Genomic DNA, 144179 nt, shown 5'->3' with positions numbered 1-144179 from the left:
ATGCCTTCCCAGCCCCTTTAAGTGGGATTTTAAACCAAAACTCCCTTCTAATTCCTTTTTGATAGAGCTTCTTCATGTTTAAATATCTTGGGTATATGCTGACTGTTTCACCTGCTGCCCGCCTTCTCCTTTGTGGAACCAGAGACAGATATTTATATTACTTTTCCTACATTGAAGTAGATATAGTCCACTTTGATAAGAATCTTTTCCTACATGAAGTTCCATCTTTGACATTCTAACGGGATCTAGCAAACAGTTCTGTTCAATCATCAAGGTTTGCCCAATTCTCCTTGCTAAGTTTCCTCTGGAGATGTAATTCTAAGCACAAATTGGCTTTATTTCAGTTCATATACTGGATTTTAAAAAGAAGCATCTGGGGCTAGAGAAATGACTCAGTGGTTAAGAACATTTGCAGAGGACCCAGGTTCAGTCCTAGCACCCACACAGCAGCTCACAACTGCCTGAAATTCCAGAGGGTTTTTTTTTTAAAAGAAAGCCAGAAATATATGTCTCCAGTAAAGGTTCTTGTCACCAAGTATGATGACCTGAGTTCCACTTCTGGTTCCCACATGATGGGAGGCAGAAACTGACTCATGCATGCTGTGCTCTGACTTCCACACGCTGTCCGTGCCCCCTCCCCCTTATTTACAGATCAAATAAATATATAAATAAAATCTTAAAACTTCCAATCAAAAGGGTAGTAATGTGTCAATGGTTAAGAATGAGTGCTACTCTTCCAGACCTAAATTCAATTCCCAGCAGCTCAACCAGCTGCATCTCCAGTTCAGAGGATCTGATGCCCTCTTCTGGCCTCTGCAGGCACTGCAGCCACCTGTACAAACACACAACACATACAAACACACATGCATATACACAGACACACAGATACACACACAAACACAATTTAAAACGACAGCAAACACTTTCCAACCAAAGAGATTTTCTTCTAAGATCAGCACAAATTACAGGAGTCACGTGTGAGCATGCTGAAAACCCCGCTTTCCATGAGCCCAGAGATGGTCTATTTTTTTTTTTATGAAATATCAGCTATGACATAATTTCTTTGTGGGTACTGAATTACCACTCTGGCCACTGAGAAGTAGTAATGGAGACTTGAATGCAAAGCTTTATCAGGTCTGAGGGGTGAGAATGAGCTTGTTTCCTAACTCCTCCCCACATTGGGTCACCAGATAAAAGTGCCTACTATTATTGCAAGGGGAATATGTCACTTAGTAATCAGCAAATCAGTCATAGCTGACACCACCTTCCAGAAGTGAAGTTTCCAAAAGCATATTTGAAGCCTAAAGAAACTAGTTTGAAGGAAAATGTTCAAAGAAACCCAGCAATTTACTCTTCTGTAGAAAAATGTCTATCACCGAGTTACTCTTGGGACAGGTCTTATAAGTATTTGTTATCAACAAACAAGCTGGTATTGGTATCAGTATTCTAGTGTGAGGGAAAGTTCTAGAGAGATGGATACTATTGATAACTGATTGCTAAGCCAAATTTTTTAGTAGTAACTCCTGGGCTCTTTTACACCACCAGGGTTTTCTTTCTTTTTAACCTGGGGATTGAGTATGAGACCTTACATGTGCAAGGTGAGTTCTCTCCATTGAACGACAGCCGCAGCAGCTCTGCCACCAGGTTCAGCAAACTTAACAGTGACTGCATAGACTTCAGGACATTTATCTTTTTAGCAAGGAACCAGACTTCTCAACAATTTCATTTCGGCCATTTGCCAGTCTATCCTCAGAATGGAGTTAATGTGTCTACAGACCGCCCCTGCTTGGAAAAACCTAGCAGTATTTAGCCTCCACCCACGAAAGAGGCACTACCAACCATACCTTATAGTTTAGGAATCAAGAGTGGGAATTATAAAGAGTGTGGACCCTGCCCGCCTCTCTCAACCGAAAAGACACTAATGATTTGTCATGCTTGTAAACATTCCTCCATAGTTCAGGCTCCACCTCAGGTTCCATGTAAGTGTGAGAAACCAGGCAGGCCAATCAACTAAAATTGACAAGTGTGCAAGATGTGATGGGGTCCACCTGAAACCCAGCACTTCGGGAAGATGATTTGAGGCAGAATGGTCTCAAGTTCCTGGCCAGCCTAGATACATAGCAAGATCCCGCTTTATATAAACACACAGCAAACAAGTGTGAGATGAAATTCATTTATCATCACTGGTATAGGAAAACATCCTTTGAACTTACTCAATGTGGAAGCCTTTCTTAATTGGCAAAATGTCTGATATGCTAAAATTTTTCCTAAAATAATAGCTTCCAAGTATACCCAGCTGGAATTCAAATAGTCTTATGTAAGTCAGAATTTAAGTCATAATCAAGAAGAATCTGTAATTAAACCAGAGTGTTGGCTAAATAGGTGCTTGTGTTTGCTTTGAATGTAACCATGGAAGCATCTAGGGCTACTTCCCAGAAATGAAATTATCCGAGAACTCAAATTGTTGTCTGCTTTTACTGAGCCTTGGGCCTTTCGTATACCAAAGGCAACCCTGAATCATCCCATTAACCAGAAGAGCTATTAAAATCATCTGATTACAAGCCTCCTGTTCAAAGAACATTTAATTTTTTTAAAGTCAGGCTCTCCAAATACAGAGACTCGCAGCTGGACAAAGGCACAGAGTGAGATACCATGGAACACTCGATTCTAAAGGGGATGTGTCCTTCAGATCCTTCTCCTAGGGAAACAATGCAGAAGAGGAGACAGAAGGATAAGAGCCAGTGAGAATGGAGGACCCAACAGGACTGACACACATATGAACTCACAGAGACCAAGGCAGTATATACAGGGTCTTCATGGTCTAAGCCAGACGGGGTTCCAGGGCTGAAAGGGAAATGGACGCAAGCCCCCATCTCTAACCTAGAAGCTATCTTCCATTGATCACATATAGTTCTTACTTCTTAAACTGTCCCCTCCCCCAACTTTAAACACAAATTTCTGTTCCATCCAAATTTACATATTTTTATATTACAGTAAGTGGAGGAGATGTTCTCAAGTAAGCATGCATGGGTCTGTGTATCCCCAGCCTTTGCTGTTATAATAAAATAATTGACTTCACCTAGAACAAGGAAAGACTGACTTTGGCTCACAGACACAGAGGTTTCGCATGGCCCATTGCTGTGGGTCTTGTAGGCTCTGAACCTTCCAATGCTTCTAATTACACAACTCCATCATTTGCATTCATACACTGTTGGGTGAGAGCGCTCGCTCATTCCGTTTTCCAATTTTGGGTCTATTTGGGGTTTCTGTCTCTGCATCTGTGTGTGTTTCTTGTGTTTTTTCTTTGGCTCCTTTTTTTTCTGTTTGTTTTGACCCATTCATATTTGTTCATTTTATTTTTATCATCTTTTTCTTTTTTAAATAGCTTTTTTTTTAATGAAAGAGAGAAAGAAAGGGTGTGGATTTGAATGGGAGGGGAAGTGGGAAGGACCTGAGAGGAGTTGGGAAGGGGAAACTGTAATCACAAGATACTGTATAAAAATATCTACTTTAGCCGGGCGCTGGTGGCGCACGCCTTTAATCCCAGCACTTGGGAGGCAGAGGCAGGCGGATCTCTGTGAGTTCGAGACCAGCCTGGTCTACAGAGCTAGTTCCAGGACAGGCTCCAAAGCCACAAAGAAACCCTGTCTCGAAAAACAAAAATAAATAAATAAATAAATAAAAATATCTACTTTTAATTAAACAAAAAGATAGGTTCTCACGCAGCCCCATCTGGTCTTGAACCTGCTATATAGCTGAAGATGGATGGCCTTGGACAACTGATACTCTTGCACCCAATTCTCGAGTGCTAAAATTCCATGTGTGAGCCACAGGGTGTTTAAACTGCCCCTCAGAGAACAAGCACGTGGTTTTCCTGTCTTCCTTCCCTACGTCCTGGGCGGAGGGGTGGGGGGGGGGGCGGTGTTGGAAAGCCTTCCAGGAGCATTAAACCTGGGCTTCTTCTAATTTGGTTTCGTTTGGTCTGATTTGGGTTATTGCGTTGGCAGAGAGGCTTATCAGGGTGCATAAACTTTGCATCTGGAGATCCCACTGAGGGGCTGTTCTTTTCTTCCACTGATCTGGAGCCACGTGTTGGGACAACACCCTTCCCCTGCACCTGCGCTCTGCCAGGCCAAGATGGACTTTGACTGGGTAAGTCGTCCTTTCCAAGCCCTTAGAGGCCCAGGGCCTCCTGTGATTTTCTGGTTGTCCTGCCAGAGATGCAGCCACGCCAGGCTTCCGACCTGTTACCAGGACAAGCACCTGCCTTGTTCCATGCGACCCCTTTTTCAGAAGATGTTTTGTTCAAGGGAATTTCCACACACCCCTTGTTTTTGTTTTTGTCTTGTTTTTTTAACCCAAAGCCTACCACAGTGGGCGTGTTGCACGAGGCTTCCAGTCCCAGCAAAGACTTGCAAAATGGGCAAGTCTGCAATTCAAAGCCTGATCCCCAAATACCCTTGGGCTGCCTTTCTACAAAATCTTTTTAAATTGGGGCTGACACCGTACGTCCTTAATGCCTAAATATTTTTGTCGGCATAGGAACAAGTAAACCAAACCCCCATATGCCCATGATTTCTCGATACTGTGCTCTTCCCCCTCCCCGCCCCCTTCTCTTCTCTGGCTGTTTGCTGTTTGTCTGCATTCCTGGCATGTGATCTATTTTTGCTGGGATTCTCCCTGAGACGGATCCCTTCTCCCTACCCTGCTACTCTGAGGTAGCTACTCATAGGTGTTCCGTCCTTACGCTTCTGTTCTCCCTTACAGAATCTGATGAACTGGCCCTCAACGGAACCGCCTGTGTGCTCGCCTGGTTCCTGCAGCCTACTCGAGGATTTTTAAGTTGGTCAGCTTGAAAGACCCCCAGTGCTGGGGAGACACTCACTCAAGTCTTGGGATAACACGACCCCCCCCCCCAGTAACTCACGAAAGACCGTCCTTGCTGCAATCACACGAGGCTTTAATTGATGAGATGAGATGAGATGGGAGCCAGTGCACTGGGGCCGAGACTCATAACCCACGCAGGGCGAGAGTTCGACCCCAAGTGACCAGGAGAAGTGATTTTTAAGGGAAGAAACCACAGCCCAGTGATCTGGAATTGGCAGGGAGTGTCACAAAAATTCCGAAAATACCAGTGAAGATCACAAGGGGGCAACCCCTGCCTCTCAGGACCACTCCCAAAGTCATAATCAGCTAGTTCCTAAAACACAGTACAATGACAATCACAAGGGAGGAAACTCCCTGTTTCTCAAGATTATTCTCAAGATTACAACCTAACTTTACCTTCAGCTAGTTCCTGAAACACGGTCACTAAACTGGCTAATCCTAGATTTTTGATTCTTCTCTTCCTGCTTGGATTTTTGGCTATTCCGGCTGGGGAGGTCTGGATCTATCCAGGTCTTTCAAGCTGACACAACTTCCTGGGCTTTATTCATCTGTCTGTTAATGTATACATGTGAATAATGTGGCCACCATATGCTTGTTTTATATCTGTATGTGTATGTGTGTTTGTTTTAAAATCTGTAAAACTTGTAACTCCAGATTACAACAGCTCTGGAAAAAATACAAACACATGGATAGCTGCCATCTTTGGTAAGAGTATCCATGTGAGCTGGCCCTACCAAGGAGATGTTCCGCCTCTGATATACTTTGGCTTACTAAAATATTCCTTCTAATCTTCTTGCCTCTACTGACATTGGTAAGCTATAACTGATTGGGTAAACTATATGTCCAAATTTAACTTATATATTTAATTTAAATATACTTGACAGGTAATGGTACCCTGATTCTCAAGTGCTTTCACAGATCCGAGAGTATGACATTTAACAAAAGAGCTTCTTATGACAGAGACATGCCAGCTCCTGCAGCATCCTATAGCTCCTCCAAGAAGATGCATGGTTGCAGAAGCCCTTCCTCCTGGAGGCTTGCCTTTGGAAGCCACACACAGAGTGAAAAAGCTGACTTTCACCCCATCAGCTGTCTGGAAAATAGACAGCATTACACCATGAGATCAATCACCTCATCCTGCCAGAACAGTTGACCAAACCCTACCCCCCTCCCCCAGCAGGAAAATCTGTCAGGCCTTCTGGGCTTAGGAGCTAAAGTATACTGTTTCTAAGGTTGGTGTTCACCAAAGACCACGGAGAGATTGGGATAGCCTGGGTAGCTAAAAGAGCTGCCTCATTTCTGCTCATTTACTTACCCCTCTCGGATCTGTCTGATGGTATTTGATGACTTGAGATACTGATAGCTCACTACTACATTAGTTAAATTTCCTGCTAAAAGTACAGTCAGGTGTTCCTCCTTCACAGGCTTTTTTCAAATGTAACTTCAAAGGTTCAAAAATTTAAATTTTCTCTAATTGTCTTCCAAAATATTCATGCCTTTTAACCTAAAGCCATAGCCTTTTGCTATGACACCAAGATATAAATCTGTTCCATCTGTCTTACAGATGGATACCTACAGGTTCCTGGAAAAAGTTCTGCTGTTGTATCAAGAAATCTGCTTGGTGAAAACTAACAGTTTCCAGAGCTTATTATGACCCCACCCATTTTCAAGCATATTTTACAGGTCACTCCTGCTGTCTGGGCCAAGACCAACTTACGGAGGGCTCTCCAGATAATACCTGCACCGACTCCTGGGACTTCACCATTGGTACCACCTCTTCTGGTTCAAATCTGGCTTTAAAGGGCTCATCTGCTCTCGTGTCTCATTCGGCCTTCCTCTCCTGTACCACCAGGGCACTTCTCCAACCCTTTCATCCTGGCAGCTCTCACCCTTCCCATGGCTAGCCATGTTCATAGGGCTGATAAGAATTTTCTTTTCTCCTAGCAACCAGCCTTCTCATCTCCTTCAAGGAACAGATGCCTGAGGTTTCCAGGACAGCAGTTAACCAGATGCCTCTCCACTCATGGTACCCTACCACTGAGTGTGAGCCAACCAACTCCCAACTCCCCCACATACACATCGGCCCATGCCCATAAGAAGTAGGCAGACTTGAGTCAAGGCCCCTATAACCGAAGAGTCTGGAATGTTTGGGTGAAGGCTTCACTCCAGCCCCTGGCATCCATATATCCAAGGAGTCTAGAAGCTTAGGTGGAGGCTCCATCCTAAGCCACCTCCCCCTGGAGTTGCCTCATTCCAGACTCCACCCCCAAGAAAGCCTGCCAAACAATGACTCCTCCCCAAGGATGCTCAAGACCACTCCCACGGGGCATTTAAATTGCCCCCTACAGAACAAACACGTGGTTTTCCTGTCTTCCTTTCCCATCTCCTCTCTGGGTGGCTGGAAAGCCATCCAGGAATGTTTGTATCCATTAAACCTGGGCTTTTTCTAATTTGGTTTGATTTGGTCTGATTAGGATTATTGTGTAGGCAGAGAGGCTTTTGGGGTGCAGAAACTTTTCAGACATATCACCCTTCACAATAGCCATAAATAACATAAAGTATCTCAAAGTAACTCTAAGCAAATAAGTGAAAGACCTGTATGGCAAGAACTTTAAGTCTTTGAAAAAAAATTGAAGAAGACACCAGAAAATGGAAAGATCTCCCATGCTCTTGGGTAGGTAGAACAAACATAGGAAAAATGACAATCTTACCAAAAGTAATCTACAGATTCAATGCAATGCCCAGCAAAATCCCAGCAAAATTCTTCATAGACTTTGAAGAAAAACTATTCAACTTCATATGGAAAAAAAAAAACCCAGGATAGCCAAACCAATTCTGTACAGTAAAGGAACTTCTGAGGGCATCACAATTCCTGACTTAAAACTCTACTATAGAGTTATAGTAATGTAAACAGCATAGTATTGGCATAAAAACAGACAGGAGAACCAATGGAACCAAATTGAAGACCCGGATATTAATCCACACACCTACAAACACCTGAACTTTAACAAAAAATTAAAAATATAAAATGGAAAAAAACAAGCATATTCAACAAATGGTGCTGGCATAATAGGATATCAACATGTAGAAGAATACAAATAGACCCATATCTATCACCATGCAGAAAACTTAAATTCAAATGGTTCAAAGATCTCAACTTAAAACCAACCACACTGAACCTCATAAAAGAGAGAGTGGGAAGTACACTTGAATGCATTAGCACAGGAGACCACTTCCTAAATATAGCCCCAGTAGCATAGACTCTGAGAGCAATGATTAATAAATGGGACCTCTTGAAACTGAGACGCTTCTGTAAAGCAAAGGACATGGTCAACAAGACAAAATGGCAGCCTACAGAATGGGGAAAAATCGCCCACCTCACATCAGACAGAGGAGTAATCTCCAAAATATACAAAGAACTCAAGAAACTTGACATCAAAAGAACAGATAATCCATTTTTAAAAATGGGGTACAGACCTAAACAGAGAACTCTCAACAGAAGAATTTAAAATGGCTGAAATACACTTAAGGAAATGTTCAACATCCTTAGTCATCAGAGAAATGCAAATCAAAACAACTCTGAGATTCCATCTTATTCCTGTCAGAATGACCAAGATCAAAAAAAACACTGGTGACAGCTTATGCTGGAGAGGATGTTGAGTAAGGGGAACACTCCTACATTGCTGGTGGGAATGCAAACTTGTACCGCCACTTTGGAAACCAGTATGATGATTTCTCAGATAATTAGAAAACAGTCTACCTCAAGACCCAGAAATACCACTTTTGGGTATATACCCAAAAAATGCTCAATCGTATCACAGATCAACTACATTCGTAACAGCATTATTTGTAATAGCCAGAACCTGGAAACAGCCTAGATGTCCCTCAACTGAAGAATGGATAAATAGAATGTGATACATTAACACAATGGAGTACTACACAACAATAAAAAATGATATCTTGAAATTTGCAGGCAAATGCATGGATCTAGGAAAAAAACATATTGAGTGAGGTAACCTAGGCCCAGAAAGACAAATATAATCTGTATTCACTCATAAGTGGCTTTTAGACATAAAGTAAAGAAAAACCAGCCTATAATCTGGACAACAAAGAGGACCCTAAGAGAGACATACATGGATCTAAGTGGGAAGGAGAAGAAGACAAGATCTCCTGAGTAAACTGGAAGCCTATCAGGATATAGTTGTGAGGGAAAAAAATCTATTTTAAAATAAAAGGGGGAAATGTATCAAGAAAGTGTGACATGTACGTGCAGTGGAACACTACTCAGTCAAAAAGGGACCAAAGTACTAATGAAGGGTTCAAGAATAAGAATATAGGAATGTAGATTGCAGAAATAAAGGAATAGAAAGTTGTAAGCCTAGGAGAATGAGAGCAGGCTATCAGCAGCTTTCTCAGCACCTTAAGGATTAACTATTAACAGTGGGTTACTCTGCTTTACAACCCATAGCTCTGTCTGCAAGGCTGAAGCGGCCCTCTGCAAACTGAGGGAGGGTCAGCTTTTAGATAACCCCCCTGGGCACCATGACCAGCCACTGACGTGAACGGAGTTAACTTTTAAATGATGGGATGTACCTGACTTTTTGGTTATGCATTGTCCTGTGACCTTCCCTGCTAAGGGAAACTGGCAGTATCAGGGAAATCCAGAGCTTCAGTATACAGTATCAGGGAGCACCAGGGGAAACAATGAACTAAAGGCAGACAGTACGGTCTCAGCTAGCTGATAAGCTTTTTGTGCCCCACCGAGAGTTATTTATTTTTTATTTTTTTATTTTTTTTTCCTGGAATGATGTTTGCTTCTGGTTTACTAGACTTCGGTAGTCTGTCCCCATCTTTGCGTGAACCCCTTGGACCCAAAAAGTTGCACAATTTTGTGAATTTAATTAATGTCACTGAGTTGTTCACCCTAAACTGGCTAATTTATGTTACAAGAATTTCTCTTCAATAAGTTACACAATAAAAAATACAAAGTAGAAACACCTCAAGTAAATCTTCCTATGAATTTACTATTTTAAAAAATACTTTATTAAACATTTATTTGAATGCAAAAATGAATCCAAAATTAAATAATTTCTTCTGGGAAAAGGCCCAGAAAAGAATATAGAACTGTTTATAACTTATTAACTTGCAAACACCCTGAATCTCTGCCAGGCTTCAGCATAATTTAATTCCATTGAGTGTTTGGTTCATTTGGAGCTATTTTTCCAGGCTAGGAAATGTTATTCACAGAGTGGCTCTTCAAGTATTTATAGTTAAATGTCAATCTTTGTTTTTTAGCTTCTGTAGATTGAAGGCCTCAATTTGTGGCTTGTGAAACTGAAGTGTCCTTAGGATATTTGTCACTGACGACTGGGAATTTCATTCACCTCCTCAACCCATTTTCCAGGCCTTTCTTCACTAAATACCAGGGATAAGGTGACATCAAGAACAGAAGTTTAAAATCCCCTGTGGTCCAAAAGCCCCAAGGTCAAGCAAGGTGTGGGCAGCTCTGCTTCTCCTGAGGCTTCTGTCCTTGGCTTGCAGGTGGCCTGTCCAGTACAGTCATCTCTGGGAGCTCTATGTGCAAATCTCCTCTAACAAGGACACCAGTAATGTGGACTGGGTCCACCCCAACACTTCCCTTCCATCTTAATTGCTTCTACAAATATTCTCGTCAATCAAACATGGTAACATTCTTAGGTACTTCAGCGTATGAGCTTGGGGAAACACAGTCCAGCCTGTTACAGGCAATTCCTAAGGAGACTGTGAGACAGGGACAGGAGAGGAGTGTGGAATATGGGAAATGAAAGCAGAAGTAGAACTTCTGCTTCAAGGGAGGAGAGACAGCAGCAACCAGTGGCGAGGAAGGAGGTAAGTGGGGGTCAACTAAGAGCAAAGTATGACAAACAAATGCATTCTTTGTATGTTAGCCTTAAATTATTTTTTTAATGTATTAAATAAATGAAAAATGAGCAATTTCTAAAACTAGTTCAACATTCTATAAAAATTCAAATAACAGTATAGCATTGAAGGTCACTCATTCCATCCTTTGAAAAATGACGTGCAGGGCCATATTCTATCATTCATTTTGCTTCTATGGCCAAGAGGTGAAAAAAAAGAATATTAAATAGGCCATGTGTGGTGGGGGTGTATGTCTTTAATCTCAGCACTTAGTGAGCGGAGGCAGGGGGGTCTCTGTGAGTTCGTGGCCAACCTGATTTACAGAGAGTGAGTTCTGAAATACCCAGGGCTACATAGTGAGAAGTTATCTTTAAAATCTCTGGGGATGTAGAACAATGTGTGTCACATGCGAGGCCCTGGATTCAGTCCCCAGCACCATTCACACATACACAAAAGTCTGCTTTTCTCTTCCAAAGTCCAAGTTCCCTTTTTCCCAGCTAAGTTCCTTCTCCTGTCGCCGTGATGAAATGCCCTGACCAAAGGGGTGTTTTGATTCACAGTTCTGAGGTCCAACATGGAGAGGATAGCATGGTGGTAGGAGCTTGAGGCAGCTGGTGACAATAAATTCATGTGGCAGAGACTAAGAAATGTTTGTGCTCACTCAGCTCCCTCCTTTCCATATAGACCAGGATCCAAGTCCCTAGAATGCGGTGGCTTTGTTTAGGGTGGGGTTTCACACCTTGGTTAGCCTAATCAAGACAGTCTCTCACAGGCGTGCCCAGAGGTTAACCTAATCTAAAAAAAAAAAAAATTCTCCAAGGTAAAGCCTGAGGTTTGTCCCCCAGGCGATTCTGAGTCCTGTCAACACTAAGCACCATCCTAGGCAAGTCCTAGTTCTTATCACCCAGGTCTACAAGCGGGGTGTCGGGGACCATGCTTCGGCAAGCATACCACTTATCAGGGTAGGGGCATGAAGATTAGAAAATGTTACATAGGAAGAACAGAGATAAGGAAGAATCACTAAGACTTAGGATAGTAACAGGAGAGCAACTCAGTGAATACTGAATAAAAAATAACTTGTGTTTATTTCCCATACACATTTATACCCAGTACAAAAAGGGGAAGAAGACAAAGGCCGCTTTAACACGATATAAAGGACAACTAGAACAGTTGCTTGCTTCAATACTTTGAGCTATCAAGCCATTAATCCACGAGAAAAGTATTCTGTTGTTTAGGCAGTGAACCCACCCTGTACCAAGCTTCCTGAAGGCAGCTACTCCCAAGGTCAAACCTTCTATTTCAAAAGAAGGGTCAGAAGTATGCTTGAATTTCCTGACCACTGGTCAGGGTGGAGTGGATCTACCTGTACGGGCCATCTTAATGTCAAAAATACCAAGTAACCACACCCTAGTATTATATTGGGGGGGGCTTCATCCCAGCCCCCGGCACCCATCTTTGGAATGGAGCAGGAGCTCCATTTCAAGCCCCCTCCCCTAGGAGTTGCCTTGGTCTGGACTCCACCTCCGGGAAAGCCTGCCAAGCAGTGACCCCTCCCCAGGGAGGATCAGGACCACTCCCACAGGCTATTTAGATTGCCCCCCCCAGAGAATGAACACATGGTCTCCAGGTTTTGCGTGGCCTCCCCTTATCTTTCTTTCCCTCTCCATGCTTCCCAGTGCCACCTGGGGAACACTGCACTAAACATGGGCATCTTTTATTCGGTCTAATTTGGTCTGATTTGGATTATTTGCATCAGCGGAGAGGCTCATCTTAAGAAATTCCTAACATGGAGATTCCACAGGGGTGGGGGGGTCTGTTTTTCCCATAGGCCCAGGGCCATGTATTGGAAAATGCTCTTCTGGCGCATGCTCTCCGTCAAGCTAAAATTGGCTTCATCTCAGTGAGTTCCCCTTTTGGAGTACATGCAGGTAAGGTCCCTGGGGGGCCCATTTGCACTCCCTTATTTTTGTTGATTTGGGAGCTTTTCCATTGAAGTTGTAATTGTGCCGTGAATGACCAATCCAAGTGGCAATCCAGGCCTCGCTGAGATGGGACTTGGGTGGACCAGAGACATCTGCCACTCATTTCTCATGAACCCCCATTCTTGACTCAAGAACTCTGTCTGGTAGACGCATTCCGACAGGCTACAGTCCTGATTGGCATGGGTTCTTGCAGTTCAAAGCTGATTTCTCAACCGCCCTTGGGCTGCCTTTTACAAAAATCCTTTAAAATTGGGACTAACACCTAATATAAAAGCAAACAAGGCTCCAAAAGCCCATGGTTTTTAGATGTGTGCTCCCTCCCTCCCCTTACCCCTCTCGCCTTCCCTGATTCTCTAGCTGCTTGCTGTTTGTCTCACTCTGGGAGTCTCTAAAACAGATCTCTTTTCCCTGACCTTCCACTCTAAAACCATTTAGCTCTTCAGTCCTTTTGTTCTTGTTCTCCCTGCAGCATCTGCTAATCCAGTCCTCAACAGAACCACCTCCGTGCTTCCCTGGCCTCTGCCTCCTGCCTTCACCAGGATTTTTAAGTTGGTCAGCTGACACAGGTTTCTAAGAGTGTTTTATTTGTCTGTCTGTTAGAATAATGTGGCCACAGTATGTCTGTGTGAGCATGCTGATATATTTTCATCGTATGCTTGCTCTATGTCTTTATGTCTTTATGTGTGCATGTTTTAAGATTTGTAAAACTAGTGGACAGTGATGGTCCACGCCTTTAATCCCAGCACTCGGGAGGCAGAGGCAGGCGGATCTCTGTGAGTTCAAAGCCAGCCTGGTCTACAAGAGCTAGTTCCAGGACAGGCCCCAAAGCTACAGAGAAACCTTGTCTTGAAAAACCAAACCAAACAAAACAAAAAGATCTGTAAAACTTATAACTCTAGATTATAACAACTCTGAAAAAACACAAACACGTCGGTAACCCCCATTTTTGCATTCTCATTGTATTCTGTCTTTATGTGTATACGTGTATACGTGTATACGTGTGCATGTTTTAAGATCTGTAAAACTTACAACTCCAGATTATAACAACTCTGAAAAAATACAAACATGTCAGTAACACCAATTTTGACCTCACCACCATCTTGGGTAAGAGTACCCACATGTGCTAGTATTCTTGACTTATTAAAATATCCCTTTTAGTCTTCTTACATTTACTAGCATTGGTAAGCTATAATTAATTAGATAAAATACACATCTAAATTTTAGCTTATATGATCAGTTTAAATATAACAGATAATGGTACCCAATTCTCAAGTGCTTTTACAGATCTGAGAGTATGGCATTTAACAAAAGAACTTCTAACACAGAGATACACCAGCTCCCACAGCATCCTATAGCTCCTCCAAGAAGATATGTGATTACAGAAGACCTTCTGCCTTGAGGCCTGCCTTTGGGTTTGGCAAAGTCACCCACACAACAAAAAGCAGCCTTCCACCTCTTCAGCTTCCTGGATTCCACCCAGCTAACAGCAAGCTCTGCTTCTAGGCTGGTGTTCTTCCAGGACTAAGGAGAGACTTGGGATTGCCTGTATATCAAAAAAAAAAAAAAAGCTGTTTCATTTCTGCTAATTTATCTCCCTTAGATCTGTCTAATGGCATTTGATGACTTAAGGTACTGGTAGCTCATTACTTCATTTGTTAAGTTTCCTGATAAAATACAGAGAGGTGTGCCTTTTTTTAAACAAGCTTCATAGTCCAGGACTAACAGATTTTAGATGTATCTTCAGAGGTTCAGAGTTTCCAATTTTATTATTGTCTTCTAAAATATTCATGCCTTTTAACCTAAAACAATAGCCTTTTGCTATGACACCAAGATGTAAATCTGTTTCAGTTGCCTTACAGATACCTACAGGTTCCTGGGAAAAAGTTCTACTGTGTTGTCAAGAAATCTGGTCTGATAAAAACTAACAGTCTCCAGAGTGTATTTTAACCCCACCCATTTTCAAGGATATTTTACAGGTCACTCCTGCTGTCTGCGCCAAGACCAACTTACAAAGCGCTCTCCAGACAATGCCAACACCCACACCAGCTCCTGGGACTTCTTCCATTGGTATCAACTCTCCTGGCTCAAGGACACCTACCAACTAAAATCTGGTTTTATCTGCTATTGTGTCCCACTTATAACCCAAACCTCACCTGTACAACCAGGGCACTTCCCTGCCCCATTCTTTCTGACAGTTAATGACTCTTCTCATAACTAGCCCCATTCATAGGGCCAACAATAACAATATGTTTTCCTCCTAGCCACCTGCCTTCTCATCTCCCCAGAGAAACAGTTGCCTGAGGTCTCCAGGATGACAGTGAACTGGATGCTGCTCCAACCACACCTCTCACTGAGAATGAGCCCACCAACTCCCAGCTCTCTCCTCTCCCATGTCACCCCATGCCTGCAGGAAGCAGCCAGACTGGAGCCGGTGCCCCTTTACCCAAGTAGTCTAAAATGTTTGGTTGAGGGGTTTCACCTCAGCTTTCTGGCACCTCCTTATCCAAAAAGTCTAGAATGTTTGGTAAAAAAGCATCACCCCAGCTCCCTAACACCCCTTTATACAAAGAGTCTGTAATATTATATTCGGGGTCCTCATCCCAGCCCCTGGCACTCATGTTTGGAACACAGACAGGAAGCTCCATTTCAAACCCCCTCCCCTAGGAGTTGCCTTGGTCCGGACTCCACCTCTGGGAAAGCCTGCCAAATGGTGACCCCTCCCCAGGGAGGGTCAAGAAAGCCTGCCAAGTGGTGACCCTTCCCCAGGGAGGGTTAGGACCACTCCCACAGGCTATTTAGGCTGCCCCTCCCAGAGAATGAACACATGGTCTCTGGGTTTCGTGTGGTCTCCCCTTCTCAGTCTTCCCCTCACCAGGCTTTCCCGGTGCCATCTGGGAGCACTGCATTAAACATGGGCATCTTTTATTCGGTCTAATTTGGTCTGATTGGAATTATTTGCATCAGTGGAGAGGCTTGTCTTAAGAAATATTCCTAACACCTAGGTCAGGGTGTGTAACCACACTTGTCAACAACTTTGAACAAGTTAAAACTCTGACCTTCAGGCAAGATAGAAATAGGCTCACATTTTTGGGCCTCCACAGCAGGGTATAGACTTTTAAGCACAGGTATATTAAATAACTAATAATCAGTCTGGGAAAGCATGGCTACTCTCAGGCGAGGCCCATTTATAACAGGAGGCTGAAACTTGTGTTGTCTGTCTTCCTGGAAAGATAGGGAAACAATGTAAGATAATGGTAGTTCTAATCTAATGCTCTGTGAAACCCTGAATAATGCCATCCAGTGCAACAAAGTAGCATAATTGTTAAACCTGAAGATCACAAGGAGAAAAGACCAAATCCAGGACTATCTAATTAAAGAAAACTATATTTGGGTTGCACCCAGGACTGGCCAGTGGTTTGCCTCACCCTAAGTCAGGTTTTGAGAGAGCAGCCTCTGCCAACCTCTTGAGGTCCCTTTTATAGGAGGGATAAGGGTTCTCTGCTCCCAAGGGTGACAGAGTTAGCTATTATGAAGTTAGAAGATACAAAGTCAGAGGAGGATCAAGGTAAGGATGTATGTTATATGAATGGGGTTGCAAGCAGTTTAACATCAGACCTAAGAAACAGGAACTTATTCGTAATTACAAATAGAAACCTTAACTTGCAAGGGCTTAACACAGGACAAACAGGAACTTACTGTTTGATACAAAACAGAACCCTTAACCTGTAAGGTATATCGTTCCGGTTTTGCTCTCACACAACCCCTTGAGAAGGCAACACAAAACAGAAAAGCTTTTTAATGTATATGTTGCCAGCTCAGTTTACTTGAATGAGTTAAGAATGAGCATCCAAATATACATATGCACCACTCAGCAGCTATTCCTCTCATTGGCTGAGAGAGGTTCTGGAGGAGTGAGCTAGAGAGGAAAGAATCTCACATTCTGATTTGGTTTCCCCTTTTATGTACACATTTTTTTTTTGCATGAATGTGTTTGCTCTCAATCAACATTCCTTTTGTGAAATGTGTGAAGGGAAGGGAATTTGGGTACTAGCGTGTGTCTGTGGCAACACAGCCTTCAGAGGAGTGTGAGAGATCATGCGTCTGTGCTGCGGATGCCTCCTAGAGAGAAGAAGCAATCAGCTTCAGTTTGTCTTCAGTACAGAAAGGCTTTCTCTGCTTCAGTGGAGGATTGGAGTTCTTTGCAGTTTTGCTTTCCCTATCTACAGCAGCAGAGCAGAATCTCCCGGTTCATAATTACTTTCTTTTCTCTCTCGTTAGCTACACATTGTGAGCACTACGGGAGGACAGGATGGTTAAAGACTGACTATTTTCATTCGGCTTTGGAATCATCAGCCTCTGTGTGTCTCTACCTCTACACTTCACTTCGAGGTTATGGATAAAATAAAAGTCAAAAATTTCCATAAACAGCTCGTTTTAATTTTGTATATCCTCTTCTAGAGAATTTTTAAAAGGGAAAAGCTCTGTGCTGGTTAATTTTTCATGAACTTGACACAAAGTAGGTTTGTTTAGGAAGAGGATGTGTAAGTAAATGAACCCTTTCCTCCCCAAGTTGCTTTTGGTCATGGTGTTTATCACAGCAGTAAAACAAACTAGAACAGGCTCAAAACCACTTTTTAAAACATTCACATAGCATTGGTTTAAAAACAAGATTTTAAAAATACAAGAAAGGAAAATTCCAAGTCACTTATCATCATGCAAACCAAAAGAAGAAAAGATCATAAGTAGAGAATGGTAGTATACTTTTGATATTATAGAGAATATCAGACCAATATGTTTATGTAAAAATATAACTTGCTATAATGTTAGAAAATGTATTCATGTGCTTATGAAATTTATAAATAAAAAAATAAATGATTAACCCAATTGATTGAAAAAATCAGCTTGATAAAATTAACAAAATTTTTCATCAGTGTCTATGGAAAATGAGCTTTTTTAAATTCAAAGGGATAAACACAGAACACCTCCCTGAAAAACGTGAATAATGCTTGTCTTCCCAGTGTTTCCAATCTATCATTACAGCTGTGATCCTTCCTAGAAAGTTAGCTAAAGAAAAGGAGAACACCAGGAAGGTGGAATTGTAGAATATAGATAAAATGAAGGCAGAGTTGAGGAATAAAGACGAATTCATTCAGGGAGTGGGATAGAAGAGGAGCAAAGAGAAGACAGGAGAAGGGTTAGCCAAAGCCAAGTGTGTATAGTAAAGCTGTGTGGAAACTTACAGCCTTGTAAGCCAGATAACAAATAAAATAAGAGAGGACACTAGGCTACCTGTTGTTACGAAAGAGCAGGGTAGGGAATATGAGAAGCTAAAGGTTTAAGTGGTGATGGAGATATAAGACTGGGAAAATGAGGGGATGGTAGAGCTAACCCAAACTAGGGATATATAAAAAAGCCTGATGAAATCCCACTAATTTTTAAAAAGAGGAGTATGAATAGAGGTTCTATGCATGAGGAGACAATACTTTCCCAGAAGACAAAAAGTTTTCAATGAAAATTTCAGTGCCGGGCATGGGTTGCATCCCTCTGAGTTATTGGTCCTGGAGGCTCCAGAAGTGCTGCCAAACAACACAGCTATTGCTGCTGATCTTGGTTTCCTGACATAACCAAGATGATAATCCACTATTGCTGAAGATACCACATACTCTGGTTACAGGAGATAGAGAAATCAATCTTGAACTGACCAGAAAATGCTCTTCTTACTGGCTAGATTTTTATAATACTAGAAGGTGTTAATGCAGAATGCTGAGGGAGAAATGCTCTTACCCAGTGGTGGACCACCAATGCTACAATATCAACATGCCAGGCAAGATGTGTCTACTGGTGCAATAGTGGCATAAATATTATGGGTGTAACCAACCCTTTCTGATTTCCCCACAGGAAAGAATTCATGCCTTATACTGTAAATTTGTCAGGAGGACATGGAGTAGTAGTTTGAATGAATACTTGGTCTCCAGTTAGTGGTTCTGTTTAAACAAGCATAGAAGGTGCCTTGCTGGAGGAAGTATGTCACCAGGGTTAGTTTTTAGAGCTTAAAGACTTGCACCATTCCAAGTTTTCTCTTTTTGTTTCCTGCTTGGGGTTTGAGATGTGATGTCTCACCTGTTCATGCTACCATGCCTGGTGCTTGGTGCAATACTTCCCCACTATGACAGCAATGGATTCTATCTTAGGGTTACTGTTGCTGTAATGAAGCACCATGACCAAATACACCTTGGAGTGGAAAAAGTTATGTTTGGTCTACACTATAACAACTCTGTCCATCATTGAAGGAAGTCAGGACAGGAGTTCAAACAAGGAAAAAACCTAGAGACAGGAGCTGATGCAAAGGCTATGGAGGGGTGCTGATTACTGGCTTGCTCCTCATCTCTTGTTCAGTCTGACGTCTTATAGAACTAGGATCACAAGCCCAGAGATGGCACCGTCCACAATGAGCTTGGCCCTCCCACCATCAATCACTATTAAGAAAATGCCTTACAACCAGATTTTATGAAGGTGTTTTCTCAATGGCAGTTCCCTCCTTTCAGATAACACTACATTGTGTCTTGGCACAAAAACTATCTAGCATAGAATATGGTTCTCTTTGGAACCATAAATTCATAATAAACCTTTTCTTCAATAAGTTGCTTTGGTTATTGTGTTTTATCACAGCAATATAAAGGTAATGAATATGCTATGATGGTTTGAACAAGAATGGCCCTCATAGGTTCATACATTTGAATACATGGTCCCCAGTTAGTAGAACTGTTTAGGAAGGATTATAAGGTGTGGCCTTGTTGGAGGATGTATGTCAAAGGCAGACTTTGAATTTTCAAAAGGCTCAGGACATTTCCTGTGTGCCTCTCTCTGCTCTCCTATTTGTGGAACAAAATGTAAGCTTTCAACTGTTGCTACCACCATGTCTTTGCTCTCTCGTCATAGACTCTAACCCTTTGAAACTGTAAATTTCGATTAAACACTTTATTTTATAAAAGTGGCCATGATGTTTTTTCACAATAGAAAAATAACTAAAGACATGTGGTTAGGGGCTGGAGAGATGGCTCAGTGGTTAAGAGCATTGCCTACTCTTCCAAAGATCCTGAGTTCAATTCCCAGCAACCACATGGTGGTTCACAACCATCTGTAATGAGGTCTGGTGCCCTCTTCTGGCCTGAAGGCATACACGAAGACAGAATATTGCATACATAATAAATAAATAAATATTAAAAAAAAGACATGTGGTTAGGGAAGGCATAGGCCCTAAGATGAACCCTATTGTTATTTTGCTGTATGGCTGTACTATCAAACTGCCTTCTAAATATTCATATTTATACCCATAGATTTGTGCTGTTTCCAACCTTAGATGAGGAAGCTTCTTTTGTAATAGTTGGTGGTCAATATAGGAATCTGTAACTGCTCCAAGTGCTGAGAGTAAGTGACCTTAAGTGCTCATCCATTCGTGGGACATCTGCATCACCTTCCTCTTCTACAATGATCAGGAAACAGTTCAAAGAGGGAGCAAAGGGCAGAAGAGCTGGGAGATGGGGAGGGCTGCTGTGGGGTGCTGTCTGCTGTGGGGTGCTGTTTGCTGTGGGGTGCTGTCTCCCAAACATGACAACACTCAGAGTAGCTTGGCCAACTGCACAAGATCGAGCCAGAATCTCCTGAGGAATCGTTGAAATTAACAGGAGTATAATATATAACTTAGATGTCTAATAAGCAGATACCGGTGTCAATCACCTAATTTTTTAAGGAAGATCGTATAGAAGCAGAAGCCACTGTGAAAAATACCATCTGTAAAACCCAAAACCACGAGACACTTAAAAGTAAATGCAGAAAATGTATGCATCTTTTTTGAATAAAAAACCTTTAAAACATTTGTAAAAAAGATTCAAATGAAGCTATATCCCCTATTCATGGGCAGGAAGATTGTTATGTAATGAAGATTTCAGTTCATCAACATGATTTCAAAGGCTTTGACAGCTGACTTTAAAATACAGAAAGAAGATAAAAAGACCTTCCAAGATATAAAGACTCACCTGGAAATCAAGATTTACTGAAAACTTAAATCACCAATTAACACAATGAGGCACTGGTATAAATTAATCAAAAATATAGTACACTTTTGGGGGAAAATATGTCTCCACTCATATTAAATCTTAATGTATGATAAAGTGGCTTTGAAGACCAATAGAATCCAGATTCACACCACATACCGAAAATAAAAAAAAACAAACTGGATCAAAGATTCTAATATGAAAAAGCTATCTTGAAAACTTCTTTTTAAAAATATTTTATTTATTTATTATGTATACAATATTCTGTCTGTGTGTATGCCTGCAGGCCAGAAGAGGGCACCAGACCCCATTATAGATGGTTGTGAGCCACCATGTGGTTGCTGGGAATTGAACTCAGGACCTTTGGAAGAGCAAGCAATGCTCTTAACCCCTGAGCCATCTCTCCAACCCCTCTTGAAAACTTCTTATAAAATGAGATAATAAACAAATAGTAAAATTCATATTTATATATTTTCTGTAATAAAATTATAAACCTGTGCTAACAAATCCAGGTATGGTAGTGGATGCCTGCAATCCAAGAACATGGCAGATGAAGCAGTTCAAGTTGCTTAATGGCAACACAGACCTGCTGTGACCCAACCCTGGATCTGGGGCTGGGAGAATGGCTCTCAGAGACAGTGAACTTGCCTCCGCCATGTTGGACTGGGTAGAGTCAACAGGCAGTGCCCTGTACTTGGTCCTAGCCATACCCACTTAGCATTAAAAAACAGGCACTTCTTGTCAGAAAGTAATTACAGATACACAATAAAGAGAGATATAGATTTTAAAAAAAAAACTCTAAAGGGGTAACATTGTTGGATAGATGTACATAAGCTTGAGAGAGAGAGAGAGAGAGAGAGAGAGAGAGAGAGAGAGAGAGAGAGAGGAAAAAGAGTATAGGCACAATTATAATATAAAAGAGTACAGACAGTCATAGGTTAAAGGAGTAAAGATAATACAATAAATATTAAACTTGTAGAAAAATTAATAGAGTTAGTAAAATAAGCCACACAAAGATGGAAAATACACAAGAGACAAGCCACACACACACTCCCTCCGTCCCTGAGGCAGGCAGATCTTCCTTCCTGCTTGCAGCCTGAGTCTTTTCTTTTTCTGTCTCCCTCTTGAAGAGGCAGCTTCTTCCTTCTCTGTCCCCCTCTCTTTATCTCTCTCTCTCCCTCCTCTTCTCCTTCTCCTCATTCCCTTCCATACTTCCATAACCCACTAAATAAATATCCAACCTCACTCTGCACGGCATGCCTGTCCATACCTCTGTCTCTCGCCCACTGCTGCATGTCTCTCTGCCCAGGACCAGCAGCCTTCAGAGACCTGGCAGCTCTGGGGCCCGTGGCCCATCCCCCCCCTTCTCCGGGACCTGCGGTGTGGTCTCCTGGCCCTCTGCCCGCTTCAGGCACTCGGGATCCCCAGCATTTTTTATTGATCCATTTCACCTATTACCCTCCCAGAAAGCTGGAGACTGACAAGTCTGGTGACCTTTGCACTATCTTCACAGCTAGAGACTTTTCAGGCATCTGACTCTCTCCCAGACCCTCAGTGAAAGCTTGTTTTTCTCAGTCCATCTGTAGAAGCTGTTCACATGGACTTTTCAAATGATTTCAGTGTAGTCACATCTGATCTGTGAGAAGGCAGGTAAATACCATGACAGATTCCTTGTTATGCCCAGTTTTGTGGGGTCCCCCATAAAACCATCAGAAAGTTCGCACTCCTATGTAAAAGCAAAGAGCCTTTATTCAATCTTAAGCTTGGCCTCTCTGTCCAGCACAGTGTGTGAGAGCAGGGAGTGACCAGCCCAGTTGGAATAGGGGTTTTATCATAGCAGAGGTTGGGGTAAGGACCCTGATTGGCTGGCGTTTGTCTAGGGGTCTTGGCAAAAGGGAATAGGTGAGTCCAGGGCTCAGGGACATCTGGTGATCTTATCTAATCTTATCTAATGGTTGGAAAGTCAGGTGCTTCACTTTAGATGCTGGCCCTCCCAGCGTGAGGTCAGTTTAAGGATTTTCCTGGAACCCTACCTGGGCCCCATATGTAGACAGACTACCCTGGACCCCACATGGCCTGGGCCCCATTATGTGTGGCTGCCCGGGGCCTCACAATCCTGATAACTTAATTACAAAATTGGCCAAGTTTGTGCCTCTTGAAACTAAACAAGACAGTTTCTGAAGAAAACACAAACAAAGGGCAATCACTAACGCACCTGACAATGAGGAAGAGGGGCCAATTGCATGTACTAGGCCTGGGCCAAACACTTCCCCGCACCCCATTACCTTAAGGCAATAACCAAATAAGGACAAAGTCAGGACTGAAAGAGCAGATCAAACTCCATTTTGAGAAAGAATTCCATTTTAGACAGGGCCTGACCAGAGGATGAACTTAGTTGTAAACAATTCCAAGGAAGACTAAAAACTGCCAAGGCCGCATCAGGGCAACCCCAGGGCCAGGGCAGCCAATGAGAAACTTTGGTAAACAACATCCACAGGCCCTAGATGTCTTTGTGGCTATTGATAGCAGTTGTTTGGAAATTCCCTAGACCTCGGCCAATGAATTCAAAAGTTGTATACCGCTATTCAATCCTGAAATGCCAAGGCTTGTACCACCCTGCTTCCCTTTAAAAATCTCTAACCCCAGAGGTTCAGGGCCATTCTTCTCCACCGGCTGTACCAGCGTGCTGGATGATGGTCCAAACTAGAGCTTGTGATCAATAAACTCCTTTGTGTTTGCATTGGATACTAGCTCTGTGGTGCTCTTGATTGGGGGTCTTGCCATATGGGCACAACAGGACTTGTTCAGATTTGGCCAAGAATGAAAAAGCTATAGCCTTAGCCAACCCCTGTTAGTCCTAACCAATTAGAAACGCACTAATACAATTGCCACTGGCGTAGGCCAATCCTAGATAGAGATGATCTCACTGCCTGTGTATAAAAGAGCCTGCAAGCTTTTCTTGGGGGGGGCTGCCATTTTGGATGTGCAGCCCCACCATGCTAGTACTTCTGGTCTCGAGATAATAAATGCGCTTGCTAATTGCATCCATGGATGGTGGTTTTTATGGGGTTTCTCCAGGACCCTAACAATCTGGCTCTAACTTATTTTGTTCTTCAAGGAGATATATGTATACTCTGTTGTGCAAGTAGAATTGAGCTAATTACCAGGAAAATAGTTTTTACCAAATTGTGTTGTGCTTAAAATATGCCTAAAATAAAATAAACTACTTGGAGTCAAACTCCACAAGTTTGAACCAATACCAGCCACTGAGTTGCGTTGAACAAAACTGCCTAGCATAGCTAATCACCCTGCACCTCTTAAAACTGCAAGAGACAGGCCCCATAAAGTAACATATGAGTGTCAAACTGACAAGAGGTAGACTTGCGGTACTCATGCTCTATGTGCACGGTACACATACATGTAGATCAAACACTCATCTACATAAAACAAAATAAATCTACAAACAAATTTGAAACAGTGAATAGCAGCAAATTTTAAAGTAAAAGTTGTCTATCAAAAAAGAAAATCGTTAATCCAGGCTTGGTGAATTTATACCTGTAATCCCAGCATTTGGGAGGCTGAGGCAGGAGGACTGCTGTGAGTTCAGCGCCTGCTTGGGCTACATGGAGAGTGCCAGGCAAACCCAAAAGGTCTTGTGAAAACTTGGAGACAGCTTCAGGGTCTTTTGCTTTACAAGTTATACCATAGACAGAGACAGTAGATGCAAAGATGGTGTTCACACCATAGACAGAGACAGTATTTACAACAGCAGTTTGGAAACATTCTTGCTGTCAATGGAAAAACTACTCAGGATTTGAACAAGGTGTCTCAAAGATCAGAAGTAGAATTTTCTACTTCCATTTACAACCCGTTGCGGGTACAATAATTCTCACACTGACACGAAAAGTTCAAAAGTCATTACAATGAATTCAGCAACTCTTTCTTCACAGTGTAGACTGGGGATTCCTTTGCTGAGCATCTGCTGTGGGCCAGGAGTAAATGCCAGGCCATAGAAGATGAAAGTCCTCCCACATTCTGCTTTTGTACAGTTGAATTAAATGAGATCAAGCAGGTCTCTGTGGAGACAGATCAAAGGTTGCCTGGGGCTGGGGCTGGTGGGTGGATTATGCATTATTTACTATTTTTAACCACGTGTGTTAGATCAGGATTGACTGGGCTGTGTGAAAAGAAAACAAGAGGAGTCTGACCTCTGGAGAAGCGACCTGATCTTTAATGAGAGTCGTGAAGGGCGGCACTCTCTCCATGAAGCGGAGACAGTGTGCCCAGACTGAAGGGCAGCACATGCCCCATGAAGTAGAAACAGTGTGCCCAGAGTGAAGGGCATCATGCGTCCCATGAAGTGGAGACAGTGTGCCCAGACTGAAGGGCATCATGCGCCCCATGAAGTGGAGACAGTGTGCCCAGACTGAAGGGCAGCACATGCCCCATGAAGTAGAAACAGTGTGCCCAGAGTGAAGGGCAGTATGTGCCCCATGAAATTGAGACTGTGCCCAGGCACAGGAGGCTTGGGGTTTCTATAGTTCAGAAAAGGAAATTTTTGGTGTGGAAATTTTACCTGCAGATCTGTTCTCCTATAGTCTCAGACAAATAAACGTGTATATCTCTGTGTGGTATATTGATGTGAGTGCAGATCCTTGGAGGCTACAGGCGTTGGTCCTCCTGGAACTGGAATTACAGGGGGTCGTAAGCTACCAGACGTGGATGCTAGGAACTGAACTCGGGTCCTTTGGAACAGCAGTAGGTTCTTTTAACTGTTGAACCATCTCTTTAGCCTTCCTCTTTGATGGCAAATGACATAGTGTCAGGTCTCACTAGGTATAGACCCAGGTAGTCTGAAACTCACTCTGTCAATCAGGCTGACCTTGAACACATAAAGATTCGCCTGTCTCTGCTTCCTGAGTGCTGGGATAAAAGGTGTGTACTGCCAAGTTCCAGTGCCATTAACAGACATTCTATAGTAGTCATTGATATATAATGACTCTTTATTTTCCAGCATATGGCTGCTCCAACTCATATGTATTTTAAAGGTCTCTCTCTTTCTCTCTCTCCTCTCTCTCCTCTCTCTTTCTCTCCCTTCCTCCTTTTGTCTCTTTCTCCTTTCCTCCTCACATTCCTCCATTCCAGTTAAGATCAAAACTAGAACTTTCTTCAAGTCAGGCAGTGCTGTGCAGATGAATAGCATCCCTAGACCAGAGGGAACATTTTAGAATGCTAAAGAGGCTTTAAACATGGACAGTGAGGAAGATTACTCCTCAAAAAGATTCTCCTCAAATTCTGTGAACTTAACACATGAGGCCCAAAGCAATATTATTTTTACTTTCTTAAGATATATTTTCACTTTTAATCATTTATATACATGTATGTCTGTGTGATGCTATAGCTGTCAGTAGAAGCCAGAAAAGGCACCTGGTCCTTTGGAACTATGACTACAGGTGGTTGTGAGCCTCTTGATATGAGGTTGGGAATGGAACTTGAATCCCCTGAATAGTTATAAATGTTCTAGCTGGGTGGTGGTGGCGCACGCCTTTAATCCCAGCACTCGGGAGGCAGAGGAAGCAGATCTCTGTGAGTTTGAGGCCAGCCTGGTCTACAAGAGCTAGTTCCAGGACAGGCTCTAAAACTACAGCAACCCCCCCCCCCCGCAAAAAAAATTGTTCTCGAAAAACCAAAAAAAAAAAGTTCTTAACCACTGAGCCATCTCTCCAGCCCCCAATAAGATATCTAAGTTTTGCACTAATATTACAAATGCTTATATGCATCCACTTTCATGGAAAAATGACATTTGGGCATGAGAAAGGTTTCTTGGCTTATTTATTTATTTATTTAGCTATCTACTGTAGGACAATGGTCTGTACCCTGTCAATTGTATTTTAATAAAACACTGATTGGCCAGTACGCAGGCAGGAAGTATAGGCAGAGTGACCAGGCACGCCATTTGTTGACAGAGGTTTCTGTCGTGCCCAGTTCCACAGCCATTTATCCCAAAGAAATACAGAGGCTTACATTAATTATAAACTCATTGGCCTATTAGCTCAGGCTTCTTATTAACTCTTATAACATATTAGCCTATAATTCTTGTCTGTGTTAGCCACGTGGCTTGCTATCTTTTTCGGTGAGGCAGTCACATCTTGCGTCCTCTGTGTCTGGGTGACAGCTGCAGACTGAACCTTTCCTCTTCCCAGAAATCTCCTGTTCTCGTCCCGCCTGTACTTCCTGCCTGGCTACTGGCCAATCAGCATTTTATCAAAATACAATTAACAGGGTACATGCCATTGTCCCACAGCAATCTATCTATTTATTTGGCAGTACTGTTAAACAGCCCCAAGTTGGCCTCAACCAAGCGACAATCCTCCTGCCTCAGTTTCCAAAGTGAGATTCCAGGTGTGGGTCGCCACAGCTGGGTGAGAAATGCGTCTAAATGACACTAGCTTGCATTACATGGAAGCCACCAGGGAAGGTTTGGGAGAAATGTGACCATTCAGGCAGCAATGAAGACCCACAGGCTAAGGCACCTGTATCTCTCCTGTCAGTTGTCAGGCTTGAACAATGGGCCCACGAAACTGGAATTCTCTGGAATCTCTTGCTGGGAGGAAGAAAAGGCCAAAGTCTGTAGCGAGCCAGAGAGGGAGCTTGTTTCCTGGCAAGAGATTTCACATAGTTCTGCTCATGCATAGCTCTTGCTCCTGTTTAAACCTAACCTTATTTCTGTACCCCAAAGACGAACCTTAGGGAGGGGAAGGGGTTGTCCCTAGACCTTGGTGGCCATGCCTGCATTGTTAGAATTGTTAGGTCCAGATTCTGCTCTACCAAGTCTGGGAAAAGAAGGATACTGGAGAGAGGGAGGGAGAATGGGAGGTAACAAGGACGGGGAATATGATCAAGTATGATATGCCTGTCTGAAAATGTCACAGTGAAACCCATTATTTTGCACATTGGGAAAACATGACAAGCAATTATGGGTGACATACGGTGCAATAGGAGACAAGTTGGCTTAGCATGTAATACATATATACATGCATGCTTATGTATATGTATATATGTGTATGCATGTAATGTATGTGTGTATATATGTATGTATATGTATGTGTGTATTATATATTAGCATGCAATATATATGATATATATTACACACACAAATTTTGATCTATTTTCCACAACAATTTTACCTTACAGTCATAATAAATCATAGAACTTTTACAACTCAAGTAAAATTACTATGTAAGATAAATATTGAATCATGCCTTGTAGACAATTTTTAAAGTGTCATATTTAATTAATGATTATACACAGAGATATGCAAACATCTACCTTGGCTCTTGCAGTTTACGCTAATTCCATGTAATTATTCTCCGCGGAGAATAAATAGTCCATTTAAAATGAAATTTTTAAGCATGCTTTGAATTACTGTTTTCTGTCTGCACAGTAAGAGTAACAGTCCTGATTCACAGGAGTGTGGACTGAATTTCCCAGGCAAAGTTGCACTGTGTTAAATGCTCTATGGGCTGGTTTGCTGACTGTGGAGAACGGGAAACATACACTTGGGAGCCAAGGTCATTTGGGGTTATCTTCAGCCCCTCAGTCGCCCACCTCCCTGTGTGACCTACCTTCCTTTCGCCTACTAAGTAAAGCATTTAAGAAGGCACAGACACCTAAGCTTGCACCAACTCACAGTCTGAACCTATTATCTGACGACCTCTGAGGCCTGCGGCAGAGGTCCCCTGCCCTGTGCCCTCTTGATGCTTCCACAAGTGCATCTGAACATGCCTGACTCCGAGTGTCTTCATTCTGTTGCTATACAAACCTAAAATGACTATACCATATTGGAATGTGCTAATAATCTTTCATCCTTTAATAAGGGCGTTTTATACCTTTGGAATGTGGTATTTGAGGTAACCCGAATTTGTGTTCCTGGGTCAAGGTCACTCATATTTGACTACAGAATAAATTGTCTTATTCCCTTTGAGGTTAAAAAAAAGTGTTTGTTTTTGTGCCAGCGGTACTTACCAATAACCATCCCATTGCTTGATAAAATTTCACTTGTACCATTTTGCCTTTATACTCATTTAGTCTTTTGGGCAGGTTCGAACATCCAAGGTCAGAGATATCATTCAATCCTACACACACACTTTTTAAAAAACAAAAACAAAACAAACTTGGGGACTGGAGAGCAGGCTCAGTGGTTATTAGCACTGATGTTCCTCCAGAGGACCAGGGTTCAATTCCCAGCACCTACATGACAGTTCACAACTGTCTGTAACTCCAGTTCCAGGGGACCCAACATCCATGGCAAAACACTAATGCACATAAAAATAAAAATAAATAAAAAAGATAGAAAGCTAAACTGCTATAACACATGCATTAGAAAAATTAAGGCTGGGGAGATGGGCCAGCTGACAAGATTGCCTTCCTTGCAAACATAAAGGCCGGAGCTTAACCCCCGGCACCCATATCTGAAAGGCTGGACACAGCGATGTACACTTGTAACCTAGCAATGGGAAATGCAGACAGGAAGATCCTGTGTCCACTGGCCAAACCAATCTTCTTCGTGAGTTTCAGGCCAAGGAGGGTAAAAAAAAAGGTGGGCGGTGCTTATTCTTGGTTGTCAACTTGACTACATCTGGAATTAACTAAAACCCAGGCTCTGGGTATACCTGTGAGGGATTTTCCCCTTTTTTAAAATATTTATTTATTTATTTATTTATTTATTTATTTATTTATTTATTTATTATGTATACAATATTCTGTCTGTGTGTATGCCTGCAGGCCAGAAGAGGGCACCAGACCCCATTACAGATGGTTGTGAGCCACCATGTGGTTGCTGGGAATTGAACTCAGGACCTTTGAAAGAGCAGGCAATGCTCTTAATTGCTGAGCCATCTCTCCAGCCCAGGGATTTTTCTTAATCGACTCATCTGAAGTGAGAAGATCCACGTTTTATCTGGGCTACACCTTCTGCTCTGGCGGTCTGTATAAGGGACATGGAAGTAGGGAGCGCTTTGCCTGCTTGCTCTCACTCCCACTGGCACATTTGTTTCCTCACTGACATCAGAGCCTACATCTTCCGGATTCTGCCACATGCTGAGACCCCCAGACCCGTGAACTGCCCAACTGCTGATCTCGTGGACCTTCTTCTTGGTAGACTGCCACTGCTGGACTAGCTGGGCACCACTCTGTAAGCCACCCTAATAAATCCCATATATGTCGAATATATGTGGGAATATATCAATTCTGTCCTTCTAGAGAACCCTGGATAATAGAACGCCTAAGGAATGATATCCAAGGTTGTTCAACACATGCATACACCCACTACACTCACACACACATACATACATACATACATACATACATACATACACACACATACAGGTGCATATATAGCCACATGTAAACACAAAGAGAAAGAAAAATTTAAAAATCCATAAAATAGCCATGCTTTATCAGAAAGAAAGAGCCTTCCTCAGTGGTTTTTACCAATGCCCGGCTTTCTCTACCTTCCTCCTTTGTGTGTGGTATTTTAAATCTTAAGGAGGGCATAGTAATATTTTTTTCCTTTCTTAAAAGAAGCGTGCCACCGGAGAAAGGAGATGTGGGGTCCAAAGCTGTTCATCAGGGAGGGGTCCATCCTCGACATCCTCCACACCTGCTATCTGACTACCCAGCCCACCTAACGAGTGCACGTGCTCTGACGTGCTGCCTACCACTTCCCGTTTCCTCCACCGTCTTTCGACACACCTTTCTTCTACTTGGAAAGTCCTTGTTCCCAAGGCTCATTTGCATATCCTCTGACCTCCCAAGGTCACAGGGAGGAGTTCCTCTTGTCTTTGGCTGTTCTATGAGCCAGCCAGACTTGGTGAGCCCCTCTTACAACATTTCCACGCTTCTCGTTAACACGGAGAGAACTCCATAAGGGTAAAGACAAGCTTTCTGCCCACAGCAGGAGACAATGCTGTCACCCGCGGTAGTCAGAGGAGTTCCTTTAATCTTTTAGGGACCAAGACTCAAGGACAACCAGATCTTTGGCTTCAGTGCAGAAAGAATTTAAGCACAAGGCAATATGAGGCAGGGTTGGTGTTCATTAAGAGATTTTTCAACAGATTTCCAGATGGGTTAATAGAAAGGACTTGCTCAGGAAGATGGGAAGATCTACCTGAGTTGAGTATGGGCTCTCTGAAAGGGACCCACACTAACTACACTGGCTTTATAATATTTATATAGGGTTTTGGTGGGTTTTGAATTTATTGTCTTCAAAGGGTTGCCAAGGAACCTAAATGAGATCACTGAGCGGTTCTCGAGAGGCACCTGCTTGGTGGCGTTAGATCACAAGAATGTGCTGTGGAAAGGTACCACGGCTCTACTACAAACCAAGGTAAGTCTTGTTGAGAGGCTCAGGAAATGGCCACGGAAGGGATGAGGCCAGAGCTGCAGGTCTTACAAGCTTGGGTCTTAGGTATGGTTCTACAAGAGGAGTATTATTTTGATATTGGCAACCTTCACAGCAAGTATTGTTAATTATGCTGGAATTCTTGATTCTTGCCTAGTGAGAGGCATCCACCAGACTCTAGTGAGCATTGCCTTTCCCTTCCCAGGTATCTACAGTTTGTTTTGTCTTTCCGCATTAGGTTTTAGGTTTGGGTGGAGGGGGATTATCAAGAGGACACTGAGATGGATTACCAAGGGATAAGAAGTTTATAATAAGAGTTATTAATGCCATAGAGAGAGAAAGAGGCAACGGCATGGCAGGGGACCTGAGGAGCGTTTAGGCCCCAGCACCACAGACAGCATGGCAAAGTCTCTTAAGAGAGAGATCAGCCCAAGTGGCAGAAGTGTGTGTGTGGTGGGGGTCTGATCTTACAGCTTTCTGAGGATAGGGGAGGTTCACAGCAAGAGGCTACAGCTAGGCTCTCTGGCTCGCAGGCAGGAGGCAGGGAAGGAATGGGGAGCGGAGTGTGGCACCAAGTCCTTCTGCTATTAATTCATTTCCCAGGTGAGAAATCCTGATCTTGGGATGTCTGATAGGTAGGGACTCACAGACAATGTCTCAGATGGGTGCCTGCAGGAGTCTGTGGGTGAAGTGCGGCAGATAACGCTGCTCGAGCCGAGGCTGGAGTCTAACATCGCGTTCTTACGCTCTCCGGCCTCTCTTTCTTCATCTTTGCATAACCCAGAGCTACGCTCATCTGGCCTGTATTTACTGAATACTCATGTGTGCCAAGCCCCGTTCTCTAGATATGGCTGTCTTTGACTTGCAGGGATCACAAAACAATGAAAGAAACTGTTAATAAGCCTAGAAAGTACAGCCCTGTTTACTGGACAGTCATCACACACAGAACGGAGACGATAACTTGAAGCAAGGGGAGGGAGGAGCTAACAGCAAGACTGGAGCCATCTGCAACCCAGGCAGAAGGTGAAGCCAGTTGGATTTGATGGATTTCTTGGCAGTGGGAAAGGAAAAGAAAAAATTACGGGTGTATTGTTTTTCATTTTAGGTGTGGGTGTTTTGCCTGCATGGCTGTCTGTGTACCACATGTACCCAGTTCCCTCATAGACCAGAAGTTCACCAGACCTCCTAGTACTGGAGTTACAGATGTTTTTGAGCTGCCATGAAGGTGCTGGGAATCAGAGCCAGGTCCTCTGAAGAGCAGGTGCTCCGAAATGCTGAGCCACCTCCTCGGCCCCACGCATGTGCTTTAGTATGGCAAGTGCCTAATAGATTCTGTGTGACTAAGCTCTGTGACAGTAGGAAATTTATTTTTTAGACTATCAACCTATAATCCAGGTGAGCAGCAGAAGTCTACAACTGTAGCACGTGGAAGACAAAAAGAGGAGGGTCAGGACTTCAAGGTCATCGCTAGCTACGTAGTGAGTTTGAACCCTAAACTACATGAGACCCTGTCCAAAAACAAAATAAAAAGACCAACCTAGGACCTTTATCCTAACACCCAGGAATGGCGGGGGGGGGGGGGGTTTGGGGGGGAGGAAGCAAAGGTGAGGACTAAAACTTGTGGGATAGCTATTTATTGTTTATTTCCAAACTGGGATGAAGGTCACAGCCATCCTCCTGCCTCACATTCCTACTTACTGGGATTGCATGCATGTACCACTATACCTGGTGAACCTATAGATTTGAGAGAGCATCTAATCCATACTGAAGTTTCTGTGGGATGAGACTTCAAAGGCAGACGGCTCAGCTCTCCTTTTGCTCATCTAACCTAAACAAAGCTATCCAACCGCACTAAGCCGCATATTCATTCTCTGTCAGGTGGGCACATTACTAGGATCTACAGCTGGGTTTTAATTTTTCCTCAACAATTATAGAATATCATTTTATTGAAGGGTCCAAGAATAAGAATATAAAAATGTAGATTCCAAAAATAAAAATGTAAATATATACATATATATATATATATATATATATATATATATATATATATATATATATATATATAAAGTTAAAGCCTAGGGGAATGAGAGCAGACTGTCAACAGCTTTCTCAGCAGCTTAAGGATTAACTATTAACAGTGGGTCACTCTGCTTTACAACCCATAACTCTATTTACAAGGCCGAAGCATCCCTCTGCAAACTGATAGTAGCTCTAAGAGAACACCCCGGCCATCCGTGATTAACGATGGATATGAGCTGAGTTAACCTTTAGGAGGTGGATATACGTGACCTCTGGATTGTGCGTTATCCCTGCTCTGTGAAACTCGCAGCATCACAGGGGAGAGCGCAGAGCTTCAGTAAACACCTGGGAACATCAGGGAAGAAAAACAGATTAAGTACAACACTAGCTTAACTGAAAATCTCTGTTAAGGAAGATTGTGAAATAAGGCAATCTGCATCCGAGTTTTACCTCGAGATTGTAAGAATTTCTTTGTTCAGACCCAATGCTTGGTGCCCCTTACTGTAAGAAGGTGAGCTCAGAAACCGGCCTTTACCACAGCCTTACAAACCCATCTCTGGCTGTGGTCTCAGCTAGCTGATAAGCTTTTTGTGCCCTGAAATGTTTTTTATTTTAATTCTTTATTTTCTTCCTGGAATAAAGTTTGCTTTCTGGTTTCTTAGACTTGTTGATCTGTCCCCATCTTTGTGTGACCCCCTGGACGGAACATTTTTTACGGAATTTTTAAAATTAAAAAATTATATTTGGTATTTTCTTTTCTAATTCTGCTATAACACCAAGTTATCGTTTAAAAGCCTGGATGAAAATGCAGGACTGCAAAGGGTGAATCTCTGAAGAATAAAATGAGCGAACGCCTTTCAAGTACTTAGCACTCTGCCTAACACACAGTCCACTTTCCACAACTGTGAGTTGATTTCAATAGTTCTTACAAAACAGCTTTTTAGAAGTTTTTATTATTGCATTTTTATTTTATGTATGTGTGTATACACACGTGCCTGGTGCACAAGGGCATATTTGCTAAGACCACAGTGCATGTATGGAGATCAGACATCTTATGGAAATCCATTCTCTCCTTCTACTGTGTGTGTTCCAGGGTTAGAACTCAGGATGTCAGGCTTGGCCACAAGTGCTGTCTGGACCCTCTGTGCTGTCTCAACTTCCCATCAAGCTGTTTTGTTTTATTCTTTGTTCAAGAATATCATGATCAAATTTTTTTGTTACAATCCAGTGATATATTCAGAGACAAAGTTAGATCTCGCTGTGGCATATTATCTTGTGCCTGCAGACATCTGATGAAGCTATCAAGAAAGAGTATGCACGGGGTGTAAAATAAAATGCAAAGTTAAGCTCTCATGAGTCTCCCCATAGATGAGCATTGTTCAACTCAGTGCTTCCAAGTATCTTTGTGAAGTGACTCATTTTCAAATATTTCCAACACGGGGGAAGGGAAGCCATCTGTTGCATCATCTCGTGATATTTAGGGATTCTGCGTTCTCAGAGCCCTTCCCAGGGAACGTTAGGAAAGGTGGGTGGCCAAGAAGTGTTTCTCCTGTGGGAAGGAGTAAGCAAAATCGGTCATGACTCTCTGGAAGTAAGTGTAGACAAACAGCAGCAAGTAAGAGAAGGCAGCACCTCGGGAGAGGAGAGAGGAGAAACGGGAACAGGGACTCGCCGTCTGACCTGGGCGGTGTGAGGCGGACACACTGCAGTTAAGCTGAGAAAGATCAACTGGGGACCATACGTTAATGCCTCCTGCGGAACGCAGGAACCCACCGGGAAAGCAATGACGCTGGAGCCTGGCAACTCTCCCCAATACTCATCCCTTCAAAACTGTAAAGTCGAGTTCTACTCTTGTCCGCATATTTTAGGGAAAGAAAAGGAAACTCGCAGGAGCCAATTAACTTCTTTAGGTATCACACAGCAGAGTTTGCTGAGAAGCAGGCAGTTGGGAGCACGTCTGTTCAATCAGAGCTGTTCTCCACCGTCTGGGCGGGCCTTAGTCATGCAAGGAAAGCAGCCCATTGAAAGTAATATGGGGGCATGCGGTGGAGGAGTGGGGACAATAGGGAGACATAGAGAAGAGGATCTGGAACAATCTCCTTCTCCTGTAGAGTGTGGGGAACACCCCAGTGGCAGTGTCTGCGGCAGCCACGGTGACTTGTCCTCGGCGGGTGCTTGGCACATTGTATGGGGTAGGTGCTGTGCCCGCCCAGTGGAACACAGTTTGTAATCTCAGCACCCCAAAGGCAGAGGGGGATCCCAAGTTCTGCATAAGGAGTTGGAAGCCAGTCTGGTCTACATGCGGCTCTGTTATAAATTAATTAATTAATTAAAATAAAATAAATATGGCTCATCAGGTAAAAGTGCCTATGGCCAAGGCTGAGTTCCTTTACTGGAACCCAAATGGTGGATGGAGAGAATCAACTTCCACAAATAGTGCTCACACATACATGTACTCTGACACATACACGTCAATAAATAAATGTTAGAAATCATCTAAAATACACACACACACATACACACACACACACACACACACACACACACACACACACGGTACAGCAAGCAGGAAGACTTGCCGCCTTTTCTGCCCTTTGGAGACAGTGAACCAGAGAAAGACACTAATATCTGTTAGAAACTGGAAATTCATCCGTTAACTGGGCCCCGGTTTCTCTTTGCTCTGGTTACGTATAAACACAGCTGCTGGCAAGCCAGTGTAGACTTCGACTCCAGTACAGCCACCACCAGGGTTACTGAGTAATAAAAGACGACCAAAGCCCTGTACAGCAATCTGGTTCTTTCTTTGGTGTCTCAAAACCGTGTTCTGAGGCTTTTGAAGCAGAGGGCTTTGTATAAGGACAGTTTTTAAAAAAATTCCTGTGAACTAGAATTGAAAGGCGTGGTGGCACACCCCTTAAAATCCCAGCAGCGGGGAAGCAGAGGCAGGCAGATCTCTGTGGGTTTGAGGCCAGCCTGGTCTACACAGTGAGTCAAGGTCTCAAAAAAAAAAAGTCTTGCAAAAAATTTTGTTGCCCTATTATAACAAAATATTAGAATGCTTAAGAAATTTTATATGAGATTTATTTATGAAAGTCAAACTTCAACAACTAGTTCACATACTCAGTATCCAGAGAACAAACGGCCACTTAACAATGAAGTCGTTTGTGCCTCTGAGGTCAAACAGTAAGACGCCTGTGGGAGAAGTCCTGACTCACTTCTGTTACCATCTGAGCATCTGATTTCTGTACATTTTCTGTGCGCATGCCCTACTTCTAAAATAAATAAATGTGGTTTAAAAACAGGATTGGTTTGTGTGGAGCAGGGGACAGGGACATGAATAAGAACAAAATATATTATTAACACATTTGTGGGACCGAAGAGAGAGCTCAGTGGTTAAGGACATTTGCGACTCTTCCAGGGGATCCTGGTTAAGTTTCTGGCACTTGCATGATGGCTCACAGCAGATCTGTAACTCCAGTTCCAGAGATCTGATTCCTCTGGCACCAGGAAGGCCTATGGCACATGCGTATGTACTCGGACATATAAAATAAAAATAAATACATCTTTTTAAAAAATAGCATACTTGTATGAAAATGCCATAATGAAACTCATTACTTTGAATGTTAACTTGAAAAAATAAATTTTTTTGAAAAGGCAAAAAGGAATCAATGTGGGCTTTATTAATGAAGTGCTGATAAAAATTAACTCCGCATAGTTTGGGAATAATCTCCAAAGGACCAGGAAGAAAGTCGTGATTTTCTATCATTTTCAATTTTCCGTGTTAATCATGTAAAACCATAGCTTTTCAGCTAACATAAGTTTGGTCTGGGAATATCATATGGCATTTTCTTAGAGGAAGTTGGGCCTCTACTGCCATCTACTGTGTTCTGTCAAGATCAGATTCAAAATCCCCCACATCAGAGGGATGAAGAGTACGTGGGCTATCCAAACAATTCAAATGAGAAGGAAAAAAGGTACACGGGAGAAAACAGGGTGACATTGCTTTGTGTAGGGCTATTTTATTTGTATTTTAATAAAGTTTACCTGAAGATCAGAGTGCAAAGCTAAGCCACTAGAGGCCAGGGAGTGGTAGCAAACACCTTTAACCCTAGGACTCAGGAGACAGAGGCAGATCTCTGTGAGTTCAAAACTACCCTGGGCTACACAAGATTGATCCAGAAACAGATCCACAGAAACAGATTAAAGGCTCACACCTTTAATCCCAATGTGTGGGAGTCACACACCATTAATCTCAGCACTAGGGAGGAGGAGACAGGAGTGATATGGCTGGGCGGAGAAAGGAATTCAAAGGGAAAGAGACAGGAACTCAGTGGAGAGAGGAGTCTAAGGTTTGGTGGAGACACGGTGCAGCCTAGGCAGTCTGAGGATGGCCCCTTCGGTCTGAGCGTTGGTAGAAGTAAAAGGTCTCTCTAATGCCTGACCGCTCGCTTCTCTGATATTCACCCTTAGCCCCTATATCTGTCTCTGGGATTTTAGTATTCACGCTACAGCTTTGTGAGATATGAGGTCTGGAGAAACACATTTGCCGTCATACATTTCAACATTTGTGAGAAGCATGGGGAAGGCTTATGTGTGGTTTTCCAAAATAAGATAAATTTGTAGAACAAAAAACAGAAAACAATATAACACGACTTGGCCTTCACCATCTTTACAAAGAATCTACTTCCATCCACACTTTCTGATTTCTCTCTGGTCGTACTGTCACCATTCCTACCACAAGGAGCCACAACCATCACTCTTTTGTTTATTTATTTTGTAGAGACAGAACCACGCTGTCTTGATTACTCTGGGTTTATGAAGTGAGGTTAGTCAGGCCTTTAACTGTCTTCTCTTCCACGTACCATTGTTTTCTAGTACAGTTCCTGAGGATGCGCTGACCCCACCCCCCAAAAAATACTTTTGTTGCCTCTTCTTAACTGTAATTTTGCTGCTGTTATGAGTCTAGTGTGAAGAGCTGTGTTTTCCAACGGTCTTAGGTGACCCCTGGGAAAGGGTCAGTCGTTCGACCCCAAAGGTGGCAAGCCCCACAGGCTGAGGACTGCTGAAAACTGCCAGGGTCTTGGTGGCTTGCTGGAGAGCCGCCACCGCTGCTGCAGGATTACTGTTATCAGTTGTTCCCTGAGACAGGATCTGAGTGTCCAGCTGGGCTGACCGGGAACTAGAACTTCTCCTGCTTCATTCAGCCCAAGGGTTGGAATTATAGGGATGAGGCTCCATGCTGGGCTGGGAAAGGTTTTAATGGGTGATCTGTGAGTCGCTTTTTGCCTCAGACCACTTTACATCTGAGTAAACCCCAGAGACACTTTCCAGGCTTGGGGAGCCTCTTCTCTCTCACTTAATCCCTTCAACAAATACAGATCAGCTCGCCGGGCAGTGGTGGCTCACGCCTTTAATCCCAGCACTCGGGAGGCAGAGGCAGGTGGATCTCTGTGAGTTCGAGACCAGCCTGGTCTACAAGAGCTAGTTCCAGGACAGGCTCCAAAACCACAGAGAAACCCTGTCTCGAAAAACCAAAAAAAAAAAAACCAAAATACAGATCAGCTCAAACCAAGATTCCTCCTCGCGGTGTGCAACTGTTTGTATCTCAATGGCCTCCCAAAGAGTCATCTTCCAGTAGTGCTCCTAGGGATGGGTGGAGCCTTTAGGAGTTGTGGCCTTGTGGAAGTTAGGTCATTGGATTGGGGTGGTTCTTAAAGGGGAAAGAGGGGCTTGGCTTTCTCTTCCACTGTCTTTGCTTTCTTCCTGACTAGAGAGCCTCCTTTTAAGTTACCCTATAGTGTGCTGTTGCTGTGTGTGTGTAGACAGTCTTTATCAAGTTATCCTGATACTGGCTATAGTGTGCTGTCGCTGTGTGTGTGTGTGCGCGCGCACACACACACACACACACACACACACAGTCTTTATCAAATTAAGGCTGTTTTCATCGCAGCAGCAGCAGCCTACCTCTGCCGTCAAAGCAGTGACGTCATCACCTATCACCAGGTGTCTCTCCACCATCAGCTATACGACCTGTGCACCCCTTAAAAGTGCCCGCTGGGCACAGCTTACTCTTGCCTCTTGTTCCTCTCTCCTCTTCTTCCTCTTGCCTCTTCCCTGTTTGTCTATCTGTATGCCTCTCTCATGTCCCCACTAGGACATGGCCTTTCACTCTTCCTCTCCCCTTAGAAACCTCCTGCACTAACTCGTGTTTGCTTAGTGGCATTTTTTGACAGGGCCTGATGAAAGGTACCCACTTCGCCTTTCTTTTTTTTAAATCCTTTCAAAGGCAATTCCCTCTCTGAGGGACTTTAAGTTGTGGAGAATTAGACTGACATTTTGAAAACTCCTTTGGCAGCAGCGTGGAGAGCAGGCGTAAGAGCTCTCCTGGAGAGAACTACCAGAGTGGAGGCGGTGGGTGTGAAGACAGACTGAAGACACCCAGGCCCAGATGGCTCTCCTGATCTTTTGTTTGGAGACCCTGAGATCAGAAGGGTTAACTGACTAACTCCTTCCCCTCCGGTAAGTGTCACGGCTCTGATGGAAAGGAATCCTGGCAATGGAGAGCCAAGGAATGCAGAGTATTACAGCCCCAGTGGAAGAGTATTCTGACAGTTGGCAGCCAGGGATTAGCACAGGTCACAGTAAGCATAGCGGTTTACACCCCTGCTCTGGGGCAAGGTTTCCCCAATGCAACAGCTCTGCTCTGCCAGGAGAGGGCGATCTGAGCAAAGTTGTTCCGGCTCGGCGGGGCACTCTGGTACTCTGGAGTGTAGCAACTCCGCTCTGCTAGGAGAAGAACAAAAGTGTTACAGCGGGGAGCGTTCCAGCCCTGCCCCTCGTCTCTGCTCAGCTGAAGTGTTAACAGTGCCGTGCCGCTCCGCTCCTCTCCACTCCGTCACTGCTCCGGCAAAAGATCTTCACCCACCACCTCATTCAAGAGAGTTATTGGGATGTAAGAATCCAGGAGAGAAGCCGCCTCTTCCAAGGAGGAAGAAGAGCAGCCACAAACTAAACAGGCGCTGGGCTTAAACTTCTTAGGGGCCGAGTTTTCCCAAGGAGAAGAGGGATTGGTTAGTTTTTCCTGCTCAGGGATTGGTTAGTTTAGTTGGTCAAGGGCAGAGATGATTGATTTTAGGGTCAACCTGTGTTTCTCTCACTGGCTTTTTTTTTTTTTTTTAAAGCTTTTGGCTCTAGTTTCAGGGCCAGTACATAATTCTTTTACTGGCTCTGATTCTAGGGCCAAAGTATGTTGCTTTGGCCCTGGTTTCAGAGTCAGGGTGTATTTCTTTGGTTCTGGGCATGTGGCTAAAATATTTCTTTCACTGGCTTGGGTCTCAGAGCCAAGGTGTATTTCCTTCACTGGCTTGGGTCTCAGAGCCAGGGTGTGTTTCTTTCACTGGCTCTGGTTTCAGAGCCAGGGGGGTTTCTTTGGCTGTCCCCTTTCCCCTACACCTCCTCCCTTGCTGGTTACATATTTCTGAAGACATTTCCCAGGATTTCTCAGTGAAGACCTGCATCCCTTCACACCCCAACAATTTATGTAATTTAACTTTGCTTTCATATAATGCATATCTCTTTCAGTTTCTGTTGTCTGGTCCTGGAGACAGAGAGGAGTCTAATTAAGTTGTTCTGTGAAGCCATACTCACAAATAAATCCCCAGCATTGCTGTGTGTACGGAGGCTAAGAGAACTCCACTGATACAGGATATGGGCAAGCTTTCCCACTTGTGGAGTTCTGGGAGACCTTTGGTTGGTTGGTTTTTCTTTCCTTCTTTCTATTAATTTTCATACGTATGGGTGGTTTACCTATATACACATCTGTGTGCACATTTGCCTGGTGTGCACAGGTACCAAAAAAAAGGCATCCGATCTCCTGGGATTAGCATCACAGACAGTTGTGAGCTGTCATGTGGGTGCTGGGAATCAAACCTGGGTCCTCTGGGAGAGCAGCAAATGCTCGTCAACCACTGAGCCATCTCTGCAGACCATCTCGGACTATCTTTAGCCTAATCAATACCTATTTGCTGCCCATTTCTGTGTCTGTCTTACGGTTTTTCTTAGTAGACTACTAGCTTCCGCCACCCCAAAAGCTAAGCATGCCATCAGAGAGCTCCAGAGGCTGCTAACGGAGGTCCCCAGCTCTCCTGTGTGTACTCTCCAGACAGGGGTGGCACACGACTTTATCTCAGTACTAGCAGATCTCTGTGAGTTCAAGGCCAGCCTGGTCTCCAAGTTCCAGGACAGCCAAGGCTACACAGAGAAACCCTGTCTCGAAAACAACAAACAAACAAAAAAATAGGACACTTCCAAGAAGGAAGAGGACAGAACTGAGAGGAAACTCGGACTCTGAATGGCACCCAAATGCTGGAAGACCGAGACCTTTACGTATCATTTTCTTTTTTTGATTTTCGAGACAGGGTTTCTCCCTAGCTTTTTGGTTCCTGTCCTGGAACTAGCTCATGTAGACCAGGCTGGCCTCGCACTCACAGAGATCCGCCTGCCTCTGTCTCCCGAGTGCTGGGATTAAAGGTGTGCCCCACCACCGCCTGGCTACATATCATTTTCAAAGTGGCTGCTTTTTCTCATTCTGCTCTGCAGAACACCAGCTTCAGTGGGGAAGGGTTTCTTGGTCCTCATTCATTCATTCATTCATTCATTCACCTATTCATTCATTTATGCCCTGGCAATACTTAAACATGCATGGGTAGCCCGTTTATCAAGGTTCTCCAGTTGTTCCTATCCTAGGCAGTCCTAGATGCTTGTTTTATTGTCATACCCAAGGTTCCACAGTCTTCCTTTATACTGTCTATCCAGCGTATTTGCGTGGGGGCTTCCTTTTTGCTTTATCCCGTGCACTCCTCCAAGCAGTGCTATCTTCCGGGATCTGCCCTCATTGATTCTCATAATATGGCTGAAGTATCTCGAGTGCCTTTGCCATAGCCTTCTGGAGATGGAGATGTTTCTTAATGCCATCGGTGCTCAGCCTGTCTCTTCGTGTGCCGCCTAGAACACATCAGCCACTGTTCTGAGGAGCGTTTCATTGTCCAGGAGTACTAGTAGTCTTGAATATATTCCTCCTCAGCTCTCGAACACATCCGGCCACTGTTCTGAGGAGCGTTTCATTGTCCAGGAGTACTAGTAGTCTTGAATATATGCATTCCTCCTCAGCTCTTTACGTTCTGCACTGGTGATTACAACATGAACCAAACTCGTATACCTCTCACCAACATAGCTATCTCCAGGGCACAAAGAGGCACTGACCACTGAACCATTGAACAACACAACCTATGTCTAGTTGTCTGAATGACCCCTGTTAATGTATTAAGGCTCAGTCAAAACTGTCACTTGTTGCTCTTCCAGAGGCGCCAAGTTCGGACCCCAACACTCAAGTAGCTATGCCAACCCTGTTATTGGACAGGGTGGAAGCGGGGGAGCACACACACATACATATCTTTCAAAACAAAACAAGACAAAATTTAAAGATGGCTCTTCCTCAGGTAGTTCCTCCTCCTGGAACCCTAACAACAGAACAATGCTATTAGGGTTGCTTTCGGAGCGAGCATGGGTGACGGGTTTCAGGCTGGAGCTTGGGTGAGCCGAAAGTAATGACATTGGACTGAATACACCCAGCAAGCAAGATGACTTCTCCATGGCTGTACATACTTGGGCATCATCTCCCCAGAACCACGTGTAAATTATGGCAGTATTGTCTGTAATTGTCTGAGAAGGGTGGATGTCCCATGATCTTCCCTACCCACTTCTCAGATGAGGGTGTGTTCATTTGAACGCAATTGGCCTCGATAATCTCATTGGGAGTGTAGCAGAAACCAGAGACCTTAGGAGGATTCTAGGTGTCACACGAAGAGACAGGCTGAGCAGCGATGACATTAAGAAATATCTCCATCAGCCAGGCGGTGGTGGCGCATGCCTTTAATCTCAGTACTCCAAAGACAGAGGCAGGCAGATCTCTGTGAGTTCGAGGCCAGCCTGATCTACAAGAGCTAGTTCCAGGACAGGCTCCAGAGCTACAGAGAAACCCTATCTTGAAAAACAAAAAAACAGAGAGAGAGAGAGAGAGAGAGAGAGAGAGAGAGAGAGAGAGAGAGAGAGAGAGAGAGAGAGAGATATCTCCATCTACAGAAGGATATGGCAAAGGCACTTGAGATACTTCGGCCATATTACAAGAATCAATGATGGCAGATACCCGAAGATAGCGCTCCAGAGCTACAGAGAAACCCTATCTTGAAAAACAAAAAAACAGAGAGAGAGAGAGAGAGAGAGAGAGAGAGAGAGAGAGAGAGAGAGAGAGATCTCCATCTACAGAAGGATATGGCAAAGGCACTTGAGATACTTCGGCCATATTACAAGAATCAATGATGGCAGATACCCGAAGATAGCACTGCTTGGAGGAGCGCACGGGATAAGGCGAAGAGAAAGACCCAGAAAACGCTGGATAGACAGCATAAAGGAAGACTGTGGAACCTCGGGTATGACAATAACACAAGCATCTAGGACTACCTAGGATAGGAACAACTGAACAACCATCATAAACGGCTGCCCATGCATGCTTAAGCATTGCTGGGGCATAAATGATGATGATTTTATAGTACTTCAGTATGCAAAGCTTGATGAGACGCAAGAGACAGACACACACTATGTGTCCCAGGCGTTCCTAGTCTCTCAACATTTTGTGCTAAAATAAACTTCTCCTTTAAACACGAAATAAGAGAGTTACATCTGTTGTTTCTGTCTGTTTGGAAACATCTGTCTAAGCCAAGGCGACTCCCTGAGGACGGCGGGAACCCTGGGAATTGCAGACGCCCCTACAATGGGCAGCCCGGGGAGGCCGACTCAGGCCGAACACACCCGCTAGCATGCACCACTCTGATTGGCTCGACTGACCCTAGGCATCCAATCGGCGTGGCGTTTGTTGCGCAGCCGCGGCGACCTGGGTACACAAGTGGCCTGGCAAAGCTGCGGGTGGGCGACCGGGCCATGAACCTAGGGTAAGCGGGCGGGGACACCCTGGGCTGCAGGGCGGCGGGCGCGGGGACGACGGTCGAGCGCGGGCTGTGGTGGCGCAGCGCCCCGGAACGGGGACAGCGCCCCGGAGGGCGAGCAGCTCCGGTCGCCACCGATGCCCTGCACCAAGCTGGGGCACCCCTGGCTGGGGCAGGACTGAGTCTGGGCGTGGTCTTCATTTCAGAAGTTCAGCGTTTTTACCGGCTACCAAACCGGGATGTAGCCGCGCATCCAGAAGCTGGATGTTAGGTTCTCATGTGGGAGTTTATCCTGCCCCCGGGAGGAGAGGTAGGATAGGGTACTAGCAACTTCGGTTTCATTCAAGATGTTGCCTTATAACGTAAACATGAGCAGTTCATAGCCCTGCTACCGAATGCCTCAAACAAGCTTTCTCCCAGATTGTTTGCTTTAACAAACCAAGGCACTTTGATTCCTCTATCAAAGCAACACTGAGTTCAGCTTTGCTAGTTAGACCTTGGTTTGATATTTTCTCTTTAACATCACCTTTGTCTTCTTTGCTGTTCATGGACACATTACCCATCCATCCCCAATAAAACAATGAAATACTGTGTGTGATCCCACCAGTGGAGTTGTGATGATTACCTTAATAGACAAGAGAAGTTTTGCTGGTAGCGTTTACCGTTTTTATATTGGTGCCTTTGACATGTAAAGTGTTGTACTAGCCAACGTTTCTTGTGCATTTATTATGATAGTAAAAACAAAGAGGCACTAAAGCATTCATGTATCATATGAAATATGCCCAAACTGGCATATTTAAGCAGCTGTCACCTTGGTGACCATTTTAAACATTTCCACGTGCTTTCAGCCCTCCTTAGAATAGTCAGTCATGAACCATTACAAAACTAATAAATGGCATATCAGTGTCTTACACCTTGGTAAGTAGTTTGTGGCAGTAGCATGGGATTTTTGGTATAGAGCTACAGGTTAAAGGATGCTGTTATAACCTAATTACTTTATTCCTTACCAGTAGCAAAAATCATGTTTCAGGTTAAAAATGGCAAACATTTGCCTCATTGAGAAGTTATAAGTCTTTTCCTGTGATTTTTTTCCTCTTTAGTTGAAAAATCCTTTCTAGATATTTATTTTGATTATGTGTGTATGGGTGTCATGTCTGCACATAAGACTATGGGTCACTTGTGTGCCTGGTGCCCTTGAAGGCCAGAGAGGTGATTGTTAGCTACAGCGTTGGTTCAGCTCTTTAAAAAATACTCTAAAATATAAAGACTACTTTGGAGAGGGGTTCAGGCAGGAGGATCAGGAATTCAAAGCCGGCATGGCCTACATTAATGAGGGTGAGGGCTTCGTGGACTATGTGACTTTAGAGAAACAAAGCCCCTGCTTTGATGTTCACATGATTCCTATATACAGTCAGAGGAATAGGTTTACTTTCAAGGTTCATATAAATATTTCTGGTTGCTATTAAAGTGTCGAAATCAATTTCTTTTTATATTGCAGAGATGGCTTAAAGCTTGAAACTGAATTATTGGATGGAAAAACCAAGCTGATACTGTCTCCATATGGTATGCTGTGTTATTGGAAGTCTAAAATGTTTAAGTTTATATGTAGAACATGTAGTAGTTTGGCAGACATTTTGCTTGTGATACAGTTAAATGACACTTGGAAAAAGCTTTTTCTCTTAAGCGTCTTTGAATTGATATTTATCCGAGTAAAATCAGATTGCGACAGTGATTGCTGCTGTCCGTTTTGGTTCATAAAATGTATTCCATCTGTCATGTTTTTGATGCTAGCATACCTTCTTGCTGAATCAGTAATGCAGGTGGAGTTTAGAAAATTATGTGCTTTGCATGTTACCAAACTATTGTTTGAGAAAGTTATATTTATATTAATATAGCCATAATTGCTAAAGTATTTATTATTAGTAGTATTATTTGTTAGTTTTGAAACTCAGTATAGTTTTCAGTCTTCTCCATGAAGTTACTTGCCTACTCCCCACACGTGGGTTTATAGTCTTGCCCTGGGAAGATAACTGAAACAAAGATGAAATGGAGGTCACTACTTGAACCACCACATTGTAAAAGTTGGACTACTCAAGTGGGGCTTAATGCTTTTGGGCTGGTATTTTTATTGTCATCTTAAACAGCACTGAACGTTTTCTTTTGTCACCTATGCTTTGGGTTTATAGTTTAGTAATTTTATTTTCTTTTGTAGAACATAAATCAAAAGTTTCTGTGAAGGTAAGTTAAGTGATTTTTGACCCTACCTGTTTCCACGTGTGAAATGTATACTTTCATTGGTTCTAAATGTTGAGGCAGGGTCTCTGAGTTGTACCCAGAACCAGCCAGTCTAGTCAGTCTGGGCAACTTTCTCTAGAGGATTTCCTGCCTCTGCTTTCTGAGCGCTGGGATTACAGGCTGGTCTTCATATGCGCCCAGCATTCATGTGTGCTCTGAGCATCTGAATACTGCTCCTTGCAGTTTTGTAGCAAGCACTTTAATCACTGGGCAATCTCCCCAACCAGAACTTCGTCTTGATGGTATAAGGAGTAGTCATAGCTGGGCGTTGGTGGCGCACGCCTTTAATCCCAGCACTCGGGAGGCAGAGGCAGGCGGATCTCTGTGAGTTCGAGACCAGCCTGGTCTACAAGAGCTAGTTCCAGGACAGGCTCCAAAACCACAGAGAAACCCTGTCTCGAAAAACCAAAAAAAAAAAAGAAGTAGTCATAGAACTTGGTTTAAAAAAGAAAAGAAAAAAAGCGGTGTACTATGAAAAGGTGTTTATGACATAATCTCATCCATTAAGCTCTTGGGAATGATATGGGCTCTGTTGTTTTTTTTGCTAAGAAACCTGAACATAACTGAACTTTTATGGGTAAGGTTTTGTTTTTGTTTTTTTCCAGTCTCCTTTTATTATTCCTCTTTGGTTCAGAATTAACTAAGTATATCTTGATATAATGTGTCATGGTTTCCTGTGTAATAGCCCTCCCTGACTGTTCTGGAACATTCACTTCATAGACCAGGCTGGCCTCGAACTCACAGATATCCCCCTGCCTTTGCTTCCAGAGTGCTGGGATTAAAGACATGCGCCCCCACTTCCCAGCTGAGGTTTTGGGTTTTGGTTATGTTTTAAGAAGACCTTTTCTGTATAACACTTCTGGCACAACTGGAATATGGCAAAATAATCCTTGTCACTGGACTGCAGTCAATAGGTTTGTGTCCAGCAGGGGTTTCCAGCAGCGTGAAGCTCCACACGGCGTCCAGCTCCATTCTGGCCTCTATTGTCCTCTTCAGGAGAGGGAGACAGTGAAAAGCTCTGCCCTTGTTCTCCAGAAGAGCGAGGTCAGGTAGATGAGTACAGTGACAGAGTTGGGGGGAGCTAGAGACCAGTGTGGAACCGAGAACGACACACACATGAGGTGACTTTGTGATTAGAAGTTCAGAGATGAGGGATTAGTTAATGAAGTTGGGAAGTATATTCCAGGCTTTCAGAAAATACTACAAAATGCCAAATTATGAAAAATAAGTTATTGCAGAAAATGGGTGTACCCAGGGACACTTAGGACACAAAGCTTGTGTGGAACGTTTGAATTTTTGCTCCAATACTCAGGCTAGCAAAGAACTTTATTGTCTTCCTGCCCCCGCCACAGTGCTGGGATTTCAGGCTTACGCTACAAGCTCAGCTCAGAGTAGGAATTTTGATAAGGGAGGTGGATATAATCTAGCTTCCTAGGTGGGAAAGCACAGTATGTAGCCCTGTGAAGGCAGATGGATGGCCATCACTGAAACTGATTACGGGTCAGTGACAGCAGTCTAAGGAGCGCCTGGTAAGGCACTGAACTTAACCTGGTGGTCACAGGGATGACAGGGGCCAGAAGTAGTTTCTGAGGCCTGTTACGGGAGTGCACAACACTTAGGAGTTTGAATGAGATGATGTTTAAAGAAGTAAAGTGCCCAACGATGACACCGTCTCGTGAGTGAAGGCAGCAGAAGAGCAGCGTTCCAGCGGCTGGAGATGGTGTGAGCTGGTGGCTGGGGTCACCTGGCGGAGCCATGTGCAGTGTTTGATAATTTGATTGATAAAGTGACTTTTGAAAAACTAAAAGGACTTGGTTTTGAGGTGTTTTGTTTTGAGAAGAAGTTGGGAAGTATATTCCAGGACTATAGAAAATATTACAAAATGCCAAATTATGAAAAATAAGTTATTGTGGAAGATGTTGTACCTTGGGGACATATAGGACATAAAGTTTACCTTTATATCTCCACACAGCCCTGGCTGTCCTGGAACTCACAAGATGCACCTGCCTCTGCCTCCTGAGTGCTAGATTAAAGGGGTAAACCACACTTGGCTCTAAAATGACTTGTTTATGCCTAAAAATGAGAATCTGAAATCTGGCATTCTTGAATTTCTTGAACTATTGGAGGATCTTCCAGCTAGGCTGTATCCTGTACAAGAGTGCAGCAGAGCTGGGAAAGTATGGTGGCATCCTTTAGGTGAGAGAAATGCCCTGGAGATCATGCCAGTTTCCATCTGGTCTAACCTATTCACCCATCATTTAGACAGTTATATTGTAAAAGCTCCAGGGATGCAAAAGCAGAAAGGTACCCAGATGCTGGAGTTATCCAAAACCTGCAGCCAGCAGCTGGAGAGATGGCTCAGTGGCTAAGAGCACTGACTGCTCCTGCAACAGGGCAGCTCATACCCATCTGTAACTCCAGTCCCAGGGGATCTCACACTTCTTCTGACCTCATAAACATAAACTCAGGCACACATACATAAAATATATATTTTTAAAAACAATCAAAACCTAGAGCCAGGAATACACAAGTGAGGGGTTTGCTTAGTATATGTGACAGACTACAGATTAAAGAATGGAAAAGAAAGGATTGTTAGGAAGGAAATGAGCAAGCGGGGTGGTGCTAGGTGGGCAGGTAGTCAAGCCCAGCATGTGTAAACAGTACTTAGGGTTGGGATGTGGGAGAGAATGGGCTAGAAAGAAGGAGTGATAGCCTTTATCTCGAACTTGGAATTGTGGAGCGCTTGCAGTTGTGGGTTCTTACAGGGTCAATATAAGATCACTGGGGTCACAGTGTAACATCAGGGACACTGGGGAATTGATGTGGGAGAGTCTTCTGTTTTGTGTTGATTTCATTGGTTAATAAAGAGGCTGCCTTGGCTCTTTGATAGGACAGAAAATTAGGTAGGCGGAGTAAACAACAAAATGCTGGGAAGAAGGGAAGTTAGGCAGACACCAAGGATCCAGCCACCAGGTCAGACGTGCTGAATCTTTCCCGGTAAGACAGCACTTCGTGGTGCTACACAGGTTATTAAAAGTGGGTTAATCAAGATGTGAGAATTAGCCATTAAGAGGCTGGAACTATTGGGCCAGGCAGTGTTTAAATGAATACAATTTGTGTGTTGTTATTTCGGGTGTAAAGCTAACCATGCAGGAGCCAGGCGGGATGAAAAACGGGCCTGCCCGCAGCTCCTTCTACAGGGAATGAGTGAGGCCATCTGGAGAATATCGGATGAGTATCAGGAAGTGACTGCCAGAAGCGTGGAAGAATTACTATGTGGCTGTGACCACGATAGTAATTCACACGGGACTGGAATTGGTAAGTGTGGCCGAGCAGCTAAGATAAGCGATAAGGACTGGTAACCTCAAAGAGAGTGTGAGTTACATAATTTACTGGTACAAAATTCAAAGCTGGCATATGAAGATGACCTATAACATACAATTTTATTTGTGTTCTCTATTACCTAGAGTTAAAATAATTTCTCATTGTTGAGTCTTTGAAGGGAAAGTTTGCACAGGTAAACACTATCTTATGGCTATAGTACCTAATTAATAGCATAATGAAATGCTTAGAGGCCTGGTTTATCACAGATTTTAAGCATAAAGATGATGTTAGCCAGGTGTAGTGGTTCGTACTTGCAGTCTCAGAAGAGATGAGGGGATCAAGGCCAGCTTAGGCTGCATAGCAAAACTGTGTCTCCAGACAGAAAGGAACAGGTCAGTTTTTTTCATATACTGTCATAAAGAATAAACTTGTGTTTTCACAGATGGGAAATAAGATCAAGATTGCAAAATGTCCTTTAAGAATAAAACAGACTGGACACATTCTAAGATCAACACAGAATTCTTACACTGGGAGTGAAAACGTTTTTCAAAAGAAGTTAATCAGTTCAGAAACTTCACAGGCAAGATCTGAGAAAAGCAGATTACCGTTTTCACCGTCTCAGGGTTCATGTCAGCAGCATGCAGAAAAAGACTGTCTTCATTTCCCGAAAGAGTCTTCACCTGCAGCCTCTACCGCCCAGAAGATTATAAACACCGCAGATAAATGCCGAGTGGCTCAACAGAAGCCTTGCAAAACACACATCAGCGAAAACATGAACAGCAGCGTGGTGTGTCTAACCCAAGACCAACTACAGCAGATTTTGATGAGTGTGAGCCAAGGAAGTGGATCTGTGTCCCTAGCTGAAAATGGAAAGGAGGAGAAAGCAAGTAAGATTCTTCTTAAACCTTGTTAACTATTAATTTTCCCAGTATGTACTTTTGTATTTCAGATTCATTGGCTGCTTTTGAGACTGTCTCTTGAAATCTGATTTAACATGCAGTGACCTTTTGTTTTCTTGGAGGGAGGGTGTTACAAGACAGGGTTTCTCTGTGTAGCCCTGACTATCCTGGAACACTCTCTGTAGCCTAGCCTGGCCTCAAACTCACAGAGATCCGCCTGCCTCTGCCTCCTGAATGCTGGGATTAAAGGTGTACACCACCATACATTAGGCCTTACATAAAATATGTAAAACTGCTTTATAATGTTGCCATATGTTAAGATTAATGCTTAAAATATTTTTTTCTTTCTTTCTTTCTCCTCCCCTCCCTCCCTCCCTCCCTCCCTCCCTCCCTCCCTCCCTCCCTCCCTTTCTTTCTTTGTCAGGGTCTCTTTATGTAGCTCTGATCTGGTCCTGGAGCTTTGTACATAGACCAGGCTGGTGCTCAGACTCACGAAGATCCATCTGCCTCTGCCTATTGAGTGCTGGGATTGAAAGCCTTTGACACTGTGCCTGGCCTCAAAATAATCTTAAAAGCTGGTTTGGGGGCTGGAGAGATAGCTCAGTAGTTAAAATATTTATATAAGCCAGCAATGGGGTTTAGCCTTATAGTCCCTGAACTCAGCAGATTGGGGCAGGAGTACACAAACTGAGGCAAGCTTGAGCCACACAGTGGGAACCCATTTCAAAAACAAAAAATTACACGCAAGGGTTTAAAAAGATAAGCCTCTGATATTGAAGGGAATCTTAAGACACCTTGCTGTGAAGACTTGAGTTTCTGAAAGACCATGCACTGGTTCCTGCTTGTGCTTCCTGTCTTCCCTCCATCCCTGCTGAGGTTGGCTATACTGTTCTTTCACTGATGTAAATCAGATGTGTTCCTAGAAGAGTATTGTAGGCTTTCTGTTCCCACTGTCAGCTCTGAGCTCAGGCATTGTGACTGTGAAGGTACTCAGATACCATGGAAGGGTCACGCAGGCAGCTTGGGTGCTCCCGCCTGTGCAGAGTGGGGTTCCTTCTCCCCGTCTAGATATCTGTAAAATAAGGGAAGCTGGCTTTCTTTAGGCCAGAATTGTAGCTCAGAACTGTATAGGTATAAGGAGAGTTAATACCAGTAGAGTTAAGACATTTTACTTAATCCTGAGGTAACTTGCATTTTAGATGCTCCCTCTTCTAAGAGAAATGACACATTCAGGAGGGATCACATGGATGTTTAAGCTAGAACATGAACTTTTTGTACAAGACTTGATTTAATTATGGTAGCTGGGCACATAGACTACAGTTCACAGAAAACTTCCACAGATAAAGAAGAAAAACAAGGTCATGGTTGTTGTTTTTTTAATAAATTTATTTATTCATTTATTTTACATCCCGGCCACAGTTTCCCCTCTCTCTTCACCTCCCAGTCTCTCCCTCCATCCCCTCTCTGTTCCCACCCCCCAAACCATTATTCCTCCATTTATTTATGGGAGGTCATGGTTTTAATTGAACTATTTGCATTTGCCTCTCTATTGTGATTTATATTATAGTTATATATAATTACAAATTACATGTAATTTTAAATTATATAAATTAAGCTATAAATATAAATTATTTTGGCAAGAGTGAATGGAGGTGTTTTGTTTTGTAACTAGGCTGGCTTCAAACTCAGGACATAGCTGAAGATTGACCTTCTGCCTTCCTGCCTCCACCTCCTGAGCTTTTCAACATAGTTGTGCTCCACCTTACTGGTTCGTGCAATGCTAGAGATGGAGTATACTGGGTTGGCATACAAGCAAGCATTTCGCTGTGTTCTAGACAAGCTTAGTGGTATTCCCAGCCCTGATTCTTCTGTCTTGGCTTTGGTTTTGTTGTCGTTGTAAAAAGTCGTACAGCTGTGACAAGGAGTCAGCTGTTTAACCTCTGGGCCTCAACTTTCTCTTTTTCTTGATTATTGTTTGGGGTAAGGGTCTCATGTAGGTCAGCCTGGCCTCAGTCTACCAGTACTCTGTCTCACACGAGAAGATCCTGTCAGTCTGTTTTTGCTGTTGTTTCCAGGGTCGTCTTAAACTCCTCCCAGCTTTCCTTCCCTTGCCTCCCAAGTGCCAAGACTCTAGGTTTGCGCTATGTGCTGGATTATGTGGTGCTGGGGTCAGCCTAAGGCTGTGTTCGTGCTGGATTATGTGTGACCGGCCTGTCAGCCTTTGTTTTTGAGATGCTGTCAGTAGCTGAGTGATGTGGGAGTGTCATCTATCTGTTGCTTTCATTGGTTAATTAATAAAGAAACTGCTTAGCCTTTGATAGGCCAGCCCTTAGGTGGGTGGAGTAGACAGAAAAGAATTCTGGGAGAAAGAAAGCAGAGTCAGGCAGTAGCCATAGCTCTCCTCTCTGAGATGGATGCAGTTAAGAATATTCCCGGTAAGACATCAACCTCGTGGTGTTACACTCATTAGAAATGGGTTAATCAAGATGTGAGAGTTAGCCAGTAAGATGCTAGAGCTAATGGGCCAAACAGTGTTTAAAAGAATACAGTTTCGCCGGGCGGTGGTGGCTCACGCCTTTAATCCCAGCACTCGGGAGGCAGAGGCAGGTGGATCTCTGTGAGTTCGAGACCAGCCTGGTCTACAGAGCTAGTTCCAGGACAGGCTCCAAAGCCACAAAGAAACCCTGTCTCGAAAAACCAAAAAAAAAAAAAAAGAAAAAAAGAATACAGTTTCCATGTAATTATTTCAGGGCATAAGCTAGCCAGGCGGCCGTGAGCTGGGACGCAGGGCAGCCCGCAGCTCTTTCTACAGCTGAGGCTGCCTTAACTTCTGATTCCCTTGCTCTGTCTCCTGAGTGCCAGGATTACAGGTGTGTGCTATCATTCCCAAGAGTCAGGCTCTAACTGTGTAGCCAGGGCTGGCCTGAAACAGATTGGCCTACCTCTGCCTCCTGAGTGCTGGGACTAAAGGTTGGCGCTTCCACACTTCCCTGTTTTCATTTATTTATTTATTTATTTATTTATTTATTTATTTATTTTGAGACAAGGTCTTACTCTGCATCCTAGGCTGGCCTCAAACTCCGAGTGATCCTCCTGCCCCGGCTTCCTGAGTTTTACCTGAGGGTTATGGGTATGAGCCGTCATGCCTGCTAAGACTTTTCTTTTGACTGGACATTAGGATGATTTTAAAACATGTGTGATTTTAAAACATGTGTTTTATTTCCTAGGCCAAGACAGTTTCCAGTTGATCAGTGCCCCTAGCCAGCTGAAGGGTGTGAATGCCACAGGGTCACTGCAGAAGACGGAGGCCGTCTCACCTGTCTCAGATGAAGGGAAGTGTGTCCTCAGTAGAGCTCAAGAGGCCCTTCAGCAGTGTGAGCAGAAAATGGCCATGTATGTGACTCACGTGTGTTTCCCGGGTATTTGGAGAATATGTATTTGCCTGTCCATTGCATGTGAAGTGCTCTGAAGATTTGGCCATCAGTCACATGGAAACATAATGATAAGGCTCCTTGGTTCCTGTGTGTGTTCTGTCTTAGAGAGAATGAGTGGAAGCCAGCTGACATATTCAGTACTCTGGGGGAACGGGAGCGCGATAGAAGTTTGTTGGAAGCCAGAAGAGTGCAGTGGAAGAAAGAGCTGGGTAATTTATATGCTTTCTGGTATAGGTCTGTTGGCCCATGGGGTACTTGGTTACCTTTTAGTACATTAGCAAGTTTGGTTCAGTATGAGCAGTGCGCCTCTAGCATCCTTCTGGATCCTGCAAGTAGTCCTGAACCTTTTCTGTTTGTGTCTCTGTGTGTGTGTGTGTGTGTGTGTGTGTGTGTGTGTGTGTGTAGGTCAGAGAACAATTTGTAAGGGTCAGTTCTCTTCTTCCACTGTTGGGATTGGATTTAGGGTGTCAGACTTGGTGACCAGTGAGCCATCTCACCAGCCTATAACTCCAGTTCCTATTTTACCTTCAGAAGTTAGTGAGAACTGAGAACATCCTGCCCTGAAATAGGTGATACTATTGCCTAATTTTACAGAAGAAACCAAGTTTTAGCGTAAAAAATAGCAGTGTATCTGTTACGTCAGCAGTAAGAAGTTGAGCTTGGAGTTGACCCTAAAGTTAGGCTATGGACCTTATAAATCTGTTAGTAATAATAACATAGAAAGGTGGAAACGCAGAGCAGTTAGCACAACAGTATTCTGTTACTATCTCTGTAATAAAAACATTCTGTCTATGCTGTACTTAAGTTTAACTCTAATTCAATGTTTTCTTTTATCCCACATCCTTCAAAGTTCCTTTCTGCCTTGTGAGTCATCTTCTCCCAAGCAAACTACTTTGATTAACTGCTACATTTTGTACTCCTTAAGGTCGTGATTTGTTTACATGATTCTTTTTTTTACAGTTTTTATATGCATTTTTTAAAAAGGACATTATTTATAGATGAACAGGTTGCCTTAAAAAAGAAAGAAAAAGAAGCTTCTCAAAAATGGAACGATCCTTGGACAAAATCTGAACTAGAATGTGAGAAACTTCACATCCTTGACCAGTCTAAGGTAAGAATATCACATTCAGTCAAGCATTCTTTTTTTTTTTTTATTGATAAGTATTGAGCTCTACATTTTTCTCTGTTCCCCTCCCTGCCTCTTCCCTCCGCACTGCAACCCTTGCCCAAGGTCTCCAGCTCCCAGTTTACTCAGGAGATCTTGTCTTTTTTCTACTTTCTACTTCCCATGTAGATTAGATGTATGTAAGTCTCTCTTAGTGTCCACATTGTGGTCTAAGTTCTCTGGGATTGTGATTTGTAGGCTGGTTTTCTTTGCTTTATGTTTAAAATCTACCTATGAGTGAGTACACATGATAATTGTCTTTCTGCGTATGCGTTACCTCACTCAAAATAATGCTTTCTAGCTCCATCCATTTTCCTGCAAAATTCAAGCTGTTATTTTTTCTGCTGTGTAGTACTCCATTGTGTAAATGTACCATGTTTTCCTTATCCATTCTTCGGTCAAGGGGCATTTAGGTTGTTTCCAGGTTCTGGCTATGACAAACAAAGCTGCTATAAACATAGTTGAGCACATGTCCTTGTGGCACAATTGAGCATCCTTTGGATATATACTGAAAAGTGATATTACTGCGTCATGAGGAAGGGTGTTTCCTGATTTTCTGAGAAATCGCCACATTGACATCCAAAGGGATTGTACCAGCTTGCATTCCCACCAGCAATGCAGAAGTGTTCCTTTTCCCCCACAACCTCTCTAGCATAAGTTGTCATTAGTGTTTTTGATCTTGGCCATTCTTACAGGTGTAAGATGGAATCTCAGAGTTGTTTTGATTTGCATTTCTCTGATGACTCTAAGAATGTTGAACATTTCCTTAAGTGTCTTTCAGCCATGTTAGATTTCTCTGATGAGTTCTCTGTTTAGGTCTGTACTCTATTTTTTTTTATTAGATTATGTGTTCTTTTGGTGTCCAATTTCTTGAGTTCTTTGCATATTTTGGAGATCAGACCTCTGTCTGATGTGGGGTTAGTGAAGATCTTTTCCCCTCTTGTAGGCTGCCGTTTGTTGACCATGTTGAAGTCTTTGAAGAATTTTGCTGGGATTTTGATGGGCATTGTGTTGAATCTGTAGATTTCTTTAGGTAAGATTGCCATTTTTTACTATGTTAATTCTGCCTACCCATGAGCATGGGAGATCTTTCCACTTTTTGGTGTCTTCTTCAATTTCTTTCTTCAAAGATTTAAAGTTCTTATCATACAAGTCTTCCTTCCACTTGTTTGGTTAGAGTTACTCCGGGATATTTTATGCTATTTGTGGCTATTATGAAGGGTGTTAATTCTCTGATTTCTTCCCAAGCCCTTTTATCATCTGTGTACAGGAAGGCTACTGATTTTTTTTTTTTTACTTAATCTTGTATCCTGCTATATTGCTGAAAGTGTTTATGAGTTGTAGAAGTTCCTTGGTAGAATTTTTGGGATCACTTATGTAAACTATCATACCATGAACAAACAGTGAGAATTTGACTTCTTCTTTTCCAATTTGTATCCCTTTGATCTCCTTTTGGTGTCTTACTGCTCTAGCTAGGACCTCAAGAACTATATTGAATAGATACGGAGAGTGGACAACCTTGTCTTGTTCCTGATTTCAGTGAAATCATTGAGAGTTTCTCTCCATTTAGTTTGATGTTGGCTGTTTGCTTGCTGTATATTGCCCTAATTATGTTCTTGGATTCGATTTCCCAGTATTTTATTTAGTATTTTTGCATCAATGTTCATGAGTGAGATTGGTCTGTAATTCTCTTTCTTAGTAATGTGTTTCTGTGGTTTGAGTATCAGGATAATTGTAGCCTCATAAAAAGAGTTTGGCAATGTTCTTTCTGTTTCTGTTGTATGGAATAATTTGAGGAGTATTGGTATTAGTTCTTCTTTGAAAGTCTTGTAGAATTCTGAGCTGAAACCATCTGGTCCTGCGCTTTTTTTTTTTTTTGGAAGACTTTGATGACTGTTTCTATTTCTTCAGCAATTATAGGTCTGTTTAATTTGCTTATCTGGTCTTGATCTAATTTTGGTAAGTGATATTTATCCAGAAAGTTGTCCATTTCAAGTTTTCCAATTTTGTGGAGTACAGGTTTTCAAAATATGACCTGATAATTCTCTGTATTTCCTCCATGTCTGTTGTTATGTCCCCCTTTTCATTTCTAATTTTGTTAATTTGGATATTCTCTCTCTGCCTTTTGGTTAGTTTGGATAAAGGTTTGTCTATTTTGTTGATTTTCTCAAAGAACCAGCCTTTGTCTCATTGATTCTTTGTATTATTTTCTTTGTTTATATCTTCTTGATTTCAGCTCTCAATTTGATTATTTCCTGCTGTCTAGTTCTCTTAGGTGAGTTTGCTTGTTTTTGTTCTAAAGTTTTCAAATGTTCTGTTAATTCACTAGTGTGAAATTTTTCCAGCTTCTTTATGTAGGCGGTTAGTGCTATGAACTTTCCTCTTAACACTGCTTTCATTATGTCCCATAAATTTGGGTATGTTGTGTGGTCATTTTCATTGAATTTTAGGAAGTCTTTAATTTGCCCCTTTATTTCTTCCTTGACCCATTGATGAGTCAGGTGAGCATTGTTTAATTTCCATGTGTTTGTGGGCTTTCTGGAATTAGTATTGCTGTTGACTTCTAGTTTTATACCATGGTGATCTGATAAGGTATTGGGTTAATCCAATTTTTTTTTATATTTGTTGAGGTTTGTTTTGTTACTGAGTATGTGGTCAGTTTTTTAGAAGGTTCCATGAGGTTCTGAGAAGAAGGTATATTCTTTTCTGTTTGGATGGAATATTCTATATATGTCCTTTAAATCCATTTGAGTCATAACATCTGTTAGTTCTCTTATTTCTCTGTTCATTTTTTGTCTGATTGACCTGTCCAGTAGTGAGAGAGGAGTGTTGAAATCTCCCGCTATTAGTGTGTGGGATTTGATATATGATTTAAGCTTTAGAAGTGTTTCTTTCATACATGAAGGTGCCCTTGTATTTGGGGCATAGATGTTCAGTATTGAAATTTCCTCTTAATGGATTTTTCCTGTGACTAATATGAAATTGCCTTTGTCTCTTTTGACTGATTTTAGCTTGAAGTCTATTTTGTTTGATATTAGGATAGATATACCCGCTTGTTTCTTAGGTCCATTTGATTGGTATTTTTTTTCCCAACCCTTTACTCTGAGACGATGACTCTCTTTGAGGTTGAGATGTGTTTTTTGTATGCAGAAGAAGGATGGATTCTGTTTTCGTATCCAATCTGTTAGCCTGTGCCTTTTTATAGGTGACTTGAGTTCATGTACATTAAGGGATATTAATGACCAGTGATTGCTATCTCCTGTTAATTAAGTTTTCATCGTTGGTGATGTTAATTTGTGCATTTTTTTTCTTTGGGATTTGCTGTAATGAGATAATCAATTGTCTGTGTTTTTATTGGTGTAGACATCTTCCTTGGGTTGGAGTTTTCCTTCTAGTATTTTGTGTAGGGCTGGGTTTGTGGCTAGGTATTGCTGAAATCTAGATTTGTCATGGAATATCTTGTTTTGTCCTCCTATTGTGATTGACAGTTTTGCTGGGTATAGGAGTCTGGGTTTGGCATCCATGGTCTCTTAATGTCTGCATAATGCTTGACCATGACTTTCTGGCTTTCATCATCTTCAATAGGAAGTCAGGTGTAATTCTGATAGGTCTGTCTTTATATGTTACTTGGCCTTTTTCCTTTGCAGCTCTTAATATTCTTTCTTTCCTCTGTGTGTTTAGTGTTTTGATTATTATGTGGTGAAAGGACTTTTTTTTGGATCCAGTCTATTTGGTGTTCTTTAAGCTTCTTGTATCTTCATAGGCATATCTTTCTTTAGGTTGGGAAAATTTTCTTCTATGATTTTGTTAAATAAGTTTTCTGTGCCTTTGAGTTGAACTTCTTCTCCTTCTTCTATACCTATTTTAATATTTGGCCTTTTAATGGTGTCCCATATTTCCTGGATATTTTTGGGTTAAGCTTTTGTTAGATTTAATGTTTTCTTTAACTGATGAGTCTATTTCCTTTATTGTATCTTCAGCGCTTGAGATTCTCTTTTCCATCTCTTGTATTCTGCTGTTCATGCTTGTGTTTGTGATTCTTGATCTTTTTCTCATGATTTCTGTTTCTATAATTCCTTCAGCTTTTGATTTATCGTTTCTGCTTCAGTTTTCAAGTCCTGAATAATTTCTTTTATATGTTTGATTTCTTTTTCTTGGTTTTCTTTAAGTGATTTGCTGATATCTTCCAAATTTTTTTGTTTGTCTTTTCCTCAATTTCTTTAAGGGAATTCCTCATTTCATCTTTAAGAATTTCTAACATTCTCTTGAAGTTATTTTTTAATTCATTTTCTTCTGGTTCATCCATATTTGGTTGTTCAGGTCTTGCTCTTGTAGGGTCTTTAGGTTTTACTGGTGTTGTGTTGCTCTTTGTGGTGTAGCATGTGATCTTACCTTTTCTATTCATCTTTTCCTCTAATAGGTGTGGTTGCGGCTGTCTGACATTCTGTTGAATAATCTTCTAGGTGCGAGTGAATCCAAAGCTCAGATGGTTGTTCCTCGTGGTACAGTCAGTGTTACTGTTTTAGTTTCCCCATTGGTTACTCGGTGTTCTTGGAGATAGATCAGCGCTCCTGTGCCTTGCTCTGCTCACTTGCAGTTTGCTGTGTCAGGCCTACTTTGGCCTAGGTTGCTGGATTTGATCTGTTTCTGTAAATCCTTGTCTGGATCTCCTCCTGCAGAAGTACCTCACTTGGAGCTGAACCTGTTCTGGTGCAGATTGCTGACTCTGGATCTGGTCACTGGCTCAATGCTCTTCCGCCAGTGTCTTGGGACTGGGTTGGCTCCCGGGACTGGATTTGCTCCTGGCTTCTGCTCCTGGTGGAGCTTATTTCTCAGTCAAGCATTCTGCTTATGTCTTTTGTTATTATAATTTTTTTCTGACTTGTTTCTTTCAAGGCAGTGTCTCACTAGTTTGCTCAGACTGTCCTAGAATTCATTGTGTAGACCAGGCTGGCCTCAAACTCCCAGAGATCCGCCTGCTTCTCTAGAGTAACAAGATTAAAGATGTGTGCCACCATGCCTGGCCTTTATACCACAAGTTTAAAATGTGAAGTGTTCAAATTATAGGACTTACTTTGATGATTTGGGTTTCTTGAGGCAGGGTTTTGCTATGTAGCCCTGGCTGGCCTTAAACTTGTGACAGTCTTCCTGATCAGCCACTAGATAGATTTCCAGACATATACCATCGTGTCCAGCACTATAAATCTTATCTTTAGTGTTTACTGATTAGAAATGAAAAACTACTTTTCTTAGGTTTGACATGGTACTTAATCATGGCCCAAACTAGTTTTCTCAGTTTCAATTTGAAATTTATAAGTTGCCTTGCTGATCTTTATTGGCATTTAATTAAAGACACAGCTTGTCTTCCTTCCCTCCCTCCTTTGTTCCTGTCTCTCCTGCTGTTTGCTTAAACATTCTGTCACAGGTTCCTTGACCAGTTCTGGCTGTCCATGCTGATGACGGCCAGTACTTAGAGCTAGTCAGTCATTGGATGGTGAGTTCTAAGTGATAGTACTTTGGATGTTTGAACCCCTTAGTCCTTGATTTCTGTATAGCCTATTTGCCTTAAAGGAATGATTCTGAGTCTCTTTTATTTTAATTGCCAATCATTAGATTTTTTTACTTTTTAACTTTGTGTGTGTGTGTGTATGTGTGTGTGTGTGCATATGTATGGTTTGCTTGCATATCTGTATGTATATATGTTCTCAAGTATGTACACATGGGAATGTACATGTGGAAGCCAGAGAGTGACTTTTGGTGTCTTTCTAGATCTCTCTTTACCTGTTGAGGTAGAGTTTCTCACTTGTCTTGGAGCTCCCAGTTCAGGGAGTCTGATTCTGGGGCCTGAGCTCACATTCTGGATTATGGACAGGCCCCCAAACTGCCCAGCATTTATGTGGGTGCTGACAGGCCAGACTCCTTCTCTCTTACTGTCAGGGGCTTGTATCTGTGGCTCAGTAGTGGAAGTCTGAAAACTAAGACTCAAACTCCAGGACTGGCTAAGCAAGAATAAAGAAGAGTGTGATGAACGGCTGTCCTTCAATGGTGCAGAGCAGCCTCGTGCACTGTGAGTGTGTGTGTGTTATTGGAGAGCAGCCTCGTGCACTGTGAGCGTGTGTGTTATTGGAGAGTGTTCTCGTGCACTGTGAGTGTGTGTTGTTATTGGAGAGCAGCCTCGTGCACTGTGAGTGTGTGTGTTATTGGAGAGCAGCCTCGTGCACTGTGAGTGTGTGTGTTATTGGAGAGCAGCCTCGTGCACTGTGAGCGTGTGTGTTATTGGAGAGTGTTCTCGTGCACTGTGAGTGTGTGTGTTATTGGAGAGCAGCCTCGTGCACTGTGAGCGTGTGTGTTATTGGAGAGTGTTCTCGTGCACTGTGAGTGTGTGTTGTTATTGGAGAGCAGCCTCGTGCACTGTGAGTGTGTGTGTGTTATTGGAGAGCGTTCTCGTGCACTGTGAGTGTGTGTGTGTTATTGGAGAGCGTTCTCGTGCACTGTGAGTGTGTGTGTTGTTATTGGAGAGCGTTCTCGTGCACTGTGAGTGTGTGTGTTGTTATTGGAGAGCGTTCTCGTGCACTGTGAGCGTGTGTGTGTTATTGGAGAGCGTTCTCGTGCACTGTGAGTGTGTGTGTTGTTATTGGAGAGCGTTCTCGTGCACTGTGAGTGTGTGTGTTGTTATTGGAGAGCGTTCTCGTGCACTGTGAGTGTGTGTTGTTATTGGAGAGCGTTCTCGTGCACTGTGAGTGTGTGTTGTTATTGGAGAGCGTTCTCGTGCACTGTGAGTGTGTGTTGTTATTGGAGAGTGTTCTCGTGCACTGTGAGTGTGTGTTGTTATTGGAGAGTGTTCTCGTGCACTGTGAGCGTGTGTGTGTTATTGGAGAGCGTTCTCGTGCACTGTGAGCGTGTGTGTGTTATTGGAGAGCGTTCTCGTGCACTGTGAGTGTGTGTTGTTATTGGAGAGCGTTCTCGTGCACTGTGAGCGTGTGTGTGTTATTGGAGAGTGTTCTCGTGCACTGTGAGTGTGTGTTGTTATTGGAGAGCGTTCTCGTGCACTGTGAGTGTGTGTTGTTATTGGAGAGTGTTCTCGTGCACTGTGAGTGTGTGTTGTTATTGGAGAGCGTTCTCGTGCACTCTGAATGTGTGTGCTATTGGCAAGTTTCTGTTGTTGCATTTTTCTTTTTGTACATGCTAGGCTAGAGTTACATCTCCAGCCCTTGGTGAAATACTATTTTATTGACAAAGAGTGAATGAACTTGGTAATGCAAAGCCCATCCCTTTGCACTGCGCATGTTTAAACTCCTTTTATGCTTCCAGGTTAATGAAGCATGAGGTTTTTGAGATTACCCTCCCCCCCCCATTGAAATCTTGGCTTTCTCCTCATGAATAGCACCCCAGAAGCCCCTGAAATAAAGAGTTTATGTTCTAATCCACATTTCATACAGAATAGTTACCATTGCTGAGCACAGTCCTGCCGCTTGCCCTCCCAGACCACAGTCCTGGCCTTGCCCTCCCAGACCACAGTCCTGGCCTTGCTCTCCCAGACCTCAGTCCTGACGCCGGCCCTCCCAGACCACAGTCCTGCAGTTGGCCAGCAGAAAGTTATTTTGTGCTTTACCTAATTAAAAACAAGCAAACAAACAACCCCCCCACCACATTTTGAGGTAAAGTATATATAACTTAACATTTACCATTTTTAAAGTATTGGTTTTTACATTCTTTAGGTGTTTGTGTGTGGGTGGAAGGGGTGCATACACACCACATCCTGTGTGGAGGTCAGTAGGCAACATTCAAGAGTCACCGGGTCCTGGGTTACACTTGGGTCACCGGGTTAGGCAAATGTCCTTACTTGCTGCCGAGCCATCTCACTAGGATGGTCAGCTTGAACACTGGGAACAATTAAAGCCACAAGTTATTAAAAAGTCATTAATATGTGACTTAGTTAGGATCTCTGTTGCTGCAATAAAACAAAACACTGTGACCAAAAAGAAGTTGGGGAGGAAAGGGTTTATTTGGCTTATACTTCTGCGCAGTAGTTTATCATTGAGGGAATCCAGAACAGGAACTCAAACAGGGCAGGAACCTGGAGGCAGGAACTGATGCAGAGGCCATGGAGGGGAGCTGCTTACTGGCTTTTCCTCATAGCCAACTCAGCTTGCTTTCTTGTAGAACCCAGGACACCAGCCTAGGGATGGCTCCCACCATGGGCTGGGCTTTCACCCACTGATCACTAATGGATCCTAGAGGGGCATGTTTTCACTCGAGGTGCCTCCTCTTAGGTAACTGTCTTGTGTTGTCACATTGACATAACACTCTCCAGACTATATGTAAGCTCCTCAGAAGACTAGCCTGAATTCAAAAGGATGTAGAGCGTATGAATGTTTAAAAAAAAAATAGGACATTAAGAACACTCAGATCCGAGCACTCAGAAAGCAGAGGCAGGCGGATCTCTGCAAGTTCAAGGCCAGCCTGGTCTACATAGTGAGTTCCAAGAACATCCAAGACTGTTACATAGAGAAACCATGACTCAAAAAACAGTTAATTAATTAAAAATAACAACTGGTGCTGGAGAGATAGCCCAGTGATTAAGAGTACATAGTGCTCATAAGGAGGACTGAGTTCAATTCCCAGTGTCTATCCTGGGTAACTTACCGTGTCTTCAACTCCAGCCCCTGGGCATCCGACACTCTGCTTTGGAACTCTTCTGTGGGAACCTGCTCCCATGCACATACCTACACATACATGAAATTAAAAATAATAAAAATCTTTGCCTGTCCTGGAACTAGCTTTTGTAGCCCAGGCTAGCCTCGAACTCACAGAGTTCTCTGCCTCCCAAGTGCTAGAATTAAAGGCATGCACCACCACTGCCCAGCTAAAAATCTTAAAACCTTATGCCAGCATATTAGAGAATTTTGAGAAAAAATGGCCAGAGAAACAGGGATCAAGTGGTAATATGCTTCTGAAGAAATTGAATCCATCATTCAAAGTGTCCATATTCAGGAAGCTGAGGCTGGAGGTCATAAGTTTGAGGGTAGCCTGAGCTACAGTGTAGTGAGACCTTATCTCAAGCTAAAGATTGAGAAGGGAAAGAGGGGAACCCCAGCAAAGTAAATTCCGGGCCCAGATGTATTTACAATAGGAAGGTTTTTAGTGCAGTGTTGAGCTAGTGATCTTGATAACCAAGACCAACAAAACACTTTTGATGTTAAAACTCGATTAGAAACCTTGGAAAATTACAAAGAATAATATGGAGAGTAGGATTTATCCAAGGAATGCAAGCTAGAGTTAATATTCACAAACTAATGCTACTTGTACAAATAAACTTAATCAAAAAGGCTAGATTAAACTAGATGGTTGTGGCACACACCTTTAATCCCAGAACTCGAGGCAGAAGCAGGTGGATCTCTGTGAGTCTGAGGCTAGTCTGGTCTACAGAGTGAGTTCCAGGACAGTCAAGGTTATACAGAGAAAACCTGTCTCAAAAAAAAAAAGTCTAAATTAAGATTAATATTTCAACAGGGCAGCAGTAGCGCACACCTTTAATCACAGCACTCAGGAGGCAGAGGCAGGTGGATCTCTGTGAGTTCAAGACCAGCCTGGTCTACAGAGCTAGTTTCAGGATAGCTAGGGCTGTTACACAGAGGAAACCCTGTCTCATTTCCCCCTCCAATAAAAATAAATAAAAATTGATGTTTATTTAAAAAGATCTTCAAAAGAAGAATAGTGGGGCTGAGTAAACAGCAGAGCCAAGAGGGCCTGAGTGGGGGGTGCAGGCTTGTGACCCAGTACTGGAGACGTGGAGACAGCAGATCCCTGGGCTTGCTGGCCATCAGCCTAACCTGCCTCAGGTTGCAGTGAGAAAGCCCTGTGTACAAAAGCAAGATGGATGGGGTCTGAGGAATAAACAACACTTGTGGATGATCTCTCCCTATCCCACACCCATTCCCAGAGGAAACTGATTTGATAAAAACATTTTGCTCTTAAATTACATGTCTAGATGAAGGACCGCACTAGAATATTTATATTTTTTGATTTGGCCGAAGATTCTGGGTAGATACAACTCTAAGCATGGTAAAGAATGTGAAAAATTAGGAATTTGAACTTGTATGCTAAAATTCTATGAGTCACGGTTTAAGTGATTTTTAATTGAAAATATTTTTAAAAATTTAATTAAAATTACATCATTCCCCTCTCCTGTCCTGCTCCTGTACCAACTTCAGAGTCTTATCTTCTTTATCCATTGCTATTGCACGCACATATAGACAAATACATTTAGAGATAAAACCCACTGAGTCAGTTCAGTGTTGCCCACATGTACGTGTTTCAAGGACTGAGCACTTGGTATTGAGTAACCAGGGGCCTCATCCCTGGGGAAGACTAATTCTCCCCCATTTGGCTCGTAGGTCTTCATCTATGGATGGGGCCTCGAGAGTTCCCCATCTTCATTGGGATGTCGACTGTTGTTCATGTCTTCTTTAGGCAGCCGTGTTGTGATTTTTTGGTTGTAGCTTCTCTGTCATAGCTAGAAGACACATTCACAGGCAGACTTTCTGCTCCTTTGGCTCTAAAAGTCTTTCTACCTCCTCTTCTGTGAGGTTCTCTGAGCCATAGATGTAGGTCTTGTGTTGTAGAGTACACTTGGGCCTTTGGCAAGTCATGTCTTTCTATAATGATTTGCTGCTGCTGCTGCTGCTGCTGCTGCTGCTGCTGCTGCTGCTGCTGCTGCTGCTGCTGCTGCTGCTGCTGCTACAAAAAGAAGCTTCTTTGATGAGAGGTGAGGTCTGTATTTACCTGTGAGTATAAGGGTAAGTATTTAGACTACAGCTAGGAACTACACTGGTTTAGGGAACTGATAGTTGTAGGTTTCCTGAGGCCCAGGATCTCATTAGCCATAATGTAGCTGACTAGGTTTACAGAAGCAAGCATGATTTCCCTTCTATTAAGCAGACCTTCCTTGAGTTCAGTTAGACAGCATTGATTACTGCCAAGATATGAGTGCCACTGTTGTCCCGTATGCTGGTCACTGTTGGGCATCACAGCTGGACGGGACTACTGGTTGCTTCCTCCCTGCCCTCCTGTGCTATGACAGCTAGTCTGCAGGAAGGATGCTCTGGCCCTCTAAGGATGTGGTGTCTTCAGCAAGATGGACTTACTGACTAGAAATACCCTATCTTGTTTTGGGAGCCTCTTGCACTCTTCTGACCAGCAACTTGAAAGGTTTCTCGTGGTTGGCTTAGGAGTTTTGCTAGATAGTCTATGGTTCTTGGTAGAGGTACAATGACCCAAATGGTGTAATTTCATTTAAACTATATACATTTGTATACATATACACTTAGATGTAATTTCAGGTAAACGTAAAATAATACTTAATATTACTAAATTATTATTAAATAACTCCTGTCATCTTTAAGCATTCTTATTATTTATCCCTCCTCCATCTCCTTCCGTATTGCTTTCCCTCCTCCTACGCCCCAGTAGAAGCCCTTTCCCCTTTTCCCTGTGTATTTCCTGCCATTCTCACTAGAGAACCCCTCACCCCACCCCACATCCCAATTTCTTTCCTGGTTTCTGAAGTTTCTCTAGGACAGTGGTTCTCAACCTTCCTAATGCTCTGACCCTTTAATACAGTTCCTCATGTTTTGGTGACCCCCAACCATAAAATTATTTTGTTGCTACTTCATAACAAATTTTGCTACTGTTACAGATCATAACGTAAGTATCTGGTATACAGGTTGAGACATTTGAAGACTTGGAACTAGGAGCCGTGGGCAAGGCTATTGAGCATTTGTCTTTCTGTGTCAGCATATTTTCTAGTTCGTCCATTTGCCTGTACATTTCATGATTCAGGATTTCTTTCTCTTTCCTGTAACAGCTGGATTATATTTCCTTGTGTAGCTGTCCATACTTCATTGCCCAGCAGTCAGCAGCTGGCTCCATTTCCTGGCTCTGTGAACATTACTGAGCGAGTGTGTGTGAAGCAGGATGGAATGTTAGTTGTTGGGTTGCTTTTATTCTTGGAGGATCTACTCAGTTGCCAGAATATTCTTTCCAAAAATTGCATTTTTATAGGCTGTTTTAAATGAAGAATCAAGTAAATACAACATTTTCTTTCTGTGTACCTAGATGTTTTACACTGTCTACCAGAAAATGTTTAATATGCAATTCTGAGGGTCAGAGTGTGTCTCCTTAGTGCTATGAGCAGATTCTTTGCTTATCAGCATTGCTTCTCCCAGGGAAAAATGCCTTCCTGGGTTAGATGTGAGTGAATACCCCGCTAAGATGACCCTGTCGCGGCCTGACTGACTTCCTTAGGAAGCAGGACTGCTGGAGTATCCTTGCAGCTCTGCCAGACAGGAGCAGCAGAGGAAAGGGGCTGCAGACTTGAGTAAACAAGTAGACGGCCAGCCAAGGAAAACAGAGGGGAAATGATATGTTCAGAGGTGACTCAGGAAGTTTGTAAGATTCCAAGTACTTACAAACTTAAGCATGTTGTGAAATGATTTGGCAAGTTAAACATCCTTATAAAACCTTTCATAGAATGCATTTAGTTTGGTGTGGGGCACTGACTACTTTCCCAAAGGACCCAGGTTCAATTCCCAGCACCCACATGGCGGCTAACAACTCCAAGATTTGACTCTTTCACACAGACTTACCTGCAGGCAAAACACCAATGCACATAGAATAAAAGTAAATAAATAAAAAAACTTTAGAAATGAATTTAAAAAAAATTCTCAAGATAGTTACCTAATTATATAAAGAATTAAAAAATACAATTTGTCAGTTTTTATGATGCATAAACTACTTGACTTCTTTACTTATTGAGATTTTACTCACTTTTTTAAAAATTTGAATAGGTGCTTTGCCTGCAGATATGTCTGTCCTGCATGTGTATAGTGGCCAAGGCGGCCAGATGAGAGTTAGGGTCCCCTGGAACTAGAGTAACTGGCAATTGCCAGCTGCCATGCAGGTGCTGGGAACTAAAGCCAGATCTCTTCTTGGAAGAGCAGCTCTCTCTCCAGCCGCCCTGTTTGTCGTTTCTAATTGTGTACGGGAGCAGTTGAAAAGGTTCTGGGTGTTTCTCATTTGTCACTCTCAGGGCGAGGAACATGAGAGATGGGCGGTGCACTTTGATTCCTTAAAGACCCGTGCTGGCTCTCGATCTCAGCTGTCCCATCAGCGGCCACACCAACCCCTGGAGTCCTGTTGTGTCTCTCCTGACACTCAGGAGCTGGCTGATGTCCACAGTGTTGACACACCTTCACTTGCCATCCAGCTGGAACCTTCAGAAGAACAGAGAGCCAAACCTGTTACGGATATGAGTGTGTCATATAGTCAGAAAACAAAGTAAGTTGACATCTAGCGTTTAGTCTTCAGAAAGCATATTTGACTAGAACTGTCGCTATGTCCAGTTAGTTTCTGCTTGGCATTTTTCTTTGAAATAGAAGTGATTAAAGATGTAGCTTAAGCAAAAAAATGGTTAACCTTTCTGGCAATTCTGAATGAATAATGTGTGTTTCACAGCTTTCTCCGTTCTATGACTGCGCTCTTGGACCCAGCACAGATTGAGGAGCGGGAAAAACGCCGGCACAAACAATTAGAGCATCAGGTATCACACCGAAGCATTTGGTGTTTGCGTACCGTGCCTCACGTTGTAAAACAGTGTTCTTTGCCTTAGATGGCCAGCACACACTTAAAGTAAATGGAAAACTGAGTATTTTTTTCCCCAAGAGAAGCTTGAATGTAGCTCAGGCTGGTCTTGAATTTGCTATGTAGCCAAGGCTGGTCTTGAATTCTTGATCTCTACCTCCCAAATCCCGATTTTCAGCTTGGGTTCAGTTATATCCTGCTGTAAATCCAGTCTCTTAACACAACTGGTATACTATTAGAAATAAGCTTGGGCTGAGGACCAGACAGTATTATTGTCATGCATCCTGCCTTCTGGCTGATCTATTAAATGAGTATGTTGTATACATGACTTTGAACTATTATTAAATATTAGCTACTCCCTCAGAGTTCCATTTGGGTTTTTGAAAGAAAACATACCAAAAAAAAATCAAAGTAGATGTCTGACTAAGCAATCTAGTACGTAATATAAGGGTAAGATTAAAACTCTTCAGGCTGATGTTAGAGACATTTCATGATCTAAGGTTTTGTGGTTCTCTTTTCTCCGAAGAGTTTGATGTTGAAATGAGCCATGTTGCTCAGATGTGGCTCAAACATTTTCTTACCTAGTCTTCTGAGTAGCAGGGACCACAGATATTCAGCATGCAGTTGAAGCACGATTAATAAAAACTCACAGAAATTGGAGTTAAATCTGAAGGTCAGACCTTGACCTTGGTCTGAAAATGGCGATCCTGCCTCTAAGAATCTCAGAATGAGACTGTGCCTGAGAGCTGTCTCCTCTCATTTTAAAATCCTTTCTAGGGCTGGGATTAAACACATGCACCACTCAGTTTTTATGGCAACTAGTGTGGCTACTGGGATTAAAGGTGTGTATCACAACTGCCTGGTCTGTATGGCTGACCAGTGGGGCTGTTTTACTCTGATCTTCAGGCAAGCTTCATTTATTAAAATACAAATGAAATATCACTACACTCTGTGCCCAGTACAGATAGGCACTCAGCATGCATCACAGTGCCCAGGTTCAGCAATTCTTTTGAATGTTTTGTGAGTAATTTGGCCCAGTTAATTTTCTTTTTTGATCACAGTACAAAGCTGAGAGTATCTCCCATTTATTAGTCAGTGTGGCGAGTAGTGAGGTAATTCCTTTAGTTGATTCTTTTTTGTGATATACATGCTAGGAAGCACAATTATCCCCACCCTCCATTGTGTGTCTAACTGATAAATTATATTATCATCAAATCCAGCACTACATAAATTTTTATTTGTGAGAGTAACTTGTAATTACTTCTGACTAGAAAGCAATCATGGCTCAGGTAGAAGAGAACCGCAGGAAGAAGCAACAGGAAGAAGAACAAAGAAAGAAGGAAGAGCAGGAAGAGGAGCAGCGCTTGGCTCGGGAACGGGAGGAGATGCAGAGGCAATACGAAGAGGACATTCTGAAGCAGAAACAGAAAGAAGTAGGTACTTGTCTTGTGGACGTAAGGAAGAGGCTGGGGGTCTGCACATTTTGAATTGTACAGCTAAAGAAAGGCCTGGCAGGGTCGTACTCCTCATATAGTCCACGTCTCAGATGCTGCACGCTTGGCATGTTAATGGGAGGTGCTCAGGGTGAGCGCAGCACCAAGCTTGATTATTATCTGGATAGCAGATACATAGAGCCCGGCTCAGCAGGTAAGGCGTGTTCACCACCAATACCTGGAACACATGTCCCAAGAAAGGATTTGGAAAGCTGACTTATGACCTCCATATACACTGTGGTACAAACATTACCACCTCCTCACCCCTAAATAAATCAAAAGTAATAATGATTCTAGATATTAAAAAAGAGTAATGATTGGCTGGGATTGCTGAAGAAGTTCCTGACTGTGTTAGAGGCTTCCATTGGGCTGAGTAGGTAGGGTAGTCCAGTGCTGTGTCTGAGCTGACCAGATAGAAGAGCAGAGAGAGCATCCGGTGCTGTTTCAGTTGTCAGTGGTAAAAACACCAGGTCTGCACTTTCTTGCCAGTTTCTACTTTGTACCTTTCAAAAGTAGGATGTGGAAAGGTATGGTTTGCACCCCAGTTTCATGGACTAGGCTGAGACAGGTGGCACAGTGGTGGTACACACCTGTAATTCAACGTTTGGGAGTTCAGGGGCAGCCTGGTTTACAGTGAGACCCTGTCTAATAGCAAGAACAGGCATGTTAGAATTAGAATTGCTAACAGGCCCTAATGACTGTTCCTCTGCTGATACCTATCCCAGCACCCGCTCTGTAGGGGAAGCTTGAGTGTTTGTACTGAATGTGACCAGTCACTTCACTGAATGTGCTTGCTAACTCTTTTACTGGATACGTCAATCTTGCTAGGAAATCATGACTCTAAAGACAAATCAGCTGTTCCACACCATGCAGCGCGCTCAGGAGTTGGCGCAGAGACTGAAACAGGAGCAGAGGATCCGAGAACTGACTCAGAAAGGACATGACACATCCAGGCTGATTAAAAATCTTGGCAGTAAGTGACTAATTGGAATTTTATTGATAGTTTTGGTTCTGAGGATGATTTTAAATACTTGTCTACTTTAAATCCTTAAAAACACACATTAATTAAATATTTTTAAAGGAATGGAAGCTTTTCGCCCAACCACCTTGAGAAAACTGCCCTAAAACAGTACGTGTTGCAATCTTTTTCATAGAAATTTTCACAGTAATCCTGACATAGGTAAAATGTGCACTTTTCCATCCTTAGATTTTCAATTCAGCAAGGTCTAAGAATATAGGTAACTTTTAATAATAAATTTAGGCTACACGGTAAGAACTAGCCTTTCAGAAATTTGACTACAGTTTCTGACAGTTGGGTAAAAAGGTCTTTGACTGCTGCTCTGCTTTCCCAGGGCCTTTTGTGCTAGGCAGACACTGTCAGCAGCTGGAGTGTTAGTGCTCTGCGTGTCATTTTAAGGTCTGTTTCTCACTGCCATTTAACACAGCAATAGTGGATTATAAGGCGTGCACTACCATTTCCAGTTCAGGAAGAGATGCTGGGGAGGCTGCTGAAGAAACCCGTGCAGCTACCCCTTCCACAAACTCTCCCAGGACGGACATTGGCGTGCAGACAGGTATTCATGGAGGGCTTTATTGTTCTGTTTCACATTTAAAGTAAAGACATCTTTGCAATGAGGTGTCTTGTAGCCAAGGGTGACCTAGAACTAATATTCCTGCCCCCACGTGTGGAACACTGGGATTACAGGCATGTAGCACTGTGCCCCTGGGGATTGAGCCCAGAATATAGTGCATGCTAGGCAAGCGCTTGATCAAATTTCTACCTAGAAATTTGCATAGGAACTCGCTATGTAGACCAGGCTGGTCTGGAACTCTCAGAAATCTTCCTGCCTCTCCCTTCTAAGCTCTAATTAAAGGTGTGCACCATGTCCAGATGTCTGATGTTCTTTAACATCTTCATACTTGTGCAGTTACCATCAGTTTTATAACCTTTTCAGTACTCAAATTTATTTTCTATGAAAGATGCTTTTTAAAAATACAGAATACATCACCAATTTGCATGTCCTCCTTGCACAGGGGCCATGCTATCTCACCCGTTTTAGTGTATGCACACTGGAAATGAGCACAGTACTCAGAGTAACTCACAAATAAGTGGCCCCTCTACTCTCTCCAGCTCGCTGTCCTAGAACATTCTTCCTGTTCTGTACTTTTCGTGTAACCAGAATTATGCTGTTAAAGTGGTCTTTTGTTTCTGGCTTACTGACTTCCAGCATGATATATGGGTTTATCTATGTTGTAGATCTTACTATGACACAATTCCATTTATTCCTTAGACTTCACTTTGTGAATTATACTGGAATATTCTATCTATGGACATTTCAGTTATTTCTACTTTTTCTGTAGATGTTTTGTTCTCTTAGGAAAGAGTTAGAATTTCTGAGTTATGTGATAGGTATTGGGGAGCCGCCGAACTGTCATCCAAAGCATCTGTCTTAGCAGTGTGGAAGTGTTCTTATCTCTCCATGTCCTTGCAAAACTTGGATTCTAATCTGCATTACCCCAGTGACTGACTGATAATGCATGTATTTTCATGTGCTGGTTTTAAATTTTAAAGACACTCCTGAATACTTTTAAAGGGATTTTTAATTTAGTATATATGTATAGGGGTGGATAGGTGTGTATAAATGAATACAGTGCCCATGGAAACCAGAAGACAGCGTCCAATTTCCTGGAGGTATAGATAGATAGGTGCTGGGAAGCAAACTTCAAAGGAAGTACTGCTCTTAACCTGCCAGACCAGTTCTTCCACCAGCTCCTAGGTTTGGAAGTTTTTAAGTTCTGCAGAGGCATCTTTGATTCTTTTCCGGGGGAGAAGCCCAGAGAGCAGAGTGACAGCCGCACCGGTGTCCCACTGGTGAGCTAGGTAGTTTATTGGGGTTACTAACGAGGATCAGGGGTAACTCCGAAGCAGCTACGTCACCGAAGAGCCCGCCCTGAAAGCTGCACAGCTGCAGACAGCTCCACAGCAGGACTTTCCAATGTAGTTCTGCTGGGCACAATCTCCTCTAGCAAGGGAGGGGGTCCCTCAAGAATCTTCAAGATTTTTCTTAGACATGTGTCCTTTTGTTTAACTCTTGGGGCTCAAGAGCACCCCCCCATTTCCTAAAGGAAACAGACATAACCACATCACTATTTTCTGCCAGTTACTTGTGATTATCTCAGCACACCAGACTAGCCAGAGTTCATATTACAGTATGGTGATAACTGGCTATCTGTGGTGCCACTCAAATGCATTCTTAAAACTGCTTTGTTAATGGTGAGGTTGAATGCTGCACCTGCTGTAGAAAACAGTACAGCAGTTGCTCAAAAAACAGAATTCCATTTTGGGGTTTACACCTAAAATAATTAAAACAAAACACAGAAAAATTTCAGGTCTTCTTCAAATAATAGAAACTTGGAGTCACAGCAGCATTCTTGAGGTTGCTCCCAACCTAAGTGTGTATGCAGATAAACAAAATTAAGCCAGTTTTATGTAGTGGAATAAGCATAAAGAAATTCTGCAATGTGTTCAACATGGTTATAAATTCAGAGTTTTATACTATTTGAATAAGCCTATCTGTTACTTTTATTTTTTATTTTGGTTTTTTTGAGATAGGGTTTTTATTTATTTATTTTTTTTGAATAGCCTGGAACTCTGTAGACCAAGCTAGCGGAGCTTGCTCCAGTCCTCTTGCCTTTGCTTCCTTTCTGCCAGAATGACAGGTGTGTAGCACAGGGCTGGTTATGAGGGCTAGTTTCTAGAATATCAAAGCAGAATAGTAGTTACCAGCTTCTTTGAAAGGGGATAATTAGCAGTTCTTTAATGGATAGTTTTATTTGGAGGATAAATTCTTACGGATGGAAGAATGGCACAACAGGTAAAGGTGATTGCCACCAAGGCTGAGGACCTGAATTCCATCCTTGGAATTCACATGGCAGAGAAAACCGACTTCTATAAGATGTGTGACATGTGGCATGACCCACCGCACTAAATAAATATGTGACTAATAAAGACAAAGTCATTAAGTATCTTTGAGAAAAAAAGTGTATTTCTACCATATGTTTTATTTAAAGTTAATCATTTGGAATTTTTATCTAGATGACTTAAATTTAGGAATTTTCAACAATGAGCTACAACACTGTGGATCATTAACAGAAAGGGGCACTAGAAACTTTTCTTCTCCAGAGATTTCTACAGAATTTAATGGACATACTAGCACTAAAAAAGACAAGCAAGAACTAAGTACTGCTAAAGGCACTAATTTAGACAAAGAAAGCAGCTGGCATAATGGCCAGTGTAGTCAGTACAGAAGAACAGAGAAACAAACAAAACATAGTATGAAGAAATGTCCTAAAAAGCCCGCTTGGAATATAAACAAGCCTCTGAAAAGGTATGTCCCTGCATCAGCAAGGTACCCCATCCATCTCCAAAAGGAGAAAGAAGAAAAAAAGTTAAGAAGGCAGATGGAGCTGCTTCACTTACTAGAGAGAAACAACCCCGAGAACCTCTCCCAAAATAGAGGCCCTTCCCCACAAGTTCTTGCGCCATCTCATCGAGAAACTGAGTCAGAGAACAGGTTGCAGCTAATCAAAAAGGTAAGGCTTTTATTTCATTACTAAGTATGTATTGATGTTTCTGAATTCAAAGTAGTTACCTAAATCCATGCATTCAGAAGGCTCTGTGATTCATCTAATAGGTTACAGAAAATTACATCAGTGGTCAAAGGAAGGCATCTATGCTTGTTATGTGAAGTAGCTGACTGTTGTATAATACCTGCACTGAGTAGCTGTATTAGAGACTGTAACACCAAAAGCCAAATAATCTTTACTCAGATGAATGCTTCTTTATTCTAATGTATACAAAACTGTCATAATACATAAATGAAATAGTATTCAGATGTAAAGAAAATTCAACCCTATCTCGAAAAAAGCAAAACAAAAAAAACAAAAGCTTATAATTTAACAAGCAAATATACGTTAGGGGACCAAAAAATAACAGGCGACTAAAGAATGAAATGTAGGCAGGATACATGAATCCTGAAAGATAAAAAGCTAATTTATCTTTTTTGACAGACAAGTGAATAAATCATGGTAGTGAGTATAAGACCTAAACAGAGCCGGGTATGTTTTTAATCCCAGCACTCTCGAGATAACTAAGGGAGTCTGAAGCCAGCTTGGTCTACATAGGAAATCCTAGAGACCCTTCTCAGGAAGAAAAAAAAATCCAAAAAACTTAGAATGACCATTCTGGAGCTTTGCTAACTTAGAAGTTCACTGTGGTGTGTAGAGTTTTGGGCTGATCAAGTGTTTGAGTGCCTTCCTTAAAGTAGCTGTATGAAGTCTTTGTGAGATAATTAGAATACTGTGATTTCATTAAAACAATAAAATCCATAGAGCTGATGTAGAAAGGAATTAATTACTGGTCCTGGGACTATACTGTATCCTATACAGTATTATTTAGATGATTTAAGCATGTCTGAGAAGTCGGTGAGAAAGCTCAGCAGAAAGATACCTGCCACAGAGCCTGATGGCCTGTGTTTCTAGGACAGAAGCAGTTCTAAGTTGTCTTCTGCATTCCATGCACACACTGACACATGCGTGCATGTACATACACAATGTTTTAAGTATCTAGGGACATGTAAAGATGTTACTCTTACTTCGTGTTTGCTTGTGTTATCCATCTTTTAGGCAGAAGAACCTCTGAAAACTTCAGATATTAAAGAATGGTATGTATATTACTTCCTTAGCTACTTAGTGCTTTTTGTGTGCAAAATAAAATATCCATTCAAAATCTGGATGACAGTTCCATGTGCAGATGAAGGCAGTAGTAGGAAAGAGGTACGGCTGGCTTTCATTGATTTTTGGTAAAGGTTTAATATATAGAGTTTTTTTTTTTAAGCTGAAGTGGACCTAAACAGGTTTGATTTTTTTTCCATGTCTATGGAATAAGCATTCAACCTGGATAAATCCGATAGGGAAACGAATTGGTTAAAAACAGTAAGAAGCAAACAAACAAACACACACACAAACAAAACGCAGTTATTAGGTGGGAGGTTTGTAGTGACCCTTTGCTATGCACAGCCCAGACCGGGTTTAGACTCGTTTCACAGTAGAGCTCAAACAGGGACTTCAGTTCAGATAGCACGGGCACAGCTTTATGGGAAATGCCCCACATGGTCTTGTTTTATGAAAAATTACAGATCTTAGGTTGATATCCATAGTATTATTCCTTAAGGTAGGCCAAACACATCTTGAATGAACTGCAATGTGATTGGATGTGTCTAAAATATGCCATTTCTAGGGACCAGAGAGATGGCTCCGCAGTTAAGAGCACTGACATGGATTCAGTTCTCAATGTCCACTTGGTGGCCCACAACCATTTATGACTCTAGTTCTAAAACATGCAATTTCTTATTAAAGTTTGGGTTTTTGTTTTAAATAGGTTCCAGTTATCAGCAATAAAGAGTAGAACTCAGCAAACTCAGACTGATTCAGTACACTCGCCATTAAAAAATAGTGACTATGAAAAAAAGAACCTGGCCTTAGGAGACGGTCAAACTCAGTTATCAGAGGAGATGTCTGAGACAACTCACTTTATTCCCTATGTTCGAACAAATGAGATCTATTATCTTGATCCGGATGCACCTTTGTCTAGGCCATCAACCCAAGAGAACCAATACCAAAAATCTCATGGTAAGTTAAGTAGCGTTACTACAAAAATTGAAGATGTGGGTAGACAGATGGTTCAATGATAGAGTGACTTGTTCTTTCAGAAGTTTGGTTCCCAGCACCCACATTAGGTGTTACAGTGCCACTTAACAACTCCAACACCAGGCTTTCAGCCTCCATAGCCAGTATGTACATACATATCCAGACAGTGCACACCTTTAATCTCAGAACTAGCACTTGGGAGGCAGAGGCAGGCAGATCTCCATGAATTCGAGGCCAGCCTGATCTTACATAGTGAGTTCCAGGACTGTCTCAAAACCAAAAAAAAAAATTATGTTGAAACATGTAGGGTTGGGAGTTCACTAAGTCTATTAAAGGTTTAAGACATTACAGCTAACTATTAGTAATTTGCTTGACGATTTTAAACCTCATCTGTCCTTTAGATTGTGACCAACAAGAGCTATTTAACTCTGACCATATCAGGGATCCACTTCTTAATCCTAAATTGGTGAAAAACAGGGATCGACAGCAAGCTATCCTTAAGGGGCTTTCAGAACTAAGACAGGTATGAACTTTTAACCAAGTATAAGTAACTATTTAGATGTTTGTTCTCTCTATATGTTTGTATCCTAAGAACAAAAGTCCCAAGACAGTTTGGATATTAAGACAGTCTTTATTTAAAAATATGTACATTTAAACATCAAAACACAATAAAGTGCTAAAACAAAGAAACAAATACACAATTATGCTTTAGTGAATTTTAACCAATATGGTCCATTCTTTGTAAGTTTAGAACAGAATAGATCTGTTCCAAGAATGAAATTATATACACGGAACTATTCACCAGACACTTCTCCATTCCTGTGATTTTTTTTTTTGTAAGTTTTTATACAATAAAATCCAGTAACATTTGAAACCTACCCGGGGGCTTATTACACTGTATTTGAGAAGAATTTGTCTCGTGTCGCTTACCCTTTATTGTTCTTCCTAAAACTAGAAAACTAACCCATTTACTTGTATCCTTTAAGTGCTACCTCTGGTTACATATAGCTTGAGCACATTACTCAACCTTGGTAACTCACACAAAGGAACAAGAGAAAGAAGTGTGATGGGCACACTTCACCATAACCCTTACACTGTTTCAGCAGAGCTAAGACTCTCACTGTGTCTTCTCATGATTTTGAAAGAAATCATCCACGTTGCTTATATAGAAAATACTCTAGCTAGGTAACAACCAAAGGAGGAGGGACCACTACAAAAATTACTAAAAAAAGATGAAACTTGAGCTATGTCCAATAACAATTCTATCCTGAGCCAATAATTTTTCCCTACCATGTATTTAAAAGTTGGCTATCACACCTTCACTAACTATCAATGTGATTGCAGGGTCTTCTCCAGAAACAAAAGGAGCTGGAAACGAATCTCATACCCTTAACTGCAAACCAAGAAGATAATTTTAGTTCTTCATTTTAAATATGCTTACTACTCAACTGCATTTTCCAAGCACCCAATGAAAAACTTCACATTATGTAAGAAAATGCTGTATTTTTTAAAGACAATAAAACAATTTATAGTTTAAAAAAAATGATCTCTGTCATACTAAGACGTAAACTTACTTTCTACTTACCATACTAGAGAGTCTAGAGACCTCTGACCTGTCAGCAGTGAGGGCGTGAGAAGTACTATTATTAACACACCGAGCTAAACTCTTACTCAAAGCATTCAAATTCATTTCAGAATCCTGTGGTTTTTCTTTTCTATAAATTTTGTTTTCATTGTATTAAAAGTGGAGATGCCCCAGTGGTCACAATATAGATTTATTAACAGTAAGCAAGTGATGTAAGTTATAGAAGGGCTTGAAATTTATCTCCATCATACAGTTTTTGTATAGATTTAGTATAGCACTAAGGTACGTAACTAGTTCTAATTAAGACCACCTCAAAGATCTGTTCCAAATTATCCAATACCATTGAAAACAGAAACTCCATCTTAAAAAGTTCATTTGACTATAGATCACACGACAGTATTTATCAAGGATCTCAAAAGACTGACAAAAATGTAAGTGAAGCTAAATTTTTACACAGCTAAACCTGAACATTGAGAAAATGCTACTTGGTATTGTAGACATAGGTTTGCTAAATTGCAATTGCACTGTTACATATAGCTTGAGGTACTGAGCCAAAATCCTATAAATATTGACAATGCTGGCTTATACCTGTAAAAACACTATACAAAAGCTTTAATCAAAATAAATAATTGACATTTCAGCAAAGTTATCATCTGACATTAAAGAAAATCATTTCTATTTACCATTCTTTTATAAACATCAAATTTTACATATAAAACAGACTTCAATTTGAAGCCCAAGTACAGGTAACAAATGTGAAACTGGAAGGTGCCAACATGAGATAATTTGATTACAGTATGTCCAAAAAAGGTATTTATTTCAATTTTCAGATGCTTCGAATGTTACAGGTCATCATGATTTAAGTATATGGGAAAGAAAAAAATTTAAGTTAGGAAACTTGAAAAACATCAATTCACTTTTCAGAAACTGAAAAAAGTCCACAGCCTTTTTTTTTTTGAGTTATTGTAATTTATCTTTGGACACATCCTTAACTTAATGAAGATTTCTCTCTATCCAAGTTTTTGTAAGCAGATAAAAAGTAATTTTCATTTTCTTGAGACTGAGTTGATGCAAGGGCATATGGTGTCCCCAGAAACGTCTGATGAGTGAGAACATTAAAGTGACTAAACTGGCGGGACATTTCTAATTGACTTTGATAAGCCTGAACGTTGCTATATGAATCTTGTTCTGCTGAATTGCTGTTCTCTCCTTCAGAGCATACTCTATCAATAGGAGCTCTCTCTTCACAATCAATATGGGAAGTCTTATCTTCTAATAAACTGTTTTGCACGTCAAGAGATGACTGCAATTCAATTTGATTATTGTTTTTTTGATCTGTTCCACTTGATCCTTTGGTCTCTCTCGCCAATATTTCTGAATGAAATCTGCTGAATACTTCTATATGTGAGATTTCGTCCCCTGAATCCAGAGACATATCCTCTTCATCCTTTTCACCGTTTTCTAAAAGAGCTACATTTAAAACACAAAAAGCCCTCCTCTATTGAAATACACAGTTTGTTTAGTTTGTAAAATTATACACTACTCACACAACATAGTGCGTCAGGATCTGCAAAGTCCACAATCCCTTAAAGCTTGGTCTTCTGCCACAAGTTCACTTAGTCACAACACTCACATTAGGTGTGAGTGTCCAGATAATCCGATGCTAAAAGCTTCTCGAAATGTGTTCACGTTTAATGTTGGGAAATCCCAACTCCCAGCTCCAAAGGGGTTAATGTCAAAACAGCATCTAAAGTTATACGGTAATTCAGTATTTCATAAGACAAATATAAAATAAAACTTCTGACATGTAGCTTCACTGAATTACTAACTGCTTATCTCTACTGAATGCTCAAGTCATCTCTGCTTTTCACAAAAAACAAAAAACAATTTAAGAACAGCTTTTAGAGTCTGGAACCAAGCAGAGGCCAGCTCACAGAGATTCAAGGTAAGATACCCTCACTACCTTGTAATTAAACTAGCACATATATCTGAAGACCTTTCGTAGCCCAATAATCCCTCTACCTGCCTTCACAAATACAAAAACTGACAGCAAAGAGAAGGCAATAAAGCTTTTAATCCCTCAGAGGGAAAAATAAACCTCTAAATATGTACCGTCCACAGAATAGACGAATGAATGCATAGCCTATACTAATAACTTGTACTGACTACAGTATAAATAAATGAGCAGATCTTATATATAGTAAACCCTACAGTGATGTTTACTATTGACTGGAGTAAATGGTTTTAATAAACATTTCACTATGGGATAAACAAAACCATTCCTCATTCTGTCTCACCTAAAGAAAATGAAAACTACTAAAAAGTTACCTGACTGTGACTCAGCGTTGTCATTGGCACCAAGCAGCGGAAGATTTTCTTCTGTGACTGAGCTGTGATATCCCACAAGACTTTTAAAGTTTTGCATAAAGTCTTCAGCAGTTGCAACTACAATTCCATTATCTGTATAACTGGAAACCATGTTGACAGTCTTCTCTAAATTAAAGAGAGAAAATGTACAGAAACTGATATATTCAAAATTATATTAACATCCACTCCAGCTGTATCAGCAAGAGCATGTTCCTACCTGTTAGAAAGACTATGTGTCGCTGCTGTATGTTCTGAGCCTGAAGCCTGATAAGGCAGTCCATTTCCGGAGCATTTCGCGTTTGCGAGTCACAATTGTGATAGGACAAAATCTCAACCAGATGTTTCTTCTGATACACATTTAGAAGAGACAGCAGACTCAGAGCTTTAGTATTCAATCTGTGAGATTAAGAAGAGTTCAGTACCTAGATATTGGCATTTAAAAATTCACTATGGAAATTTGTTTCAGTTAACTGAAAGCACTTCTCAACTGAGGAGGCTAATAAATAACCTCCACAAGCTGTTGAGCTTATTGTTTCATGTAAGAATGCTAGTTAAGAGGGAAGGAAAATGGGAACTGTGCATCTGACAAGCATGTTTTTTGAGGACAATATATATATTTTTTTTATTTTTTTTTTATTTTTTTGCCTTTTAGAGACAGGGTTTCTCTGTAGCTTTGGAGCCTGTCCTGGAACTAGCTCTTGTAGACCAGGCTGGTCTCGAACTCACAGAGATCCGCCTGCCTCTGCCTCCCAAGTGCTGGGATTAAAGGTGTGCGCCACCACCGCCCGGCTTTTTGAGGACAATCTTGTAATTCAGTTAAGCTAAAACCTGAACCATCAGTCATCCTATTTACTAAAGTATTATTAACTTTATTAATGTTAAACTTTAAGGCTATCTAAGAACAAAAATGTTGGGCACAGTGGCATACGTCTATAATTGCAGCACTTCAGGTGGTGGACAACCTAGGCTACATTGTCTCATGAACAAATAGAGTATAATTCTTCCTAACACGTAACTTTTAAGCTTTTTATAATACTTTAAGGTAAGAACTGGAGATATACCTTTGGATGTGTTATGTCTACACTATATATGAACTTGCCCTTTGCTTATTTCATAGGTTGTCAAAATGAATAAGTCTAAAAAAGCTAAGTACTAGCAAGGTGTGTGTTACAACTTTTTAAATTCCTGCAAAGAGGCTGAGGAAGGAAGATTTTTGAGTTTGAAGCCGTTCTGGATTATATAGCAAGACTCTGTCTCCAAAAGATAGAAGTATTTTAACTATGATACATAGCAAACACTGGAATTATTTTACCCTGAATTTTCGATGTCAATAGGTGTTACAGCAATCAAAAGAACTGTGATCTAGAACTAGTTTTGGTGGTATATACTTATAATTCCAGTACTCTGGAGGCAGAGGTAGAGTTTAAGGGCAGCCTGGTCTACTAAGTGAATAAATAGCAGGCTAGCTGGAGTTATATACAAGAGGTCTGTTTCAGAGAGGGTAAAAAGTAACTTACAAAAAAGTAATTGGGGACTGAAAAGAATGGCTCAGAGAGTAAGAGCACTTGCTCTGCAAACATGAGGATCTGATTCACATCCCCAGAACCCACACAGCTGGATGTGTCCACAATCCCAGCATGGGGAACAGATTGGCAGTTCATGAGAGCTCCCTGGCAAAGTATAGTTGATATGTGAGCTGAACCAAAGTTCATGGAGAGACCCTGTTAAGGTGATTAAGATGGAAAGAGGAAAACAAATGGCATCCTGCCCTGGCCTCTGCATGCACAGGTGAGTGCACTCCACATACAAAATTCTATGACTTACACTTAGGAAATTCTAGCTGATAAAAATTCTCTAACGTGCAATTAATTAATTATTTATTAAAAAGTTCCGTGAACACTAACAAGATACAGCATCTCAGCTGGGTGGTGGTGGCGCAACCTTCAATCCCAGCACTCAGAAGTGGTAGGAGGATCTCTCTGAGTTCGAGGCCAGCCTGGTCTACAAGAGCTAGTTACAGGACAACCAGAGATACACAGAGAAACCCTGTCTTGGAAAAAAACAAAAAGAATTAAAAAAGTTACAGCATCTCAAACTTACCAGACTAAGTGCCCCCCAAGGGAGTAACTCCCCCACATGCAAGAACCCACACAAACACACATTATAAACCAGTTTATAACTGAGCCTTGTCAGGCAGAGACCAACCCTTGGCAATTCGATTAGTTACCGAACTAACTTACTTGGGACAGGGTCTGATTTACACTGCAAATATAGATCAGTTTTTTTAAATGGCTTTAAATACGTCATCTATATCACAATCTTTCTCCCTAAGGCTTGGAGAACTATGTAAAACAAGGAGTAGAAATATCCTAAGAGCCAGGTGTTATGGAGTGCTGCTGAAAACTGCCTTTTGGTCTTTTAACAGGGCAGCTGCACACAAGAACACACAACAGCTGGTTGCCTGCCAAAGACTTGAACAAAAACAAACCGGCCAAAATTCCAGCATGAGTAGGGAAGATACTTATGAGGCCCATCCCTATTGACAGCTGACAGGGGTCTGGTAACAACAGAGTGTCATTTTTCTTCAATTAAAAGTGGGCCCTGATATGATATGCTTATGCTTTAATGGGCAGCCTAATGAAGTAGTATATGGGCAACAGTAATTGGATTCAGTGGTTTATAAAGGAAAAAAGAGAACATGAACTTGGGAGGACATGGTACGTAGAGAGGCCTGGGAAGAGTTGGTTAAGAAGTAGATAGAACCAAAAATACATTGTATATGTGTATGATATTATCAAAGAGTAAATTAATATATTTTAAAGGCTTGAAATATAGCTCACAACATGTGCTTCAAATCTAGCATCACAAAAAAATTAGATTTCTGATCCTTGTGATCATGCAGATCCACATGCAGATTAAGTCAATTCTAACTATCATACTATGAGAACTTAACCAAATTCTTTATGTCAACAAGAATATCACTTCTTACTCAAAAAGAATAGAATAACTCAGTATTTATACCCACTTACTGTCTGTTGACATACATGAAAACTTTCATAATCCACAAACCCAGAAAAAGGAAAAGTTTTGTGAGCACTGTTAAAAATCAACAATTATTCATAGCTGGGTGATGGTGGCGCACACTTTTAATCCCAGCACTCAGGAGGCAAGAGAGGCAGGCGGAACTGGATCTCTGTGAGTTCGAGGACAGCCTAGTCTACAAGAGATAGTTCAAGGACAGGCTCCAAAGCTATAGAGAAATCCGGTCTCAAAAACAAACAAAAAATTCATTATTTTCTGTATCTTACCTGCCCAGTTCCTTCAGTTTCTTTTGAAATTTACAGTGGATTTTCCATTGCCATTTCCCTTCTGGAGTACTAAGTTCTTCAAGGAATGTCAAAAAAATTTTAAGGCTCTCTGTTAGAGACAATGAAATTCAGATTTTAAAGTCAGGAATAAACAATGTCTGCCATGCTGAGATTTTGGAAGAAGTGCTTGTTCGTATTTACACAGGTCTATTTTTCCCCCTATGCACCACATATTCATCATCTTGCTCGAAGGGAAAGGGAACTCCTTATAGCATTAAAACTCTGAAAACACCTACAAACAAAACAAATACCCAATAACAGCACCACCACTAGAATAATCTAAGTGCCACAGCAGGCAGTGTAGACCAGATTTACATAAAAGTATATATAAAAACAGAATGGAGAAGATGATTGAGGTGGCAAAAACTCAGGAAAAGATAGAAATAAGCCTGTTAGCTGTGAATGGCACAATAACAATGCACTTTTTAATCCCTTAGTTTTAATTTTTCCTGAAAACCTAGGGCAACCACAACCCAGAAAAAACACACTGAAAATAACATACTCATTCTTACCAATTGTGACAACCTCTGGATTTAGGATTGATTCATCAGACACAATAAAGCCACCAGACACAAATAACTCATTGTATGTATGGTTTTTAACATCATCCAGGCTGTCAACACCAGCAAAACTAACACATGGGAGCTTCTTTAAAGTCACTAAGCCAGGTACCTGTTAAATACCAAAAAAAACAGAAATAGGATGGATAAATGAACTAACCAATATATATAAGTATCAAATAACCTAAGAAGAATAAAATTAAAAAAAAAATACACTATAACTCATCATTGCCTCTGGAAAGTGACAAAATTAGTATTTGAAGTACTACTTCCCAGTAGTATAAACCAACATATATGAACATAACACTAAGGGAAAGGAATTTACATTAGGCTAAAAACAAAAACTGGACAAAATGCTAATATATTTCTAAATCCATAAACAGCCAGAATTTAAAACTAGGAGCCAGGTGTGGTGATACTTGTCATCCTACCTGAGATGAGGAGGACTAATTAAGAGGCCAGACTGGCCTGCACAGTTTGAAGTAGTCTAGGCTACAAAGGATAGCAGCTCACAAACAAACAAAAGCAAAAACAAAAGCAAACAAAAAAAGGAGAACCCCTGTGGTGCTATAATAGTAATAAAAGGCTGATTTGAGGCAGGCTCCTAAGAGCAGGGAAATACCTCCACATCCAAGGTCAATGGGGACTCATGGCAAAAAAAAAAAAAAAAAAGTTTGTCTATATATGAAGAGTTAGCAGAACACCCCCTCCTCAAGTACTTAAGCATTTTCTTAATTTTATGGGAAAAAAAAGCTTTTTTTCTTTTTTTTAAAGAAAAAGTTTTGTTCTTAGAATAAGATTTAACAATAAGGTAGTAGTTTTAGAAAGTAAATTAGTAAACTGGTCTTAATAGTCTACCTTGTGAATGAAATCTGCAATGTCTTCATTTTGAATAATAATCAATAGTTTATCTAAGGTTGACCTTCTTTCCAAAAACTGATCTGGATGACATTCTGTATTGCCTAATTTGGTAAGATACTCCTGTCAAAGAAAAACAACTAAATCAACATTAACAAACTTTCTTAGCAAACATCAATTTCCAACATTTATTTAGCAAATAAAACATAAACTGATAAGCTTTACCTAGGACACTGTGAACTTTTTTGACTTTAGAAGACTGGAGAGCTCATCATATCTACTCTTACAGTTTAAAGAAAGCATACAAAAGCTGAACTGCTGTTACAACAGTAGATTAGTCCAGACCCTTGGCCCACTTACCTCCATCATGGTAAACCCAGGACCCAGCTCTTAGTGATCTGTGATGGTATTACCAGAAATACTTCCCTTCAGAATATGGCCATGACCAATGAAGTTTAATCCAAAACAACTCAAAAAGAACTCATGGGCCATCATATGAGCAGAAATGTTTACTAATGATATTACTAATTTAGCCCTTTTCTGCCAAGTTTCCATCTTCAAACACAGCAGCTTCAGTCATCAAGCATGTCTTCTGTGTTGGTAATGCAGCACCACCTTTTAGAGGGCACAGCAGGGTGCTCTTAAGAGTTCCCTTGCACTGTGCTTGCTGGCAGAACCCTGAGCCCTGAAGTGAACTGCAAGATCCTGAGATGACATTCTTCATTCCAAAGACAGAGGAGATGAATTTTTTCTACATTAACAAAGATGCTCAGATAGCATAATCAAAACTCTGCTTGTTTGACAAGTAGACTACCCAGTTGTCAAGACAACATTTTTGTCTAACTTAAATGTAGGGAAGCATTTTCCACAACGATTTTGCCTTCAACTCTGCAGTTTTTAGGAAGGTCTCAAACTACCTTTTAGTTTATTAATGAAAAGGTAACCTATCCGACAGGACTAATGGCAACTGTATTCTTTGTACATTTTCAATTTAAACTTCAACTTACTCTGGATACTACTGCTTAACTAATATAGTAACAAAACACTTTGATTCCAGAAATATTTAGAAGTTTAAGTTTTTTGTTTGCCACAGGACAGCTCACAACTGTCTGTAACTCCAGTTCCAGGGGATCTGACATCTTCATAGCAATGGACACAAATAAAAGTTAAATAAATTTGTTTTTTTTTTTAAATAATGTTCTAACCTAATTTTCTACAAGATTTGAAAGAGATGATTTCTTACTCTACGTAAATAATGATAATAACTTAAGCTATAATTCAAAGCACCATTCATAAAGAATTGTATTTCCTATCTCTTCAATACAAATGTCACATGGATGCTGAAGAACCCATTTTTAAAAAGGGATTACACTGTGTTCAACTTAAACTCTCTTGCTTAGTATTACACTAACATGCAGCTATGTCCAAAGTTCTGTGTTAGAAATGTGTTTCTAGAGTTGAGAAAAAGTTAAGCTCTATGTTCAATTACAGAGAACAAAGATGCAACCAAGTCTCTCTTCATCTTCCTACGAAAACACATAAAGTACAACAGTGATATGTATCCTTTTTCATTTCAACGCTCTTCATCTATTACTTGGGATATCACATTAAACAAGCTAACATAAGATAAACAGATTAAGCATTTGTTAATTGATACTGAGTTTCTTGAACTATTTAGTTTTCTAAGTCCCTCTGCTGCCTCTAACAAAACAGACAGAAACTCCAGTCACAATAAATAAATTACATAAATGGAGCATGCAGTTACTTTAAAACTCCAAGATCAAATACCTTAAATGGTATTCTATAGCTATGGAAGTCTTTCTGATCATTAAAAGTTGTGACATGGTCACGGTATGACAAACGAATGTGTCACTATGCAATTTCTGGACATTTGTTTCCATCTAATCAATAAAACTCCACATGAGAAGAACAGCACAACCTACAATAATAACACTTTGCATTTTTCCTTCTCATTCATTAAAAAATAATTAAGCAAGCCTTATATAAAACCTCCAAATCAAAGGCTAGCTCAGCGGGAAAAAGTACTTGCTGCCAAGTCTCTGAATGAGTAGTGATTCTCACAAGCTGCCCTAGACTTAGACCATACATGCACTTAGTACCCTCCAAAATTTATAAAAACCTGCTTTTTGTTTGGAAATCTAATCTCAGAATCAAGTAAATCTACAGTTATGACCAGAGGCTTCTTCCTACCCCATGATTGTGGGGGGTCAAACACTTGTTAACTGAGCTGTAGCCCCAGAACCTTATACACATACAAACAATCTTAAAAATTCAACAGAAAAGATTCTGACATCTACAATGCTGGGATCATAGGTTCCCAATGCACTATTCCATTCAATTCTTAATTACTAAATTCAGAAAATAAAATATGGCCACCTTTAAGATTCAATTTTAGAGAGTTCAGACCACTGAGTTTATATAGCACTATAATTACCTTCTCAATATTTACCTTTATTTCTTTGCAAAGCACACTCTCCTCTTCTTCATGAATGTAAAATTTTACAGTATTTTTCTGGACATCTTTCATTATTTTAACCAAACTATTAAATACTTCAGGTTCTAACTGGCTTATAAAATTTGAAAGAGCAGGCTGTGCAGAAATGTTTATATCGCCAGTTGATTTTGTGATTTCTTTTTCTACTGGTTCCAGGGCAGTATCACCAGGTACAGTGTGATCAGAAGTCAAAATTAACTCCTTGCAGGGGTGTAACCGATTCATTTCTACTTCAATTGACGAAGAATACTGTTCATTAGAACTGATATCTTTTAAAGGCTCAGGACACAATGGCTGAAAAAGGTCTTTACTGTTGAAGTCACTTGAAGAAATTGATACAATATGCGTTCCCAGAGAATTCAATGCTGTTGTATGAGAATGATTAGGGCTTACTGGTGGCAAATTCCCACCCTTAGCTGATGCTTTAATAATAATAGTATTTAGTTTTTCATGCAAACCATCTACAAATTCCTGTACACCAGCTTTTGAAGTCTTAGAATATATGAACTCAGAAAGACGATTCATCTTCTCTTGTGCTGAAAAGATAGGTGTGGAAATTGTACTAACATATGAAACATTCTTTTGCTTCAAAATCTCTTCAATCTTTCTAGAAAAGAGATGGAACTCTCCTAACACTGTGTTCTCTGTGGTCTCACTCACTGCAGGAGGCTCTGCTGCTGGCACACACTGCTCTTCCACTGTCATCACCTGACCTGACACCAGGTCCTCCTCAGTGGTGCCCTTTACAGTGTCTGTAAACGGAGAGGGTGGAAACTGGTAATCAGCACTTCTTTCTCTACTTATTACCCGAGGGTCGTGAGGAAAAGCCTCCAGTGGTGGCAGACACACCAGTGGTTCTCCTGGCGATTTTAGTCCTATACAAGAAGAGTTTATTATTAAAAGCGCAATCCAAATGGGTAACATTAAAAAAACAAAAAACTCATTTTTAAGAACAATCAGCTCAGGTACACATTTAAAAATATACATTGCAAAGTAAATTCAAAACATCAAAAAACTGTGAACCCTATCTGCTCTACTTATAGGCTAGGCTTTGGATTTCAGTAAGCAGAGCAGCAACGCTGAACAGTTTCTTTCTTCACAAGTTCAAAAAGTGTCTCTCTGGAAAAAGATTTTTAAGAAATTGCCTTTTTGGCATAAACACGTTAAGTCGCTTTCGTGCCATTCTGTACATCTGATGCTAACAGATGACCAATAATAATCATACCACATTAGTTGAAGAATGGAATATAAGACAACTAGAAAGCTCAACAGAAATAGCATTTAAGATCTTAAAAAGTTGCATCATTTTTAGGCTGGCTTTCACATATAGGTTAATGGATTGCCTACAGCATAACAGATTTATTTTGTCAGGGGAAAAAAAACTTAAAAAAAACAGAAGAATTGAATTACTTCATAGCTATAAAAGTAGTACCTTTTAGAATGTTCTCCTACTATTTTCATTTAATTTGTAAATAATTCCAAGAAGAAATAAGCAATTTTTTTTATTTCTTTATTCCTGTAATCCAAAACTATGAATTTTGGATTACAAAATCTTTGTGCAATCCAGTGCTAACAGGACTACAACCTTTGGCTTGTAAGAACTGGCTCAATCTATTAGTTTATACTGTTGTTTTCCTCACAAATCTTAAATTCAAACATGATTAAATTTTTAAAACTACTTTTCAAAGAAGTATATTTTAAAATATGATGAAAATATATAGAACTTTAATTTACAATAATATATTTTAGAGATAAAGTCAAAATCTTTGTCAAAAAAGCTATCACACAATTTTAAGACCTGGAAAAATTAGAATTTTTCCTTAAGTCTTTATCAACACCATTCCCTAACACATCACCATTGTAGTATACAAAATGGTGACTCTAAATCAGAAAACCCTGAATTTTCAAACCTCTAATGCTACAATGAATTTACAAGTTTATGCTCAGATGTAGCTGCATTCTTCTTACACAAAATTCCGTTTTTATTTTCCCCAAACTCACAGTTTTCAATGTCATGACCACTACATTCAATTACTGTAAAGACACTAATATAGTAAGAAAAACAGGCATAAAGGTCAAAACAAAACAAAAAGCAAAACACCCAATTAATTTGTCAACAATTAAAACTATATGAAATTAGTATTATAAAGTTCAAGTCCTATCTGTAAGACTCAGGAATACTGGATGTTCTATATTTAAATTTACACCATTAAAAAGTATTTAAAATAATATAAAATATATAGAAGGGCATATAAGAAATTGGTAATATTAACCTATTGAGAGCAAAGTAAACACACTTAATACTTTCCCATTCTTTTTTGCTTTTATGAGACAGGCTCATGGTGGCCTGGAACTCATAAATCTTCCTGCCTCAGCCTCCTGAGTACTAGAAAAATTGAGAGCAATTATTTTTATTAAAATAATAAGTTTTTAAAATATAGGTCATCTTTAATACATTTATTTTCTGACAATATAGGTGTCTTTTAACAGATGTTTGAAATAAGAGCCAAGTTTGAGCCACCGCACCACTAGAGTAAAAAAAAAAAAAAATCAGAACATGGATTTTCAACAACTTTATAGGATAGCCGGGGCTAAACAGAAAAACCTCCATCTCAAAAAAAAAAATTTTTTTTTTTTTTTAAGAGACTGTCAGTGGGTAAAAGCACTTGCTATGCAACATTAGGACCAGAGTTCAAATCTCTAGAACATATGTAAAAAGTCATGCATGGATGCACATGCCTGTAACATTATAGGGTGGAGAAAGGTGGACCTCAGGAGCCTGATAGCAAAACAGCCTAACTTTGGGACTAGGGAATGGCTCAGAGGTTAAGGACACTGCCTGTGCCTCCAGAGGACCTGGGTTCAATCCCCAGCACCCATGTGCAGTTTACAACTGTCTATAACCCAGTTTCAGGGGATCTGATACCCTCACACCAATTCACATAAAATAAAGTTTAGAATAATAATAATAATAATAATAATAATAATAATAATAATAATAAAAACAGCCTAACTTTTTGAAAAGGCAGGCTTAGGCTTCTGTTTCGATGAAGACCAACCCTCAAAGCAGTAAGGCAAACAAACCCACAATAGAGGAAAAAAAATCAATGTTCTCCTCTGACCTCCTTATTCACACACTTGAATGTACTCCTATTCCCTATATATACACCCACACACGACACTTAAAAGCCAAATAAACTTCTTCCAAAAATTGCAAATAAACATAATCTAATTTTATTTTACAAATTACTCCATATGATTTTAAGATCAAAACTTTAAAAACACATCTTTATCAATAGAGGATTTAATAGACAGATGTCATTACCTATAATACGTGTTTATTTTACTGATTGTTGACACAAAGTACCAGTCATTTGACTTTTAACATGTGAAGAAAATGAATTATTTCTCAGATGGTAATGTCATTTAGATCTAACTTTCAATTATAAAATATGAATACAGTATCTGAAGGAAGAGAATGAAGATTATGAAGTTCAAACAAGTTAACTATTTTTCCTAGGAAGATTTACTTGCAGTACCCGACATAGATGAAACCTTGACATAAAGTTGAAATCAAAGTGCCAAACAGGCAAGAGTGGGTTCAATTTATGGAGAAAAAAACTAAACATATTGTAAAGAAAGTGAGATTAGTGGCCACCTACTGTGAATGGAGAGAATGGAGACGAAAAGCTAGGGTGCCAGAACTGTTCTACATCTTGACTTAGGTAGTAGTCACAAAGTTATATTTATGTGGATATTACTGAGCTGTACACTACAACTTGCATACTTTCTTACATCATGTATTTTTAAAAATAAATCATCTTTCCTAGGAGATAAACATCTTCCTGAGAAGGGTTAATAATTTACTAAGAAAGCCAGTTAGCTTTCCTTCTAAATTAAGAAACCTTCAGATTTCCCCATGAATATTTTCCTCTAAATTAAAATAACAAAAAGACACACAAGATTTTTAAGAGTAAGGTGTTACGGGAGTTCCTTCCGCTTCTTCAGCCAATAGTCGCTGAGAGACCATGCCCCAGTAGTAAGGTATTAAAACAATTGGAAACATTAAAAAGGTCACTATCAGGCTCAGGCAAGAAAATAATGCCAACAATGTTGTGCAAAGAAACTGGGTCTGACTGAGCTCAGTCAGACAAAGAAGACCCTTCTGTGTATCTACTGCAATTAGATAATCAGTAGGACTTTTGTTTCTGGAAACAGTTTTCAATCCCTTAAACTATCTGAGAAGTTAATTTTATATTCAAAAAGTTTGGCCACAAAAAGAAGAAAAATTATGATCAGAGTATGAAAAAAAAATGGCCGGGAGGTGGTGGCACACACCTTTAATCCCAGCACTTGGGAAGCAGAGGCAGGTGGATCTCTGTAAATCTGAGGTCAGCCTGGACTAAAGAATTAGTTCCAGGACATGCTCTAAAACTACAAAGATAGTTTGTTTTAAAAAATGGAAAAACAGAAAGAAGGAAAGAAAGAAAAAAAAAGTGGTTATCTTGTTGCATTTTAAAAATAAAGATTGGTTCTTATAGAATACCCGAAGAAATGCGCTAAAAAACATTTTCATATTCCTTTATCACCTGATCGGAACACATCACATTTGTTAACAAGAGTATCTGATACAATTAAATTTTAAAATGATAATTAAACAAAGAGATATTGTCTAAACTTCTCTCTATGGAGCACAAAGTAAATCCATTCCCTACTGATGAAGAACCAGAATCCAAGTAGCAATTCTGAGGAGGGCACATTGGGCAGAAAAGCAAAGTGAGCCTTCTCACCTGGTGTTTGTTTCTCACCATGTTTCCCATGCTGGTCTTCTGGGCTTCTTGCATTCCCTCCTGAGGAAAGCAGCCATTAGATTTGCAGACTCTCTTCAGATACCAGTGACACCTATTAGGTACCTTTTAGACAACCACAAATGCTAACAAAGGAATAGTCCTTTCTTTTGCCTAAATATTCTTAGAAGGTCATCTGGAAATGGGAAGCTACCTGAATGGTAGTACCTATATTATTTCTTTAAAGCAGTACCTATATTATTTCTTTAAATGACTCAACAGCAATTATAAAGGTTTTTAAATGAAGAAAGGCTGGGATAACCATCACTTACAAACTACTTTTCTATTTTATTTCAAAGTTTCACTGTGTCTCCATTTCATAAAAGTTATCAGTTCTCTCTCCATCATCAGGTCTAGGGCCTCCTGTCTCCTCCAGTAAGGTAGGAAGCATAGAACAGTGCAGAAACCAATGGACACTCAATTTTAGAAATTCTTCTCAGAATCCCTACAGGTCTCATAGATTATAAGTCACAAGCCAGTCTACTTTTCAGCAAAAGTCATTCTTTCTTCAATTTCTTTCCAAAGTCTAAATAAAGGTATAGGAATGGAAAAGATGTGCCCAGAAAACAATTCCAAACATACTTAGATAACAAAGACGAATAAAAACTTGAATATTAAGAGCATGCAGTGTGTTCATGGACAAGAAAGAATATTACAAATGACAATCTTTCAACAACCATCAAATGCCAGTGGTTCAATAATTTTCCATGAGCTATTTGCATTGGTCATTTCAGGCTGTGCTCTAGAACAAACCATTAGGAAATCAAATTTCCTTCATACAGATGAGGCTCAACATGACTATTTGCTATATGACAGACAGCTTTGCAGTGAAGTTTAGATTAGTGAGTTAAAAATTACTGGCTACCCAAAGAGCATCATTTCACTCCAACACCTATTTCCAAGTTCAGTTTCTATCAAGTTTTCAATTCATAATATGAATGTTAAAACTCCACAAAAAGTAACTATGCCCTAAATCCCTATATTAATAAGCCCTTTTGAAGATATTTGCTGATGTCAATCAAGAATTGTAATAGTAGCCGAGTGGTGGCAGCACACACCTTTAATCCCAGCACTCAGGAGGCAGAAGCAGGTGGATATCTCTGAGTTCTAGGCCAGCCTGGGCTACAAACCAAGTTCCACGACAGGCTCTAAAGCTATACAGAGGAAAAACTGTCTTGAAAAAAAAAAAAAAAATAAGTAAATAAATAAATAAATGTAATAGTGATAAATAATATATTGCTGAAAATAAAGACTCGTGGCAAAGCCACATAAGATTATTACCTTGTGAACCAAGACGGGAATCTAAAAGAGATGAAACTCTCCAGGAACCTGGTCCCTAAGTAAAAAGAAGCAAACCTATGACCAAGTATACTAATCCTTACCTGTAATTGGAATCAATTTCCAATGTATTTCTGTCTCTTCTTCATCATGTGACTTAGAATGTTGTCTAAGGAATCCATGCTCAATGGAAACAGTGGGACACAGACTGCACTCTTCAAAATTACTGACATTAATTAAATTAGGATCCTAAAAAAAGAGTACATACATTTAATAGCTTTCCTTTTAATGTCAAGACTATACTACTTCCTCACCACAAATGCACAACTTCAGTCCGAGCATTACAAATAAATAAAACCAACATTATAAAGTTGTAATACTCTAGATTTAAATTTAAAATACACTTTGCCAAGGCCAGGAATGGCAGTGCTTGCTTATAATTAGGTTTGGAAGGCAGAGGCAGGAAGATCAAAAGGTCTATACCTTTTGAGGTCGACCAGATTACAGGCCAGCCACAGGTTCAGAGTAAAACCCTGTCATAAACAAACATACCTCCCCCCAATAAATAAATGAAATAAACAATATATAGTGTCCTTAAAGGTTATCTGGGGCCTGGCAAGATGGCTCAGTGGGGAAAGGCACTTGCCATCAGCCCTGATGACCTGAAGTAGCTCTCTTCAGGAGCCACGCGATGGAAACTTTCAAAAGTTATCCTCTGACCTTCACATGTACTCAAGAGGTAAACAAACAAAAAATTATAAGACGATATGAAGAACATTCAGCAATAAAGAATATCAACTGCTCTTACAGAGAACCAGGGTTCAATTCCTGAAACCCCACACAGCAGCTCACAACCATCTTAACTCCACTCCTTTCAAGAGATCTGACACCACTACTGCACCAAAGATGTATGTGGTGCATTTACAAACACGCAGGCAAAACAACCACATGAAATAAAATGCATTTTTAAAAACACATAATACATTACCACACACACAAAACCGGTATTGATTTAAAGAAGTGACTGGTAAACTTTTGTTTTAAATTTTATAGGCCATAAAAAAAATTTATAGGCCATAATTCAACTCTGTTATTGTAATTTAATGATACCAACAGGTAATATTTAAATGAATAGAAATAGAATTTAAGTTACAAAAACAGGAAGAAGCCCATACTCTTGTTAAATGTATTCAAAAACATTAACAACACAGGTTAATATCTCAGTGCCTACTACACAAGCCTCCCTACCCCCATCTTTTCCCTGAAATAAGTATCTCAAAACTACATAAAGTCTGAGGCATGCATACAACTTTTATTCAAAGGCAGAATAAGTAAGCTATAAACCCTTAAAACTATTGTACCGTCTTGGTATTACCCTCAAGGATTAGGTCTCTTTTAGGAAAGTATGGACTAATGCAGAAGTCACCCTCTACTAAGGACAAACCATACATAAACAAACCGGATTCCACAGTAAGCAAATCTGAGAATCACTCAGAGATAATCTCAAACTCCACTCATATGTATTTGCTCCCCATGTTACTAAGTTCAGCTGCTTCTGCCTCATTTTGATTCTGTTACAGCAGAGAACAGCCACTGTTTAAAGGACTCATGAAACAAGATGAAATTAACTCCTAGTATGCCAAGTTTTACCATACTGACAAACTTTACATTATTTATAAAGCACACAAGCATATAGAAAACAATTATTTCAGTATTTATCTTTTTTCAACAATAAAAGCTTAGAATCACCTTTCAGGACAAACACTATTACTCAGAAGTATGTCTTATTTCTTTCTGAAAGGAAGGTCACTCCCTCAAGTGCACCCTACACTCTTTCTTCAGCATACAGAAAAGCAAACAGATAACCAGAAAGTCATGTTTCTGTCTGTCAAATGTAGCTTATGGTCAATGCCTACCTCACTGGTAGAAGCAAGAGTAGGGTACTTTACAGACGCTGCATCAACTTCTAGCAGTGGGCTCTGAGCACCCTTAAAATGAACATTTTCAACTTTTGTACAAGCAGGCTGCTCACAGTCTTTCTTATCTAAAGGAGGATTCAGCTCATAGTCACACTTTTGTCTTAGCTCTTCACAGGCACCGCTGCTACTCAGTCCTAAGGCCTTATTGACTGTATCTGTCAGGAATGCATCTGAGTGCCTTGCATCTGAGTGTCGTTCATTTGCTAATGCTTCTGATAACCAATTATAAAGCTTATTGGTATCTCCAATGTTACATGCCTCTTCCTGTTGCAGTCTCAAGTTAGGATCGTGTCCAAGTAAGCCAATGGACTGTGGAGACTCTAAGAAAAAGAAAGAAAAGCCATCTCTTGTATTTTAAAAGCCAGTATACTCATTTATGACAGAATGAAAAAACTTAAACTTTTAAAACCCTTTCAACTTAAACTTTTAAAAATAAAATATAACTTAAAAATCATTTAAGGCATTTATGGGTAGGAACTAAAATATTTTAGGCTTAGATTTTACAAGTATGTGTGTACTTTACAATAACTGTTTCTGAAAAATTGAAGAGCACATAAAAGAACAGTAGCATGGCCAGATCCTTGTTTGCCTGAAAACAGTCTTCAAAAGCCAAATACGGAAGAAGAAACTAATCTTAACAAACCAATAGAGAGGCTACTGAAATGAATTGAGTAATTTAAAAACCAAGAAGGACATAAGAGATATGAGACATAGAAACTGAAAGTAAAGAGATGCCAAAGTCAAGTAAAGAAAATTCTACAAAGTTATACCAGACAACAGCACCATCAAATACAACTTTTTGCAATGACTGCAATATTCCTATCAGTATGGTCCAAACAGCTGTACGGCTGGTGAAATATTGTTTTATTTCATTTTAATTACATGTAATGACTACCACAATGAATAACTCAAGAATAAAAGGGTTCCAGATGTGGTGGCACATGCCTATCCCACATACCTGGGAAGCCAAGATACATGGGTTAGCCTGGTCTACACAATAAGCCAAAAGCCAATCTGGGCAACTTAGTGAAATCTTGTTTCAAAAATAAAGAGAGCAGGGGATGCAATTAAGTGGGTGGGTGCTTATCTAGCATAAACAAGACTTTTTGGTTTGTTCAGAGCATAAAGTATATAATATGCCAAGGACATTAATCTGCCAAACCTAGTCAAGACAAAACATTTGAAAAGAAAACAAGTAAGGTTTCTGAGCACAAAACAAAAGGCCAAATCTCCTATTTCATGCTTCTGAATTAGCCAGTATAAAAAAGTTAAAAAACTGTATGAGCATTTAACTTATAATATTTAAACACACTACGATAACAGTCTCCCATTTCTATCAACTGAAAATGATACAACAAAGAAACATAACAGTAATTGTATGAATCTAAGAAATTTCATTTTAAAGTTCAGAAGGGTCCATTCATTAAGCAACAGTCAAAACAATTCAACAAACATCTCTCGTTTCAAAAACAAAATATAGTATAGGAGCTAAGTTCAAGCTATGCTTAAAAGTGTTGAGTATACTTTATCATATTAGCCTAAACTGAACAACGGAGAAATAAGAAATATGACATACCAGGGTAAATGTTTTATATAAAATCAGACATTAAATGTTTTAAACATCATTTTAAGATCTGGCCGTCTTTACTGCAATTCTATAAATCTGTGTGAAAGCAGCTATGTATACAAATGAATGGTCATGGTTGTAATTCTAAAAAAAATTTTTTTTTTAGAAAAACAGGAGACAACTCTTTCACTCTTTAGCTGCTTGAGCATCAGAAATGACATAATAGTAACTATCTGGACCAGCAAGTTCATGACCAACCAAATACCTCAAAGGAAACAAATGATTATTGAATCCATCACCCTGGAAAGGCAATAGTAAGACATTCAGGAAACAAATACACAAAAGCAAACCAGTTCTTCGCATCTGGATTCAGAACCCATTTTAGTGGTGACATGGTAACTGAATTCAGGATGATTTATGTTTTCTTGGATTGTACAAAAAAGAATTGAGCTGTAACACAACACACACCTGAAGAACATAGCTTGCTGAGAAAGGAAAGGACCACAGGCAAACAGCAAGAGGAACATGTTAGTTAGCACTAGCAAAAGTGGCTAACAGCCAGAAATGTAAAGCCACCGCAATGACCTATTATCTACTACTGTGAGTGTAATTTCAAGGATAGGGTCAACCAATCCTGAACAAGCCAGGCAGGCAGGCATGCTCACATCTGTAACTATACTCTCTGGGAAGCTGAGGAAGGGAGACTGGTGAGCATTACAGGCCAGCCAGAGCTCCAGTGTGACCCTGTCTCAAAAAAGAAACGGAGAAAAGAAAAGAACATAAAATCCAAACCCAACCAAGTACCCAGGACATTCTGTATTTGACTCTTAGGCTTAGTAAATTGAGGATCTCTATAACATGGAAAAGAACAGAACTATTCTTTAGCTAGTTCATAAAATAGATATTATTATAAAAGTAGTGTGTCATTTTACCTTCATATAGATGGTAATTATCAGATGAATTGCTGGTTTTGGCGAACTTTCTCATATTTTCAGGTAGATCCTCAAGCTTCCTCTTCAAGATATTTTTGCTTCTAGTATCTTCTGTATCTGGGTCCCCACCCACATTTTTTTTTGTACACTGAATTAAGTTAATCAATTCTTTGACTCTATCCTTATCATAATCTAGAGAATGAGACGACTTCTGCTGTGCAGGATCAGTGGTTTCACCCCTTGAGCCATTTCGTTTTCCAAATTTCATTTTTGAACCATTAATTTCTTCATCTTGACCTTCATAATCTGAAAGTGGACTAAACTGTTGACGTTTTCGATTTTCTTCAAATAACTCTTTTAATTTAAAAATAGGTAATTGATACATTTCTGGCTGATAAATGTAGGTATGTAAGCAGTCGTCAATATGATATTTATTTCTTGGTGCTGAGTATAGGAATTTTTTATCATCTAATCGTGAATCATATGAAAACATGAAAAACTCTCGCTTACCTGAACCAAAACCTCGCTTAAAAAATTCACTTACGTACTTTTCAACAACAGAATAAAAATTTATAGTGTTTATATCTTGGAATTCTTTTCGACACTGAATCAAAGCAAACTGTAAAAACTGAGTTATTTTTAATATATCTGATATGTTCTCATGTTTCTCCTGTGGTGCTGGATTCATTACACCCTTTTGTGCTGCAAATAAACAGAAAGTAAAGCATAGTAAGGAAATTAAATATAAATCTTTTTTTTTTTTAAGATTTATTTATTTATTGTGTACACAGTGTTCAGCCTCCTTGTATGCCTGCAGGCCAGAAGAGGGCACAAGATCTCATTACAGATGGTTGGGAGCCACCATGTGGTTTCTGGGAATTGAACTCAGGACCTCCGGAAGATCAGCCAGGGATCTTAACCTCTGAGCCATCTCTCCAGCCCTTAAATATAAATCATATTACTGAAGTATAACATCTGAACATTAATGCTGAACCAGTTATTGTTTCTAATACACATATAGCATAGCAGCCAACTGACAAGTACCATGTTTCTGCTTAAAATGGGCCAAGAACCAAAACAAATGAAAAAGGAAAACAGACTTTTTAATGAGGAAAAAACTCCTCACTAACAATCTTCACTTCCTTCTGGCCCCAAGTCAACACAAATGGTGGCAAGCAAATTGCAAAGAATGGGGTAAAAGCAAGATTTGAGATTCTAAGCAGTATCAGTCTTGCAAATAACAGTGTCACTCCATCTTGCTCATAAAATAACAACTTTATATAAACTCATTTCCTCATAAGCACATATCCATGCACTGAGTAACCACAGCTGAGAAATCCAGGCTTAATCCAAAAGCAGGAATTCCTTAATAGTATTCCAGTTTGTTGTTAGAAAAGGTAAACAACAAAAAATCTTCTCTAACATAAATATTCCAAATTCTCATTAACTATGAATGGCCTAACTGATGTGGGATTCCCCTCTTTATGTTATGAATGTTTTATTACCATTGGTTAATAAAGAAGCTCCTTGGATGCCGGGCAGTGGTGGCGCACGCCTTTAATCCCAGCACTCGGGAGGCAGAGAGGCAGGTGGATCTCTGGGAGTTTGAGGCCAGATTGGTCTACAAGAGCTAGTTCCGGGATAGGCACCAAAAAAGCTACAGAGAAACCCTGTCTCGAAAAAAAAAAAAAAAAAAAAAAAAGAAGAAGAAGCTCCTTGGCCCTATGGCAGGGCGGGAAAACTAAATGCAGTGAGAAAGAAGGCAGAGTCAAGCAAATCCAAGAACGCAATGTGTGGTAACAAACCACAAGCCTTATGGTAAAATATAAAATAGAAATGGGGCCGGGCGATGGTGGCGCACGCCTTTAGTGCCAGCACTCGAGAGGCAGAGGCAGGTGGATCTCTGAGTTCGAGACCAGCCCGGTCTACAGAGCTAGTTCCAGGACAGGCTCCAAAGCCACAGAGAAACCCTGTCTCGAAAAACCATAAATAAATAAATAAATAAATAAATAAATAAATAAATAAAAATAAATAAATGGAAATGGGCTAACTGAAGATGAAAGAGCTAGCTAGGAATACACCTGAGCCACTGACCACACAGTGTTGTAATTAATATAGTGTTCAAGTCTGGGTGCCCAGGAAACAGAAGCACAGTCTCCATTTACACCTAATATTTAATATGGCATATGACACTTTAAAATCACTAAAACTTGAATGCAAAAATGAATCAGAGAAAAACATGTCACATAAAACTTACTAAACTGTGCTCACTTCGGCAGCAAATATACAAAAATTGGAACAATACAGAGAAGATTAGCATGGCCCCTGCGCAAGGATGACACGCAAATTCGTGAAGCCTTCCATATTTTTAGCTCAATAAAAATCAATTTAAAAAGCTTACTAAGCTGTAGTCCTAAAACAATTATAATAAAATTTCATTAATGATTAATGAAAGCACTGATCAAAAAGAAAAAAACAAATTTTCATAGTCAAAAGAAAAAGTTTAGGTAGCTAGAGAGATGGTTCAACGGTTAAGAGCACACTGGCTGGATTTCAATTCCCAGCAACCACATGGCAATTCACAACCATCTGTAATGAGATTTGGCGCCCTCTTCTGACCTGCATGCATACATGCAGGGAGAACAAAAAAAAAAGAAAAAAAACTTCAAAGCCAGGAAACAACATACACAAAAACAGGAAAGGGAACTCAAAGTCATGTTTTATTTTGCTTATTCCACAAAATAATCCCACTATTTCAAAGAATAATATGTACAAAAATAATATGAAGCTTTACTGAAAAGATTTTAATAATATCTATCAGCAATTACACTTCAACATTAAAAAAAAAACTTACTGATAATTAGGCATCTAGGTTCTTGAAACAGAAACAAAGCATGTAGGATTCGAGACTGGGCAGTCTGATGTTCTATAAAAAAGGAAGAAAGAAAAAGAAAAAATAAAGAAGAAAAAGCCACAATATATTTTTAAATTGTAAGAATTAAAGCCAGACTACCTACCATATGGAGAAATCATCTGGTAAGGAGAGAGAAGAAAAAGATATCCTCGGTCTCCCAAAGGTTTAACAAGAACCTGCAGGTTGGGAAGACAGCAGAGGTGTATCCACTAAATTATTACTACTACTTTAGACACAACACTTACTACTATGTATAAAAAAATATAATCATTTTTAAAAGAAAATAATGCTACTAAATTAGGCTAAAATTCTTAACTACAGTAAAACAAAATAACACTCAAACCACAAAACTAAGAATGGGAACACTGACAAGACCCAAGGCTGCAGGATCCGCAACATTCTAAGGAAGGACACTTAGGAGAGAGTTTGCAAGCATTTAAAGTACTTATTACTTACTCCAGGGTAAGAACAGAATAGGGAGGAGGGGTAAATGTTTAATAGACATCAAGTTACAAAGGTCAAATAGTCAAAGAAAGAAAATAAGAGTTCCGATGTAGCCAGGACATCTTAGTGTGCATACTCTTGTAAATCCTTCCTCTGGTCACAGTGACAAAGAAGACCAAGGGTACTATGTCAGAGGAAAATAAAACAATCTAACATACAGCATTTTTTATTTTTATTTAGCTTCTGGATTCAAGGATGGAATGAACAGAAAAGGCTATTTGTACTGTGAAAATTGTGCTGCCTAAATTGCTATTAACATTGAAGATAAAAAGTGATTGTACTAACAAAAACACTGTAAAAGTAGTGATATCATGTTTGGAGGTTCCAAACTTCCCCAGGATAACTTCTCCTCTTTAATCCAATCTATTAAAAAATAACTGTCTGGTGCTCTAGCATGGCTCTTTTAGACTAAGACTTGAATAATGGGGCTGGTAGCATGAGCCAAAACTAGGGGCAAGGGTGAGAGTCCAGAAGATCAATGATCCAGGAAGATCCCAATCTAGAGAACGTTCATGAAACTCAGGGATATTTCCCTTTAAAATAATAATAATAATAATAATAAAATTACACTCAGTATAGGTCAGTCACCAGATGTTTCTGATACAAAGGAAGCTTATGCCAAGAGTAAGATTTTCATTTTAACAAAAATAAAAGTTACATATACCCTGAAGTGGCCCTTTTTTCTTTTTGTCTCCTGGAAACCATCAGGCCAGACCACATCATACTGATAAGTGACATACATGTAGCATAAATTTCAAGACGCTTAAGTTGGCCTTATAATTACCATTAATCTTTAAAGCCAGACACACATATCTCACAATACACACATAGACAATGTATGTGCAAGATTACTTCAGATCTAAAAACTTTGATCTAAAATGTTCCAAAAACATTAGATGCCTTTCCTTAATAGTGTCTTCAAGTCCTGGGCATAATGAATCTGTGCGCACTGAGGAAAACTAGTCACACCTGCCTTTAACATCACACTCACTCCAAATATAATATCGCATTTTACAAATTCCACAAACTTAATAGTTTACAGACTATAAAGAACCATTAAAATCAGCAGGGTGAAAAAAAAAGAAAGAAAGAAAGCCGGGCGGTGGTGGTGTACGTCTTTAATCCCAGCACTTGGGAGGCAGAGGCAGGTGGATCTCTGTGAGTTCGAGGCCAGCCTGGTCTACAAGAGCTAGTTCCAGGACAGGCTCCAAAGCCACAGAGAAACCCTGTCTTGAAAAACCCAAAAAAATAAAATAAAAAATCAGCAGGGTGTGTTGGCACATGCCTTTAATTCCAGCACTCAGGAGGCATAGGCAGACAGATCTCTATGAGTTCGAGGCCAGCTTGGTCTACAAGAGCTAGTTCCATGACAGCCAAGGCTATTATACAGGGAAAGCCTGTCTCAACCTGCCCCGACACCCCTAGCCAATAAATAAATAAATAAGGTAAGCAGAAAACACAGGAATTAACAAATATGAAACCAAAGTCTGACATACTCCTTTTCCTGCTCATAAAGACTACTAGCAATCTCTCCAGAAATTCAGACAATGAAAAAAAAAAAACAATAACAAAAAACAAAACCACAGTGGATACGTAAGAAATTAATACCGGCTGGGTGGTGGTGGCACACACCTTTAATCCCAGCACTCGGGAGGCAGAAGCAGGTATATCTCTGTGAGTTTGAGGTTAGCCTGGTCTACAGAGCGAGTTCCAGGACAACCAGAGCTGTTACAAAAAGAAACCCCATCTCAAAAAAAAAAAAGAAAGAAAAAGAAATTAGTACCTAGATACTGTGATTGCAAAACAAACACACACACACACACACACACACACACACACACACACACACTAGAACGAGGGGAGGGGGGGGAGAAGAGAGGAAGGGGTAGGCCCCAACCGTGAAGAGACTGTGAGAGAAGAGAAAGAAAACGGAGAGGCAAGAAAAGGAGAAGAAAAACCTAAAAAGCAACCAGAAAGCCAGATCTGAGGGCACAGGCCTGTAATCTCAGTTCTTGAGAGGCTGATATAAGTGGATCACAAGTTCAAGGGCAGCCTGGAAAACTCAGACAGATACTTTCTCAAAATATAAAAGAAAAAAGGGCTGAGAATTATAGCTTTGTGGAAGTAGTCCGTGGTCTAGCGTATCTGAAGTTCCAGATTCCATGTTCCGTACTGTGGGGGTTAAGGGGATCAGATAAGCTCTAAAAATCCTAACAGCAGCAAAATAAACACCTTGCAAGACAAGATCTCACACTTGTACCCACATCAAACCCTTCTTTTGTATTAGTGTATGCCACTAATCACAGCCTTTGATAGCGAGAAGCAGAAAAAGGTCATATGAGTTCAAGGTTAGCCTGGTCTACATAATGAACAACAGGCAAGACTATGTTTGGAAACAAATGGAAAAAAATTTCTTAGTAAAATCCATTTTTTTCAAAATAAATAAATATTGTCAACCCTGAATTATGTATCTAGCATTCAACCATTATGGAATATGTATTTATAAACAGAGGACATGTACAAAAAGTGACCACTTGGGACTTAAATCTGAAAAACATCTGTTTAAGTTACAGTACAATTAAATTAGAAATAAGAAAGCAAATAGACAGACAGACAGATAAAGGAAAGCTAATGTATACATACTCAAGGCCTGATCCCTATTCTCTAAATACATCAAAATCTACAGTTCTCAGGACAAAATCCAAATTCCCATGCCCATACTGGCTCAAAGACACTGAAAGATATAGCTCCCTACTTTTTCCTCCCAGATGGTTAAATTTTTTTGTCCCTTTTAAACATTCACCAGATTATCTTGTTCTTTTGAATCTGTAAATGGCTCAGCAGTTAGGAGCACCTACTCTTGTGGAGAATTAGGTTTGATTCCCAGCATAAGTTACACAACCACCTGTAACCTGTGTTCCACCAGATCTGATGCCCTTTTCTGGCATCCACAGGCATTAAGTATGCACACAGTTTACATACATACATGCATGTAAACAAACACATAAAGTAAAAACACATCTTTTTGAAATAAATGCTATAGTCTGTCTCATTCAGTATCCCATGAATATTTGACAATACATTTATAATCACAATATGTAATAAAAATGGATCTACAGAAAGCTTACTGAAAAGCAAGAGTATTATATCTACTTACACAGAAATCCAGGCCAGCCAAGACCACATAGCAAGAGCTTGTCTCCAAAGAAAAAAAGTACTAATAGTAAAATACCCAAAAGAGACCTTGCAGGACTTCTAGTGTCAAAAATAAATTGAAATATTAATGATAACTTATGAATATATTACTTTTAAGGGATAATGGAAATATTTAAAACTTTTCACTCACAAGTTTTTCTTTCTCCAGTTTTTGCAGTAAACACTCCATGTTACTTCCAATTCTTGTCTTTTCTACAACTTCATAAAGGCTACAATACATCCCATTCTTTAAAACTAACACAAAGAAAAAATACACAGTAAAACATCAAATCAGGTCTGCTTCTTACATATTTAAGTAAAATGAAATTACTTTACCTTCAGTAGGACCCAAGTATGTGTCTTTATTAAACAATGCAGAAGGAATTTTCTGTTTCAAACAATCAATACTCATAACTGTTTCAACATCTAACTTCTCAGGACTGAAAGAAAACATAAGAGCATGTTTGGCATACCTGCATTTTTAACTCTAGCAATGTTATCAGACATATTAATATATACACTTAATAAGATACAGGCTGGGAATGCAATTCAATTGGTTCAGTGCTTGCCTAACATATAAAAGGCCCTGAGCTCAATCTCCAGTATCACATAAAACAGGTATGGTGACGCATCCTGTAATGCCAGCATCTGGGAGGTGTAGAGGGCAAGAGGATCACAGGTTCAAAGTCATCCTCTGCTACACAGTGAACTTGTAACCAGCTGCTACCTGAGACCTTACCAGAAGGTCAACAAAATAAAATACACCTGATGGGTAATGTATGCATTTATTAATAGTTTAACCTTATTCTAAAGAGAAGGTCAGGTATCTACACTCAAGTAAGTAGCAACTGGCAATACTACCAACATTACATCCTTAAATCAGAAGCTAATCCTACATGCCAAGTTTACTAATAAAAAGAATAGTTATCATTTACTGTTATAGTATGAGCTGGCATAATTCTCTTCTTTAGGAGATGCTGAAGATCAAACCCAAGAGTTGTATGGCAGGCAAGCATTCTACCATTGACCTTTATCTTCAAGCATTTACACCATTTTCTGCATATTAAAAATAAGTAAACTTTTAATCCTAACATGCTATACGAATTATAAACTGTGTATGTATTATTAATTTACCACATCAAAGCTCTTTTCAACAAACAAGTGTTAGCCACTACCACCCATCTTCTGTTTTGAAGCAGACTTTCATCAGGGTCTGCAGCACAGAAGTCTAGAGCTCACTATGCAGCCAACAATGTCTTTGAACTCAAGATCCTCTGCTTGAGCCTCCATGTACTGAGATTACAAGTATGTTCCACCACACACAGCTAAAAATGGCCAACTCTTAAGCCTATTACATACAAGCTGCTTTAAAAAAAAATCTAAAGCCGGGCGGTGGTGGTGCACGCCTTTAATCCCAGCACTCGGGAGGCAGACACAGGCGGATCTCTGTGAGTTCAAGACCAGCCTGGTCTACAAGAGCTAGTTCCAGGACAGGCTCCAAAACCACAAGAGAAACCCTGTCTCGAAAAACAAAAAAAAAAAATAATAAAATAAAATAAAAAAAATCTAAGTAGAATAAAATTTTAAGTCTTTTAGACTTACAACCATTTAGAATAGACTATCCATCTGACTAGTATTCAAAGTTGAGAATCAGAGCTTGTTTGTCAATTAACTTTCTGAAGTTACAACCATTTTAGAAACACATTAACATTTATGTTTCAGTTTTTATAGACCAGAGTAAAATTTAATATTGAAAAAAATAAATGGCTAGCAACCCAGGAATGGTGGTATATAATTATAGCCCTATCACACACGAAGTTGAAACAAGAAAGACTGCCTGAGCTATATCGTGAATTCCAATCCAAAATAAGATAAACTGAAATTTTTTAAAAACAATCAAAAAACTAAAACTCAGTCTCCTTAACTGCCAAATACTATTTTCTTTTTAATTTTTAAGTTAATTTTTAGCCTCGCTATATGAAATAAAGGGTTAAATGTCATTATACTTTGTTATCATTTATTCCCCTTCCTTATGATCCTCCCTCTGCCCTTCCTCACTATTTTATTTTAATGTTATATACTTACAGCTTGATAGGCAAAAAGGCACGAGTGGCTGACCTCAAAGAAATGTAACACAGAAGCTTTCCTTTATTTAAAAGTTGTCCTTTCCACAGTGTGTAGTAAACTCTTTCTAAACACAAGAAATAAGAGCCCAGTTGCTTGATAGCCCAGAAGGTAAATACTTATTAGAAAAGAAAATTATCTAGAAATAAGAATTCAGTAAAAAATCAACACAGAAGTGACATATCCATCAGGGAACGCTTCACAATGCTAAGATTTTAGGTTCAGTTATCTTTTCCCTTTAACAGAAACCATTCCAGCTTCAACGAACCATTCCTAGCCCTAACCCTAACCAATGAACCAACTTCAAAAAACGATTCCAATTTTCCAATGAGTCCCCTCATTAGAAAGCAACACAAACAATGTAGTCACTGTCCCAAAGGAGACTGTATTAAACCTGGTTAATATCTCCTCTCTTTTGCGATAAAGAAACTTAAAAGGCAGCATTGATTTCAATCTTCATCATCAAAATCAAAAACCTCTGGTGAATACAACGCTTTTAAAGTGTTCAATTGTGGGGCTGGAGAAATGGCTCCGTGGTTAAGAGTACTGACTGCTCTTCCAGAAGACCCGGGTTCAATTCCCAGCACCCACATGGCAGCTCACAACTGTCTGAAGATCCAGTTGCAGGGGATCTGACACCTTCACACCAATGCACATAAAATAAAGTTAAATAAACCATAAAAAATATTAAAAATAAATAAATAAATAAAGTGTTCAATTGTAAAACCCAATTTATCTTTTTTTATCAATTTAAAGTGCTAGAAATTCTGGTCCATCTTCAGAAGCAGTAGCATATTCTAAAAAGACTCCTTATGTTTAAATGACCAAATACTGATGCTATATATAACATGACCTCACTTATTTTATATTTCATATTATTATGAAAATAAAAAATACTGAACTTATTAATTTTTCACTGTTTATACTTTCAACTTATAAAAGTAAAAAAAAAATAAGACTCTTACCTATGTTTCTATCTGCATTAAAGCTGTTAGATCTACAAATAATTTTTTAAAAAGAAAGGAAAATTATTACTGATTGGAAGCAACATGAAAGTTAACATTTAGGACCCTGACATACTTTCTGTGTTTTTGTTGGTGCTGTTGTATTTTCCAGGACTGGGAATGGAACCTAGAACCTCACACGTACAGCAAGCAATTTTAACTGAACTAAAGCACCAGCCTGTGAGTGTCATTTCCAATGGAACTACAGAAAAGAACAAAATTCTTGCAAGTAAGAAAACTTATTCTTTACAAAATAAGTAAACCTAATTCTTTGAGAAGTGCTTACTGTTCTATTACAGGCTTGCCAAAATTTATGAAAGCTGTTTTATATTTATCCATTTACAGACAGAAGACTATTAATACCTTTGTCAACTATATATATATATATATGTACATATATATATTTCAAGATATATATATTGAAAATACGATTAGAAAAAAACGGCCTTTCTATACAAATATATCCTTAGCCATTTAACAAATATTTAAGCTCTTATTATTTATTAGGCATAATTCTAGGTAACAGAATTCTAAGTATAAACAGAAGACAGTCCCTATTTCAAACAAATTACAATCTAAGGATGAAGAAAGGTAATTATCAACAAGTATAGTTATTAGATTATGATTTCAAGAGCTACACAAAAAAGATCAAGTACAAGAGTTTATATTAAAAATAAATAAATAAACAAACAAAACTCAAAAGAACATCCAATGATAGGAAAGGCTAGAGGAAACAAAAAAACAGCTATGCAGGAACTGGGGAAAAGGAATAGCAGTAAGTGTGGGTCCCAACACAAGAGTACTCATGGCACACTCAGAGCATAGGGTGGATATCTCATCAATGTTTGTCTGAATCAATCTGGGGGTCAACAGAAGGGATTCAACAAAGTAGGAAAAGAGCCAGGCAACATTCAGGAGGCAGAGGAAGGTGGATCTTTGTAAGTTTGAGACCAGTCTGGTCTACTTAGCAAGTTGCAAGACAGCCATGACTACATAGACTTTACCAAAAGACAGACAGACAGACACACACACACATAGAAGATGAAAGGGGGATAGTTTCAGGAATATGACTTTCATAATTATAAGTGGTTATGTCTTTTAAAGATCATCTATCAAAAAATACTATAATAAATGTGTTATATCAGCATTCATATATATGAAGCAAAAGGAGAAACCCAACTCTGCATTATATGAACTGGTACTTGTAGAGGTTTTGAGGTCTCACTAAACACGGAAAAAAAAAAGTACTGTATCAATAGGAACTGGTAGCTCATACCAATGCTCAAGAGGCTGAGGCAGGATCTTCTCAATCTTAAACCTGAGTTCTATCAATAGTAAGCTCCAGGCCTGCCTGGGCTATAGTATATAAGATAATTCTAGCTCCAAAAAGAAAAACAAACAAAACAACCAAAGTGTTCTTTATCAAGTGCATTTGACTTTAAAAGCCAACATAGGTCACCCTATAAAGATGTATTTGTTTGTTTTTTAGACAGTTTGAGAAGTTACTTTATGTTTATGAACTCAAAAGAAAATATCACCTGAGTCTTAAGACTAGGAATGTCTAGGTATTCCATTAAATATTTCATTTCTCTGGGAGAAAGCTTTATAGAAACTCGATTTTGTAAGAGAGCTAAAAACACAAAATTTCTGTTTGGGGAAGGCAGGGACTCACGTAGTAAAGATGGCTCCAAACTCACTGGACAGTCACGGCTGACCTCTATGTCCCAAGTGCTGATAGTACAATCATATACCACATAACCAGTTAAAATTTCACTTTTCAAAACTGCTATTTATGAAAGTACAGATAAACCTTAAAAAAAACCAAATAAACAAAAAACAGGAAGGAAGGGGGGGGAGTGAGTGGAAGGGGGAGCCCCACAATTCAGTTGCTAGGTAAATAAAAGCACATTTTAGTTCCTATCTAGATAAGGTCAAAAAAGTTGAAGAGGATAATGATAACTTCTGAAGTATTTTTCTGTGTAAACTTGTCTTACCTCAGTGAAGACATAAACTTTGCCGTCTGTTTATCATCTTTGTAAGTAAAAGACACAACTGCATATGGACAAACATGTCTTGGTCTTTGTTTTAGTTCATCAAAGCCATACTCATAAAAATAATACTAAAAATAAGAAAGCACAAAATTAACATTTCAGAATAGGCAAGTAGTAAAGAAGATATTTTATTAAGAAACATAAGAACCACCTAAGCAGCTCAGGCAGGAAAGGCTTGAGTTCATCTACTTCACCGAAACAAAAAATTGGTACTTTCTATGCATTCTATATACCAGATACCAAAGGTATTCCTTAAGTTTACTTCTGGAGCGATAACAACAGGAATGTGCGATTAACTTTCTAATGAAAATAATATCCAATGGAGTCTAAGCTAGGTCAGCCCAGAAGTCAACTTGATTAAAAAAGTAAAATACTGCCAGGAAGCAGAGGCAGGCGGATCTCTCTGAGTCCGAGGCCAGCGTCGTCTACAAGATCTAGTTTCAGGACTATTATACAGAGAAACCCTGACTCAAAAAAAAAAAAAAACAAAAAGTAAAATACTAAGGACAAAATTTCAGCCAATATTAAGTATCATTTTCTGTTAGTGCAAAAGACTATAAATATAAAAGTCAAGTTAATTACTTTCTCACTCACAAGCCTCTGCCCTCCCCCTCTAATCATCAATGCTGGAGTATTCGGACTGCAGAAAACTGAGAAAGAAGGCCTAAGTCTATAATCAAGTCCTTTTTCCTGGGAAATTACTAATTTCAATAACGTTTCAAAATTCTTCCAAAACATTTTTTTAATCTAAAGCTCTTGTTTATAAGTGCTAGAAAACCCAGTTACTAACTATATTTCAAGTCTACCAACAACATATCATCAAAAATAGTGAACTGAGGAAGCTCCTAATGCCTTTCATGAATATAATTTTGGTTAAAACCCCCAGTCATAAGTCTCCACTAAGACACTTCAACAAGGAGTCAACAAACTATTTTCCACAAATACTACAGAAAGCTTTTGTTATTATTTTACGCTTCTGAGCATTTGCCTATATATAGGTCTACCCTGGTGCCTGAGGAAGCCAGAAGGCATCTGGTCCCTTGGAACAGGAGTTACAGACATCTGTCAATTATCAACCATCACATTCAGGTCCTCTGGAAGACTAGCCAATGACCTTTCTGATTTGCCTGCCGCCTGTCCAGCCCCAACAAAAATTTTGAAGATTATTTCTAGGCTCACCATATATCACCATATAATACAAGAGAACAATGTCCACAACTAGGTATCTTACACTACCAAGTAAAAACCCTCAGGGCCAATAACGGGTTACATCTTGTTGAGCTGTTGGCCAAAGAGGTACCTACCACAAACCCATCCAAACAACACAGGTTACTGCCAAGTTTACTGGTCACCCTCTACAACCTGATAAGGCCCTACTGCTGAAGACATTATGTCAATTAAACATGCAGAAACTGGGCTGGTACCCAACTATTCATGGTGCTGAAAAGGACATGCTACCAGAGAAAATCAATCATCAGTATTACTCTGCTATAAACTTTGACCTACAACAGCAATTTGCTTGAAAGATATTTGGTTAATAACATTTGAACCACAATTGCACTAGCACTTGGATTGGATTAAGGTACACTCCATGAGATGGAACCCTCTCACTGCTAAGAACCTAAGACTAAATAAGTCATGGGCCCTAGTGGAAAACGTACTACTATTACTCTGCTAAACAAACACATTAATAAAATGATTCCTAATGACATATGGTTATACCCATAAATCAGTGCATCACTCAACCCTCACAAAATAAGCTTCTTGTAGTAGGTAACAGAGACCTACAACTGGAAAATGTGTAGAGAGAAATACATTGTAGCACTCGGTACTAAATAAAAATGTCTTTATCAAACTCCTCCCCACTCAAGGCTCAGGATCAATGCAAAGAGGAGGCAGAAAGATTACAAGAGCCAGACATGGTACATGACTCCAAGGAAACAGCATAATCTAGCCAGAACAGGACTAATAAACATATGAACTCACCACAGCAGACCTACACAAGTTCAAAGCATATAAAAATCCCAGCATGAAGAAGGGGAAGTAGACACAAAGTACCACCCCTAACTAAGAAGACAGTTGCAAATAATTGATACTTGCTAAGTTTGAGACCAAGCTGAACCTACATAAGACCCTATATCAAAAAATAAAAGATAAGAAAAAAGAAAGAGAAAATAGCCTAGTGTAATGGCACAAACCTTTAATCCAAGCATTTAGGAGGCAAGGAAGATCCCTCAATGAATTTGAGGCCAGTACAGTCTACCTAGTGAGTTTTAAGCTTCCAAAGACTACACAATGAGACCCTGTTTCAAAACAAACTTCTCAACAAAAAGCTGACATCCGTACATAGCTTTAATGCCAGCATGAGGCAGATCTTTGTGAGTTCAAAGCCAGCCTGAACTACATAAAGAGTTAAGAGATACATATTGAGACCTTGTCTCAAAGATTTTTTATTTTTTTTTTTGAGATAGGGTTTCTCTGTAGCTTTGTCATGAAGCTAGCTCTTGTAGACCAGGCTGGCCTCCACCTGCCTCTGTCTCCAGAGTGCTGGGATTAAAGGCGTGTGCCACCACTGCCCGGCGAATTTTTTTTTTATTTTTATTTTTTAAAGAAAAGCAGAGAACAAAGCTTGTACAGTTTTCTGTTATCTGGTAAAGCTTAAAAATATACTCTAAGTCTGAATTGTAATATCAAAAGAACAAAGTTTTATGAACTAAGATAGTCAAAGAGCTTGACATTTACTTTGAAAAGCAAATGGTATTTTATTCACCAATACGATATTTCTAGGGAGCCAGGCGGTAGTGGAAGATGCCTTTAATCCCAGCATTCGGGAGGCAGAGGCAGGTCTGTGAGCTTGAGGCCAGCCTGGTCTACAAAGTGAGTTCCAGGATAGGCTCCAAAGTTACAGAGAAACCCTGTTTCCAGGATAGGCTCCAAAGTTACAGAGAAACCCTGTCTCGAAAAAAAATAAACAAAAAACAAAAACAAAACAAGAAAAGATCTTTCTAGGGTTGTGAAAAGCAGGCATTTCAGGATATAATAAGGTGATGCTAGAGAGAGACGGGTCAGCAGCTAAAGTGCTTGCTTGATCATGAGGACCAGAGTTTGGACCCCAGGACTGTCTTTACAAGCCAGGTGAATATCCTGTGACTCCAGCTCTGATCTGATCTGTTACCTTTTTCTTCGGCGTACACACCTACAAGTGTAAGCACCTGTTTGCACACACTGGAAGACAGACAGACACATAAATACAATAATAAATCTTTCACACTAAACTGGATCCAAGTACATACCTGAGTGAGTTCATAGGCTCTGTAAGCCAAAAGGGACGTAATTCTACTGGCATTTTTAGACACATGACATTCATGCTTTGGTGTAGGATCCAACGCATTTTTATTTAACACAGGCTCCAAGCTTTTTACACTCAGAGGATCATAAATACTCTTTATTTTACCCTAAAATAAAGAAAATATTTTAAGTATATATCTAACCTTATTTTTACTATATACTATCATAATAAGGTGCTATTCAACTGCTCACCTACTTACATTACCAACATGTTATTCTCTTTGGAAACAGTTTAAATGTGGTGTGTGTGTGTGCACATTAGTGAGAAAGACAAAGAGGGCCAGTGAGACAGTTCAGCAGGTAAACAACACACAGCCTGATGACCTGAATTTGACTCTCAGGTCCCACAAGGTTGCAGGAAGAACTAACTCCGCCCCCCCCAAGTCTTCCTCTAATCTTCACACGCATCCTGTGGCTTGTTCACTCCCTACATTAAATTGGCAGTGAGTCCAAGGCCATCCTGGTCTACAGAATGAGTTCCAGGACAGCCAGGGCTGTTACAGAGAAACCCTGTCTCAAAACATAAAATTCTCAAGTATCTTCATATACCACCAAATACAGATTTTTAATTCAAACTCCTAAAGTCATGAGATCACTTAAAATTGAAGTCCAAGTTAAATGCTATCTTTGATATATACAAATAAAAATTAAAATTTTAAAATTACCTTCATTATTTTAAAAATAACAACATCTCCCACTGCCCCAACTTCCAAAGGATTAGCCTGTAAGAGATCTGCATATCTACACAGATAGACACCTAGCAGAAAGAGAAAAATAATTTGATTAGGTTTTTTTTAATCAAAATATTTAACTAATAATAATAGGGATAGGAGATATGCCAACTTTTTAAAAGAGAAATACTAAAGACAGCAAAGAAGGCTGATGCTTAAACCAGAGTAAAACAGGAAATTAATCACATTTTTCAAAAATCATTTTGACCAGAATGAAACATTTTAAATCATAGTATCTGACCAATCAGAAGTATGCAAAACTAAGAAACGAAGAAATAAAATCAGCATTACATTTCAGAACTTGGTCTCGTTATAAACAGTTACTATAGGCAGATCACACTGAGAGTTTTCAGTGGCGACTAATAGCAGTCATTAATGAAAAACAAAAGCAAAAAAACCAAAATAATTACCCATAGAAGGACTGCCAAGAATGGTTATTTTGGACTGGCCCACTTGCAATCCTTTTTCACATATGCTTTGAACCTAAGTAAATGAAACATTTCAGTTTGAAATCATAACAAGAAAAAATAATTTGTAAAATTTCAAAAACTAATCTTCCAAACTATACATTACAAAAATTTCACAATACATTTCAGTTAAATAGTGAGATTTAATGTAAAACTTGTTTAAATTTCTTAGGTAATCCTATCAGAAACTTATCCTGATCTATGCTACTTGTAGCAGATATTCTCACAAACAAAAAGGAAATAAGACACAAAAATAGTTAAATATTTTTTAAGATTTATTTTTAATACTCTTATTTATGAACAATATGTATTTGTCTGTGCAGTGCCCTCAAACACCAGAAAGGGGCAGTGGATTCTCTGGAGCTGGAGTTACAAGCACTTGTGCTGGGAATTGAACTCAGGTCCTCTTCTGAATCACCTCTCCAGCCCCAAGTAAAGAGAAAGTTAATCACTACTGTTAATTAAAGGGGGAAAATGGCTATAAGAATACATATGAAGGGGCTAGAGAGATGGTTCAGCTGTTAAGAGCACTGACTGTTCTGCCAAAGGTCCTGAGTTCAATTCCCAGCAACCACATGGTGGCTCATAACCATCTGTAATGAGATCTGGTGCCCTCTTCTGGCCTCCAGGTGTACATGCAGGCAGAACACTATACATAATAAATAAATCTTAAAAAAAAAAAAAAGAATATATATGAAGCCGGGTGGTGGTAATGCACACCTTAATTCCAGCACTCAGGAGGCAGAGGTAGGCAGATCTCTTTGAGTTCGAGGCCAGCCTGGTCTACAACAGGTAGTTCCAGGATAGGCTCCAAAGCTACAGAGAAACCCTGTCTCAAAAAACCAAAAACAGTAACTATATATATATAACTATATAAAAATAGTTTTATAGGGGGCTGGAGAGATGGCTCAGAGGTTAAGAGCATCGCCTGCTCTTCCAAAGGTCCTGAGTTCAATTCCCAGCAACCACATGGTGGCTCACAACCATCTGTAATGAGGTCTGGTGCCCTCTTCTGGCCTTCAGGCATACACACAGACAGAATATTGTATACATAATAAATAAATATTTAAAAAAAAATAGTTTTATATATATGGAGAGAGACAGAGACAAGAGAGAGAGACAGAGAGAATTTTGTTTTCCTAAGAGAAAGTGTTTAATCAAGCATGCTCTTGATTAAGAGAAGAAACAGAATTAAACTGATCAGAAAAACAATGACATTTGAAAAAGAAATTACAAAACATATAATCTGCCCTCTGAATCATTTCTTCTACTTATATGCCAATAAAAATGTTATCTTACAGTGAATGCCTGTAACCACAGGTGACTAGCAGCAAGATGCTCCCAAGGTCAAGGCCAACTTGATCTACACAGCTCATAAAAACAAAAACAAACAAACAAAAAAAAAAAAAAACAAGGCCTGGAAAGAGGACTCTGCTTAAGAGCGCATACAGAACTCAAACTGAAGTCCCAGCACTCATGTCAGGCAGCTCACCACTGCTTGTATTACAGCTCACTACTGTAACTCTTGCTCCAGGAGAGCCAATACACATCCAAACTCATGTTCACATACCATACACTTTATTAAAAATAAGATAAATCATAAGGAATAAACAAAGATTAGGTAAGAGGGCTTAGTAGGTAAAGGAATCTACCACCAATATTTACAACCTGAGTTCAACATATGTTCATATTCTCTCTCTCTCTCCCTCTCCCTCTCTCTCTCTCTCTCTCTCTCTCGGAAAAAAGTTACCTCATGCTTAGCAAAATGTATTGTTGAATGATAGCGAAACTCGTGACTTACAATAGAAACAGAATTATCTCACCTGGTATCGATCAACCATGAGAAATGCGTAAGATTCTGAAAGTTCCTTATCCAATCTACCATCAAACTTCAGTTCTCTTCTCTTTTCTGTAAACTAAAAGAAATTCATCTATCTTAGCATGATTGTTTCATTAACCTTAAAGAAATTTTTCTAAGAAATCTCAAACCTATCAAAATATCTTTCAATGTTTTCTGCTATTCAATGTTCAATTCGATTTTTCTTCCCATTTTTAATCCCCCATATAAAATAGTCCAAAGTATCTAGTACTTACCAATTTTAGCCAATTTTCTATTAAATATTTACTATTCCCCCATCTCCTCAAAGATTATAAATTGATGTTTTGCTATCTTTTATTTCTCATTTAACATGGTATACTGGACATAACAGATGGTTGAATTTATTTAAATAGGCATAGTGGCACTTGGAAAGCCAGCAGTCTAGAGGCTGAAACAGGAAGATCCCTTTGAGTTCGAGGCCAGCCTCTGTTTGGTATTCTAACAGTATGCTCCATATTCATCAAGTAATCTAAACTGCTGGGTTTACTTTTAGATTCAAACAGATTATCTACTTAGAATAGCAAGCATTTTGTATTTGTATTCAGGTTACCTCTTCAACCATATACTGTAACTTCAGATAAAATTTCCTTATACAATTAACAAATAATCCCTACTATACCATGAAACCACATCAAACTACCAAATGTTTATTTTTTTGAGAACTAGTAACAGTGCCTTTCAGGAAGATATTCAAAGTTAAATTTTGTAGCATACTAGCTGATATAAAACCAGACTTTGCAGTATTTCACATCCATTAGAAAGCATTAAATATTAAACATTCTAAAATTTCATTTGTGTGTTATATCAGAATTATACATGCTGGTTTCCTATATTAAACTCAAAAAACATCTAAGTTGTATGTGAAATTAGGATTCATTGTCAACAGTTGCCCTTAGTATATACTTTTACAGTAAGAATTTCTATGGGGGGAGACCTGCCCCTACAATTACACTTGGAAATCTGATACAGGATTACTTCAAATTCAAGGCCAACCTGACCATTCTCAACTAGCATAAGACCCAATCTTTTAAAAGAAATTGTTTGAATCCACAAGAAAAAAAAATTTCACTAAAATGAACAAAGCCAGTATTTTTAGAAAAAGAAAAAAGGATTATTTAACACATTAAATCTTATTATCTTTCAATGTTAACATTTAATTAACACATATAAAAGAGGAAAAAACTTGTCGATCTACAAGTAAGTACTCTTATAGTAAGCTATCCCTATATGGATGACTAAATTTCAGGATTATGCATAACTACACACTAGTAACAATTTAACACAGCAGATAAACACAGTACAGCAATAAAAGAGATACAATTTAGGAGGGGATATATCTCGGGATAGAACATTTACTTAACATGAGTTCAACCCAGGGGTTTAATTCCTAGCACTACATTTCAAAAACTTAAAAAGGATTTCTTCCACAGGCTAAATACATACCTCTTTTTCCAAAAGTTCATTATGTATCAAGCAAGCTCTTCTATAGTTAAAATGTGTTACTGAGGATTGCTCAAGGTAAGATGAATGGAGAATATTTAAAACATCTTCAAATTCTCTAGAGCCTGGAGTTAATGACTGGAAAAGTGCTAAAAATTAAAAAAAAAAAGGTACTGTAAGATTATTCTCTCACAAATGTACATTTTTCTGGCTTTCATTTTATATCTAACTTCAAATGAACAAAAGGCATCAAAAGTTACATTATGACGTGCAAGAGTCATTAAAACTCACTGAAGATGACCAACTGTCCCGACAGCCCAACAGGTGAAAGTGCTTACAGCACAGACCTGACAACTGAGTTGGGTCCTTAGATTAATCCTCATAAAAAGTTGTCTACCCTTCCTTGCATAACCATGTGTACATGTGTATACACAGACAGACACAAATAATGTTTTTAACTCACTGACGAAAAATTAAGACTTACCTAGACTAACTAGTTCCTTCAGCAATGAGGATCTGGCTTCACACACAAAGGTTGCAATTTTATAAGACTCAAGGATGCTACCTACCTAAGGCAATCTATTGTTAAATATTTTTTAATTGTATTTATTATGTATACAGAGCTCTGCCTGCATGTATCCCTGCAGGCCAGAAGAGGGCATCAAATCTCATTAGTTGGTTGTGAGCCACCATGTGGTTGCTGGGAATTGAACTCAGGACCTTTGGAAGAGCAGCCAGAGCTCTTAACCACTGAGCCATCTCTCCAGCCCCGGCAATCTATTGTTAAATTCTCAAGGGAATCTATACATGTACTCAACTTGTCTCAATCCCTATTTACACTACACTGAAAAAGTATGCCTAAGACTATGGTAGTTTAACAAATATAAAGATTTACCATAAATGAAAGCCTAAACCCAGCACGAGAGCTCCTGTCTATAATTCCTACACTTGAAAGACAAAGAAAAGAGGATAACCAAAAGTGTGAGGTGGCCTGATCTAGAGAACAAGGTCCAGGCCAGCCAGGACTTATAGCAAGATCCTGTCTTTAAAAAAAAAAAAAATTTAGCTAATGCACCTATAAACTAAAATGGTAGTTTGTATTTAGCAATAAAGTTAGAGTAGTATTATTGATTTAAAAAATGCAACATTTTTAACTACCAAACATTAAAGTTGAAATAGGGTTTCTCTGTGTAGCCCTGACTGTTCTATAGCTTGCCTGTGCCTTCATATCGCTGAGATTAAAGGTGTGCACCACCACTTTATCCTAGCTAATTGATGGCTAACTACAGATGACGTTCAAGGACAGCCTAGGCAACGTAGTGAGACTTGTCTTCCAAACAAAAAGGAAAAAGTAATAGAACATTTGCTTTGTGTGTTTCAATAACTGTATTAGAAAACACATTTTAAAGTTTTAAAAAACTGAAATACCAGATTTGTCATTTACTGGTCTTGTAGCATAATACATAACCTAATCAAACAGTCTTGTTCTCTTATTGTAAAATGGAAAACTCCACTTCTAACAACCACTATATGTCAAATACATTATGTAAGGCAGTACAAAGAAAGAAGTACTAAGCAGAACAAAGCAGCTGGTGCAGGGTTAACACAATTAAGTTTGGTATGCCTTGTGTTTACCATTCTACATTCCATTTAATTTTTTTTTTCCATCTCTGATACAAATTCTCACTTGGGCGGCCTAGGCTAACTTCAGATCCTTTCTTTAGTCTCCCGAGTGCTGGAAAAAAGCATGTCTCACTTCATCTGACTAAAATTTGTGTGCATGCATGAATGTGGGTATGCTCATGCCAAAATGTACATGTATAGAACAATTTTCAGATCAGTTTCCTCTTTCGACTGTGGTAAAACAAGCTTGCATACATAGTGAGTGTTTTTACCAGCTATGACAACTCTCTGGCACTGGAATTTTTATAACGCTAATCCATTAACCTATTCGGTTTAATAACCAAGCACAGTGGCACATGCCTTTAATCACAACGTTCAAGATGGCCAGATCTTTGAGTCTGTGGCCAGTTTGGTCTACAGACTGAGTTCTAGGCCAGCCAGGACAACATAGTAAGATCCCACCTCAAAATAAAAAAAGGCAACAAACAATAACCTTAAATAATGCTTAATAACCTTAAATTTCTAATGTATACATAAAAATTTCACTCAATTAATTTCAAATACCAGATATATACATATAAACTTTCCACAAATCAATGCATACTTTTTCCCTGTAGACAGAACTATTCATAGAAAGTTATATTCATCATTTGTATTTTTTCATTTAAAGGCCAACAAATACTAAAGTAACTTTTGGGTTCCACTGAAAACACTGATGTACATATACTTATATTTTGAAACAAGGTCCCACTAAAAAAAAAAATCCCTAATAGTCTGAAATCCACTGTGTAGCTTAGACTGACCTCAAACATGCCATCTTCCAGTTTCAGCCTCCCAAGTACTGCGATTATAAGCATGTGCTATCACTCTCAGTTTTATACATACTATTAGAAGTATGCCACTTGAGAGACAACAGCTCAGTGGTTAAGAGCATGTACTGTTTTTCCAGAGGACTTAAGTTCAAGTCTCAGCACCCACGACATGTGGCTCATAACCTGTAACTCCAGCTTCAGGGAACCTAACACCTTTGGCTTCCTTAAACACCTGCACCTGTGAGTACATCCCCTGACACACATACACATATTTAAGTGTAAGAAAAAAAAGTATGCCACCTGAAAGCTAATTATAATAAGCTATTTACTGTACTTTCAGTTCTTTTTGATTAGACTATAAAAGATACAATGTCAAGTGACATACCCATTCTTTAACTAGGCATGTATCACAGTATTATCTCTAAAAATTAAGTTTTTAATTACAAATTGTTCTAACAATGTCCATTAGGTAAAAGCCAATTTTTTTTTTTTTTTTTTGGTTTTTCGAGACAGGGTTTCTCTGTGGTTTTGGAGCCTGTCCTGGAACTAGCACTTGTAGACCAGGCTGGTCTCGAACTCACAGAGATCTGCCTGCCTCTGCCTCCCGAGTGCTGGGATTAAAGGCGTGCGCCACCACCGCCCGGCTGGTAAAACCCAATGTATACCTACTTTAAGACAACATAGCAAACATCCTGAGAAATTAAACATGGTTACAATAATGTAACTGGGGGGAAAAAAAGCGGCTGTTGAGATGGCTTAGTTGTCTGTGCAAGCCTAATAACCTGAGCTTAGGTCCCTAAAAGCCACAGAAAAAGTCAGATCCTGGTAAAGTTATAAGATAAAAGGCAGAGACAGAACTGCTCCCAGGAAGCTCACAGCCAGCTAGCCTGGTAGAAACAAGAGGAAGAAAATGGAAAGACTGACTATAAGCTTAAAAAAAACAAAAAAACGGGGGCGGGGGGGGGTGTAGAACAGAGTAAGAACTACTAAAGGTATCCTGCAATCAAATTTGTATCCAGTCTAAAATGTCACCTCCGTGAGAACACACAATACACTTGACTTGCTCACCTTTTTTCCATGTTTGTAAGCAGAAGTATGAGTAGTGCCAAGTCAATTTCATGGTTAAAATACACAGAAGGTACTTTTTTTTTAAAGTTTATATAAAAAAATTTTTTTTCACTGAAGCATAGATCACAAGAAGGTGCTTCCCCAAGACACACTAAGAATGAATATGCTACACTCAAAACATTATTCTCTCACATCAAGATGACTTAGGACAGACAGTAACAGGCCCACATGACCCGCTTATTATCGTTCCAATCCCAGTAACACTTGATGGTGGGGAAGCAGCGTGCGCTTTTGAAAAAGTGATTTACTATTTAGACCTAGGTTCACACCATATGAATTTACTTCCACATCAGAATATCAATAAAATTCAGCTACAAAGTAGACCCTGTCACAACAAAAACAGGACAGAATTGCAGAAATTCAGAACATGGGCTGTGCTTCTGTTCTCAGAGTAGCAACAAAAGTTTTATGTTGAATACAAGCTCCCACTACCAAAATGTTTGTTTTAAATGAAGATTTAGTGATAAAGCACTTCTAGCAAGCACAAAATTGGGTTCAATTCCAAGAACTGCAAACAAAATAAAAATTAAGAAAGCAGGGGCTGGAGAGATGGCTTAGTGGTTAAGAGCATTGCCTGCTCTTCCAAAGGTCCTGAGTTCAATTCCCGGCAACCACGTGGTGGCTCACAACCATCTGTAAAGAGGTCTGGTGCCCTCTTCTGGCCTGCAGACATGCACACAGACAGAATATTGTATAATAAATAAATAAATAAATAAATATTAAGAAAGCAGAGCAGGCTCTTGCTAGCTTGGCAGAGTAGAACACAACTATAATCCCAGCATTCAAAAGGCTGAAACTGAGTTAATACAAATTCAAGATCATCCTAGGCTCTGTATAGAATACCACACCAGTCAGTGACATATACTGAGAGAAGACCTTATCTCAAAAGAAATTAACAAAAAATCCATTCATAAATAAACACCATCTTTTTTTAATATTTTATGGTTTATTTAACTTTATTTTATGTGCATTGGTGCAAAGTTGTCAGATTCCTTGCAACTGGATCTTCAGACAGTTGTGAACTGCCATGTGGGTGCTGGGAATTGAACCTGGGTCCTCTGGAAGAGCAGTCAGTGCTCTTAACCACTGAGCCATCTCTCCAGCCCCCATTAACACCATCTTAAAACAAAATGCAAGTACAGAAAAGAGAAATAGATGTTTAAATTTCTTTTAGAGGAATGGTGGATGATTCAACATTTTTGTTATGTTACCTCCTGATAAAGAAATTTTAAAGTTCACACAGAAATTACTTTCCTTAAACTAAAAACACTACTTCCAACCAATCTAATCATGAGCAAATACTAGTCAAAACACTGGGCTGGCAAAACAGCTTAGTGGTTAAGAACACTTATTGCTCTTGCAACACCCACGTCAGACAGCCTCAGGTCTCTAACTCTAGCTCCAGGGCATTTGATGCTTTTGGTCTTTAAGGGCACCTGTACTCACCTGCATATACCACACTTCTCCATACACACACATACAAAATTAGAGACACATACAAATGTCACATAAAGCGTTTGTAAAGTACTAAACATTTCCAAGTTAATCCAACGCAATGTCCTATACAGTCATGTCACGAATAACTAAAAGAGCCGAGCAGTGGTGGCACATACCTTTTTTAAGCCCGGCACTGCCTGATCTACAGAGTGAGTTTCAGGATAGGCTCTAAAGCTACACAGAGAAATCTTGTCTAGAAAAACAAAGAGGAACGACAACACCTGCTAATGGGGGAAAATAAATCTTACAAATGGAGTAATAGAAATAATCGTATTACTTCAGGTCTAATAATAAATACCTGTATCCTAAGCATTTCACATATAACTCACTAGTTAGGCCACAACTATTCTCTGATTTTTTTCCCAACAATTATATGTACAAAATAAAATTATATCATCTACTTTTAAAGATTTCAAGTCCAATTGCTGGTAATGGCAGTTTAGAAATTTATTAAGTTTACCCTTTACACATTCCCTGGTGATCTGTTTTTTATCTTAAAGTATCTAACTGGGAACCATCCTTTTCACTTAGTAAAGTCACTATCCAATATACTACTTCCTGGATTCTGACAGCTACTGTGTCTTATCACTAGGAGGTCACCAACACTTTTAGATACTGAAACCTTTATATGCATAATCTCAATTATCCGAAACACAAATACACGGGCAGTGGTGGTGCACACTTTTAATCCCAGCACTTGGAAGGCAGAGGCAGGAGTGAGTTTGAGGCCAAACTGGTCTATAGAGCAAGTTCCAGGACAGCCAGGTTATAAGAAAAACCCTGTCTCGAAAAAAAAGAAAAAGAAAAAAAAAAGGAAAAACCCCACCAATACAATATGCCTCTTTCTCAAAACTGAAACAAGCAACAAAACAAACTAACCTGAGACAGGTAACAGTTATGGTCACCCCAAAGCCACAAAATTAATAGAAAATTAGGTAGGTGGAACTCAAATTCAGGTTCTCTGGCTCTAAGATTATGTGTAGATATGAGCTACCCAATCAGATCAAAAAAAATTTAGTATCCTTATTTTGCACACCAGAAACATGCACACAGGAAATAAACTATTTTAAAAGAGAAACTGACTTCTAACACGTTCTCCACCCCATTTAAGGCCTTTGTTTAAGTGTATGGGTATTTTGCCTCCAAACACACAACTAGAAAGACATTTAGAGATAATTCAGATAAGAGAAAAACAGATAGGTACTAAAGAATCAGAACCAGACACCGGGCAGTGGTGGCGCACGCCTTTAATCCCAGCACTTGGGAGGCAGAGGCAGGCGGATCTCCAAAACCACAGAGAAACCCTGTCTCGAAAAACCAAAAAAAATTAACAATCAAAACCAGAGCCAAATGCAGTATTGACTGTAAATCCAGAGGCGAAGGAAAGAGAATGATACAAGTCCAACCTGGGATACATAGTGAGTTCAAGGTCAGCTTGGTCTATATAGTTAGACTATGTCTCAAAAAAACAGGTTAAAAAAAACAAAATCAGAGCTAGAATTCTAGAATTTTCTTTTTTCATTTTTTTGAGACATGGTTTCTCTGTGTTTCTTTGGATCCTGTCCTGGAACTAGCTCTTGTAGGCCAGGCTGGCCTCGAACTCACAGAGATCCACCTGCCTCTGCCTCCCGAGTGCTGGGATTAAAGGCGTGCGCCACCACCACTATTTCCAGATATAACATTGCAATCCCCACCCACCCCCAAACAGCTGAGGCAGAATTGAGTTTGTAGTCAGCCTAGACCACATGGCAATAACCTTGTTTCAAAAAATAAATAAAAACAAATATCACAGTCAAGATCTAAGTTTAACCTAGGCCTGGCAGCAAGGCCTGTAATCGCAACTACTCAGGGTCTGAAGTACAATGACACCAAACTCTAGGCCACCCTGGGTTACAGTGATTTCAGGACTAGCTTGAGCATCTTAAATGAGACACTAACTCAAGATCTAAAGTTAAGATAGATAATGATAGAAGTCAACAGTTAAGTGCCCGTCAAGCATAGATGAAGCCTTCCCTGGGTTCCTTCCCTACTGCCACACCCACAAAACAATAGCAAAGAATAGCAACTTTGTTCTTTAATCAAAGAACATTTTCCTCAGTTTGACCAATTGATTTTGTGTCAGTATGACCTTGTATTATATATACATGTATGCTAAACTTTTGGGAACATGAGACACTGCTATCAAAACACAGAATCTAATTTTCCGACTTAAAATTATAAATTATAACTACAGCAGCCAATGGAAGGGACTTCAACATATCTCAGTAGAGCACTTTTCTGGCATGCAAAAAGTCATGAGTTCCATCCCAAAACCACAACACAAAGATTCCAGGTGCATGTGATGGCATATATCTATAATCCCAGCATTTAGGAGGCTGGGATGGAGCATCAAGCTGGAGGCAAGTCCGTAGAAGAGTGCTGCTATCCGCTCTGGTCGTTTTGCAATGAGTGACTATTATAAGCAGAGAATAAATGGTATCTATCTATTACTCCTTCCAAGGTTTTGCAACACTGGATAAGAAGGGACACCGAGAATGTACAAGTTAATAAAGGGCGGCATTTAAGTCAACCCTTGTGATTACCTATGCATGACCTATACAAGACCGAGAAGGGATGCTAGTGTTCCATTCCTTTCTGAGGATGTATACTGTTAATGGTTGATGGGGTGGGAGATAATTCTAAACCATGTGTTTGCCATCAGATCCCCTACCATGTGGGTGCTGGGAACCAAACTAAACCACTGTCCTAGAAGAGCAGCCAGTGGTCTTATAGCCCCTCCACTTGTTAATCCCCTTTCCAGCTAGCACCCATCTCAACATTGGTGGGGGGGGGGGGGAGTGGTTGAGAGGCTTGGGGTTGTTCATAGCACGGGCATCTTACCCAGTCTACAAATGGTGCAGACATACAAAATATCAATACACATATAATTTTTAAAGATAAAGTGTTTAAAGGGACACAAAAAAGGGTAATGGGATTATGATATTATGTACATGTATGAAAATATAATGAAACCCATAAGCCATTATTGTATATAATATATGCTAATAAAAAGTTGAAAATTGCCAGCAGTGGTGGTACATACCTTCAATTCTAGCACTTGGAGGCATAAGAGATCTCTTGAGTTTGAGGCCAAACTGGTCTGTCTACAGAGCCAAGTTCCAGGATAGCCAGGGCCACAGAGAGAAATCCTATCTAGAAAGAAAAGGGGAAGCCAGCCTGAGCTACATGGAAAAAAAGGAAATATCGGCAAGGCAAGTAGTGACCAACGGTGGTCTGTGATTATGAGCCTGAGGCTGGTTTCTACTGGTCCTAACTACTATCACACAATGTGTCTCCATTTGTTCACAACCGATTTGGGGTTTCTTTTTTTTTTTTTTGGTTTGGTTGGGTTTTGTTTGTTTTATTTGGGTTTTTTAAGACAAGGTTTCTCTGTAGCTTTGGTGCCTGTCCTGGAACTAGCTCTTGTAGACCAGGCTGACCTCGAACTCAAAGATGCGCCTGCCTCTGCCTCCCAAGTGCTGAGATTAAAAGCCTGCACCACCACCACCCGGCCACAACTGATGTGTAAATGGCTTTTCTATCTAAAAAAAATTACTCATGTTTTAAGAATGAGTTTCATTTCTACATCAATGTTCAATGAACATAGTTACAAATTCACTGGCATAAGTCAACACGAGCCAGCAAATTAAATTTCTTGCTCAGGTTTACTTCTATGTAAAGAAAATCATTCTTCTCAAAATCCAGTTATCCATATCCAACTACTAAAACACCACAGCTCAAAAAGACAACTACAGAGCCAGGTCCAATTCATGCAAATAGGGAGTTGGAGGCAGGAAGTAAATCCAGCTATATTAAAACCTGGTCTTTAAAAGAAAAAAAAAATAGTCACTGCAAATTTTGTTACAAAAGATGAACATTTTTTTAGAAATTGTACCACTAGTCTAGGAACTTTGGAGAGAGTTACTGTCAAATTCAATTATTAATTTTAATTTACTTTTGATGACATACTAAATGTACAATAAAACATGGCAATGCAGATGTAGGCCAATGCAATTCTCATGGTCTTCTATACCACAGAAAACAGCCCAACCAATAAATACACACCACACATCAAAATCAGTAAACTATAGGTAGTCATCCCTTGGACTTCTCCCACTCTTGGGCGTTCTCAATTTAATAAATCTCTATTTGCTCTGAAAAATTAAAACACAAAACTTTTCAGAGGCCGGGCGGTGGTGGTGCGCGCCTTTAATCCCAGCACTCGGGAGGCAGAGGCGGGCGGATCTCTGTGAGTTCGAGACCAGCCTGGTCTACATGAGCAGGAACAGGACAGGAACCAAAAGCTACGGAGAAACCCTGTCTCGAAAATAAAAAAAATAAAAAAAAAAAAAACTTTTCAGAACATACAACCCCCCCAGTATTTAATCTCAAATTCTCCCTAAGGTTGAATATAAGCTATTCTAATTTCATTGGTTTCTCATACAGCTGATCAAACGCTAACTTTAATTCTAGATTATATGCCATTGGTAGCAACACAAACCATAAACTCAACACTAAAAAGGCTAAGATAGCAGTATCAAGTGAGTTTGAGGCCAGCCTGAGCTAACACAGGGAGCTCCTGCCTCAAAGAGGGGTGGGTAAAGGGGATTTTCATCTTTCTCTGACTGTGGATGTACGAATATGAACAACTACCAGGCTTTTGCTGTTAGGACATGATGGACTATTCTCTGAAACTGTGAGCCAAAATAAACCCCGCCTCCCTAAATAAGTAAAAATAAAATTTAGGCTATTAAAATAACTTCGCTACACAGAGAAGTTCCAAATAGTCTACACATTATGTTCAAATTCCATCTCCACCATTTACTAATTGACCAAAAAATGGACATAATGCCTACCACAAAGAATTCTTGAGAATGTCATTATACTCAAAGTTTAGAGCAAGTATTAAGTTGCTATCAATTATATTGCCTGCTAGTAGTATTACACCTCTAAAATGGCCGTATTTAGACACTATTATGGTCAAAGAAAGATCAAGTAAATGTTTCAGAGCTGGACAAGTCACTATAGGTATGAAATCATAGCACTTAGGATACTTGAGGCAAAAAAACTGCTGTTTGATGCCAGACGGGCTGTGCAGCAAGATCTGTCTCTGTTATATCTTTAAAGTCAACAAATTATACTTAATAGTGTTTACTTTTAAGATTTTTTTTTTAAATTAACACCCTAACTTTAAATTTCACCAGAAAGCAGTCAAGTCAAGTCTATTAGAATATGAATGCAACAAAACTTGATGCTGAAAATTTCAGGACCTATCTGTAAAAAATTTTAATCTAGGAAGTCAGATGACCACTAGTATACCAAACATAATTTTCAAACCTTCCTGTTAACTATGTTGGAAAGAAACCAATACCTATACTGTTTACTTTTTCCTTTCTTCCAACAACTTGTTTTCTATTGCTCACTATAAACCTATTATGTGATGTTAAGAAAAAAATAAGAAACAGGCATGGGTGTGGTGGTGCTCGCCTTTAATCCCAGCACCTGGGAGGCAGAGGCAAGTGTGTCTGAGTTCCAGGCCGGCAAGGACTACATGAGACCCAGTCACGAAACGAAGAACAAAAAGAAAAAGAAACACTCTTATAATCATTCTAAAGTGATAAACTATGTTTTCCTACTAAAAATTTGAAATTCCAAGACTAACTTCTTCTAATTTAGGATAAAATCCGAGATGGTAAAATAGTTGTAGATAGCTCTCCATCTCTACCACCACTAGTAGGGAGGCTTAGGCAGGAGCATTTCAAGCTCAAGGCCTGAACAAGTTAAGAAGAGCCTATCTCTATTTTGGGGTTTGTTTTTTTTTTTAAAGTTTTGATTTAGCCCTATCATATACTATTTGAACAACTACAGCCTGGTGTACAATTATATGTTAAGAATTATTTTCAGTAAACATGAAAAGCCTATCATGCCTTCTTAACTACAGCCTCCCTTACAGATGAACATAAAACTGTATCCCTAAGCAAAATGGAAAATAGAAGCATTTCCCCCAAGGAATATATCAGACTCCACGGTGAAAGCAGCAGGGTTTATATTCCCTAATTCCCCATGCCACTTTCAGTATTTTCAAGTGCAGGCAGAGCAACTTCTGGATTTGGCTTATGCAATTTAAGAAACACATGCCACCTTGCCATGCTTCAACCAAATCCTAAGGCTAAAACCAACTAAAACGATCAGGTTTTTTGGGGGTTTTTTTGCTGTTCTGTTTTTAAGGTGGTTTGTTCTTATCCTTGGTCATTTAAAATCTAAAGGAGATGTCAAGAAAGCTTGATATAGGTTGAAAATGTTAAAAAAAAAAACCTACTTTCATAAGCAGATCCTATATGAAAGAACTTCCAACCTATTCCAAAGACTATTGGGTGCAACTTTTCTCAGATTAACACAACCATGCACTTTCACTACACCAAGAAAATTCACTATCTTGCCCTACATCCTTAAGTATATTACCTCATTTAAGAATATTTCTAGAAACATTCCTCAAATTAGGTAGGCAAAGGTCAATTTCTTCCTCCTCTGCGTTTCTCATGCTATTTCCTTGGCTTTGTCATCTAAAAAGAAAGGAATTTTCTTTGTATTTTTATAATCTCAGTTGTGCAAATAGAGCTGGTTACCCAGGTGCGCGCTGTTTCAAGCTTAAATCTTCCCAGGTCCAAATGGAAAAAAGACAAGGGAGGGGGAGAACGCAGGTTTGAGAAAAAAGCCATTAAAAAAAAAAAAACTGTAACACAAAGTAAGGTAAGGGAAAACTTAAACCAAATCCAGAAAATTCCAAAAACCTACTCTAATAAAAAAAAGTGTTGTAAGTTTTACAATATGGCACTGAGATTTCAAAAAGTAAACAACTAATGTACCTGTTCCTATATTGATTTTAAAAACTAAGAGTATTCTTTGTAGAAATCTGAAGTTGGAGATTCTTGGTCATACTCGAACTTCTCATTTTCCTCCACCGGGCAATTAATGCACCAAGAACCTACCTTCCCATCCTTTTCAAGTACAAAAGCCATAGTAAGTTTGGAGTTAAACATGAGACCCCTACATAATCTAAGCCTTAAAAAAAAAAACACTATATGGAAATGAAGTGTGATGGAAAACTGGGCATGGAGCTTATATCCTAACGGAGATTTCCTAAGACGCTGGCATTGAGCACACTTCAAGTAGACACAGGGCTGAAGAATTTCCACAATGAGAAACACTTGTCCTCAGAACGCAATGGCCTTGGGGAGAGCCTCTGAATCCACGGTCACCGGCTACTTCCACAAGCGGACTTCTCAGAAGCATCTTTAGGAGGCCACATCAGCTTCTCTGCCTTCGGGGGGTGGGAAAGGAGGGGCGCCGAGCACCGTCTTCCCTCTCCGGGAGCTGCAGCCTTATGGACGCGCTTCAAACCTGAGCTCCTTCCAGCTTGCACGGGGAGAGGGGGAGCGGCGGAGCGTGCTTGCACCCTCGCCTCTCGCACCGGCGCCGGCGTGCGTGTTTACGTGTGTCGGGTGGGTGTGGGAGAGGAGACAGAGAGATCCTAGTGAGAAGATGAAGGGGGAGAAGAGAGAGAGAGAGAGGGGGGTCGGGGATCAGGGAGGAGGGGAGGCACCACCTTTCTTTTCTCTGCTCTTCCTGGGGATCTGAAAACTCCGCCTAACGGGCCTTTCGGGCTCTTCGGCGCCTTTGGGGACAGCGGCCGCGGCCGCCTCGGAGGCGTGCTGAGGCTGCTCGTGGCAGTGGCTCCGGGCGGTCTCCTCAGGCCCCGCGCCGCCGCCGCCGACCTCCGCGGCGGTGAAGAAGCCGCCGCCGCCATCTTGTGGCGAGGACTCCGGCTCCGGAAGCACTGGCTTCATCTCGTCGTCTCCGCCGCTACCGCTTCCCCAGCTCCCGTCCGTCGAAGAGGCCTCGGTCTCGGCAGCAGTCGCCATGGCGCGGGCGTGAGCAGCTCCTGGAAGCTTCCGCCCACAAGGTCGACGGGCGCGCGGGAGAAAAAGACGGCGGGGCTCGTCCGCCGCCGGATTCTCCCCTGCCCGCCCCCGGGGGCCGCGCTCGCCCGCACAGACGCCTCCCGAACGTCAAGGCGGCCCCAGCGCGCCGTTCGCTCCCGACCCGGGCGGCTTCCCCCACCGGCCCCGGCCACCAACGTGCTCGCGTCGGGCCCGGGAGGGGGCGGAGCCTTGGCGGACCCACTCCGCCAATGGGAACGCAGAGCCCGCCTTCGCGAATGCGGAGAAACCTGCGGGGGGCGGGGCCTCGCGATGCCGAGCCCGCCAAAAGGGGCAAGCGCCACGCCCGGCGAGAACGTCGACGCCGTCGCCTCGGGCTGAGGGGCTGAGGGGCTGAGGGCCTGGGCCGGGCTGCGCGCTGTGGGTTCCTGAGGCCCGGCGCTGTCCGCACCACGTTGGAGGAGGCCAGCCCAGCGGGGTCTTCCGGACACTTGGCGTGACCTCTTTCCGGCATGGCCGCTTTCTCGCCTCCTGAGTTCTGTGGGCCGAAAGGGGCGGTAATTGGCTGATCCCGGTTTTGTGACTCAGTTTAGCACTGGATGCTCGTACAAAGGCGCACGGTTCGATTCCCAGCAATCACATGGCGACTGACAACCAGCCGTTAACTCCATTTCAGGGGATTCCTGCTCTGCCCTGGCTCCTGTGGGCACCGGGCATACTTGTGGTGCTCTGTCCTGCATCAGACAAAACACATACACACGTAAAGTCTATAAGATAAATAATAAAATACGCATTAGTGCAGAGAAGAAAATGGCCTCCAGGAATAGGCTAAAGCAGGGTGGTTTCCCTCTAGACCATCTGCCTTCCAGGAGATCATGTGGCGCGGTCCTCCCAGTCCCTAGCATGACGTAAGCAAACACTCAGTACTAGGGATCCTTCCACATGATTTACATCCTTATGATAAGGGGAGAAAGGCTGCTGGCTTTTAGATATTCCCCCTTGTCTTTTTTCTCTATAGTTCACACACACACACACACACACACACACACACACACACACACACACACACACAGACGTTTGCACCAAGAGAAAGTCTAGCAAAGCCATCCTGCATTACCATCAATACAGACAGTAAATAAGCCGTACTTTCTTTATGCTAGGTAATAGTCAAATCAGTTGAACCTATATTAACTCCAAATCATTTTCACAAGAGATACCAAGGAAACGCTTCTGTACAATTTAAATGTTGCAATTTGGACAAATTGAGGTGACAAAAGTCAACAATATAAAACCAGGTCTCGGTCGGGCAGTGGTGGCGCACACCTTTAATCCCAGCACTCGGGAGGCAGAGGCAAGCGGATCCTTGTGAGTTCGAGACCAGCCTGGTCTACAAGACCAGGACAGGCTCCAAAGCTTGTACAGAGAAACCCTGTTTCGAAAAACCAAAAACAAGCTGGGTGATTGTGGCGCATGCCTTTAATTCCAGCACGCGGGAGGCAGAGGCAGGCGGATCTCTGTGAGTTCGAAACCAGCCTGGTCTACAGAGCTACTTCCAGGACAGGCTCCAGAGAAACCCTGTCTCGAAAAACCAAAAAAAAAAAAAAAAAAAAAAACAGAAAACAAACAAAAAACAGGTCTCATTTCACCCAACTACTTAGACACCGCACTAGTTAAGACCCGATTTTCACACAGCTCTGCCTTCAGTTCCAAGAGCTACAAACAAGCTGGGATAAGCCCCCCTCTTTTGACATCCACAGGTGGGGGGCAGGTTGCAGTGTGAATCAGCCAATCAGAGAATATGTGTGTAAGTCAATTATTAGTGAACAGAACATAGGTGTTGGGAATTTAATTCAGCTAGATCTACTTGTCTAGCATATGTGAAGCCCTGGATTTGATCTCCAGCATCTCATGAACTGGGCACAGGTGACAGCTCTGGGGAGATAACAAGAGAGAAATTTAAGGTCATCCTGGGCTACCTAGGGAGCTGGAGGCTAAGGTGAAAACACACTTTAAAGCTTTTTTTAAATGGTGATAGAATAAGGGCTAGGTTTAGGAAAACTCATACATTATTGTAAAGTATCTTTTTACAATAAGTATAATGGGAGAAGGTGAGCTTGGTGACACACACCTATCCACAGCACTCAGGAGACAGGGAGTGGCAAGAGGATCTATACAAGTTTAGGTCATTTTTGGATACATAGAAGAACGCTGTATCAAATAAAATAAAACATAAGAGGGCTGAGAATGTAGCCCAATGCTAGGGATTGAGTTTGCCACTAGCATTCAGGAAATACCACAAAAATAGATACATAGATAGATAGATAGACAGACAGACAGACAGACAGACAGAGGTAGATACATCTAAGGAAAAGGCCTGCTTTCCCTAATGTGAGAGAAGATCAAAAACTCAGACCTTGCAATCCTTATATAGTAACTTTCTTTTTCCCAAATGTTCGCTTTTATCAAGTTAAAAGTTAAGTGGGGGCCAGGCAGTGGTGGCACATGCCTTTAATCCCAGTACTCGGAAGGCAGAGGCAGGTGGATCTCTGTGAGTTCGAGGCCAGCCTGATCTACAAGAGCTAGTTCCAGGACAGGCTCCAAAGCTACAGAGAAACCCTGTCTCGAAAAAGAAAAATTATTAAATGAGATCATACTGTTGGTCTCATTTAATAATCTCCTCAGCAAAAGCCAGCTTTCTTTCTTTGGAAGGAGACGATATCGACAACCAGAGTTTGATGGAAAAGAATTCTTAAAACTAAGACCAGTGAAGTATTATTCTAGCCCAAACCAACACTTATTTTAGAAAATTGGTGAACTCAGGGTTATAATTTATATTTTTAAATTGGGAAGCTCTAAAATATAATGTACCCTTTAATTTTGTTTTGTGCTAGGGTTTCATGTTCAACAAGCTGTCCTGGAATTGCTAATTCTGCCTCCAACTCCTTAATGCTGATTACAGGTAAGTGTAACACCCATCTGAAAATAAGTAAAATGGATAATGACTTTAAATTCCACTGCATAAAGGTACTAACGATCAATATTAGAAATATTTCTCAGGCTGGAGAGATGGCTCAGCAGGTAAGAGCACTGACTGCTCTTCCTGAAGACATAGGCTTAATTCCCAGCACCTACATGGCAGCTCAAGACTGTAACGCCTGTTCCAGGGGATCTGACACCCTCACAAAGACATGCATGCAGGCAAAGCATCAATGCAAATAAAAGAAATAATTTTTGCTGGGCAGTGGTGGCACATGCCCTCAGGAGGCAGAGGCAGACGGATCTCTGTGAGTTCGAGGCCAGCCTGGTCAGGCGTCAAGGCTACAGAGAAACCCTGTCTCAGAAAACAAAAAAACCAAGAAATATTTATCAATTGCTTATGCCCAGCACTGTAAGGTATCAAGGATATGACTCTGGAGCAAGCAAACAGACATAGTTACTTTTGTCAAATTGACAGCTCAGTGGTGAGTGGAGTGTATCATCTAATTCTACTATCTATAGGGATTGCTAGGCTGAGACGTAAAGATTGGATAAGTAGTCCCCTCCAGGAGGAGCAGAAAGGGAACAGAAATTTGCTAAATTTGAGAAAAGCCGTAGCAAGATACAAAAAATATCCTCCTACAGGTTTATATTTGTATACACACGCGTGCATGCGTGTGTGTAGATATATGGGGGAGGGGTACTGCCACAGAAGCATGTAGTTCTGAAGTCAGAGCTAGCACAAGTCAAAAGGAAAAATCTCTGTCGTCTCCACCCATCAGAAATGGGAAAGCAGAAATGCAAGAACACTAAAGAACAATACTAAGCAGTGAAAAATTAAACATTGGGACCACAATTGTCTTTGTAAACTTAGAGACATATGTATCTAGTTCAACTATACATTCTCATTAATTAATTTTTCTAGTTCATGAATAAAATAATGAGTTTTGTTACATTTTCATATATACATATATATATATATCTCATATTTCCACCCACTACCCTCCTCTGCTTCTTCTTTCCACATCTTCCCAGTTTTCTTCCTTTCTTCTGTAGAATAGTCTTCCCTGCTTTCACATGTCTCTCTCCTCCTCCCCCCTCATATATGTATGTACATACACAGATATATGAGACAAATCAAGCAGAATTTAGTACATCATTACATACAGTGTATGTCTAGTTCCTGTGGTACAAGGGATTGAACCGCGCCCAGTTTATCCATTGCTTGGGATGTCACCCAGGGCTCCATTCACAGTAGTCCAGCGCTCTGCTAAACTCACTCTGTAGCCCACGATGGAACTCCTTCCTCAGCCTTCCCTGGCTACAATCACAGCAGTACAGCCCCACACCCAGCTTGTTTTAAAAAGGGGAAACTATGGGCAGTGGTGGTGCATGCCTTTAATCTCAGCACTGGGAAGACAGAGGCGGGCAGATCTCTGTGAGTTCAAAGTCATCCTGGTCTATAGAGTAAGTTCCAGGACAGACTCCAAAGCTACACAAAGAAACCATGTCTCAAAAACAAAATACAAAGGAAAAGGGGGGGGGAGGGGACTATAATGACTCAAGATCACACTGCAATCGAGTAACAAGAACTAATACATGAGGGTGTGGTTTAGCATTTAACAAAAGAACATGAAGAGGTCGTGGAGAAGGAAGACTTCTGAGGCACCATTCTGAGGGTATCAATATACCTTCTGATTAAACCTTACAGAAGACACTGTTATCTTTGTTGTAGAAAGGAACAAACTAAGACCGAGTGAGGTTTTACAACCTGATGATCCTTTGCTGTCTGACAAGATAGGCTCTGCTCTTAGCTCCCAGAGTTTATGTTTTTATTGATCCAAGACCTTTTCCTGTAATTCTTGAGCATTGCTTTTAGATCATAAAATCCACTCTTATGAGTGATGTCGCTTGGGCTTTACAACAGCCTGAATGACTTCTATGTTATCTCAGGCCAGGTGATCCTGACACCCACAGGCATTATGTTTATCTCAGTCAAGCTCCCTAAATCTTGGGCACTATCTCTGAGTCAACAGTACCCATTCTTGTGAAAGAAGCCAAGTGTACTATGTAAGGAATCTCAGTGTAAACATGTGGGGCTGAGTTAATTGTTATCTGAATACTTTTTTTTCAAAATTGTGTTGTGCTTAAATAAGGCTAAATTAAAATGATCTGGGCGAGACAATAGAAGTTTTGGATCAACACCAGTTACAATAAAATCGGGCTGAGCTGAGTTGAGTTTCAATCTTGTCTTTTAGTGCATCTTTTTTTTTTCCTCTGTCTGCTGTAAAACCTGCAAGAAAATCACCACAACTGAGTGATTATCTAATATAAAAGCAACAGAACCAAGTTTCTAACCTTGTTAATTTGCCTCCAAAAGCACATGCATTTCCGCTGTGCCATCTGACACTGAAGGTCAAGAACCGTGTTTGGTGGTGTTTAATCATAGTACCGTCCACTCACGGGCTGAGATAAAGGGATAGGAAGCCAGGAGTTCAAGACCAGCCGGGGCAACACATCTACAGTAGCGCCACACACATACCACCATAGTGGTATCACTCGGCAGTAACAGCATTACTGATGCATAAACCCAGCAGTTTTCCTTCTAGAAATCTAAACTAAAAATGTACTCATTTGCACTATAAATATTCAAGGATATCCATTATAGTGATATTTGTGATAGCAAAGAATTGGAACTAGTCTAAATGCCTGTTTAATACTGTGTAGGTCAGAAACAAGTGAATCTCTGAGTGTGAAGCCAGCCTGGTTTCCAGGACAGGCTCCAAAGCTACAGAGAAACCCTGTCTCGAAAAACCAAAAAGAAAAAGATGGGAGGCAGAGGCAGGCGGATCTCTGTGAGTTCAAGACCAGCCTGGTCTACACGAGCTAGTTCCAGGACAGGCTCCAAAGCTACAGAGAAACCCTGTCTCGAAAAACCAAAAGGAAATAGATGGGAGGCAGAGGCAGGCGGATCTCTGTGAGTTCAAGACCAGCCTGGTCTACAAGAGCTAGTTCCAGGACAGGCTCCAAAACCACAGAGAAACCCTGTCTCGAAAAACCAAGAAAAAAAAAAGAAAAGAAAAAGAAAAAAGAAGAAAGAAAGAGAAAAGAAAAGAATGTACAAAACAAAAACCAAAAAAATAAGGCCTAGAAGAGGTAAATCCATAGCAGAGGAAGGTTGGTGGTTTAGGAGAGGAAGGATAAGGAAGTCGATGCTACTAAGACAGGAGGGCTTTGTTTGTTTGTTGGTTTGTTGGAACTGGATGCTAATAAGTACAGGAGGGCTTTGGTTGGTTGGTTTGGTTTGGTTTTGGTTTTTCGATTCAGGGTTTCTCTATAACTGTGGGTCCTGTACTGGAACTCACTCTGTAGACCAGGCTGACCGCGAATTCACAGAGATCCATCTGCCTCTGCCTCCCAAGTGCTGGGGTTAAAGGCATGTGCCAGCACCGCCAGGCATGCACAGACAGGGTTTCTTTTTGGTGATGAAATGTTCTGGAATTACTGATGATAGATAGTATAATTGCACAGTATTCAAAAACTCACTGAAGTGCACATCTTGAAGAGGATTTCAGGGCTGGGGTAAACAGCCTTGCAAGCATAAATCCCAGAGTTCAGTCCCTCAAAAGCCATGGTTTTATTTTTGTTGTTTTAAAGGCAGACATGTTTTCCCAAGTTTATAATCCCAGTATTGGAAAATAGAAATAGATTGAACTTGATGACCAGGCAAGAGACCCTATCTCAAAAAACAAAGTGGACAGCAAATGAGAAATGACAGCAAAGGTTGTCCACTAGCCTGCACACACGCACACATACATGCACACACATGTGCACACACACATGCACACACACGCACACATGCGCGTGCGCGCACACACACACAATGCATTTTGTTACATGTCAACAGGGTAGGCCTTCTTTGAGGACAAAGAACAGAAAGATCAGCGCTTTCTTGCTGCTATCTTTGTGTGGTGTTTGTTGTTTGTCTGTTTGCTGTTGTTTTATGGTTTGGTTTTGGTTTTGGTTTTGGTGTTGTTATTTTTGAGATAGGGTGTCTCTGAGTTGCTCAGGCTTTCCAGAAATCTAGATTCTTCTGCTTTACCCTCTAGATGCTGAGATTACAGGTATTGACCAGTCCACCTGGCCAGTCACTGGATTTCAATAAACAGATCACCATAAAGTCTACCAAGAAAAACTTGAAGAAACAGAGTCTAGACTGATCAGCACGCTACCCAGCTAAGCCAGGCCCAGGCTTCTAACCTAGGATCAAATATACAGGTATCATCCCTACCTACTAGTTTTATGTAATTCTTAAGCAATAATATAAAGATCATAATTTGCCTGGTATTTTCTAAGTCCTTTACATGCTATATATAACTCATTTGATTTTCACAGGAATCCTGTGGGGTTGGGAAGGTACTTACCCCATTTTTCTTTTCTTTTTCTTTCTACTGTCTTTGTCTCTTCCTTCCCTTTTTTTCACATTTATTTACTTGTTTGTTTGTTTATTGTGTATTCACAAGTATGGTGGTCCAAGTGTTAGTTTCCACCGCTGCAGCAGCCTGCCTCTGCCTCCCAGTCAGTTACATCATCACCTGTTGCCAGGTGCCTTTCTATGTCAACTATGTGACATGTGCAACCTTTAAAAGTTCCTGCCAGGTACCCACAAAAACAGCTTACCTGAGCTCCATGGAAGCTCACAGACTCTGGACCGATAGCTAGGGATCCTGCATGAGACTGACCTAGGTCCTTTGCAATGTGGGTGACAGCTATGTAGCTTGGTTTGTTTGTGGGACCCCTAGCAGTGGGATCAGGACTTGTCCCTAGCGCTTGAGCTGGCTTTTGGGAACCTATTCCCCATCCTGTGTTGCCTTGCCCAGCCTTGATGGAGGGGAGGGGCTTAGTCCTGCCTCAACTTGGTGTGCTGTGCTTTGTTGACGCCCATGGGAGGCCTGCCCATTTCTGAATGAAGCCGGAAGAGGAATGGCTTGGGGAGGGGCATAGATGGGAGATGGGGGAAGGGAACAGGAAGAGATGGGGGAAGGGAAACTAGGGTCGGTATGTAAAATAAATGAAAAAAAAAACTAACAAAAAGTGCCCACCCAGCTCGCTCTCTCTGCCTCCTCTTTCCTCTCTTCTTCCTCTTGTTTCTTCCCTATCTGTCTGTCTGCCTGCCTCTCTCCTGTCCTCTTTCACTTTCCTCCTCCCCTCCCCCAATAAACTTGTTGCCAGTGGCTAGTTTGCTCAGTGGCGTACCTTAGCAGGGCCCAACAAAAGGTACCCACTTTGCCTTTCTTTTTTCTATCTTTTCACTGCCGGTCTCCTAGCAGCTATAGAGTCTCTCCTTCCACCAGGTGACAAGCTCAGGCTGGTAGCAAGTGTCTTTAGCCACTGAGCCATCTCTCCCCCTCCTCCACTTTCTGTTTTGTGTTTTGTTTTGTTGTTTATTTTGATACAGGGCCTCACTCTATCATAACCTAGGCTGGCCTGGAACTTGAAGCAATCCTTCTGCCTCTGCCTCCTAAGAGCTGTATCTTGCCGGGCGGTGGTTGTGCATGCCTTTAATCCCAGCACTGGGGGGGGGGGTGGGCAGAGGCAGGCAGATCTCTGTGAGTTCGAGGACAGCCTGGTCTACATGAGTTCCAGGACAGCCGTGGTTACACAGAGAAACCCTGTCTTGGGAAAACAAAAACAGAGAGGTTTGCCTTGTTCAAAGACTTCAGGCCTCCATTAAATTTATCAATGGCTAAGTCCTACTCTGGCAGGTGATAATGGTTGGAAGTAAAGAACTTCCTGTGGGTGATCTGTTCATATTTAGCTTGTCATGGCTGGCTCCTACAAAACCCCTGATCTCAAGCCACACCCCAGCTCATGTGACTCTTGGCTCCCATTTAATCCTACATGCAACTATAGAATATAAAAGGTGTAGTCTTTTCAATTGCTGGCAGCCAGCATGATCACCCTCAGAGGTGTTCATCCGTCCACCCATCCCCTCACTGACTACCTCCTCTCATCCTCTTTGGTACCTGAACCACCCACTAAAGCAGGTCTCCGGCATAAGCATCTTCATTTTTACTTTTTTTTTAAATACTATTTCTTGCAGATTTGTAGATGATTTCTGGACAGCATCATCTGGTTTCTTTGTCTAACTACTGAATTGTGAGCCAGACTTTGTTTACCAGATTCAGGTTAGAGCTTCATTATTTGGAGGTTCATAGTACCCAAAAGGTACTGGGGCTTACTTTAATCTTCACGAGTCCTCTCCAGTTCACAAAAGCCTACCAGTAAAGGGCATTTGGCATGACCTTGTCTACACAATAAATGCAATAAAGCACTGGTTTTAAAAGAACATTGGAAAGCCTCCATCAACTTATGAATGACTAGATGAACAAAGTATAGTCTAAATATAACATGGATATTATCTGGCCATAAAAAATATAAAGTGGGGGGCTGGAGAGATAGCTTAGCGGTTAAGAGCATTGCCTGCTCTTCCAAAGGTCCTGAGTTCAATTCCCAGCAGCCACATGGTGGCTCACAACCATCTGTAATGAGGTCTGGTGCCCTCTTCTAGCCTTCAGGCATACACGCAGAAAGAATATTGTATACATAATAAATAAATAAATATTTAAAAATATATATATAAAGTTCTGATAAATGCTGCTACACACATAGAAACAGTATCCTAAATGAAAGAAGCTAGTCACAAAGAGTGCCTAGAGGCATGGAGATGGGGGAAGCAATGAAAGTCTTCTAACATTAATTGTAAGAGAGGAACCCAGTGCTACTGTGTCTGTACTCTGAGGCAAGAGGATCAGTAAGTTCAAGGTCAGCCTGTACTTCTTTCTTTCTTTCTTTTCTTTTCTTTCTTTTTTTTTTCTTCAAGACAGGGTTTCTCTGTGGAGCCCTAGCTGTCCTGGAACTAGCTCTGCAGACCCGGCTGACCCCAAACTCACAAAGATCCACCTCTCTCTGGTTCCCAAGTGCTGGGATTAAAGATGTGCGCCACCACCTCCCTGCCAGCCTGTACTTTTTACATCAGCTTATGCATGATAAGTAGAGAGATAGATAGAAGATAGATAGATAGATAGATAGATAGATAGATAGATAGATAGATATAGATGAAAGAGAGAGAAGGAGGGGGAGAAAGAGAGAAAGAGAGAGAGATGTAGTGATGGTTACCGTAACAAGGCCCCCAGACCTTACTTAGCACAGGTGACTTCATGATGGAAGTGGATTCAGGCTGTAAAAATTCAGCACATAGACAGCACCACCTGCCAAAAATGAAAACAAAGACCTCATCCATCAAAGTCCATACAGTCCTGGGAAAGTATCGAAATCTACTCACCTCGTTTTTTAGCGTCTGCAGTTCCGCTTCTGGCTAACTGTTCTTGTTAACTGAAGTGTGTCAACCCAGAACATGGTTTTTGTGCTTAGAAGCTTGCCCTGAGAAAGGCTCAGGGCTACCCTGTTCCCAGTGTAGCCTAATAGAGACTTTCTGTTGGCTTGGGCCCACGTGTGGGCAGTCTTCTCCGGCGAACTCTGAAACCACTGGTGACTGCTGCGTAAAGGCCTGTTAGTGAGGGGACATCTAAACTGCTGAACTGGGTGCTGTACACATTATACACTCTTTAATTATACACATGAAACTGGTTTTTTTTAAAGAAAAAGAAAATTAACACACCTTTTTGGGTATATTATGCAGGAAGATATTTGATTTGCAACTACTGCTTAAATTTGTGCTGACTACACAGAGGTAACAATAAAATTTTTCTACGCCCCCCCCCCAAAAAATAAAATAAAAAAAACCCACTCTGTTCTACAAATACGGTAGTGATGTAAAGCAAACAAGATAATAAGACAAAGCGTAGGTCATTTAAACCAGCTACACCATCTGCAAGAATGCCAATCAAGTCTTCTTCATCTATTTTTGCTGTTGTATAATTGTTTGTGTTGTTTGTGGTTTTTTTTTCCATTTAGGGTCTTCTGATGTAGCTCAGGTTAGCAAATCTTGCCTCACCTTTTGAAGTGTGGAGACTACAGGTGTGCACTGCCATTACTGTGCTCATTCTCTTTTGATTACCACATAGTTGTGATTTTTGCTAAAGTTAGTTAACATTAACCTTCTTTTTAAAAGCCTACGAACCAGCCAGACATGGTAGTGCATGCCTTTAATCCCAGTACTCAGGAGGCCAAGGCCAGCCTGGTCTACAGCAAGTTCTAGGACAGCCAGGGCTACGGTGGAGAAAACCCTGCCGCAAAAAAATAATAATAATAATAATAATAATGCATATGACCAGGTGTGGTAGTTTACACTATTACGTCAATTCTCAGGCATCTAAAACAGGAGGATGACTTTGAGTTCCAACCAAGCTTGACCTATAGAGTGAAGTCCTGTTTCAAAAACACCCAAATAAGTACATACCATGAAGCATAAATTCAGTGAACTAACAAAACATTCCAGATCTTTTTTTTTCTTCAAAATAATTCCAAGGTCTACGGCCATATCACCCTGAACGCGTCCGATCTCGTCTGATCTCGTAAGCTAAGCAGGGTCGGGCCTGGTTAGTACTTGGATGGGAGACCGCCTGGGAATACCGGGTGCTGTAGGCTGTAAAAAAAAAAAAAAAAAGAAAAAGAAAAAAAGAAAAAAAATAATTCCAAGGTAAAGGGAGGGGAAGAGAAAGAGGAAGATGACAGAGAAAAAGAATTAAACTATACATTCCTAAACCAGGCTGTGGTAGCACACACCCTGGGAGTGGAGGCAGAAGGGATCTCTGAGTTCAAGGCCAGCCTAGTCTACAGGGCAAGTTCCAGAAGCCAGTTCTACACAGAAAAAGCCTGTCTCTAAATAAATAAATAAATATTCCATTTCAACTTTTTAAAACAAAATTATTTTGTCTTGCTTTCTGAGATAGAGTCTCAAAGTTGTTATGTATACAAGAATGACCTTAAACTTCTGATGTACCTGCCTGTACCTCCTCTTAAATGCTGGGATTACAGGCATGTGTCACCAGGCCCAGGTCATGGTGCTGGGATTACAGGCATGTGTCACCAGGCCCAGGTCATGGTGTTGGGATTACAGGCATGTGTCACCGGGCCCAGGTTGTAGTGTTGGGATGACATATGTATGTTTCCAGGCCCAGGTTATGCAGTGCTGGATTACCAAACCTAGGGCCTCTACGTCCTCAGCCCAGGCTATCTGGTTTTCAAATGTCTCCTAACAAAATATTCCCAAGGGGGAAAAAAATAAGCCATTTATTTTTCACTCAGTATAATATAAAAGCCTTGGTTAAAAAAGGAGATTAAAAAACAAACAAACAAGCCAGGTGGTGGTGGCACATGCCTTTAATCCCAGCACTTGGGAGACAGAGGCAGGTGGATCTCTGTGAGTTTGAAGCCAGCCTAGTCTACATAGTGAGTTCCAGGACAGGCTCCAAAGCCACAGAGAAA

At 40.5% G+C, this 144179-nt stretch overlaps 2 protein-coding genes, 2 non-coding genes and 1 pseudogene across 17 annotated transcripts; 3 read left to right on the top strand and 2 right to left on the bottom strand.

The window, feature by feature from the left end:
- The first annotated feature begins 44171 nt into the window (after nt 1-44171).
- Nucleotides 44172-83768, top strand: Ccdc66 (coiled-coil domain containing 66). Of its 9 annotated transcripts, XM_075988874.1 has the most exons (18): nt 44181-44248; nt 45741-45805; nt 46455-46480; nt 50304-50748; nt 53988-54153; nt 54300-54403; nt 55193-55305; nt 67666-67779; nt 68435-68697; nt 68875-68959; nt 70272-70433; nt 71322-71466; nt 71939-72067; nt 74590-75086; nt 76179-76216; nt 76933-77183; nt 77603-77724; nt 78546-78683. In XM_075988874.1, exons 1-18 carry the CDS (start codon nt 44238-44240, stop codon nt 78630-78632), a joined length of 2823 nt encoding a protein of 940 aa, XP_075844989.1. In that variant the 5' UTR covers nt 44181-44237; the 3' UTR covers nt 78633-78683. The 9 variants fall into 9 exon arrangements, with proteins under 9 accessions (XP_075844986.1, XP_075844987.1, XP_075844985.1 ...); XM_075988871.1 differs by lacking the exon at nt 67666-67779 and having other exon boundaries at nt 44172-44248; nt 55155-55305; nt 68450-68697; XM_075988869.1 differs by lacking the exon at nt 67666-67779 and having other exon boundaries at nt 68627-68697.
- LOC142859288 (U6 spliceosomal RNA) lies at nt 72483-72575 on the bottom strand (annotated as a pseudogene).
- Nucleotides 77813-131964, bottom strand: Tasor (transcription activation suppressor). Of its 6 annotated transcripts, XM_075988864.1 has the most exons (25): nt 131420-131559; nt 130276-130376; nt 118718-118863; nt 117219-117311; nt 115339-115411; nt 114863-114954; nt 114143-114304; nt 110793-110917; nt 108760-108791; nt 107756-107861; nt 106007-106110; nt 105822-105925; nt 102075-102147; nt 101912-101983; nt 99058-99759; nt 96496-96878; nt 94684-94828; nt 93245-93304; nt 88410-89329; nt 85940-86062; nt 85034-85193; nt 84462-84570; nt 81371-81549; nt 81115-81279; nt 77813-80256 (listed from the first exon to the last, which is right to left on the bottom strand). In XM_075988864.1, the coding sequence occupies exons 4-25, from the start codon at nt 117234-117236 to the stop codon at nt 79775-79777; spliced, it is 4389 nt and encodes a 1462-aa protein (XP_075844979.1). In that variant the 5' UTR covers nt 117237-117311; nt 118718-118863; nt 130276-130376; nt 131420-131559; the 3' UTR covers nt 77813-79774. The 6 variants fall into 6 exon arrangements, with proteins under 6 accessions (XP_075844979.1, XP_075844976.1, XP_075844973.1 ...); XM_075988861.1 differs by lacking the exon at nt 130276-130376 and having other exon boundaries at nt 77813-80533; nt 131420-131963; XM_075988858.1 differs by lacking the exon at nt 130276-130376 and having other exon boundaries at nt 131420-131963.
- LOC142859264 (U6 spliceosomal RNA) lies at nt 101321-101427 on the top strand. The gene has a single exon (XR_012912174.1). It is a non-coding gene; the product is annotated as a U6 spliceosomal RNA (small nuclear RNA).
- An 11256-nt stretch (nt 131965-143220) lies between the features above and the next one.
- LOC142859225 (5S ribosomal RNA) lies at nt 143221-143339 on the top strand. The gene has a single exon (XR_012912140.1). It is a non-coding gene; the product is annotated as a 5S ribosomal RNA (ribosomal RNA).
- Nucleotides 143340-144179: the final 840 nt, after the last annotated feature.

This window comes from Microtus pennsylvanicus, chromosome 10 (assembly GCF_037038515.1).
Source record: "Microtus pennsylvanicus isolate mMicPen1 chromosome 10, mMicPen1.hap1, whole genome shotgun sequence".
In the NCBI taxonomy this organism is placed as follows: domain Eukaryota; kingdom Metazoa; phylum Chordata; class Mammalia; order Rodentia; family Cricetidae; genus Microtus; species Microtus pennsylvanicus.
Note: the sequence above shows the minus strand (reverse complement) of the source record. Positions and strands in the feature narration are given on the sequence as shown.

Excerpts from the sequence above, each read along its gene's own strand:
- Ccdc66 (XM_075988874.1), top strand. Across the intron at positions 68,698-68,874 it reads TCATATAGTCAGAAAACAAA|CTTTCTCCGTTCTATGACTG; the intron begins GTAAGTTGACAT and ends TGTGTTTCACAG. Across the intron at positions 68,960-70,271 it reads ACAAACAATTAGAGCATCAG|AAAGCAATCATGGCTCAGGT; the intron begins GTATCACACCGA and ends ACTTCTGACTAG.
- Tasor (XM_075988858.1), bottom strand. The coding sequence starts at position 131,735 with ATGGCGACTGCTGCCGAGACCGAGGCCTCTTCGACGGACGGGAGCTGG. Across the intron at positions 118,864-131,419 it reads GAAGAGCAGAGAAAAGAAAG|CACTTTTCCAGTCATTAACT; the intron begins GTGGTGCCTCCC and ends TTTAATTTTTAG. Across the intron at positions 84,571-85,033 it reads TCCAGAGGTTGTCACAATTG|AGAGCCTTAAAATTTTTTTG; the intron begins GTAAGAATGAGT and ends TGTCTCTAACAG.